This window comes from Acanthochromis polyacanthus, chromosome 15, assembly GCF_021347895.1.
Source record: "Acanthochromis polyacanthus isolate Apoly-LR-REF ecotype Palm Island chromosome 15, KAUST_Apoly_ChrSc, whole genome shotgun sequence".
Classification (NCBI taxonomy): domain Eukaryota; kingdom Metazoa; phylum Chordata; class Actinopteri; family Pomacentridae; genus Acanthochromis; species Acanthochromis polyacanthus.
Genome location: NC_067127.1, coordinates 37,184,824 through 37,299,315, shown reverse-complemented (window position 1 = coordinate 37,299,315; position 114,492 = coordinate 37,184,824). Strand labels below are relative to the sequence as shown.

At 40.9% G+C, this 114,492-nt stretch overlaps 4 protein-coding genes and 2 long non-coding RNA genes across 20 annotated transcripts in view; 4 read left to right on the top strand and 2 right to left on the bottom strand.

Annotated features, from left to right (window-relative positions):
- LOC127537596 (NACHT, LRR and PYD domains-containing protein 14-like) overlaps positions 1 to 37,335 on the bottom strand; it is a 174,209-nt gene extending 136,874 nt beyond the window's left edge. For 2 of the 8 annotated variants that reach the window (XM_051960278.1, XM_051960279.1), the window contains exon 1: positions 37,202 to 37,335. In XM_051960278.1, coding sequence (XP_051816238.1) covers positions 37,202 to 37,320 — 119 coding nt within the window. In that variant the 5' untranslated portion in view covers positions 37,321 to 37,335. Of the gene's footprint in view, positions 1 to 4,544; positions 4,719 to 5,329; positions 5,504 to 6,581; positions 6,756 to 8,754; positions 8,929 to 9,821; positions 9,996 to 11,479; positions 11,948 to 12,180; positions 13,499 to 13,615; positions 13,825 to 14,870; positions 14,878 to 20,461; positions 20,594 to 37,201 lie in introns of those variants that run through there. The other 6 variants (XM_051960285.1, XM_051960287.1, XM_051960288.1 and 3 more) reach the window with 4 other exon arrangements.
- Positions 200 to 1,246, top strand: LOC127537597 (mitoregulin-like). Of its 2 annotated transcripts, none has more exons than XM_051960300.1 (2): positions 200 to 409; positions 1,060 to 1,246. In XM_051960300.1, exon 1 carries the CDS (start codon positions 236 to 238, stop codon positions 404 to 406), a length of 171 nt encoding a protein of 56 aa, XP_051816260.1. In that variant the 5' UTR covers positions 200 to 235; the 3' UTR covers positions 407 to 409; positions 1,060 to 1,246. The 2 variants fall into 2 exon arrangements, with proteins under 2 accessions (XP_051816260.1, XP_051816259.1); XM_051960299.1 differs by having other exon boundaries at positions 205 to 445.
- Positions 37,336 to 48,990: 11,655 nt separating the features above from the next.
- Positions 48,991 to 77,260, top strand: lnpk (lunapark, ER junction formation factor). Of its 5 annotated transcripts, none has more exons than XM_051960295.1 (15): positions 48,991 to 49,133; positions 50,644 to 50,697; positions 52,465 to 52,506; positions 53,891 to 53,941; positions 54,015 to 54,151; positions 54,781 to 54,839; positions 56,421 to 56,461; positions 56,710 to 56,793; positions 57,512 to 57,563; positions 57,712 to 57,822; positions 58,858 to 58,950; positions 61,523 to 61,628; positions 62,664 to 62,734; positions 63,656 to 63,826; positions 72,308 to 77,260. In XM_051960295.1, exons 2-15 carry the CDS (start codon positions 50,671 to 50,673, stop codon positions 72,502 to 72,504), a joined length of 1,242 nt encoding a protein of 413 aa, XP_051816255.1. In that variant the 5' UTR covers positions 48,991 to 49,133; positions 50,644 to 50,670; the 3' UTR covers positions 72,505 to 77,260. The 5 variants fall into 5 exon arrangements, with proteins under 5 accessions (XP_051816255.1, XP_051816254.1, XP_051816256.1 ...); XM_051960294.1 differs by having other exon boundaries at positions 58,840 to 58,950; XM_051960296.1 differs by lacking the exon at positions 72,308 to 77,260 and adding an exon at positions 69,175 to 69,856 and having other exon boundaries at positions 58,840 to 58,950.
- A 2,140-nt stretch (positions 77,261 to 79,400) lies between these two features.
- Positions 79,401 to 113,065, bottom strand: chrna1 (cholinergic receptor, nicotinic, alpha 1 (muscle)). Of its 3 annotated transcripts, XM_051960293.1 has the most exons (11): positions 105,970 to 106,297; positions 105,764 to 105,843; positions 103,096 to 103,238; positions 101,519 to 101,563; positions 101,262 to 101,371; positions 86,990 to 87,185; positions 84,965 to 85,202; positions 84,215 to 84,438; positions 84,019 to 84,133; positions 82,327 to 82,451; positions 80,044 to 81,339 (listed from the first exon to the last, which is right to left on the bottom strand). In XM_051960293.1, the coding sequence occupies exons 5-11, from the start codon at positions 101,363 to 101,365 to the stop codon at positions 81,211 to 81,213; spliced, it is 1,131 nt and encodes a 376-aa protein (XP_051816253.1). In that variant the 5' UTR covers positions 101,366 to 101,371; positions 101,519 to 101,563; positions 103,096 to 103,238; positions 105,764 to 105,843; positions 105,970 to 106,297; the 3' UTR covers positions 80,044 to 81,210. The 3 variants fall into 3 exon arrangements, with proteins under 3 accessions (XP_051816251.1, XP_051816253.1, XP_051816252.1); XM_051960291.1 differs by lacking the exons at positions 105,764 to 105,843; positions 105,970 to 106,297 and adding an exon at positions 112,799 to 113,065 and having other exon boundaries at positions 79,401 to 81,339; XM_051960292.1 differs by lacking the exon at positions 105,764 to 105,843.
- LOC127537598 (uncharacterized) lies at positions 87,637 to 92,601 on the top strand. The gene is made up of 6 exons (XR_007947315.1): positions 87,637 to 90,570; positions 91,100 to 91,144; positions 91,252 to 91,316; positions 91,408 to 91,516; positions 91,868 to 91,930; positions 92,024 to 92,601. It is a non-coding gene; the product is annotated as an uncharacterized LOC127537598 (long non-coding RNA).
- Positions 103,135 to 105,276, top strand: LOC127537601 (uncharacterized). The gene is made up of 2 exons (XR_007947319.1): positions 103,135 to 103,253; positions 104,258 to 105,276. It is a non-coding gene; the product is annotated as an uncharacterized LOC127537601 (long non-coding RNA).
- Positions 113,066 to 114,492: the final 1,427 nt, after the last annotated feature.

Genomic DNA, 114,492 nt, shown 5'->3' with positions numbered 1-114,492 from the left:
CTTGTTCTATTGGCAGATTTTTTCCACTTATTTCAAGGTAAAAGTTCCTTGAAATAAAGTTTTTTTTCTTGTTTTGAGAGGAGCATTTTTTCCAGTGCTGCGATCAAACTGGGCTGAATGTGGAATCTGGACTAAAATGATTTGGACACCTCGGTTTGAAGCCCTTATTTTGAAAAACCGCGAGATTACCGTTCCGTTTTAGTCTCGCGGGAGCTCCGCGCATTCCTTCACTGACATGGCGGAGGTCTCGGAGAGGACGTTACAAGCCGCCGTGCTGATCTCCTTCGCCGCCGGTTTTCTGGCCGGTTGGCAGGCGAACCGAGCCCGGAGGAGGTTCCTGGACTGGAGGAAGAAACGGCTGCAGGACAAACTGACGGAGACCCAGAAGAAGCTGGACCTGTCCTGACCGGTAACCGTGAAAAGCCGCCGTTAAACCGGTTCAGAGGTAGGAAGTTTAGTTCCGGACGGAAGTTATTTAATGAGACACCGACTAGAATTACTGGTGGAAAGCTAAAATATTATTAGAATTATTAATAATCTGACTGTCAGTTTATTCTGTTATTTATAATTTAATTTAACATTTAGGCGCTGATTTTAGAAAGGTCACATTCAGGACCTGAAAGACAAAAATGTTTGTGTAAAAAACTTTCACCGAATTACTTAAGTTTCGATTATAACGACCAAATATTCATTATTTCCATGATTTTTAAGCCATTAAAAATGTTTTACATTTTACATTTAAAGTAAAATTAATACAAAAAAACTAATTTTCATTATTTTATTCTGGAATATGTCCGGAATTAGCATCAGTATTGATTCTGGTGTTTTAATTTTTTATGTTGTCAGATTTTTAGTAAATTTCTCAGGATCTTAAGGACAAAATACCCATGTCAAAGAAACTGAATGAAAGAGGAAAGTGCAAGAAAAATCTTATATATTAATATTATTTGCCACTTTCAGCACATTGGTCTTTTTCAGCCCCAATAATAACTGCTAAATATTAATTATTTTTCAGGATTTTAACCTTTAATCCACCCTCTACCTGTGTTTCTATGTCAGGTTTGTGGTCCCAGCTGGATCCTGGAGGTCACCTGAAGATGATCCTCCACAGCTGTCCTCTGTCCCAGTGAAAGAGAAGCCATACTGATGGACATCTGAAGCTAACCCTAACCCTGGACTGCTTTCCTGCCAACAGACACTTTTTCCTGTTTTGGAGTTTCTCAGTTTGTCATCTTTGTTTCTGCCACAATAATGGATTTAGTTTTCCATGTTTTAAAGCTGCTGTTGTTCTCCACTGATGTTTCGGGAAAACGTCTCTAACACATTTAAAGCAGCAATTATTTTCATTGTTGGTTCATTTTCTGGATGAATTAATCAGATATCTGGTCTCTAAAATGTCAGAAAACGTTCAAAATGTTGGCTCAGAGTTTCCTCAAATGTCTGGTTTAGTCCAAAGATCTTCAGTTTACCGTACACCAGAGGAAAGAAACCAGAAAATATTCACATTTACATCACAGAATTTAGACTGATTTGAATCCAAAAATGACTCAAACTGATGAATTAATCATCAAAATATTTGGTGATTTATTATGTCGACAACAAACTGATAAATGTTGCAGCTCCAGGTGAAAGTAACTAAGTACTGTAGTTAAAAGGACTGGACCCGAATATCCCCCCCCCCACACACCACACACACAGTTCTGTTTTTATTAGAAAATAAGATGGTCATAATGTTCAGAAAAAAGCTGCTGATTGATTAGTTGAACTAATCGATTGGATTGTTGCCACTCTGGTGGAAAATAACTAAGTACTTTTACTTAAGTACTACTTTGAGTTTGGTTAGAAAGTTCGATTTATTTCATAACTATAGTTATAGAATATATATAGAATTTATAAAATAAAATATATTTTTGTATGACACACACAAACACACAAATGTTTGATATTAATAAATATCCCCACGAATGTAATAAAATTAATAAAATGCCTTCAAAAACTTATCATGAATTTTAAAAAGTAAATGTCCCCAAAATAAAAAGTGAAAGAAATTTCTAGAATATTTAGAACAGGTCCAATGAATTTCTGAAAATGTATAAAAAGTCTTTTAAAAAATTAAAGATTATATAAATTAGAAAGTAAATATCACACAAGTATTAAAAGTAAAAGTTTAAATAAAATGTTTAAGATGTTCATAATATATCCAATAAATGTAAGAAAATTAAGAAAATGTCTTATGAAACAAAAATATAACCAAATTCAAAATCCCAGAAATGTTAATAAAATTCATAATATAAACTAAATGTTAAACATAATAATATGCCCCTTAAATGTAAGAAAATGTATAAAATTTCTTTTAAAAAAAGATTACTATGACATTTAAAAGTAAATATCAACAATAAAAATTCATGAAAATATAAATTAAATGTTAAACACATTAATCACATCCCATAAATGTACAATAATAATAAAAATTGTTTCAAAAATGTCTAAAAAAGTTTGAGAAAGCTTTGAAAAAAGAATATTACAGAAATGTTAAAGTAAAAAAACTACTTTGTTTTTTGGAAACCACTATTTTAATTAAAAATGTTAATATATCTCAGAAATACAAGAAACCTGATAAAATGTCTTAAAAAAATGAAACTATGGTAATTTTGAAAACGTAAAATATCCCTAAAATATCAGTGAAAATCATAAAATGTAAATAACATGATAAAGATATTAAATATATCAATTATTTAAATGTCTCAAAATGTCAAATGTTTTATTAAAAAGAAATAAAACGATTCAATAATATTAAAATGTTGAAAATCTGCTTTATTTTTATGGAAGCCACAGATATCAACATGAAAAAAGACAAAAAATAAAACTTTTTGTCATAAAAAAAGAAATTAACCATTTACTGAGCTTTAACATGCACAAAACCAAATGAATGAAAATGGATGGATTCACATGTAAAGTTTGCTCTCTCTGACTCCAAAATGAACAAAAATGTGAACAAAATGACCTTTTATGGAAAAAATACACACACACTGGTTCCCAGTCCACCTCCCAGTAACATGGTCCAGTCAGAGTCTCTACACACCAGCTGCTGCTTCAACCTCTGGATCATCAGGACACACTTCATCCTCTCACCACAAACACCGTCCTGATCAGCATCACGGCCAGCTGCAGAGAGAAGAATAAAGATGAGAGGAGATGAATGAGTTTGATGAGCAGCTCATCAGGACTTCAGACGTGTTCAGAGCAGCAGCTTCATGTTAACGTGTTGGAGTGAACACACTGAGCTCCAAGCTCACACACCTGCACACACTGTCAGCATCAGGTGTGTTTCTCTGCACATTTCACTGCAGTCCACAGTGGAAACAAACTGCTGACAGTCATCAAGCTTCATTACAGCACAAACTCTTCACTCATGGATTTACTGCTGCTCCATTTAAACCAACAGTCTCTGAGTGTCCATCAACATCTCATCTGCTCTACAAAAACTCAGTCTGGCAGCAAAGGGACACGAAATATGTTCAAATGCTTCTGGAAGCTTCAAAACCTGCAAAAATACTGAGAGTCAAACAGGAAAGATGTAAAATAAAGATGTTTTTAGCAGATTGAAGTCCAGATAAACACTCATTTATGGTCAAACACTGGAAAAGAACAAATGAATATTTGTAGAAATGCAGATTTTTCATCTTGATGTTATTTACAGTTTTGGTCTGTTTCATTTTACATTCACATGGAAGTTCATTATTTTCTGTCATTTTACTGATAATTATCTGGAATTGAACAAAATGATCAAATATCAGTGAAATAACAGATCAATGATTTATTATTTTATAATCCTTCATATTCATCATTTCCCCTCAAATAGCAGCAGTATTGATATTTTTACTGATTTAAACAGTAAAATGTGTCATTTTAGAGGAAAACATTGTAAAAGAACACATTGATGTTTGTAAAAGTACATTATTGTAGAAGTGAAAGGATTTACAGTTTGATCCTCTTTTTATGGTTTGTGCTAAATTTAGACTTTTTTCTCCTGATTTGACTCCAGATTGTGTGTAATTGAACAAAATGATGGAACATGTTGAGAGAATGACTGAATGTAAAGATGCTGCTGTGAATAAGAGGCGCTGGTTTGCAGGCTTCAGTCTCACTGATCTCAGAGCTGTGACAAACATCACACTGATCAGCTGATCACTGTTGGAATGAGACAACAAACAGTGAGATCAGATCTGATGGACACTTTGATGAAGGAGGACCACTGTCTCTGCACATCTGGAAGGCTGGCAGCTGGAATCAGCTTGATTTCCTCAACACATCAACACAACAACAACAGTCGGCTTCACATCCATCAAACACACCATGACAACAAGCTTGTGGCTCCTCTGATTGGCTGACTGCTGTCTCTGTGTTTCTGTCTCCATTCTGCTCTCACAGCTTCACTGAGAAGCTGCAGGTTTACAGGAGACACTGGATCTTTGCTTTGATACTGACTGTGTTTAGTAGAAAACTGCTGGAAGCAGCAGAGACTGATGGAACCTTCTACTGACCTCAGAGTCTTCAGGCTGCAGTCTGGACTCTCCACAAGATCTAACAGGTGTTTCACTGATGAATCCTTCAGGTTGTTCCAGCTCAGGTCCAGATGTTCCAGATGTGAGGGGTTGGACTTCAGAGCTGAGACCAGAGAATCACAGCTGATCTCTGACAAACTGCATTCCCTTAATCTGAATAAAGAATCAAAGATGTGTATAAAATCATTGATGATCCATCAGATGTGTTCAGGTTCTGAATGTGCAGATCAACATTACTTTGTCCTCATCAATCAGCTTTTCTCTAAAAGCAGCACAGTGACTTTGTCCTTCTCTTATTGTGGATCATCATCATGTCAGCCTTCTACACACATCATCCACATGTCAGCACAACATTCATCCACCTATTCATGTCCACACATCAGTAACATGCTGCATCATCAACAGGATCAGGATCAGTCAAATAAAACTCAACACAAACCAAACAAATATTTAGACTTCACTCACTAAACTTTGTCTCTTCAAACTGATCTGAGTTCAGAGGATCTTCTGGATCCAGATGTGACTCTTCAGCTCAAACTACAAACATTCATTTACTTTAACAACTAACACTCAACATTTTATACACTTTCTGCTACAAAAACTCCACTTTGGTCACAACAACCTGAATTTAGGACAAAAACAGAAAATGTGAAGCAGAGCAGATTTACAGCTTCATGGATGGAAGTTCTGTTGAACAGAAATGAGCTTCAGTTTTCATTAAACACATCAGATCTACAACAGTAACAGACAGTCAGTGAACTGACCTCAGAGTCTTCAGGATGCAGTCTGGACTCTCCACAAAACCACTCAGATGTTTCACTCCTGAATCCTTCAGGTCGTTGAGGCTCAGGTCCAGATGTTCCAGATGTGAGGGGTTGGACTTCAGAGCTGAGACCAGAGAATCACAGCTGATCTCTGACAAACTGCAGTCCTTCAATCTGAATAAAGAATAAAAGATGTGAGTTGAGGAAACAAAGTTCCTGTTTGAAATCATTCAGAGTTTCATCATGAGTTCAGAGCTGCAGAAATCTGGATTTCTGTGCATCAAATCAACCTTAAATCTCCTTCAAATCTTCTTTTCATACGTGCAGCTTCATCAATGAGATCTGTTCATTTATTCTACCAGAGGAGAAGCTGCTGGACCACAGAGGACAAATACATTTGCTTCCAGGACAGAAAGGTGAAAAGCACTTGAACTGGAGAAATGTATCAAACGCTGGGAAAGACTGATTGTGTATGCACCTTGAATGATGTGACATTATATTGTGATGTATGTGTAAAAGAATCTTTGATGCAATTGTGACGCCCAAGATGATCTCATGTTCTATTTGTATATGTAAATGAATTAAAAAAGTATTAAAAAAAAGAACAGAAAACAATCCGCTAAGTTTAAAAAAAATAGATACAATCGAAAAACAAAAGTTCTTTGAATTGTAATTACAGTCAGAAAAAGATCAAGTGAACTTGTGATAAATGTTTCTGCATCCAAATTATTGTTCATTTATTTTATTTTGAGAATTTCAGGACTCAAATAGATTCTGAAACAGATATTATCTTTATTTTTTAGGGTGTCGAAGCTGTTTTTATTCAATTAAATTGTTTATATTTACAAAAAAAAAAAAAAAAGAAAGGTGAAAAACATCTAAAGTTTGAGCAGCAGATAAAGCCACCGTCTTTACTTCAGTCATCTCACAGCTCCAAATGCTGGAAAGGATGAAGGAGAGAGTTTGTGCCACTGGTGAGCTTCCAGTTAAAGTGTTGCAGTGATGTGACACACAACAGGTGCTGACAGGTGAGGAGAGTTCTTCTACTCACTGACTTCTATCAGCTCAGCACAGAGAACTTTAAGGACACTTTAGCTTTGACTCTGGACTGAGTCTAGACTTTATGACTCCCTGCTACATTTAAAAAGAAAAACTCTGTGGATGATTCACAGCAGTCATTAAAACTGATGAGAAAAAAGAAACATTCACCCAAAGATGAGAACTTTGAATCACTGAAAACATGAAGTCTGACCTCAGAGTCTTCAGGATGCAGTCTGGACTCTCCACAAAACCACTCAGATGTTTCACTGATGAATCCTTCAGGTCGTTCCTGCTCAGGTCCAGATGTTCCAGATGTGAGGGGTTGGACTTCAGAGCTGAGACCAGAGAATCACAGCTGATCTCTGACAAACTGCAGTCCTCCAATCTGAATAAAGAATCAAAGATGTGAGTTGAGGAGACAAAGTTCCTGCTTGAAATCATTCAGAGTTTCATCATGAGTTCAGAGCTGCAGAAATCTAAATTTCTTTTTTGATAATTAGATTTTATTCGTATTTTTTTGGACAAGAAACAACAGACAACAAACCATAACACAAACAAAACAAACATACAGTACAAAGAACATAGTTGCCAAGCACTATGCTGTGCACAAATTTCAGTCCCAGTTTAACTTGGAAAATGTGTACAGGAGCATATTTATAAAATCACTTCAGAATATATGTCTAGTTCTGGATGGCTGATAAAATATGCAGAATGTGGAAGGTGAAAGACTTTTGAAACATCCAGAGAAGTTTTAAACCATAAAGAGGGGGCCATCAGCCACACTCCCTATCCTGACAAGTATTTGATCCATTTTGTCCATCTTGCAGTGTGGACATCTTTTCTCAGTCTCAGAAGGAAGGTCAGTCTTTCCATCTCATCAATCTCCTTAATCATCTACTGTAGGCGGGATGGGTTGGAACCATTTACCAGTGATGGCTTATTTTGCTGCTACAGATCAGATTTTTAGGAGGTATTTATGGTTTCCTGATATTCCTTCTGGTAGATCACCCAGATAAAGTGACATGCATGTCATTGGGATCCGTTGACCAAAGATCTGCTGCAGAATTCTCCAGATGTGTTCCCAAAATATTTGGATTTTAGGGCAGCTCCAGAAAATGTGCTGATGACCCACCCCTTCCTCCCCACAATCTCTCCAACATGTACGTCTGGTTGATATTAAGCGTGTTTTCATTTTAGGAGTGACAAAGAAACAAACAAGATTCTTCCAACCAAACTGGCACCAATACAAAGAACAGGATGTAGAAATAATAGTTTCTCACATATTCTCCCATTGCTGACTGGATATTTGATCGTTTAACTCTTTCTTCCATCTCTGCTTGATGCATGTTGTGGCAGTTCCTCTGCATTTTCTGATGTTCTCATACAGTTTTGATGCTACAGATTTAGGCCCAGTGTATGTCTGTACCACCAACTGTATCGTTCCACTCAGTTCTGTAGCTGCTTCATTTTTCCTAATTTCTTTTAAATAGTACTGGTGTAGCTGTAAGTATCTATAAAAGTCATGATTTTGAAATTGTATTTTCCCTTCAGTAAGTTATGTAAAATGTTTTTCTCCATCATAGTACAAGAAGCAGTAATGCCCTGATTTGTCCAGGATCTAAGTCTAGAATCTGTACCGTTTGGTTTAAATAGAATAGAATAGAATAGAACAGCCTCTTTATTGTCAACCAGAACAGACACGAGTTGGTGCACATCATTCACATCAAATTCTGTATCATATCCAATCCATCTGAGTGTTTTTAACTGGATCCACAAATTTAATTGCTTTATAACCTCGAACCGCGTATGTAAGGTAAATAAGGTCATGGAGTTCAGATGGTTTTGGTAGAAATCTGAATTTCTGTGCATCAACTTTAAATCTCCTTCAAATCTTCTTTTCATACGTGCAGCTTCATCAATGAGATCTGTTCATTTATTCTACCAGAGGAGAAGCTGCTGGACCACAGAGGACAAACACATTTGCTTCCAGGACAGAAAGGTGAAAAACATCTAAAGTTTGAGCAGCAGATAAAGCCACTGTCTTTACTTCAGTCATCTCACAGCTCCAAATGCTGGAAAGGATGAAGGAGAGAGTTTGTGCCACTGGTGAGCTTCCAGTTAAAGTGTTGCAGTGATGTGACACACAACAGGTGCTGACAGGTGAGGAGAGTTCTTCTACTCACTGACTTCTATCAGCTCAGCACAGAGAACTTTAAGGACACTTTAGCTTTGACTCTGGACTGAGTCTAGACTTTATGACTCCCTACTACATTTAAAAAGAAAAACTCTGTGGATGATTCACAGCAGTCATTAAAACTGATGAGAAAAAAGAAACATTCACCCAAAGATGAGAACTTGGAATCACTGAAAACATGAAGTCTGACCTCAGAGTCTTCAGGATGCAGTCTGGACTCTCCACAAAACCACTCAGATGTTTCACTCCTGAATCCTGCAGGTAGTTTCCACTCAGGTCCAGATGTTCCAGATGTGAGGGGTTGGACTTCAGAGCTGAGACCAGAGAGTCACAGCTGATCTCTGACACACTGCAGTCCTCCAATCTGAATAAAGAATCAAAGATGTGTATAAAATCATTGATGATCCATCAGATGTGTTCAGGTTCTGAATGTGCAGATCAACATTACTTTGTCCTCATCAATCAGCTTTTCTCTAAAAGCAGCACAGTGACTTTGTCCTTCTCTTATTGTGGATCATCATCATGTCAGCCTTCTACACACATCATCCACATGTCAGCACAACATTCATCCACCTATTCATGTCCACACATCAGTAACATCTGCTGACCTCAGTCCACTCTCTCATCAAAGGATCAACATCAAATCTCTTCATTCTTTCATTTATTCCATCACCTTCTTCTTCTTCTGTGGAAATCAGCTTGCTAGCTTTGTCTCCTTCACATCTTCCAGTGTGTCTTCAACAACAGTCACATGTCATCTGTACATTACAGAGGGATTCTGATTCCTGCTGTCCACACTGACTGTCCACTGCTCTCTTCCTAACACAACTCCACTGGAAGGAATCACTTCATCAGCTCAGCTCACACTAACATCAAGCTTCAGCTTCTGACTCACACTAATCAACTTCCACACTGTTGACAACTAAACTCCTCTTTGACTTCCTGAGGCTCCACTGCAGCTCAGCACAAACACTGTGGAAACACAAACATACTGACTGGATGTGTGGAAGTCACACTGCTGAAGCCTCACATCACTTTCACATCAGCTTTACATTCAGACACACAGCAGGACTGTGGATTCTGTCCTCCATCTGGGAACTCTGCAGTCAGCTGATCAGGGCATTTATTCACACTTCAACAATCTCAAACATCTTCACACTGTTTTCAGGAAAATACTCGAAATTTACCAACAAAACTTCAAACTTCAGTCAAAGATTTAAACTGAATATATTGATAAACCATCAACAGTGAACTGACCTGAGAGTCTCCAGTTTACAGTTTGGACTCTGCAGTCCATCACAAAGATGCTTCACTGATGAATCCTGCAGGTTGTTCCAGCTCAGGTCCAGTTCTATCAGATGGGAGGGGTTGGACTTCAGAGCTGAGGCCACGACTTCACAGTGAGTCTCTGAGAGATCATAGACATGAAGTCTGTAATGAGACATAAATGATAAACATGTTGTTGTGAAAGAGGACACTTTAGTGAACAGTTCCAGTAGAAAGATGATGATGTCTCTGCTGTGGACCTGCTGCTGTCAGCTTCACCTCCATCACTCAACATTTACAGTCTGCTGTCAAACGCTACACAAACCAAACTGATCACTGGACAACATCACACCTGAACACCATGAATATGAACATCAGGAAATATTCTCCTGTGATGACAGACCACTGAGTCAACTTTAGTCCTCAACGTTAGAGAGATTCTGGAAAACTTGTTGAGCACAAACACAAAGAACAAACCAGTAACGTTGAATTATTTCCACCACAACGTCTCACAAACATGTTATCAGGGTTTGTAGAGTTAAAACCACAACTCTGAGCTTTGTGTTCATCACATCTCTGGAAACAGTCTGACTTGTAGCATTCTGCTCAGATATATTCACACCTCTGAGCATTTCCTGATTCCACTCTTCTCTGCAGCAACAACACACAAAACACCAGAGTTTCTCTGTGAGGAACTGAACATCAGGAAAGATGTCACATCTGGACTCTGGAACCACTTCCCTCTTTAGAAGCAACAGCTGAGTTCACATCAATAAAATGCTCCATGACTCAGTCTTTGTCTGATCAGTGGTTTACGGAGCCTCATGTCCAAGTTAACCAGCTTTAGATACAAACTGTTGGACAAGAGACTCAATCACTGCACTCATCTCAGGATTATTCTCTACCTGAGAAACCAAATCACTGCTACAGCATCACGATCATCTCATCACTGTCACACAAAGTTAGCTTTAAAGATTTACAATCATTATTTATCAATACACAACATTTCAAAAACTACTTCTGAGTCTTTAAAGGCACAAAAACTGAATATTACATGTAACACTGAGAACAAAGAACAACAGGGTTTAATCAGATAAACCAGAAATAATGTGAAATAAAAACTAAGAACTCAAACTAATTCACATTCAGTTCACATCAGTGACAGCAAGAATTCCTTCAATCATTTCTGTCAGACTTCAGAAATGTTTGTTAATGACACAGATCTGATGTTAAACTCTGAAGAGGAGAGAAATAATCTGATCAAATCTGTTTTGATTCAGAAAAGATTCCAGAAGCTCCTCATGTGATCAGAACTTTCCTGCTTCACTGAAAACTGTAAAATGCTTCCACATAAAGAACCTCTACAGTTCTTCATGAGTTTCAGCAGATCTGTATGTTTCCTCCATCAGCCAAAGGACGAACCTCAGAAGAACAAACTGTCTGATGGAACAATTATTAGAATGAAACAGAAAAACTGTCTTCATTCATTTATCAGCTTCAAACACAACAACATGAAAAATCCACATTTTCACAGCGTTTAAAGCAGCTGAAGAACATCTGAGACTAAACACAGCTGACATGATGTTTGAAATAAACAAGTGGAACATGAAGAAGAATGAGATGATCATGTTCATCACATCTGGACTCACCGAGCCTTTCTACAGTTCCTCACAGCTGGAATCAGTCTCTGTTTTCCCTCCCATGATGTTGTGTATTTGTTCAGGTCCAGCTCATCTGGAACCTCCTGTGACATCTGCAGCATGTAGGCCAGAGCTGAGCAGTGGATCTCAGAGAGTTCCTTCTCTGATCTGTTCTCTGACTGCAGGAACTCTTGGATCTCCTGATGTACTGAGAGATCCTTCATCTCCATCAGACAGTGGAAGATGTTGATGCTTCTGTCTGGAGACATTTCATCACTGTTCATCTCCTTTAGGTTGTTGATGACTCTCTGGATCATTTCTGGACGGTTCTTTTTCCGACCCAGCAGACCTCCGAAGAGTCTCTGGTTGGACTCCAGACAGAGGCCATGAAGGAAGCGAACAAACAGGTCCAGGTGACCATTTCTACTTCTGAGAGATTTCTCCATGACTCTGCCCAAGAAAATATCCAGGGATGAGATGCCTGTCTTTTCCTCCTCCTCCTCCTCCTCCTCCTCCTCCTCCTCCTCCTCCTCCCCCTCCTCCTCTTCCTCTTCCCCTTCCCCTTCTTCTTCTTGTTCTCCTTCTTCCTCTTCTTCATCTCCTTCTTCTTCTTCTCCTTCTTCTTCTTCTTATTCTTGCTCCTTTTCTTCATCTTCTTCTTTGTCATCTTCTTCGTCTCCTCCTCCTCCTCATCATCATCATCATAAAGATCATTCAGCTCTTCTCTCAGGAACTTCTCCAGAAACTCATTCTTCCTGTTGGTGTGACAGTGGAGCACGTAGACTGCAGCCAGAAACTCCTGAATGCTCAGATGAACAAAGCAGTAGACTGGTTTCTGGAACATCTCACACTCTCTCCTGAAGATCTGGGTACAAACTCCTGACAACACCGAGGCCTCTGTCACATCCAGACCACACTGCTCCAGGTCTTCTTGGTAGAACATGATGTTTCCTTTCTTCAGATGTTTAAAGGCCAGCCTCCCCAGCTTCAGAAGAACTTCCCTGTCAGCCTCCGTCAGCTCCTGTGGACTCGTCTCAGGTCCCTCATGGTACTTCTTCTTCTTCCTCTGTGTCTGAACCAGCAGGAAGTGTGAGAACATGTCAGTCATGGTCTTGGGCAGCTCTCCTCTCTGCTCTGTGGTCAACATGTGCTCCAGAACTGCAGCAGTGATCCAGCAGAACACTGGGAGTCGACACATGATGTGGAGGTTCCTGGATGTCTTCATGTGGGAGATGATTGTGCTGGAGCGCTCTTCATCACTGATCCTCCTCCTGAAGTACTCCTCCTTCTGGACGTCGGTGAAGCCTCGTACTTCTGTGAACCTGTCCACATGTTTAGGAGGGATCTGATTGGCTGCTGCAGGGCGGGAAGTGATCCAGACCAGAGCCGAGGGAAGCAGAGTCCCCTCCATGAGGTTGACCAGCAGAACGTCCAGCGATGACTTCTGGCTGACGTCAGACACAACCTTCCTGTTGGTGAAATCCAGTGAAAGTCTGCTTTCATCCAGACCGTCAAAGATGAACAAAAGTTTACAGACAGCCAGCTGCTCTGCCGTCACCTTCTGTAATGTTGGATGGAAAACATGGAGCAGCGTGAGAAGACTGTGCTGCTCATCTCTGATCAAGTTCAGCTCCCTGAACGGAAGCACCACCACCACACTGACGTCTTGGTTTTCTCCGCCCTCTGCCCAGTCCAGAGTGAACTTCAGCACTGAGAAGGTTTTTCCCACACCGGCCACGCCGTTGGTCAGGACCACTCTGATGGCTCTCTGCTGCTCAGGTAAGGCTTTAAAGATGTCCTGGCACCTGATGGGAGTGTCATGGAGGCTCTTCTTGGAAGCTGTCTCCAGCTGCTCCACCTCATGTTGGACATCAGCCTCTCCACTGTGTCCCTCTGTGATGTAGAGCTCAGTGTAGATCCTGTTGAGGAGGGTTCCACCTCCTGCTTCATCACTTCCTTCAGTCACATGTTCACATCTCCTCCTCAGACTCATCTTATGTTCCTGCAGAACTTCCTGCAGACCAACACCTGCTCACAGACCAGACAAACAATCAGACTCAACAAGCAAACATCTTTCATGTCTGGACAACACAACAACAAGCTCAGTTTCCACACATCAGTCCACCAGCAGATGTTCAGTCTTACTTTGTCCACAGCTGCTGCTTCTGGATCTTTCTCCACACTGGGGACAGGAGGAGTGTCCTGATGGAGCAGACTGGTCCCAGTATGAGCTGATGCACTGTCTGCAGAACCAGTGTCCACAGCTGCTAGAGACTGGATCCTTCAGGACGTCCTGACACCGAGCACAGCAGGACGGCTGCTCCTCCACACAAACTCCCCTCCTCTTCATCACTCTGTCAACACATTTATTCATCACATCTCACATTATCTGGAGAAAAACATCCACATGTGACTCCACAGAGCAGAAGAGAACAGTAAAAGTGAGGCTACTGTTCTGTCTGAGTTCAGCCGCTAATAAAAAGCTGCTTCCTTTTATTATCAACTCCACTCACTTGTTTTCCCATCAGCTGTCTGATTAAACTCTCACTCATCTGCCTGCAGTTTGCTGTTCATACAAACTCAACACTTTGTGCAGCAGCTTCACAGTAACAGCCTTCCATCACAGACAGCTGCTTCTGTTCTTCACTGCTTTACTCACTTTGGCAGCTCAGCTCGGCTCACTTCACTTTAACTCAGAGAACAAATCATGGAGAAACTGTGACAGAGCAGCAGCCTCAGACACACAGCGTTCAGCTTTCATTCAAACATCTGGATCATCTGGAGAAGGAACCAATGAAGACCAACCACAACATCAGCTACACATCTGGAGAACATTCTTTCACTCTCACAGTCTTTACAGTGGCTTCAACATTGGGCTGGAGATGTTTGAATGTTGGCTGGAAATGGTCAAATCCAGGTTTTCAGCTGTTTTACCACAGAAACACCATCAGAAGTTCTGCTTCTAAAACCCAGACCAGGATCCATCTCAGTCTGAAAGAGTTCTGCATTCTGACCACTGTGACTGTTTCAGCAGAGCATCTTCCTTCATCCTAAAACCTTCATCTTCCATCAGCTCACTTTACAGCAGGAACACTTTCTTACTTTGTGTCTGAGAGTTCAGCTTCTTTACTGAAGTTTAGAGGTTCATCTCTGGACCAGTCACTCTTCATGGACAGACGGCTGGAGGATGGAAACTCTTCTCTCTGTCTGCTGAAACACATGTTTGTTCTCTCATCAATCACTGATTAATTCTGAGAGGAAAACAAGACATAGGATTTCTATTTGTGTCACAAAAACCTTTTCAAAGTTCATTTTAATCTACAGACTAAAACCAACAACATATAACTGACAGACAGAATTATTAAGGGGCCCATGAATAAGTTAGAGGCAGTTTTCTTACTTTGTGTCTGAGGATTCAGCTTCTTTCCTGAAGTATAGAGGTTCATCTCTGGACCGGTCACTCTTCATGGACAGATGGCTGGAGGATGGAAACTCTGATCTCTGTCTGTGGATCTGAACTCTGCAAACACAAACATGTTTCTGATCACATCAATCACTGATAGATTCTCTGATAAATCAATCTGGACTGAATCAAATGCCTGCTGATGTGTCTGTGCTTCTTGTCCAAACTGAGAGTTTCCTCCAGTTCAGGTGGATTTTAACAAGGAGAACTGTCTGTTCCTTCATTATTGTGACCACAGCGAACATCACATCTCACTGCAGGATCCATCAGACCCCCACATGAAGTCCTTCACTCATTCTCTTTACTGCATTTACAAACTTCAGCACTGAATATTCTGTTTCCTGACTCCTTGTGTTCCACCTCTGATAACAATCCAGGTGTTGTTGCTCAAACATCTCCAGTTGAACCTGGGCCTGAGTGTGGAATCGGGAAAAATGAACATTTTGAAGCCAAGAGTCAAGAATGAAAGATTAAAACACAGAACATCTGATTTCATGTTGTGATGGCAGGAGGATTGAAAACAGATGTATGAATGTTTAGGCTAAGGCTAAAGGTAACAGCAGTCCTTTCTGAAGCTAAGGTCCCCCCTTCCAACCTCTCCACCCAAGAAAGGAAGGCAGTGACGACACTGAGCAAGGACCGGCACATCACCATTCTTCCAGCAGATAAAGGAAGATGCACTGTGATCTTGACCGATTACCATACCAAAGTAATGTCTTTGCTTAGTGACAACAGCACTTACGAGACCCTGAACCGTGACCCAACCAGCAGCTACAAAAAGAAGGTTGTGGATTGCCGACAGAAGCTACAGAAGGAAGAAACAATAAACTGCTTGCAATACCATCGCCTGTACCCTGGGGATGCCATTCCATGCATATATGGCCTCCCCAAAATTCATAAAGAAGGAGCACCCCTCAGACCTATTGTCAGCAGCATTAACTCTGTCACCTATAACATCGTCAAACATGTAGCCACCATCTTGGCCCCATTGGTAGGGAAGAATCCTCACCATGTACAGAACTCCATGGACTTTGTGGAAAAGGTGAGAGGACTGAGACTGGATACAGATGAGACCATGGTATCCTACGATGTCACCTCCCTATTCACATATGTTTCCACAATGGAGGCGGTGGAAACAGTGAGGCAACGGCTTCTACAAGACAACGCCCTCAGTGACAGAACAAACCTCCACCCAGACCAGATTTGCCAACTTTTGGACCTCTGCCTGAACACCACCTATTTCCAGTACAGAGGGAGTTTCTATAGGCAGAAGCATGGATGTGCCATGGGCTCACCAGTGTCTCCTATTGTGGTCAGTCTATACATGGAAGAAGTGGAACACAGGGCCCTGACCTCGTTCAACGGAGAAACACTGAGCCACCGGTTCCGATACGTCGATGACATATGGGTCAAGATCAGAATTCATGAGGAGCAAACTTTCACTGAACACATCAACTCTGTGGACAGCAACATCAAGTTCACCAGAGAGGATGTACAGGACAACATTTTGCCCTTTTTGGATTGTGAGGTCCGCATAGAAGAGGACAGAAATCTGAGTGTTGGGGTATACAGGAAACCAACACACACGGACCAGTACCTGCTTTTTGACTCTCACCATCCACTGGAGCACAAGCTGGGAGTCATCAGGACCCTGCAACACAGGGCTGACAAGTTACCCACAAGTACCCAATGCCAGGAAAAAGAACACAAACACCTGAAAGGGACATTGAAAACTTGTGGATACCCTGACTGGACCTTTGTGAAGGCTGACACAAGATCCAGAAAGGAGAACAACCCAGTGAAGACGGAAGAGAAGGAGAGCAGGCGCAACAATATAGTGATCCCATGTGTGTCTGGTGTGTCTGAAAAACTGAGGAGGATTTTCAACAAACACCAGATCCCTGTCTATTTTAAACCAAATAATACCCTCAGGCAAAGACTGGTCCACCCAAAAGACCCCACACCACACAGCCAGAAGAGCAACCTGGTGTATGCAGTTAAATGCAATGAGGAATGCTCAGATCTCTCCATAAGGGAAACCAAACAGCCACGTAACAAGTGCATGGCTCAACACAGGAGAGCCAGTTCCTCAGGACAGGATTCGGCAGTCTTCCTTCACCTTAAGGAAGAAGGACACTCGTTTCAGGACACCAATGTTCAGATTTTGGACAGGGAGGACAGATGGTTTGACAGAGGAGTGAAAGAAGCCATCCATGCCAAAGTAGAGAAGCCATCTCTGAACGGGGGGGTGGTCTGCAACATTATCTTTCGCCAATTTACAATCAGGTCCTTTCAAAATTCTCCAAAAGAACTACTCAGCAGACTCATGCTAATGACCACCATTAGCACACAAAGGCTCAGTGACATCTGTGCATTTCAACGACCCCCACCGATACAACGACCATCTTTGAGTAGTCAGATGAGTTTTGGTATCAGTCGTTGGAATAACAGCCCTGGACACACCTCACAGAGGTTTAAAAGCTGAGGCAACACCAACCACCACCAGAACTGAAGAAGCCTCTTGGATTAGAGGTGAAACGTCTTCAAGGAACTTTCTTAAAGTCCAATGGATTGATTTAAACTACTTTGGATAACCATGACCTGGATGAATGAGAACCTACACAGACGTTTCAATGGGATATCTGCCTTTATTCTTTAACTTCTTCTTCTTTTCCTTTCAGCTTTTCCCTTCAGGGGTCACCACAGAGAATCAATTGCCTCCATCTAACCCTGTCTTCTGCATCCTCTTCTCTCACCCCAACTACCTTCATGTCCTCTTTAACCACATCCATAAACCTCCTCTTTGGTCTTCCTCTAGGCCTCCTGCCTGGCAGTGGGAAACTCAGCATCCTTCTACCAATATATTCACTCTCTCTCCTCTGGACACGCTTCTTCACCTCTTTTCCACACTCTCCATTGCTCTGGACTGTTAACCCTAAGTACTTAAAATCCTCCACCTTCTTGATCTCTTCTCCCTGTAACCTCACTCTTCCACTTGGGTCCCTCTCATTCACACACAGATACTCCGTCTTGCTGCGGCTAACCTTCATTCCTCTCCTTTCCAGGGCAAACCTCCACGCCTCTAGCTTCTCCTCCACCTGTTCCCTGCTCTCACTACAGATCACAATGTCATCTGCAAACATCATAGTCCATGGAGACTCCTGTCTAACCTCGTCTGTCATCCTGTCCATCACCATAGCAAACAAGAAGGGGCTCAGAGCTGATCCCTGATGTAGTCCCACCTCCACCTTGAACTCCTCTGTCACACCTACAGCACACCTCACCACTGTCTTACAGTCCTCATACATGTCCTGCACCACTCTAACATACTTCTCTGCCACTCCAGACTTCCTCACACAAAACCACAGTTCCTCTCTGGGCACCCTGTCATAAGCTTTCTCCAGATCTACAAAGACACAATGCAGCTCCTTCTGACCTTCTCTGTACTTCTCTATCAACATCCTCAAAGCAAATATTGCATCTGTTGTACGCTTTCTTGGCATGAAACCATACTGCTGCTCACAGATGTTCACCTCTGCCCTTAGTCTAGCTTCAACTACTCTTTCCCATAGCTTCATCGTGTGGCTCATCAACTTTATTCCTCTGTAGTTGCCACAACTCTGCACATCTCCCTTGTTCTTAAAGATGGGCACCAGCACACTTCTCCTCCATTCCTCAGGCATCTTGTCACTATCTAAGATCCTGTTGAACAATCCAGTCAGAAACTCTACTGCTACCTCTCAGAGACACTTCCATACCTCCACAGGTATATCATCAGGACCAAGTGCCTTTCCACTCTTCATCCTCTTCATTGCCCTCCTCACTTCATCCTTACTAATCTTTGCTACTTCCTGGTCCACAACAGTCACCTCTTCTACTCTTCGGTCTCTCTCATTTTCCTCATTCATCAACTCTTCAAAGTACTCTTTCCATCTTCCCATCACACTATTGGCACCTGTCAACACACTTCCATCCTTATCCTTTATCACCCTAACCTGCTGCACGTCCTTCCCATCTCTGTCTCTCTGCCTTGCCAACCTGTACAGGTCAGTCTCTCCCTCCTTACTGTCCAACCTAGCATACAAGTCATGGTAAGCCCCTTGTTTGGCCTTTGCCACCTTTACTTTCACCTTACGCTGGATCTCCCTGTACTCCTGTCTACTCTCTTCAGTCCTCTCAGTGTCCCACTTCTTCTTAGCTAACCTCTTTCTCTGGATGCACTCCTGCACCTCCTCATTCCACCACCAAGTCTCCTTATCTCCTTTCCTTCCAGACGACACACCAAGTACTCTCCGACCTGTCTCTCTGATCACATTTGCTGTAGTTGTCCAGTCATCTGGAAGCACCTCCTGACCATCCAAAGCCTATCTCAACTCTTTCCTGAAAGTCAAACAACACTCTTCCTTTTTCAGCTTCCACCATTTGGTCCTCTGCTCTGCCTTTGCCCTCTTCATCTTCTTCACCACCAGGGTCATCCTACACACCACCATCCTATGCTGTCTGGCTACACTCTCACCTACCACTACTTTGCAGTCACTGATCTCCTTCAGATTACACCGTCTACACAAGATGTAGTCTACCTGTGTGCTCCTACCTCCACTCTTAAAGGTCACCCTATGTTCCTGCCTCTTCTGGAAGAAAGTGTTCACTACAGCCATTTCCATCCTTTTTGCAAAGTCAACCACCATCTGTCCTTCTGCGTTCCTCTCCTCGTTGTTAACCCGGGCCTCGACCGATCCGGTATGGAAGTCATACATTTGATTCGCATGTTTGATTTGGCCAAAGTTTTACATTGGATGCCCTTCCTGACACAACCCTCTGTATTTATTCGGGCTTGGGACCGGCACAATAAGACACTGGCTTGTGTCCCCTTGCGGCTACATTCTGTCTTTATTCTTTTACTGCCCCATCCCCAATAATAATCCTGCTAATAAATGACATATCTGAGACTGTTATGATAAAAAAAATATCTTCTCAGCATTTATTATATGGAAATAATAGTTTCTTTTCATAAAAAAAACAACAAAAACTGTCATTTAAAGGGTTGAAGTCCTGAAAATGAATATTTGGTATTTCTGATCAGAATTGATACTGATTAATAATGTAATTTAGTGAAAGTGGACACTAATATGAATATAGAACAGATTTATGGCAGCTGTTGTCCTCCAGGTCCTCTGTGGAACTTCTTAAATGTGATGAACTGAGGGGTATGGAGGTCCGACAGGCTGGTTCTGATCCAGGAGGAAGCTACCTTGGAGTTTGTTCAGGCAATAAAACTCTGCTGTTTCTTTCATCTCTTCATGGCTGTTTGCATCTGATCAACTATCAAACATTCTATCAAACAGTGTTCTTCTTGGTGTAGATCAGGTGTCTGTTTCTGCTCCGTATCACTGCTGTTCTAGTGTTCAGGTCTGATCCACACATACAGATATCAGAACTCTGAAGCTGTCAGAGCTTTGCTGTGGTTACAACAACAGTTCAACTGTTCATCATCTTTAGGTCAGTTTACAGCTGAAACACTTTCTTACTTTGTGTCTGAGGGTTCAGCTTCTTTCCTGAAGTATAGAGGTTCATCTCTGGACCAGTCACTCTTCATGGACAGACGACTGGAGGATGGAAACTCCTCCTCCTCCTCACAGTCACTCATCTTATGGACTTCAGTCAATCTGAGAGGAAAACCAGCAGCTCAGAATTAGAATCAGAATCAGTTTTATTGCCAAGTAGGTTTTTGCACTTACAATGAATTTTGAGTGAAGTGAGTGAAGTTACTGTCTAGAATGTAAATAATAATAAACTTTATTTCTATGTTTCTTTTCTAAACCAGAGTTACAAAGAGCTTTACAGTAAAATATCATAGAAAATACAGCAAAGAAAGAACAGCATCATTCATAGAACATACAATTAAAGTCTGATGTATCTTTAGAATGGGAATGCACAGTGACATAGTGGTTAACACTGTCGCCTTGCAGCAAGAAGATCCCTGGTTCAAATCCCGGGGTGGCCCTGTGATCTTTCTGCATGGAGTTTGCATGTTCTCCCTGTGCATGCGTGGGTTTTCTCCGGGTACTCCGGCTTCCTCCCACAGTCCAAAAACATGCTGAGGTTAATTGGTTACTCTAAATTGTCCGTAGGTGTGAATGTGAGTGTGATTGTGTGTCTGTATATGTAGCCCTGTGACAGGCTGGTGACCTGTCCAGGGTGTTCCCTGCCTTCACCCGAGTCAGCTGGGATCCAGCACCCCCCACAACCCTCGTGAGGATAGAGCGGTGTATAGAGAATGGATGGATGTATCTATAAAATATAATAAACACAGAAACACACACATACTAATTCTACAATGTTCCATGAATACCAGGGTGTACAGATGTGTTTAGAAATAAATATAAAACATCCATCAGCAGTGAAGATGGCTGCAAAGTCAGCAGCTGAACTGATATTTAAAATGTGTAGAGACAGTTTGTTTAGAACCTGGAGTAACAGAAATGCAGTTTAGATCAAATAACTCTGTTTTGTGATGTGAGATCAAATCCCTCAGGCAGAGGGAGTTCCTGTCTAAACCCAGAGTAAAAACTAAACCAGAGAGTGGCCCCGCTCATGTGTAGGAGAACATACATGATGTTTACCATAAAAGGAGTTAAAATCAGATGTAAAATGATGGACATCAGAATAGAATTGGACAGGCTCATTTCTAAGTGTCTGTAAACAGGAGACCTGATCACTAAAACCTGGTTAGTGGATCAGAGAAACATGATGTCAGCAGGTAGAGTTCTCCTGGAGGAAACCTGTTTCTCTGCTGGGTTTATGTGCTACACCTCAAATCTGGTGACCACATTTTGTATAATAAGATTTAATTTTTATGGTATCCCAACCAGAATGACATTTTATTTTAAACAAGGGACAGGAAAACAGCGGCGCCCCAAGGAGGAACTGTTGGCCTCAGCACTGTTGCACCTTGGTGGGAAAACCAGCAACACTGACTGAGAGCTCAGGAAATAATAAAAGTCAAAGGAACACACAAGTTCATGTTTGTCTTCATTCAGGTTCTTTGTCCACAGAAGTGAACTCTGGAAAAAGTCCTCAGAGAGAAAACTGACTCTCACCTGTCCGTAGGTGTGAATGTGAGTGTGATTGTGTGTCTGTATATGTAGCCCTGTGACAGACTGGTGACCTGTCCAGGGTGTCCCCTGCCTTCACCCGAGTCAGCTGGGATAGACTCCAGCACCCCCCATGACCCTAATGAGGATAAAGCGGTGTATAGAGGATGGATGGATGGATGGAGACTTTCACTGCTTCCATTTACTACATTTACTGACTTTACTCATGAATCTTGTGTTTCCTGATTCATTATATTTGGCCTCACTGCTAACAAATCCAAATGTTTACGACGTCTGCAGTCGATCCCTGACACGTTAAACTCTTCATTTGTGTTGGAAAACTGTCACACAAATCACTCATCTTGTCAGGATCTAGGCGGGTGAACCCAAGCAGCAGGCAACAGGCAGACGGGTGAATTAATAATGGTTTAATAAAAACACAACACAAACTCTCCTTAGGGGAGGCAAGGAAGTAACAGAATGGGGAAATAAACTAAACTAACAGAGGGCGAGGGCTCGCGGCCATGTTGGGGGGCAAAACTAACTACACGGGGAGAGTGGTGACTCACGGAGTGTCCGGGGAATCGGGAGATGAAGTGGGGCAGGAGGGGTGCAGAGCAGACGAGGGATTCTGGGGTGAGGAGGGATGACGGAGCAGGCAAGGTAATCCATGAGGAAATAGAGTCCAGATAGCGACGTGCGTGTGGCGGTGTGCGGCATGTAATGACCCATCATCGAGCCGAGGGGAGAGCCAGGCTTCTATCCGCGGCTGATGAGCGATTCGAGCCAGCTGTGCTCCAGGACAGCCGCTCGTAATCAGCTGGCGAGCCGAACAGGAGAGGGAGGGGCCATGACAGTACCCCCCCTCAATGTGCGCCTCCTGGCGCACACCGGGCTGGTCAGGGTACTGGCGGGACGTCTCAGGGACCAGCAGGACCCAGGCTGCCGAAGAGGGGCTATGCCCCCTCAAAGCTGCCGAGGAGGCACTATGTCTCTTGAAGGGTTCAGGGGAGGCGTTATGCCTCTTCAGGGCTCAGGGGAAGGCGCTACACCTATTCAAGACTGCAGAGGAGGGGATATACTCCTCCAAGGCTGTAGAGAAGGCGCTACACATCTTCAAGGGCACAGGGAAGGCGTTATGCCTCTTCAGGGCTCGGGCGCTACGCCTCCTCCAGGCTGCCGAGGAGGAGCTATACCTCCTCAAGGCTGCTGAGAAGGCGCTACGCCGCTTCAAGGGTTCAGGGGAGGCGTTAAGCCTCTTCAAGGGTTCAGAGGGGGCGTGACTCCGTCTCACGGCTGCCGAGGAGGCTCTACGCCTTCTCAAGGCGGCCGAGGAGGCGCCGTGCCCCTTCAGGGGCTCGGGAGAGGCCTTAAGCCTCCTCAAGGACTCGGGGGAGGTATTTCGCCTCATCAAAGCTGCGCAGGAGGCGGGAAGCCTCATCAAAGCTGCAGAGGAGGCGGGAAGCCTTATCAAAACTGCAGAGGAGGTGTTTCGCTTCTTTAAAGCTGCAGAGGAGGCGTTTTGCCTCTTTAAAGCTGCAGAGGAGGTGTTTTGCCCCTTTAAAGCTGCAGAGGAGGTGTTTTGCCTCTTTAAAGCTGCAGAGGAGGCATTCTTATCTAAGCTGCGGAGAAGGCGTTCCGCCTCTTTAATGCTGCAGAGGAGGCGTTTCGCCTCTTTAAAGCTGCAGAGGAGGCGATTCGCCTCTTTAAAGCTGCAGAGGAGGCGTTTCACCTCTTTAAGGACTTGGGGGAGGCGTTAAGCCTCTCTAAGGACTTGGGGGAGGCGTTATGCCTCAACAAGGACTCGGGGGAGGCGTTATGCCTCATCAAAGCTGCGGAGGAGGTGGGATGCCTCTTCAAAGCCGTGGAGGAGGCCGGAAGCCTCTTCAAAGCCTCAGAGGAGGCAGGAAGCCTCTTCAAAGCCTCAGAGGAGGCGGGACGCCTCTTCATAGCTGCGGAGGAGGCGTTTCATCTCTTTGATGCTGCAGGAGAGGCGTTTCAGCTCTTTGATGCTGCAGGAGAGGCGGGATGCCTCTTCAAGGCTGCAGGGGAGGCGGGACGCCTCTTCAAGGCTGCAGGAGAAGCTTTTCGCTTCCTCAAGGCTGCAGGAGAAGCTTTTAGCTTCCTCCAGGCTGCAGGGGAAGCTCTTAGCTTCCTCAAGGCTGCAGGGGAAGCCTTTATCTCCTTCAAAGCTGCAGAGATAGCCTTAAGCTCCTTCAAAGATGCGGGGGAGGCTGGAGGCCTCAATGTTGAAGGGACCACATGGACCGGAGATGGGGCGGTGGCCCTCACAAAGACAGGGGATAGGGCAACGGCCCCCACAAGGACAGGAGATGGGGCGACAGCCCCCACAGGGGCAGAAAGTGGGGCGTCGGCCCCCACAGGAACAGAAGATAGGTTAATGGACCCCACATGAACAGGAGACGGGGCGATGGCCCCCGCAAGGACTGGAGATGGGGCGATGGCCCCCAGATGGACGGAAGACAGGGCGATGGTCCCCAGATGGACGGAAGAGAGGGCGATGGTCCCCACAGGGACGGGAGAGAGTGAGGTGGCACAGGGCCTCTCCAGAGCCGGGAGTGAAGCGGCACGGGGCCTCTCCTCGGCAGGGAGTGAGGCGGCACGGGGCCTGTCCTCAGCAGGGAGTGAGACGGCGTCGACCCGTTCGGACAGTGAGGCAGCACCAGGCCCCTCTAATGCTGCAGGTGAGGTGGCACGGGGCCCCTCCAGCACCGCAGGTGAGGTGGCACAGGGCTCCACAGGGACAAGAGTAGGGGAGCTTTGGCATCTTCCAAAGCCACGCCTTTGGCGACCCGATTTTCTGATGGCCGGCTCTACGGCTAGCGGGGAACCAGGATCGGGTGGACTGTCAGGGGAATCAACGGGCGGGGAAGTGTCAAGCCCCCTGGATCGGGGGTGAGGAGTGTCTCGGTAGGCCAGGCAGGTTGGTCAGGGGAGCTTTCAGGAACTCCAGAAGGCTGCAGGGAATGTGTGGAATCAACCACAGCTTCTTCGCAGCCTCTCTGCGCCCCTCCAACACCGCTGCGTCCCTGGTTGCCTGCCCGGCAGCATTCCTCCACACATCCAACAGAGCGTAGAGGCCCCTGATGTAATTTAACGCCTCTCAGATTTGAGAAAAATGTCCATGGGGCCTACGGGGGACAAGGGGAAGTCTACAAGATCAGTGGTGCCTGCTGGGTTCTTAGGTGGCTGGGTCATTCTGTCAGGATCTTGGTGGGTGAACCCAAGCAGCAGGCAACAGGCAGGCGGGTGAATTAATAATGGTTTAATAAAAACACAACACAAACTCTCCTTAGGGGAGGCAAGGAAGTAACAGAATGGGGAAATAAACTAAACTAACAGAGGGCGACGGCTCGCGGCCGTGTTGGGGTGCAAAACTAACTACACGGGGAGAGAGGTGACTCACGGAGTGTCCGGGGAATCGGGAGACGAGGTGGTGGGCAGAGCTGAGGGAGCCTGTAGCAGGAATGTGGCGAGTACTGAGGAGCAGGCAGACCGGGAGCAGACGGAGGAGGGGCGCAGAGCGGACGGGGGATTCCAGGGTGAGGAGGGAAGACGGAGCAGGCAAGGTAATCCATGAGGAAATGTAGTCCAGATAGCGATGTGCGTGTGGCGTTGTGCGGCATGTAATGACCCAGCGTCGAGCCGAGGGGAGAGTCAGGCTTTTATCCGTGGCTGATGAGTGATTCGAGCCAGCTGTGCTCCAGCACAGCCGCTCGTAATCAGCTGCCGAGTCGAACAGGAGAAGGAGGGGCCATGACACATCTTCATCACTTAGTCTGAGAGTTAAACCAGCAACTCTGAGGGGCCATTTACAAGAGGACGCTTGCAGGTAAAAACGGCAAAATATTTCAACAAAACGCCCTATCGTTTATACGAGGATAGCGTTTTGGGGGCTTGAAAACGCAAAAATTTGAAACCGGCCTCCAGAGTGGAAAAGTAGAAAACGCTCCGCCGTTACGTTTTCGTCTAAACAACAAAACGCAAAACTTTGCCGAGATCTGACCACATCGCGTACGCGATTACGTCACATACGTGTGCCGGTGCTTTGGTTTACTGGCCGGTACCATAGACTGTATATATAGTGGACGTAGCATCTGGCTCCAGAATTGAAGCCCACCCGGAAGTGTCAAAAACTTGCAATATCACGCCGTCCGCTAGGGTTGGCTCCAAAAAGCTTTTTCTCCATAGACCCCAATTCATTTTTGGAAAACATAAAATTTGATAGACTGATGTTCTACAGCTCAGGATTATTTTCCCGTTAGTTTTCATGGTCAAAATGAGAGATCAGGTGGCCGATCTTAAAATAAATCAATTCTGAATTTTAAATAAATCGTTAAAGTTGGCGGAGTCAGGGGGCGTGGCTATGCGTGATAGACAGCAACAGAAGCCTCTGCGGAAAAATGTGGGCGGGATAAGAGAGTCCTCAGCCAATCCTGCCCCCAGTTGCTCTCCGGTCCAGTCTGTTTGATGACGCTTTTTACGTCACTGGCTCCAAAAAATCCAAAACGGCAACCAGGAAGTAGCAAAATCCAGGGTTCATTTTATCGGCGTTGAAACCAACGGGTGACGTCAAGCTTAGTTTATGCCTGGCCGGTACAAGCATAGACATAATAAAGAGTAGACACCGCTCGGGGTGCTGCGCAGCGAGAAATACGGCCGCCATCTTGGACCAAGATGGCAGCCCCACCGCTCGTCAGCCCCAGTAGGCAGTAGCGGTCGATGCGGCGTCTACTCTTTATTATGTCTATGGGTACAAGGAAGTAAACAAAGATGTGTGATTATTTCCATCCTTCGTACCTTCAAGCAACTCTGGCAGCTCTATGTACACTACAGGAGTCATACCAACAAACGTACAGAATCTGTACAGATTCCATTCATGAATATTTACCGCGGCGGAGATCCGAAAAGGGAGATAGTACGCATGCGCGTAGACATGGTGGAGTTTTATCACAGCGCCACCCAGCTGCCTGGCATGCATATCCAATCGAATTCCACACACTATAGAGTCACCGTATATACGCAGATTTCCTTCAAAACAGCTCGTCTAAACATGAAATGACAAGACGCCACTTTTGCATTTTCTGTTAGGATGGTCCTCGTGTAAACGGCCCCTGAGTGACACAACAAGAATCAGAACAAAGTCTGTTCCAGAGTCAGTTCAAAGTTTCACATCAGGAAATAAAACACAGAGTCCAGAGAGGAACAGAACCAGAACAACAGTCCACCTGGTAAATGAAAAGATCCACAGACAGACAGCTGACTGAGAGACTCTGACAGGAGAAGAAGAAGAATATTGGACCAACACTCACCTTGTTGTCCTCCTCTGTCCTCTGTAGAATGGAGTCTGAACTCACAGAATCTTTCACTGTTTCCTCCCTGAACTGTACCTGGATCACCTGAGCAGAGCTGCTCCTCCCTCTAATAAACACAGATAAGAACTGATCTTCACCTGGACTTTATCTTCCTGTTAGTAACTCATTAAACACTCTGAACACCAGAGTTTCACTGACACATGCATCAAAGCGTCCATCACCTGGACTCCCTGTATCTCCAACCACATCCTCAGAGCTCCATCAGGAACATTCACAGAGATCAACACAGCTGCTGCTGGAGACTAAATGTCCTGAAGGTTTCTGCTGCAGGACACTGATCTCTGGAGTTTACAGGAACAGGTCCTCTGCTGACCAACACAGAGTGAAGATCAACTGAGAAAAGCTGCAGATGAGCTGCTGATTATGTGGCAGGAAAGTCTGGATTTACAACTCTACAGCTGAATCAGAAAGTGGATCAATAATCTGTCACATGGATCTGAATCAATATTCACACAGAGACAGACAACTGTTGGCTGATGGAAGATCTTTGGAGGAAACATGAATCCTGCTGGAACCAAACAACATCTGGACAGAAGAATGATGAAGAGAAAACAGCCCAAACTGTCCTGATGAGGAAAATAAGACAGCAGGAGGCGTTCAGAGGGTTTAATTTCAATCTGGATGTAAACAGCTTCTACATCTAACATGTGCTGTTAGGTCAGCAATATTGGTTTTTAATCTTTTTACTGTTTCCACCAAAAGCCTAAAGACTGAGTCCATTTCTCGAGTGGATTGAGCAGCAGATGATGTCACCACCTCGGTTCATCTGCTCTGGTTATTGTTACCATGAAAAACAACCAAATGGAGCCAGATATAATAACGCAGTCCTGCATGTTCACGTTTAATATAAAACACTCGTGTATTTATCTATAGAGGTTTGTCAGATGGTTCTAAATGTTTTTCATCTTTTAGAGGTGTTGATTTATTGACAGCTGTAGTTTGTGATGCAGTTGAACTGAACCATCTTATTCTCAGTTCTATCAGTGGATCCACTAAAACTTTTCAGAAACTGATCACTGAAAAATATTTGACCTTCAGGAGGACACCTCATAATGCAGGACTGTTTTATAGGAGCACGTGTTTTATCTGAATATAGCTCCTAAACAGGATGGATGCTTCACAGTTTGTCAGGCTGGCTGCTGCCAGGCCTAGATAGTGCCTCCCCTCCCTCTTTCTCTTTCTCTTTCAGGGTGGCTCAGCAGTGCAGTGGCAAAGACAGGTGTTTCCCATCAGCAGCGAGCAGCCGAGATTAGGAGCAGCTGGAGAACATTCAATCAAGCACAACCTGCCTCAATATAACCAGACGCCAGATTGTGACACATCGTGTAGGAGCTGTGTAGACAATCTTGCCATTTTATTCATGTCATGCTCAATTCTAATCTCCGTTGTCTTCACCTCCCCTAGATGTGGCTCCATGTGCTCCTAGTAGAGTTCCCTACTCACCATCTGTACCGGACTCCAGTCTTCGTCTCTGCAAGAGAGGACATCTTCTCAGACCGTCGCACAGCTTTGGGCGTCTCTTCCATTCATCCACTGCCTCGTTGCTCTCCTCCACCTGGCCCTGCACTCTGGTCTCCTGCACGGTGAACCATCCTGAGCGTACCTGATACAGTTGTGTTTGATACTGTCGTAGATCGTAGCGTTTGCTCCCGTACCGAGCAGTCTTCGAAGTAGTTGTTAATCGTAGCATTCCCTTGAACGTAGAGGTTATAGTCATTGGTTGTTTCGTAGTGTTAAAGTGTCGCCTACTGAGAGTAGAGTTGTTTGTTATTTTGTAGTAGTTGTAGTTCCAGCCACAAGTAGTCACTGTGTGCATTTTTGTGAACAAGGATTTAGTTTCCTGTTGAAGCAGCCATCTTAGTTGTAGTTTTTGGAAGTCATTGTAAATAAAACAGTCTTACGTTTAACTGAGACTGTCTGTCATTTCCTGAGCAAACTTAAAATCCTAACAGTTTTATTATTACATGACCGTAGCGGACACAGCTTGACTTTCTTTGGAATGCCAAGGAAGAGGTCAAACCAGGTAACAAACTCTTTTTGTTGAGGTTATGGACCTACACTCCACATGAAACTGCCATCTTGGACACTAAACAAAATGGGGAACCCTCTTGTTCTCCAGAAGAAACTCTATTACAGCAGGAGACCATTGATTCACCCCCACCATCTACAGTCCTCTGGAGCAAATGGTGCTGCATTCATTTCTTTACAGCATGAGTGTGAATTTCAGACCTCCTGTGGAGGGATGAAGCTCCATACAGGACATGAACACTTTGGAGGACCACAAGTTAAAAGACAGCTCATGGAGCTATCAATTCTTCTACTTCATTCTCTGTTCACTCAACCCCCTCTCTGCAGGTAGGGCAACTGATCAGACAAACCATAAAACTGTTGCTGCATTCCATGAAAAGGATCTGGAGTAAGACTCACATGTTTACACTGAAAAATGCATGGACTCAGTAACTGTTTTCTGATATCTGTTTTATGTTTTTGTGCACACCAACATCACCATAAGGAGTTCCTTTATCACCTATCCAAAATTCACATCTTTGGGTGATGTGGGGGCAAAGTTAAGGTTTTACTGAAACATTCACATTTCTTGCATGGACCCACAGTGCCACCGAGCCACATCCATAGCCAGGCAATGTCGAGATGAAATAAAATGTGAAGTTGGTAACATTTACAACTGTACACATTAAATGTACCACATATCCTCACAATAACATATATTCTTAATATCTAAAGCACCTTTTAGTTTCTATGTCCAGTGTAGCCTTCTTTATTAGACTGCACAACCTTGATTTTTCATTCCATGTTGATGGGTCATGGTGAGAGATGGACAGATTGTATTTGTGCAGATAATACATGTTTTAATTCGATTTAACTAGTGCACTTTTTCCTCCTTCTGAGAACAAAGAGAGGAGTTGGATTTCACCAAATCTGTGGTAAAATTCTCTCCACGTCCTGGCCTCTATCCAAAGACCCACTCAGGCGATAAAATGCAAAACCCCCTTTGTTTGCACTTTCCTCTTCCTTTATGTCTCTTACTCTTACGTCTTCACTTCTACGTATCGCTCTTTAACTTTTTTGTCTCCTGATTTTATTCTTCGTTTCAGCGCTCTTTTCTTTGTCTCATTTTTGGCACTTTTATAATTTTTCAACATATTTAGACATTGCTCACTTTCGTTACAAGCCTGAGCTTATATGTTTTAATCCACTTTCTGACGAGCCAATAAGAAACAATGGAAATCATTTCTTCCACACAATAGATTTTTCACTCCTATATAGCTCAACTGTACTGTCTTAGTAGAATAGTTAAATGCTTCTCATTCAGACCAATTCGTGATCTTGTGAATTTCTTTCTAATCAGAATTCTAGACTTAGATATCAGACTGATCATCTTAATTTTAATCAAAATCTCCTTCACACTTTGTTTAAATTGATCATTTCCTCACACAAACTGAGGATGGTGTCCCTTTATTAATGAGTGCAACTTAACTATTTTAGAATTCGCACTACATGACTAAAATCCATGAGTCTACATTTTACAACCAGAGCTGCTGTTTGTCCTCCAACATCCAGAGGTTTATAGATCATAAATAAAACTAAAATAAAATTTAAAAATTAAGAGATAAGACTATATATAAAAATACAATAAATAAACAAATACAAATAAGATTAGAACTAAAATAAATTACATTAAAAAACTGAGAAATAATGATTGATTGGTTGATTTTCTGCATTTATGTGCAGACATGAAGTTTTATTCTGTAGAAGTTTATTGTGAATGAAACAGGGATCTGTAGTGACTGCATTGATTCACTGATGACCCAACCCGGTCTCATGGGGATTCGTGAAACTGTCACGTAAGTTTTAGTTTCGGTTTCGTGCGCACCAACACGATTTCGTCATGTTTTTCGTGCCGCTCACCACGAAATGTTTTTCGCTGTGGTAATCACATCTGAAAGAGGTTTATACCGGCAGATTCATGACGATCTAAGCTGTCCATCGGCGTATACTGCTTGTGTGATCGCGTTTGCGGCCGCCGGCCGCCGGACATTCTTTAAATTCCTATGCAAATTGGTAAGTGTACCACCGGCTTATGGTTAGGTTATGGTTATGGTTATGGTTAGGATTATGGTTAGGGTTATGTTTAGGGACGATGTCATGCAAAATATAGCGTTGGATTCGCCACGGTTTTACATTAAAAATATAATATACACATTCTTTTGAAATACGTTCTGAGTGGCACGAAAAGTCTGCCGTTTAAAATACATTGGTGCGCATTTCGTGGTGAGCGGCACGAAAAACATGACGAAATCGTGTTGGTGCGCACGAAACCGAAACAAAAATTTACGTGACAGTTTCACGAATCCTCGTGAGATCGGGCTGGATGACCAGAATAAAACACACTGCAGTGTTTAGATCAGCCTGTAGGGGGCGCTGAGACACGCTTTACCTGTGAGTTACAGTACTAACACATACCATAAAAGTACTGTGATAGTCATGAAATACTCACTTAAGTGTCCTTAAGGTGGCCTGGGGTGGCCACTGCCACCCCTACAAGTCTGCTGGCTACCACTGCAAATCTGCTGGTCACCCCACTGGCCAGTCACAAATATGGACTGCCAGTTAAGCTCACACAGGCAAGGCTCAGACTGTACACATGTAGCCAATCAGAGGCGACAAAGATGGTTCCTTCCCTCTTGATTGGCTCATTGTCTAACAGTGATGTCAGTCACTCATCCATTCCATTGGTTCTGAGAAGGTTACAAACTGACAGCATCGCCATTGATCCGCATCGATCAGCACCGATCTGAACAGAGGACTATGAGTAAGTCATAATTTCTTTTGTAAAAATAAGTGGGAGAAGTAATATTTGTCATGACACGTGCTTTGTAAGTGTCAAAAGGTGCTGCTACAGCAACCTGTTAGAGCAGCACTGCTGTGCTTTGCAACTTATTTGAGTTACAGGCATAGTCAGCTAACGTTAGCTGCTGCTATTATTACTCTGCCAAGGCATGGTGGAGTTATGGGACGATCTGCTTACGATTGTCTGTGACTCTGTTGGTCTGTAAATCTGTCTGTCTGTGTGAAACATTACTCAAAAACAGAGCAACAGATTTGGATGAAATTTTCAGGGAAGGCCAGAAATGGCACAAGGAACAAGTGGTTAAATTTTGGCATTGATGCGGCTTGTAGTGTGGATTCACAGCTTTGTTAAAGAGTTCCCGTTGCCAGATATAGCAGCCTGCACAGTGTTCCTGTAACCATGATGTGAACACTGTCTGCTACCCGCTGAAGATCACATGATTGATCCTACGACAAAATTACTGTGATTTATCAGTTGGAAATCATACAAGGAACAAATGGTTAAACTGTGGGGTGTTTCTGAGTCCCATCAATTCCTGCTGACTGCTACATATTTAGCTCATGTATGTAGCAAACTCCAGCCAAACACATTAAGTTCAGCCGTCAGCCTTATGTGAACACAGATTCACCTTTCTGTCCTTCCCTCATTTCTTCACCGTAACACCTTGTAACCGCTAGGTGTTTATAAGTTTAAACACATCCTTTAAAAGACAGCAACAGCGTGGAACCGTTTTCTGTCATCTTTATGTGAATTTTCGGACTTTTCCACAGTGTCTTCGTCATGTCAAGAAACACTTAGACAACACTTCCTGTGCCGCTGGAACGGTGACAAAATAAAAGCCTGCAACATTAAAAATATGTCTTCAAAATAAAAGCATTGAGGGAACAGTTATTTTAACACGAGCTTGCCAAAAGTGATGAACTGATCAACCCACCTTCATAAGTGTAATTTACACACAGTTTCGTATCCATACATAACATGCACATGCATAACACATGCCTGTGCTCAGCACAAGGTCATTTTTTTTATTAAAGATTTCATCCGCTGTAAATATTACGTCAACTCAGCAGCCTTGGTGGAGCTGTGCTCTCTGAGTGTTTTTCTAGTTTCAATTTGCAGACCATGAAGAGAAGTCAAGATATCTCTTCTTACTTTAAGAAGAAAATTAGCAAAGGAGGCGAGAGAGGCAACGGTCGAGCAGTAGAGGCATAGTGATGAGGAGGAAGGAAGAGAGCAAATGAACTCAAAATGTTAACTGTACTGTTATTAGTCTATGCACATTAGATCGTTAGTAACATTAAATATAACATAATAAAGACAACAAGTTTATCAGTAGGCGCTTCCTCAGGTCTTTCTGATAGTTTTCTGCTAGCCTACATACGACAGTATAATCAAAAGATAATAATAATAGTACTAGTAAAATAAAACTCCAGAAATTATGACTTTTTAGCATTGGTGTGCCACCCCAAGATTTTAAGTGGCCCCACCTGGCCACCCCTATGAAAAAGTTCTGCAGGTGCCACTGCCTTAAAGTGAAGTAAATGTCCCCTGTGAGTGCTAATGCTGTATTTGATCAATACTTGGACTGTGACTGGTGATCGATTTAACCTCAGATCAATACACTGTTAATATTTAGTTAATCAAAACAGGAAATAGTGAATAATCTGCATCACAGTGAACCAGAGCTGACATGATGAACAATGAATTATCTGAAGTATTTAAAGTTAAAATGTAAAAACGAAGCAGAAAATCCACAAACAAACGTATTTCCTGCTGTTCAATTTATGGTCCAATAAATCAGATTTATCAGCTTTCACTGCTTCATTTAGATAATACGTTATATGGATAATTATTGTTATTAAAAGTAAAATAAAAATAGTTATGTATTTACTTTTCAATAAATGTGGAAGTAATACTAAAGTATCACTTTATATAAATGAGTCTCTGAAAGTGTCTTTAACATTTTAAACATTTCCATGAAAAGTAGACTGAATCTGATTAAACACTGATTCAATCTCATTTTTACTGACTTCTCTGTTTTATTACTTCTATTATTATTTGTTTAAGTGGTAATGATGACATAAAATCTAAAACTACTAATAATCTGGACATTGATGTAAAAAGGATCAATAACCTGAATAACAATGTAGAAAAAATCAATAACTGAATTATTAATGCAAAAAGTACCAATAATCGGAATCACTTTTACCTTAATGTTATCTTTTATGTGAGTAAAAACCTTTTCTATTGGTCACGTTTATTTTTAAATGCGAAATTAAATATTTTAATGCTAACATTCTTTGTGCTAGTGTGACTTTTTTTTTAAATTGCTAACTTTTTATGGTCCTTTTTTTTGGCATTTTATATTCACACCTATAGGCAAATTTCGAATAAATATTTAACTTCAGTACAGTTTTGGACTGGGGGAGGAAACCTACACATGCACAGGGAGAACATGCAAACTCCATGCAAAAAGATCCCAGGAAGGCTGGGATGTGAACCAGGGATCTTCTAGCTGCAAGGCAACAGTGCTAACCACCACACCACTCTGCAGCCTGTAAAATATAAAATAAAACAATAAAATACACATCAATAAAATCACTAAAAGCACACTTTGTCACTGCAAATCTGCCAAAGTTCCTTCTGGTCTCTGCGTTCCTGAACCAACTTATCCATCAGATCATCACAGCTCCACATCCTGCACCAGCCTCTCCCTCTCACTACTGCAAAGGCTACGCAAGAATCACTTTCATTCTTCAAAATGGGAAATTACAAATTACAGTTGGTTTTCAGTTTTCAAAGTAATCCTAAATTCATCATGTTTTCTACCAATTGCTTCCTGTGACAATCACAGTTCACTCGTTTATCAGCATTCATTCATTCATTCATTCATTCACTGACTGTTGTTGTCATGTCGTTGTTGTTTGGTTGTAGTATTAGTTCATAAATGTTTGTAAATAATTGTCATTGGTTCAACCGTGTGTTTGTTTTGGGAACTGGAGGTCAATGAAATCAGAGCTTTCGACTTTTCATTAAAGTTCCTTTGAAACTTATGGGGATGGCTAGTGTGACGTCATGGACCACTTCCGTGTCCAAGCCGCGGCGTACCGAATGAAAACACAATGGCAGTAGCGAAAGAACCGGTCACCTTTTTCACTGTGACATCTTATTTTGCGGATTTTCCGAAGTCGGTAAAGCGAGGTCTTAACTCTTACAACTCAAACAGAGTTGTAAGAGTTAGTGTGCTGGCAGGTGGTTTTAAAGGGAAAGTGCAGGCGTCAATGAAAAGGAAAACGTACAGTGTTGAGGTGAGTAGCTAAGTAGCGTAAGCTAACAAACACAGGATGTCAGAAATAAAGCTAGCTTTATCATCTGTGTGAGGTTAAATGTCGTTTACTTGGCTTTGTTAGAGTTGTTATGTTAGATTTGAAAAGTATACTCTAAAGATTCCCAGCAGCACACTCCAGCGCTAACTTCTGCCGGGAGCACATGGCTAATTTGCATATGTAAATAACTACGCATCTCTTTACACTAATCATGAATCCATAACAGTTAAAACAATCTTAGTCAAACATTTTTAGCAAGTCAGTCCAAGTATTGGACTCAATTAAATCCAAGTCACATAGACTCATATCCTAGTCAAGTCGAGTATTTTGGGCAGATTGGTCAAGCAAGTCCAAGTCCCCAAAACTGGGACAAAAGTCTCCCTCGACAGACTTTATTCTTATAAATTAAAAGTATAAACTTATTATCAGAGACTTTAATCTCGACCACTTTTAGTTTCTTTTGTAATGTGGCCCAAACACTCCTCATAACACAAAAAGATAACATGATTCAAGCGGCTAATACTAGCTAGCGCACGTTAGCTCCCGGCGCTAAATGTATTTTCTAAGATTAGAAATCCGACTTACCTTATCAGTGTCAGCCATCTTCTCTTCTCCTTTTCGTCCAGAGGAAAGTGGTTGAAAGATATCGTTTTATTTACATCATTTCTATTGTTGCAACACAGGACACAACACAGCACCATTATATCGTTGGTTTGGTAGGACACGGAAGTGACGTTTTTGGACACGATGACGTAGTTACTAGCCATCCCCATTCTAAATTGACAATTTCCTCAGGCAAGCTGAGGATGGTGCCCCTGAATTAATGAGTGCAATTTTAATCATAAAGTGTAGTTTCTAGTATTAGGTGTGTTGCAGTCGACACTTTCGCTGCACAATTATCTATTTTTGGTTCCGCCATGAGGCTAATGTCTGCAACAATTTTGCAAAATATATTTTTTGGCGCTCCCATGCAAGACAGTTTCTATACATTTTTGCTACAGATCTTTCTGATCACATTGATCACTGTTAGATTCTCTGATATCAGAGTCATTTTAGGAACCCTCAACTGAAAGTGAAATGAAAGAAATTCACTAAAAACATAAAAAAATCTGGACTGAATCAAATGCCTGCTGATGTGTCTGTGCTTCTTGTCCAAACTGAGAGTTTCCTCCAGTTCAGGTGGATTTTAACAAGGAGAACTGTCTGTTCCTTCATTATTGTGACCACAGCGAACATCACATCTCACTGCAGGATCCATCTGACCCCACATGAAGTCCTTCACTCATTCTCTTTGCTGCATTTACAAACTTCAGCACTGAATATTGTGTTTTCTGACTCATTGTGTTCCATCTCTGATAACAAATCCAAACGTCTACAGTTGATCTGTGACACGTCAAACTCTTCATTTATGTTGCAAACTGTCATACAAACTGTTTGAAATACTTTCAGATCCCAGTTTATCAAGGAGAACCCCAACAGTGTTTCCTTCTTCTGGACCTGGTTCTCTGCTGCACCAACAGACCTTTAGTTACTTAGATCTAAGAACTAAAGAAGGTTTAAAGGGTTGTAGATGTTTTCTTACTTTGTGTCTGAGGGTTCTGGTTCTTTCATGAAGTTTAGAGGTTCTTCTCTGGACCAGTCACTCTTCATGGACAGACGGCTGGAGGATGGAAACTCCTCCTCCTCCTCACAATCACTCATCTTGAGGACTTCAGTCAGTCTGAGAGGAAAACCAGCAACACTGACTGAGAGCTCAGGAAATAATAAGAGTCAAAGGAACACACAAGTTCATGTTTGTCTTCATTCAGGTTCTTTGTCCACAGAAGTGTACTCTGAAAAAAGTCCTCAGAGAGAAAACTGAAAAGCTGTGTTTCCTCTTTCCTTCTTTCTTCATCATATTTCACCTCTGATTATAAGTCAGACTCTCAGAAACCCTTTCTTCAAGAAGCTGCATTCCATTAAGATATATTCTACCCTAAACCAAGCAAAAGTAATTTGGGATTTAAAAACCAAAGGGTCTACTTGGTGGACATTTAATGAAGCAAGAGTGATCAAGTTCACCATTTACTATGTGACTCTAACTTGGATTTTTTATTGTCTGACAAAGACTTGGCTAAATTCTTACTCTCCCACTGCAGACTTGCATTTACCAGGATAAAATATTTTTTAGGAAAGACCGAATTGGGAGAAGAACTGGAGGGGTAATGTTCTATATAAGGGAACACCTAAAGTGTACTCAGATTGAATGGGCTCACGCAAACAGTTTAGAATATATTGGTCTTAAAATGTTCCTCTCTCCACAGATGTCCATCATGCTAATAGGAATGTATGGGCCACCATCAACCTCTAATGTATTTTATGAGGAATTACAGGCTCTGTTGATGGATTGTGACACCAAGAATGAGGTCATTCTAATTGGGGATTTGAATATTAACTGGCTTGATAAAACAAACAGGAAACATCTAAATTAATAATGGACAAGTATAACTTCTCAGCTTATTAAAGTACCTACTAGACTAACTAAATCCTCTGAATCATGTATAGGCTTAGTCCTCAGCAACAAGTATCCAAGCTGGAGGACAAAGTAAAACAGGACCCGGGAGATATTCCGACAGTTCTGAACGATTACTTTATAGACTCTATCCAAGACTTAGCACATAACCCTGGGCCCCTGTCACACCATAGTGGATCTGGATGTACAGCCCTTCAGGTTGATGGGGTTCCACATCTGGATATAGCTAACACAGGAACGGCTCACCCAGCGGGACCCTGCAGAGGATTTATAGCCCAGACTCAGAAGCTCTAAGGCCAAAGATGCATTTGGTTTGGACATGAATAAATTCCATTATTGAATTCCATAAGCAATCTTATAGCACCATTAGCAATTATTTGTAACAACTCTATGCGTGAAAGGGTTTTTCCACAGCCATGGAAGAGCTCTGTTATCACACCAAGCTTCAAATCTGGTGACCCAGCAACAATCACAAACTACAGACCTATAAGTGTACACCCTGCAGTTTCTGAGATAATGGAAAAATAGTTGCTGAGCAGATCAGAAAGCACCTAAATAACAGTCCATACAACGTACACCAACTGTAATTTGGTTTTAGAAAACATCACTCCACTGAGACGGCTGTTTGCTATTTTCTGGAAAATTTAGAATCCAGGTTGGACACAGGGGGCATTATTGGGGCAGTTTTTAATGATCTTAGGAAAGCATTTGTACGGAGCCCCTAAGGTGCCACGAAGGAAAAAGAATATAAAACGTGCGCACGCGATGCTAAAACGTGCGCACGTTTGTGAATAATGCCGCTTTAGGGAACACTACAGCTGGAGATAAGGTTAACGTTTAGGAAAGGGAGCCTGATGAAGAGGAAACATCAGCTCTACCTGATGAAGAGGAAACATCAGCTCTACCTGATGGAGAGGAAACATCAGCTCTACCTGATGGAGAGGAAACATCAGCTCTACCTGATGAAGAGGAAACATCAGCTCTACCTGATGGAGAGGAAACATCAGCTCTACCTGATGAAGAGGAAACATCAGCTCTACCTGATGGAGAGGAAACATCAGCTCTACCTGATGAAGAGGAAACATCAGGTCTACCTGATGGAGAGGAAACATCAGCTCTACCTGATGGAGAGGAAACATCAGGTCTACCTGATGAAGAGGAAACATCAGGTCTACCTGATGAAGAGGAAACATCAGGTCTACCTGATGGAGAGGAAACATTAGCTCTACCTGATGGAGAGGAAACATCAGCTCTACCTGATGAAGAGGAAACATCAGCTCTACCTGATGAAGAGGAAACATCAGCTCTACCTGATGAAGAGGAAACATCAGCTCTACCTGATGAAGAGGAAACATCAGCTCTACCTGATGGAGAGGAAACATCAGGTCTACCTGATGGAGAGGAAACATCAGCTCTGCCTGATGAAGAGGAAACATCAGCTCTACCTGATGAAGAGGAAACATCAGCTCTACCTGATGAAGAGGAAACATCAGCTCTACCTGATGAAGAGGAAACATCAGCTCTGCCTGATGAAGAGGAAGCATCAGCTCTGCCTGATGAAGAGGAAACATCAGCTCTACCTGATGGAGAGGAAACATCAGCTCTACCTGATGGAGAGGAAACATCAGCTCTACCTGATGGAGAGGAAACATCAGCTCTACCTGATGGAGAGGAAACATCAGCTCTACCTGATGAAGAGGAAACATCAGCTCTGCCTGATGAAGAGGAAGCATCAGCTCTGCCTGATGAAGAGGAAACATCAGCTCTGCCTGATGAAGAGGAAACATCAGCTCTACCTGATGGAGAGGAAACATCAGCTCTGCCTGATGAAGAGGAAACATCAGCTCTGCCTGATGCAGAGGAAACATCAGCTCTGCCTGATGAAGAGGAAACATCAGCTCTACCTGATGGAGAGGAAACATCAGCTCTACCTGATGGAGAGGAAACATCAGCTCTGCCTGATGAAGAGGAAACATCAGCTCTACCTGATGGAGAGGAAACATCAGCTCTACCTGATGGAGAGGAAACATCAGCTCTACCTGATGAAGAGGAAACATCAGCTCTACCTGATGGAGAGGAAACATCAGCTCTACCTGATGGAGAGGAAACATCAGCTCTACCTGATGGAGAGGAAACATCAGCTCTGCCTGATGGAGAGGAAACATCAGGTCTACCTGATGGAGAGGAAACATCAGGTCTACCTGATGGAGAGGAAACATCAGCTCTACCTGATGGAGAGGAAACATCAGCTCTGCCTGATGGAGAGGAAACATCAGCTCTGCCTGATGGAGAGGAAACATCAGCTCTGCCTGATGGAGAGGAAACATCAGGTCTACCTGATGGAGAGGAAACATCAGCTCTACCTGATGGAGAGGAAACATCAGCTCTACCTGATGGAGAGGAAACATTAGCTCTACCTGATGAAGAGGAAACATCAGCTCTACCTGATGAAGAGGAAACATCAGCTCTACCTGATGAAGAGGAAACATCAGCTCTACCTGATGAAGAGGAAACATCAGCTCTACCTGATGAAGAGGAAACATCAGCTCTGCCTGATGAAGAGGAAGCATCAGCTCTACCTGATGAAGAGGAAACATCAGCTCTACCTGATGAAGAGGAAACATCAGCTCTGCCTGATGAAGAGGAAACATCAGCTCTACCTGATGGCAGGAGGAGTCTGTGTGTTTCTGAACTGACAGACCAATGACAAACACTGGAAAGCTTCACTGGTAAAATAGAAGCGACCTGTCAAATTTACACTGGTAGAGACAGTGTCTGGGTCCGGATTCGGACCGCGGTCCGCCTTTTAGTGAGCCCTGTTCTCAGCCATACAGCTTCACCGCTTCCTAACACAGAGAAGACGAATTTATGAACGGGAAAGTGAACGTTATGTCAAAAAACATACTAATACATGTGTTTGCGCATTTTTAAGTGGTTATATGGAAATTCGGGACCTTTTCTAGTTGGTATAAGGTGTATACCTGCATGTTTACACCCCTGGGTATACGTATCTTTGTGCATTTTTAAGTGGGTATACGGAAATTTTGGACTTTTTCTAGTGGGTATACGGCATATACCTGTGTGTTCACACCCCTGGGTATACGTATTTTTGTGCATTTTTAAGTGGGTATACAGAAATTTGGAAAATTTAGTAGTGGGTATACGGTGTATACCTGCGTATCACGTAGACTACTGCTTTCTCCCTCCCTCGCTCTCTCTCTCTCTCTCTCTCTTTTTCTCGCGTAAAATGATTGCAAATTTCACTCAGTTTGTGATAACTGTGGAGCATAGCCTATATAACAGCTCTCATGCCAGGAGCATATTATTTAGGATTTTTTCCAGTAACTATTTTTAGTTTGGCATCACGTTATTTCCAGACATGCTGTTTTAAGTTAACCCGCAACATGAAGTATACCTATTCTGTTTTAAAACATTATTTTAAGCTCTGTGCTCTGTTTTCTGTTGTGCAAAGTTATTCTTACTTTGATTTGCTTGTCTGACTAAATAAGGGGATTAATCAGTATGGACAGCTCTGGTAAAAAGGTCGGTAATATTCAGGACCATGAACAGCTCCGCACAGACATTTTCCGTGCCACAGTCAGTGGCCACAAGTTTGGGATATTTACCTAATGTCTCTAAAGCTTCGACAAAATAGCCTCCGATCACTTTTGGGTCACTGCTTGTTTTGTAGGCATTCAGCCAAATTACTTTAGGAGAGAAGCCATCGATACACCCATTAATACACACACCAAAAGGTTTCAGTTTGAGTCGATGTGGCAGAGGTCCCTTTGAGAAGTGCTGTCTTCTGTCCAGTCTCCGTCGCTGTCTGAATGCTGACTCCTCTGGATCCAGCTCGGCCAGTATGAGTCGGACTTCTTCCTTCTTGACTTTTAGGCCATTTTCTTGGCACTTAGTGAACATCCACCGATATCCATGCATCTTCCCCGGACCTTGTAATTGTTCCTATATGAAATCAATGACACGGCCCAAATCTGAGTCCTCCTCCCGCCGGCTGACGTTTCATCTTAAAATGTGCACATGTTTTAACATATCGTGCGCACGTTTTAGCTTAAACGTGTGCACGAATAAGTATCTCGAGCGCACGCTTTAGTATTGCGTGCGCACGAATACGTATCTCGTGTGCACAATTTATATTTTTTTTCCTCCGTGGCACCTTTGGGGCTCTGTACATTTGATACTGTGAACCACCAAATATTGTTGACCAAACTATCCCATTTTAATTGTTCAGTGAATGCTTTGAATTGGATTACTTCCTACATTTATTCAAGGACACAGTGTGTTTGAGTACAGAATATAAAATCATTACATCATGATAGTTATCTTGGCGTACCACAAGGGTCAGTGCTGGGGCCGCTGCTCTTTAGTTTATTTATGAACCATCTACCAAGTTGTTGTCCCCCAAATGTGGTCTGTCAGATGTATGCTGATGATGCAGTTTTGTATGTTCACACAAAAGACAAAAAGCAAGCTGCCTAAGCGCTGACGGCTGCTATGAGTAATGCCTTTAAATGGATGGATAGCTATCAATTACATCTTAACATCTTTAAGACTGTGTGCATGTACAGTACAAAAAGGTAAATAGAGAAATTGATCCTTATATCTCTCTCCAAGGTTAAACAATTAAGGTTGTACAAGAATTTAAATACTTTGGAATGATCTTAGATTCACAACTTAATTTCAAACAACGGGTGAGGATGAAATTTAACCTGTCCAATTTTAGATTTATTTGGATAAGCGATAGTGATAATGGGATATGTGCAATAGTGTTAGAAAGGATAAGGTAATTATATGTCATGTAGACAGGGATAGGTGCAATAGTGACAATGGGAAATATGCAGTATTATCATCTGCAATAATGGCAATGGGAAAAGCCCAATAAAATTATATGTAACAGTGTCAGAGGGATATATGTAGTAGAATCTGATGTTATAGTGACAGAGTAATAAGTGTAGTGTTGTCATGACCTCTGCCTCTACTGCTTAGCTGGCAGCCCTCCCTCCTTTTTTCCGTTCCCATGTGCATGTTTGTGTGGGCCTGTGCGTCTCCTCCGCTCTGATCAGGTAATCAGCTGACTGGGGACACCTGCGATGGGGAATGGCTCACCTGTTCTTCATTCTCCTCCTGCCATAAAGAAGGGCTTCTCCCACTACTTGATGCTGGACCGTTGCACTACACAGCATCAGTCACTCTAGCCAGTATTATGTAGTTCTGTAAAGATTGCTTTGTCTAAATCTAACTCTGTTTCCTTGTGTAGTTCGCTTTGCCATTCCCCGTCACTTTTCCAGCTCCTACCTGGTCCTTTGCTCCTCCGCCAGGCTCCCATTCCAGCTTCCCACCTCCGCATTCCACTCACCCTGGACAGCCGATGTTATGGCACGTCGGGCGCAGTTGCCAGCCTTCCAACCTCCAGATTCCTCTCCCCCCCGGTCACCACTGTGTCACACGTCAGCAACCGCCCGGGGATCTCTATTGTTGGTTTGCATCCTGAGTTGTAATCAGTAACTGGTTTTTCCAGTCTCTAGTGTGTACCTTGTGTTCTGGTTTAGAGCCCAGCTGGGGCCCGTGTGTGTTCTATGTGATTCCTGTAAATAAACTAGTTAAACTTGGCCTAGCTGTGCTGTCTCTCTGCCCACGCTTGGATCTTTGCACAAGTATAGTAATATGCAATAATAATAGAGGGATATGTGCAATAGCAACAAGGAGATATTTGCAATAGAATCATGTCTAAATGTTAATTACTTCTGTCTGAATATGAACTGTCCCATTTTAAAAAATAAAACATAAATCCAAATGTTCCTCAAACTGCGTCTGGCTTTGATCTCTGACACGTCAAACTCTTCTATTTTGGAAAACTGTCATACAAAGTGTTGGAAATACTGTCAGATCCCAGTTTATCAAGGAGAACCCCAACAGAGTTTCTTTCTTCTGGACCTGGTTCTCTGCTGCACCAACACACCTTTAGTTACTTAGATCTTTAAATGTCTACTTTTAAAATGCAGAAGAGGAAATAAAGCAGTTTTCAGCAAAGATCATTCACCAGATAAAAGCTTCCTCAGCAGTCAGTACTAAAACACTCCTATGATTTAAAAACACCAAGACCAGAAATCAGGTTTTCTGACAGCAGAATAATAACATTAAACTAACTCTCACCCTGTTGTCCTCCTCTGACGGCTGTAAAGTGGAATCTGAACTGTTCATTTCCTCATTCTGCTCTAGACTCACTCAGAGCTGTGCTGTTTCCTGGAGATCACATGACGACAGGTAACTCCACCTGGCTTCTTCAGTTCTGGTGGTGGTTGGTGTTGCCTCAGCTTTTAAACCTCTGTGAGGTGTGTCCAGGGCTATTATTCCAACGACTGATACCAAAACTCATCTGACCACTCAACGATGGTCGTTGTGAGTATCGGTGGGGGTCGTTGAAATGCACAGATGTCACTGAGCCCTCGTGTGCTTATGGTGGTCATTAGCATGAGTCTGCTGAGTAGTTCTTTTGGGGAGTTTTGAAAGGACCTGATTGTAAATTGGTGAAAGATAATGTTGCAGGACCCCCCCCCGTTCAGAGATGGCTTCTCTACTCTATTGTGGATAAAATCTCCTCCGACAGGCTCTCAGGCTAACTAATGATAGTCCGGACATACAGATTGAAAGAGCTCACAGCTCAGCCAGACCATACACCACCTCGCTGCATAATAGTGAAGTTTCTAAGCTTCAAAACAAAAGAAACAATACTGCACAAAGCATGGCAGGGGAAAGGGATCAACTGGAATGAAAACAAAATAAATCCACACCACGACTACCAACCACTCATCCTCAACAAGCGAAGACAATATGTGGAGGTTCGCAGGTCCTGAAGGAAAACCAAGAACATTTCCAGACTCTCTTCCCGGTCAGACGGTGTGTGAGACATAAAGATGAAACATAAGTCTATGACACAGTAGAGGAGGCAACTGAGGGCCTGTCCAGAAGAGGTTATTCCATGAAGATCATCAAACCTCCAGAGACACTCATGAAGCACATACGACGGCTAACCTGGAGGAAAGTAGAAAGGCGAGCCACAAAGACGGCGTTCAATGCTGGACAAGAATCGAGCTGCAAGAAGAAGCGTTGAGCCTTTAGGAGAACGTCACCGGGACCTTCTGCAGAATAACGGACCACACACCGCTGGTTATACTTTTCTGCTGTGGAATGTAAGGATTGATTTCAATATTGTCTCTGCCGCCTCTCTTTGAGACCCAGCTGAGTCAACATGAAGACAGGCGAGTTTCTAGACACTTAAGAGACTCTAAGATGATTTGTTTTGGGTTCATTTTGCTGCCGTCGCCACAAGGAGCCCCTTTCACTGGACTCAGGAGGAGGACTTTCCCCTTAGAGCCCCTCCAGTGAGGCTCCATGGGGTCAAGTTGAAATTCAGACATGTTTACTTTTCTTCTCACAGATCAGGGAGGCAGAGAGGAGTGGCGCTTTGATATCCAGTGCTGTACACTGTGAGCACATATCTGAATATAAAGATAAGGAAGGCAGATATGTTATAATTACAGGTAAAATAGAGGGTTCTGTGATGAGCTTCCTAAATGTGTACGCCCCTCCTGGTACTGAGTGGTCCTTTAATAAGAACATATTTGAATTAATAACTACAAAAAGTAAAGGACCTTAATATGTGGCGGTGATTTTAATATTCGATTAAACTCGAGAATGGACTCTTCAAATGGAAAATTTGATGCTAAAAACATTAATAATGAATGAAATAGGAACTGTAGATGTGTGGAGGGATTTAAACCATCTTGTCAAGATTATGCACACTATTCATCTGCCCACAATGTCTGTTTTATAGATTATTTTTATGTTTAAAAATGATCTCCATAAAGTACAGGACAGAGAAATTGTACTCTCTCAGACCATGACCCCGCCTACCTCTCATTAAACCTTAACAAGTTCAGGTCCACCCTCTGGAGGTTGAATACAAGCATCCTAAAGTACCCGGCAATTAAAGAAAAACTGAAAATTGAACTGAAATGGTACCTGGAACATAACGCCAACGAAGAGGTAACGCTGCCATACTCTGGGACGCTCTGAAAGCCGTGATTAGAGGTAAAATAATAACATCTCCTCCAACGAAAAGAAAACTCCACAACAAAGACTTAAACTTTTAGAAAGAGAGTTGAAGAAACTTCAAAAAGAACAATCAGGAACTCTAAAGGATGACACAGTTTTAAAAAGAAATAGATGAAATAAATCCACAGGATGTCCTCAAAAAGCTCCTCTTTATAAAACAACAGTACTGTGAGATTGGGGGGAAATCATGAAAGATTTTGTCATTTAAACTACGGAAACAACAAACAGAGAGAACGATGCACAAAATAAGAAACTGTACAACAAATGCAGCAGAAACTAACCTGGAGAAAATTCAACAATATGGTAAAGCATTCAGTTTCCAACCACAACTGAACAATGAACATCAGACTGACACCTCCTTCTCTTCAATTCATCAACCTAAGGTCAGAAATGAACAAAATGAGAAACTGATTTCTAAGATGACAGAATTACCATCAGCAATTGGGAGGCTAAAAGGAGGAAAGTCGCTTTCACCTCAGAATGGTACAAAAAGTGAAAGATGAATTAATTCCAGGACTATTAAAAGCATTCAGTTGGGTGCTGAAAGAGAAATGAATCCCCCCTCATGGAGAGAGGCAATAATTTCTGTTTTTCCCAAAGAGAGGAAAGATAATTGGAGTGTGGGAATGATGGTCCTGTAAGTGTTCTAAATATTCACTACCAACTGTTCACCTCCATACTGTCATAAAGACTGGAATAAAGATCAGACAGGCTTCATAAGACAAAGACAGACCAAAGACAGCATTAGGAAAACACTGCATGTTGTGAGAAAAGCTGCACAGCAGAAACTGGAGACCCTTACAATAAGTTTGGATGCAGGGAAAGCTTTTGATTCTGTGAGATGGTCATTTTTATAGAAAATATTATCAAAATTTGGGATTCACACAACTATAATTGACACATTTGCACCTTTGTAAGATAAACCAACTGCCAAAATAAAAATTAACTGGGACCTAAGTAACTGCTCTACTCTGGAAAGAGGAACCAGACAGGGATGTTTATAGAAGCCCTGAGTCAGTGGATCCGACAGAGACCTGATATAAAGGGGTGACAATGACATCTGGGGAGCAAAAGGATGACTTATTTGCTGATGATCTATTAATAATTTTAATACAACTCACACACACTCCCTACTGCAATGAAAATATGACTCAAGTCCTGAAGAGCTCCTCTGGTCTTTCTTCTTCTTTGTGCAGATGGAAGTTAGACTTATCAGGACCGTGTTTGTTCTGAGAGGATGAAGTGTGTCCTGATGATCCAGATGTTGAAGCAGCAGCTGGTGTGTAGAGACTCTGACTGGACTGGGAACTGCTTTCTGATCATTGTCAGGACTTTATTCCACCTTGTTTTTTCCCAGTCAAATATCCGAGGGATGAACACCAATAACAGTTCATAAACTGCTCTTTTACAGCTCAGTTCATTCTTTTAGTGTTTTTCTTTCTTCACATATTCATCATGTGTCATTTACTGTGGACTTATTTGTTCATCTCTGTCATTCATTCCAAGCAGCTTATTTACAGACGCTGCAGTTTTGTCATGTGTGCAAAATCTGAAATGTAACACCGCTCTCTGGTGGTCATGGTTGGTAACTACACATTTCTATTTTATTTTCCATCTGTTGCAGTAAAATGTCATTTGTACGTTGATGAGTTGTGTTTGTCTGAACATGACTGTTAGTCAGGATCATAATAGACCAGACTCTGAGCAGCTTTCTCTTCTTCTTCTCTTCTCTCTTTTCTGTTTTTTTTCTTGTGTCTTGTTTTGGTTGTTTTCACAGTTTTTACAGTTTTGAATATTACAGGATTGCACTGGTAATATTAACATATTTTTCCTGACATCATTGCTGCCATTTTATACAGGTTGTTGATTTTTTTTTTAATCAATCAGCTTCTAATTTGCAAAGATAATGATTTTTTGATGTGGACATTATTTACAATCTTGGCCTTTTTTAAGGGTTAATATGAAAATCTATATGTCTGACATTTTTTATTGTGATTTTACTAGATATTATCTGTGATTTCACAAGAATAAATAAATAAGAAATTTCATTAATATTTACAGCTAAAACGTTCTTTTTTCCAGTGCAGCTCTGGTTTTTGTAGCTCCAGCATTAACTGAAGCTCCATCTCGGTACTTTGATGAATTACTGTATCTGAGAGCTGCATGAAAGGAAAACCTTTTGCTGTAAAGGGGATTCCACAAGTTACTGCTTCATAAATATTCACTATGTGTCCAATCAGTTCCATCATCAGGAGGACGTCTCAGTGTGTCTGTCCTGATGGAAACATCAGCAGCACTTCCAGTTCATTTCTGATGTTCTCATGATGTACATCTGTTTGACTTTGATTCCATTAAAGCTCTGCTGAACATGAACACTGAGGAAATACTGAGGCTGATGGACTTCTTTCTGATTGGTTATATCCACGGTTCACTGTAAATTGCAATAAGTTTATATCTTGGAACAAAGGTTCTGTTTTGCAACACTAAGCATGTAAGAAGCTGTAAAATGATTGTTTGAAAATAAATAAAGATTTAGTTTTTAAAAGAATAAATTGAAAAACAATTCAGATCAAACTGATTCACTAAATAATCCAAATATGGCCACAAAGAAAGCTAATAAACGTTTGAAAGCAAGTTCAAACTAAACAAAACTGTATAAACTACACCGCAAAGCACTCTGGGAAACGCGTCAACCTTTGCCCCTGGATTACGTCACCACGTCAGTTACATCAGTTACGTTTACACGCAGCGCCAAACTGTCAGTTGAGATGCCAGTTGAGGCTGTTAGCAGTCGAAGTCTGCAGTTTGCTCGTTTCTTCGCAAACCTGAGCGGATGAACGGCGACAGGAGCGGCAGAACAGCGACTCATGTGAGTTTTTATTCAGTTTTTAACCCGACAACACCGAATAAAGCGGTTTAAAGTGACCGCGGTGATGCTAGCTGCTGCTGGTGGTTGTTGTTGTAGCTGTTAGCATCAGTTAACTCTGATTTAGTTTAATTTAAAACCAAAGATTTCCATAAAGATAAAACTCAGCTCACCAACAGCCTCTATTTCATTAATATATGACATTATTACTACAGCAGCAGAAGAGTGAACGTACTCAGTGTTTAGATGGAGCAGCTAACGTTAGCATTAACTCTGAATATGATCACAGTCTGTTCATTTTGTGGGATATGATGATGCTCAGTATGAATTAAACTATAAGTTTTAACTGTCAGGGCTGAATGTGAAGCCAGTAAACGGTGTCTGGTGGGACTTTAACCCCAATTAGTTCACTATCTGCGAAGAAAATAATGGACAAAGAGCACAAACCTAATGCAAATCATTGAGAGACAGTTAAAACATTCAGCATTTAGCCACAAAACAGTGGAGATTATTTCACTGTGAGTGATTTTGTCTTTGTAAACCTCCGATTATCAGCAGACTCAAATAGAAAACCTTTCTGACTTGTTTCACAGTGGTGACAGAACATCAGTGCTCTGTCAGACAAAAAAACATTACAAAATATTACAAAAATGAGACTCAAACGACAAAAGCGAGAAACAAAACAACAAAAAATGAGACAAAAAATTACACAAATGACATAAACAAGACCAAAAATAACCAAAGAAAGAAACAAAATGACAAAAAGTAGACAAACAGCACAGCGATATATAAAAACACAAAATGACAAATGACATGAAACAAAGAAAAAAGAGGGAAAAAATTAGGCAAGGCAAGGCAAAATATTACAAAAATTAGACTCAAAACGACAAAAAATTCCACAAATGAGACCAAAAATGACAAAAGCGAGAAACAAAATGACATCAAATAGACAAATGACAAAAATGAAAAATTAAATGATTAAACTGAGACACAAAATGACAAATGGCACGAAGAGACAAATAATTAGTCAAAAAAGTTACAAAGCAAAAACCATAGACAAAAAAATTACACAACTGACACAAACTAGACAAAAAAGATAAAATCAAGAAACAAAATGACAAAAACATGAGACGAACCACAAAAAGACCAAAAACAAGACAACATATTGCAAAAATGAGGAATAAAACAACAAAAGTATTTTACTTTATGATCTAAACAACTTATCATGGTCTGGGAATTATTTTAAATATATAGTTTTACTAATTTACAATCTGCAGTTAATGTCTGAGAGAGTTTGTGCAGAGAGAACAGATACAAAGAGTGTGTTGTTGTGTTCGTCTCCATACGCTGTTTTCTGACTTCTATAAGGAGCCCCAGGAGCAGATTACTGCAGCAAATCCTCAACAACAACCGCTGTCATTGTGTGGTACTATGTGGGTTTAACGTCGGTCAGAGGGAGGATTGTGTGTTTTCTTTTCTGAAACATGTTAATGGGAAACTTTCTGCTCCACAGTGAACCAAAGACGACGGAAAGACAGCCATGGGAGGCCTGCTATCCAGATGGAGGGTGAGGGAATTCAGTTTAGAATAACATGCCAGGGGGTTTAACCCTTTAAGCTTCAGTGTACCGCCGGCGGTACACCTACTAATTTGCATAGGAATTTCAGGAATGTCCGACGGCTGCAAACACGATTACACAAACACTATACGCCGATGGAAAGCTTAGATTCTCATGAATCCGCCGGTATAAACCACTTTCAGATGTGATTACCACAGCGGGTGAGAAAAACACATTTGTCCGACAAAAACAAATATTCATCCATCCGTTCTCTATACACGGCTTCAACGCACACAGCGCGACTCACATTTCCGGGTTTATTATTACACACAAAAAAAAAGATTCCATAAAAAACGGCCATAATCCAACCTTTTACATCAGATGACACAAGCCAGTAAACTATTTTATCTAAAACATGTCCTGAAGTCGGTATAAAATCCCCGAATCGGTCGTTTTCAAGGAAATGCACCTCCCGATGCCCGTCCAATATTCCCTGTATTTTTCGTAATTTTTTTATTTAAAAATAGAATATTAGCGATTTTTTGTACTGAAAACGGCTGGAAATGACTGAAGCTTAAAGGGTTAAACTGTCTCCTTTTGTCTTGTTCCTGTCATTTTTGTCTAGTTTTTGTTGTTTTGTGTCTCATTTTTGTCGTTTTTTGTCTTGTTTTTGTTGTTTTGTGTCTCGTTTTTGTTGTTTTGTGTCTTGTTTTTGTCTCTTTGTGTCTTGTTTTTGTGGTTTTGTGTCTTGTTTTTGTTGTTTTGTGTCTTGTTTTTGTTGTTTTGTGTCTCGTTTTTGTCGTTTTGTGTCTCGTTTTTGTCGTTTTGTGTTTCATTTTTGTCATTTTCTCTCATTTTTGTCATTTTCTGTTTTGTTTCTGTCTTTTTTGTTTCATTTTTGTCTTTTGTGTCGTGTTTCTGCTGTTTTTATGTCTTCTTTGGAGCCACAATGACTAACCAGTTAACTGTCAACTGTAAAATATTCAGTAATAAGTATTTTGATCATCGGTTTGGCTCATTTTTAAGAGTAAAACAGTCTAAAATGTGAATGTCTTTGAGTTTCTTTCCTCCACTTGGAGTCAAAACAGAACATTTATCACCATTTTCTGACGTGTTCTTGACCAAACAGCAGAAAATGGTCTTTAGTTGCAGCCCTGCTTTAAGCACAGTGTGTCTAAATACAGGAATGAAAAATGTTCAATAGTAATACAGGACTAATGCAGGTTTTTATTAAAGAGATAAGAGTTTTTTTGGTGCTGACTCCACAGATTGTTGCATGTCCTGGGACTGGCTTTTCAGAATAAAAGCTTTAAATAAAACGGGGGCAGCAGACTGTCTACCTGGCGAGCTAAATTTTTAGAAAAAATACTCAAAACCCTCAAACTTCACGTTGAATTCTCGTGTTTTCATGTCTAAACAGAAGGGCAGCAGGAAATTAAACAGACAGTCCTTACCTGAGTATGTTTTAAAGAGCAGAAGTGATTTATTTCTGTGTGTATTTTTAGCTTTAGCCCTGAACAGCGAGCTAAACGTTTTGTCCTGTGAGACGCTCTGGTCATGAACACACTGAACTCAGACTAGATTCAGCTCCTATTTTTAGACGTAGTCAGAGGGAAACGTCAGGTTTGCTTTGTCCACATGAAGCTCAGATGTTCAGTGAGCTAAAAACTGATAAAACACTAATGAACATGGATTTACAGGAACAGTCTCTAAGTGTTTACTGTGCGTCTGTTTGCTGCTCTGACGGTAATTTTCTGATTTTTATCCCCGATCCAGATGAAGCCGACCACAGTGGAGCAGCTGGAGAACCTGGACAAGGTACTGATGATGTGTTTTACAGATTTATGAACTCACACATGGAAAATTAATGAGCTCCAGCCCATAATAAGAATCTGAAATATGAGCTCATAGTCATTTTGGACCCATTTCTAGTAATTTCTTTAACCCTTCTCAGCCATCCTAGACCATTAACTCACGTTGGACAGATTTTGAACAATCGAGGAGCTTTTGTGAAGCAAGTTCTGGACTAATTTGAGTCATTTCTAGCTATTTTGCACGTCTTTTGGGTCATTTTTGACAAATTTTGACAACATTTAGAGAACATACTTATTTTCTGAGAACATATTTGAGTCATTTTGGACATTTTTGTTTTTAGTCCTTTTTAGAACCCTTCTAAGCCATCCTAGACATCCTTTTGGACAGATTCTGGCGGTAAAAGAGGATTTTTGAGCAACCTTTCAACACATTTCTCATGATTTTGGACAAATGACAACAAGTGAACACTCCATGATCACATGATTGTGATCCTACAACAAATCCACCGCTGAGGACCACGAATGTTTATCAGACTGTGACTGTGAATAATTCCTACTTTTTAAAGACAATTTTAATAGTTTGAGGACATTTTATAGTCATTTTGGACCCATTTTTAGTAATTTCTTTAACGCTTCTCATCCATCCTAGACCATTAACTCATCTTGGACAGATTCTGAACAGTTCAGGGGGATTTTCTGAGCAAGTTCTGGACTAATTTTAGTAATTTTGCACACATTTCGGATCATTTTTGCCAAATTTTGACAACATTTAACGAACATTCTTATTTTCTGAGATCAGATTTGAGTCTTTTTGGACGTTTTTCTTGTTTTTAGTCATTTTTGGAACCCTTCTAATCCATCCTAGACGTCTTTGTCTGCGATCTGAAGTCATTTATAGAACCAGAACAGCATGAAGAAGGAGAGAGAATCAGAAATGTCTTCTGTCAGTAGGACTCAGTTAGAATGATGGAAACCAGAGATAAGTTATTTATTTTACAAAAACTGACATATTTCCTCTACATACTACGGATATTTACCAATGTAGATTTTAAATTAGTGTTATACTGTAAACACAGTTCAGCTGAAAACTCTGTTTTTTTGTCATGGGACTGTTGGTCGTAGCTGAGTCAATATTAGCTTCACAGATGCACTGAAAAATGCAGAATTTTTAGTTTTTCACACTATCTGGTTCCAACAAAAGCTTTATTTTTAATGAATCTGTCACTGAGGCGTGTAGAATAAATGGATTTTGGTGAATTCTTACAGTATAGTAACTGTTTTTTCAGTTTGCTGCTTTTTCTTGGCTCCTAAATTGTCTCATTGTGGTGATTTTAACGTGCTGCTGGTTTTTATGGTTCAGCGGCTTAACGTCCGTCTTTCCTCTGCAGGAAATCAAAGAGCTGGAGGAGTTCAGAGCCAAAAACCAGCGGCTGCAGAAGGTAAAAGCGGTAAAACGTGACGACGTACAGCGACACAGCTGGGCTTTCCTCACCGATGTGTTTGTGTGTGCAGCTGTGGGTGGGCCGGCTGCTTCTCTACTCGTCTGTTCTCTACCTGCTGACGTCTCTGGTCGTCTACTGCCTCTACCTGCCTGAGGAGTGGCTGCAGAGGATCGCCATGGCCCTGCCTTTCTTCATCTACCCCGTCCTGTGAGCGATGCCTCCGTACCGATGCGTGTTTAACCCTGGTGTCGTCCTGTGGGTCAGATAGACCCGTTTTAAAGTCTGAAAATGTGGGAAAAGATGTATCTTTATGTCCACATTTTCAACATTTTTGGACAATTTTTCAACATTTTTTGGTGGAGAAAAAAAGAAATGTTAAAAAAAGTTTCTTAAAGAACATTCACATAAAAATCAACCAAAATCCAGCACATTTCTCTGGATTTTGATTTTTATGTGAATGTTCTAAAAGAAAATATTAGAAGTTTTACTGATACATATGGAATCATTTTTATATTTGTAGGATTTTTTTGGGAAGATTTCTATTCATTTTTTGAAAATATTTACAAGAATTTTCTTGCCAAATTTGGGGATTATTTTTGAAATAAAACTTTTAAGGAATTATTGGAACTTTCTTGCTGAAGGTTTTGCAAATTTTCTGAAATTTTTTTGCTGAATTTTTTTGTTTTTTCAGACAAGGAAGCAATATTTTTTGCTGTGGGTAAATGAAGACAAGCGGAGGTTTAATCCATTTTATTCTGGTGCAGTTTTACGAGTAAAAGCAGGTGCTGGTGTTCATTTGACGCTCATAATGGAGGATGTTTGTTTGTCTTCTGCAGCGTTTGGTTCATCAGGAAGTTGTTGATTTTCCTCTTTTCCAAACGCACCGAGAGAAACAGTAAGTTCAGCTCAAACTTTACATTTTGTTGATTATTAGAGTTTTAAAATCACATTTCAAACTTCATTCTTTTGTTAAGTTTCTCTTTTTTGTTTTACCAAAGTTGAAGAAAACCTGAAATGAAGATGTCCGACATTTTCAATAACAGTGATTCCACAGAGTATAGATTTTTATTATTTAGACCAGGGGTGTCCAACATGAGGCCCGTGGTCCAAAAGTGGTCCTCCAGAGGGTCCAATCCGGCCCTCAAAGTGTAAAAATTACAGAGAAGACATTAACTGCAGATTGTAAATTAGTAAAACTATAAATTTAAAACCATTTCTAGACCATGACAAGTTGTTTGGATCAGAAAGTAAAATACTGGATTGTTCCTTTGTTGTTTTGTGTCTAATTTCTGTAATATTTTGTCTTGTTCTGTTGTTTTTTGGTCTTTTTTGTGTGCCTTTGGTCGTTTGTCTCAGGTTTTTATCTTTGTTTCTTGTTTTTGTTGCTTTGTTTCCTTTTTGCCTCGCTTGTGTTTTTTGTCATTTTGTGTTTTCCTTTGTTTGTTGTTTTGTGTTTTTTGGGCCGTTTTGTTTCTCGCTTTTGCCATTTTTTTAATCTTATTTGTGTCTTATGTAACTTTTTGCCTCTTTTTTGCCATTTGTCCATTTTTTTGTCGCTGTCTAACTTTTTGTCTCTTCCTTGTTTTGTTTTGTGTCGTTTGTCTCGTTTTTGTCCTTTTGTTTCTCGTTTTTGTCCATTTTTTTTTTTGCTTTGTCACTTTTGTCTAATTATGTGTCTCTTTGTGTTTTTTCTTGTTTGTCACATTTTTTCCCATCTTGTGTCTCAATTTTATCGCTTTGTTTCTCTCTTTTGTCATGTTTGGTCTGGTTTATGTCATTTTTTGTCTCACGTGTTTGTTATTTTGCTTCTTTTTTGTCGTTTTCTGTTTCCTTTTTGTCTCACTTGTTGCTTTCATCATATTTTTGTCACTTTGTGTTTTGCTTTATTCATTGTTTTGTCTTGTTTTTGTCATTTTTTTTGTCTCGCCAATGTTGTCTTTTTGTCGTTTTGTATCTTTTTTTGTGTAATTTTTGTCCTTTTTTGTTTTGTTTGTGTTGTTTTTTGTCTTTTTATGTCTGACTTTTCTCGTTTGTCTGTTTTTTTTGTCGCTTTGTGCCTTTTTTGTCTCTTGTTCGTTTCATGTCGTTTGTCTCATTTTTGTCATATTTTGTTTTGGTTGTTTTTTGTCTTTTTTTGTGGTTGTGATCCTCCAGTAAATCCTCTGCTTCAGCTCCAGGTGACTAAATGTTGTGTTCCTTTGTAGACACTCTGTGATCTGGAAGCTGTAATGTGGAAATGATAAACTGAGGATGAATGCTGATGAAAATGAACTTATTTTTCTTACGAATTTTCAAGTTGTTCATGATGTTAACGTCAGAAAAAAGTCTAAAATAAATGCAGTACAAAAATAAAATGCAGATTAATTGGCTTACTAATATCTTAAATACACGCCTGTTTGATTTTTTTTAGACTTTTAGAGCAGAAATGGATGAAAATGAAACTGAATGCAGATGATTTTTTTTGTCTTTTTTCTAGATGATAAACTGGAAGACCTGAAGGTTGTCAAAAAGAAGATTGTAAGTTTCTAATCCTTCACACACACAGACTGTTGATATTATGGGTTGTAGGCAGTCTGGCAGACCTTCCTCCTCATGTCGCCGTTTCTAGTCTGTGGTGCTTCATTTAGAAAAGCTAAAACAGTCTTCATCCTGTTTGGAGTTTATCTTTATTTTTCAGGTAGATTTCCTTTGTCGTTGTTGATTCATAGTGAGTGTTTTTATTTATTTAAAATGGGAATGTTCTAACTGAAGTTTTGTGTTTCCAGCTGGAGGAGGTGATGGAAACAGAGACGTACAAAAACGCCAAACTCATCCTGGAACGCTTCGACCCTGAAGCCAAGAAGAAAGCTGTGAGTGCTGCTGCTCATTTATTTCATCTGTTTCTGCAGTGTTGTTACTCCAACAAGGAGCATGGTGGACTTATGTGATGATCGGCGTCTGGCTGTCTGTTCATCTGTTCGTCTGTTCGTCTGTCTGCAACTTTACTCTAAAACAAAGTAACAGTTCTGGATGAAATTTTCAGTGAAGGTCAGAAATGACTCAAGGACCAAGTGATCAGATTCTGTCAGTGATGCAGCTTATAGTCTGGATCCACGGATTAGTTAAAGATTTCTGTATCATTGTGAGATAGCAGCATGGCGTCACTGTAACCATGACAACCAGTGAACACTACATCAGCTGTTTGTGATCCTACTACAAATCCACCTCTGAGGACTTATCAGGACTTATCCATCAGAAATGATCCAAGGAACAGCTGATTAAACTGTGGGGGTGTTTCTGAGTCCCGTCAGTTCCTGCTACATATTTAGGTCACGTGATCCGGTGTCCGTACATAACGTACACGTGCAGAACAGACGCCTGTACTCAGAGAAATGTCACTTTGTTTGTGGGTACATCTGTATTAAATGGTGCCATGATTTCTGCCATGAATTTTTTGGTGATTTCATCCGTCAGAAACGATACAGCGACTGAGCAGCCTAGGAGGAGGACTGAGCTCTCTGAAGATGTTTCTTGTCTTTTACTGCGTCTTTGTTTTGTGTGATACTTACATGGTTTGTTGTGTTGTAGGAGCTGGAGTCGACTCCAGTGCGTTCTCCGATGACTCCCAGACCCGGACAAGGTGAGACGTCGACAGGATGAAGTGATGTTTGATCGTCTACAGACCAGAGTCACAGAAACTCTCCTGTTAAATCATAAAACCACGTCACATTCTGCCTCTGAAGCAGCAACAAAGCAGATTCCAGGAAGAACTTGTTTCCTCTCCGCAGAACTTCGGCAGAGGGGCGTCCCGATGATGCCGATGGGAACGCCGGCCGCGATGGGAATGACGCCGCCACCCGGAGCCCGGCCGATGATGGGCCCAGGAGGGACACCTGTGGGTAAGGAACACCTCACCTGTAGACAGGCAGGTAAACTCAGAACACTGTGAGGAATATCAGACAATCAATACTCCGTCTCAGGTCATCAAATTATGAAACATTCTCTGCTCTGTGAATGTCTCTGATTTGCCTGAAAGCATAAACTCTGGATATTTGTCAAGATTTCTGGGAAGTTCTAGGTTGATATATGGAGTTATTCTGAGATTAAAGTTCTTTTTAAAAATGCCATTTGACCTTTTTCTCTCTGAACAGCAATATCTCAGTCAGTATTAAAGATAAAAAGCTGACATTTTCTCTGTTATTTCTCAGCATGACATCGATCAGGATCTGTTTTATCCAACAAGTTAAATAATAATTCAGTTTTTCTGCTTCAACTTGATGGTTCAACAAGTATTTCTTAATAAAGAGTGTTCTGTGGGTTTTGTTTTATGGTGACATGCAGCTAAATATGGCTCAGAAATATTAAATCACTTCTGCGTTGTAATTTTTTTTGTTAATGAGCTCAAATATATAACTGATGGAACGGCTTCAGAATCAGAGATTATTTGATCTACTCATCCAATATTACAGATTATATTAAGATAATATTCTGAATCAATGTCATGATGAGTAATAAGAGTGAAATGTTTGGTTTTTTCTTTGACAGTTTCTGAGATATTATTGTTCAAACAGACTCAAATTTGAACTTAAGAAATGATCTGCTTAAAGAGGATCTACAGGCAGTTTTTGAGCGCAAGAATTTGATAAAAGAATCTAAAACTTCACAGATATCGTTTTAAATATCCAGAGTTTATGATGTAAAAGTTTCAAATAGCTCAGAGCCAGTGAAGCAGAAGTCTCGGATGATTTTAGACGGAATAGTCCACATCAATCGGTGAAGATTTTCAGTAAACCCAGATTTTCTCGGGCGTAGCTCTGAGTCGAAGGCAGCTGAAATGAAGAACCGGTCCGGCTGTCTTTGACTTGTTTCTGTCAGACGTCAGTTTGCGTCTTTATCTGGTGTTGCTCTTCCAACAGAACCTGTTCCTCTCTCAGCTCCAGGAGGACCGCCGGAGAGATCCGCTCTGTCGGCCTCCGTCCTGCAGGGGGCAGCACCCAGGACGCCCTGTTCCCCCATACCTGGTGTAGGTGGGTAGGAACACCTGGGACTGTTGTCTGGCAAAGGAATGTTTGTAGGAACGTCTAGATCCAGTTAAAGGGGAGCTTCACCCGGCCGAGCACTAAAAATGACCAATGCTGAAAGCTTCATATTGCACACACTTTTTAAGATAAGGTATGCAACCTGTACATGTTTAGAGACCTCTAAACACCAACTTTACTGTGAAACCATATTTTTTCATTTTGAACAACTGGATTTAAATTAAATACTGTTAAATTATGGAACCCGATATTAAATCTTGTATTTGCCCCAAGCAAAATCTCATGCAGTGTTTAACATAAAATGATACCAATGCACCACGTAGAACTTTAAGTATGAACCTGTGCACCTGTTAGGCATTTTGTCATATTTCACTGTGGTTACCATGGTAATGAAACCAAACAATTACTACAAATATTTTCATATATAACTCAACATAGAATGAAGTTATCAAAAAATGGCTAATAGGTGCATTCTACATAGCCTGCACTAGCAGCATGCCAAAAATGGGAAGTTTTGGTCAAAAGCGTAAGAAGGTAAATTAAGGGGCAGTTTATGTGTGTCCGAAAATCAAGTTTTGAGAAATCGGCACTTAAAGTTTATGATTAATGATTCATTATATAAGCAATCAAATAAAAAAGCAATTCATCAGGAGAAAGAATACATGTTTAGGTATATGATAATCATCTTGTTTAAAATTGGACTTTTTTACCCAAATCTATCATATTTGAAAGTAAAGCTCCCCTTAATATCTGCAGATACTGAGTCCTAATCTGATTCCATTTTCCTGGTAATAAACCACCAAAATGTATTAAAGTCTGTCCTGCTTAAGAAGATCATGATAAAACCTGATTTTATACTTTCAGGCTGGTTCTTAAAATACTATAGAACTTTAATAATTCTGAAGGAAATTCCTAAATCTTACTAAGATGATCAGGAGAGCACAGTGAGAGTTTAGTTAGCAACAGACACCATGTCAAAGACTTCTGAGGAGATGAATGACCTCCAAGCAGAGCTCTGGTGTTCAGAGACGTCTACACGCCGTCTGATTTTTGGCCAGCGCAGACCAAAGATGCAATGGTGAGAGAATCATGGCGATATCTTTGGTCGTGGCTCTGAATCAGTGGTGTACGTCATACTGTGAGACAGGTGACATGGTGACCAAGGACAGTGTCATAAATTTGTGGGGATCGTCTCCCAGTGTGATGCTGCTGGACCTACGACAACTAACTAACCGACCAATAGAAATGCAGGATGAGATGACGTACTGATCAGTAAACCCACATAGACGGTCTGAGGTGACAAAACACATCAAAACAAATCTGTGGGGTTTAAACAGAGAAGACAGCCTGGTAGAGTTGTGGCAGCAGAAGCCTTTTAGACGTGTCCTCCAGCTCGAACCACAACTGGACAACAGAACGAAACATGGAAGGATATAGTGACTACCAGGTTAGTACGCTAACATTAGCGGCTAACAAACACACACCGCTGTAAGTAGTGGCCACAGCACTTAGTTTATGTTACTAAATAATGTTTATGCTCCTGTTGTTTATTTTTCATGGATGGACGGAGCACACTGATGACGTTTTGTTCTTGCACATTCACTAGGCTGAGATTCAGCGGCGTTTTCATCATTTAATCTGCACACAGCAAACGTCACGTCGTGCCCAAAGATTATTAGATTCACGTCATACAGCGTAGCGAGCTGTGAACTTTGCTAAAATCACACAGTGTGCAGAGGCCTTCAGACAAACAGGAATCAACCAGGAGTTCCTTTCACATTTGCAAAAGGCAAATGTCCCCTATGGTCAGTTTCTGTTATCATTTAGTCGTTGATTGACAACACTGCAATTATCAAATGAGAAAATGATTAAAAATGAATTGTGCAATAGGTCCTGGACTTACGTCAGAGTTCCGTTCCTACAGATTGATGTAAGTCGGTTTTCGCTGTGAGTTGGAACTCCAGTGAAAATGTAAACAAAGCCGTTACGTACATCACAATATCGATCATAAAGTCATGAATGCCAACGACTTTCATCCATGGATGAGCCATTTTCCAGGAGGAAAACAGAGTTTGTTGATCTGTTTTTACAACCTGACCCATGTTTGTCGGTGTTTCTTCCTGTTCCCATCATTGTATTCTGTCTAATTTCACTTCCATGGAGACGGCTTTCCTTTTCTTCCAGCATCAGAAGAGTCTGACTTATGCTGGGAGCCATAATGAAGGACAAAAAGTTAGTGAATGTAGCACAATCCAAGGTGGAGTACAACCAGAGAATGGAAACAAAGCCGTCTGATAGCGCCATGTGACGAAACGTCGTAGGTCGATGATGTATACCGAGGAACCCCTGTACTCTCCTTTTATGGCCCCTATCTGAGTTTAAAGCTGAGATTTAAACTCTACATGCTCTGGTTCTGGTGGTTTCTGGTTTTATGCACCACTGGTCCCAGTGTGTGGTGAACTGCAGTAAAACCTCAAACCTCTACATGTTTCTGTACATCCCAGAGGAGTAGTGGAGTCTCTACTGTCTGTATTCACTCCTACATGTGGACTTCCTGCAGGTCTACATCCTCCAGGTCCTCCGCTAGCCAGACCCATCCTCCCCAAAGACAGAGGAGCTGTGGACAGAGTCATCGAGTACCTGGTGGGGGACGGACCGCAGAACAGGTGAACAGCCATGGACTACCTGTACTACACCTGTACTTCCTGTACTACAGCAGTACTACACCTGTACTACCTGTACTATTTGGACTACTTATACACTGACAGTCATTAAAAAGTCTGAGACCATATTTTTCAACACAATTTTTATTTTGAAGCCCCAAACTAAATTTTCTTCATATGAATCATTTGTTTAGCATATTGGCATGCAGAAACAAAAATGTAAAGTTTCAAGAATGATTTCAAAATAAAGAATGTCACAAAAGAAAACGGCACCTGCCAAACACAAAGTCACAACAGTCAATACCGAGTATGGCCTCCATGTGCTTGGATGCAGGCAGCAATCCGTCGGCGCATGCTTTGGACCAGGCTTCTGATTGTGGGTTGGGAACAGCCCATACGCCTGGCTACATCACTGTAGCTCAAAGCGGCCTCCACCATACCCAGTGCCCGGAGACGTTGTTCATGTGATAGACGCGGCATGATGCTGTTCACTGGACTAACAATGGTGGCCTTTTTTGGGCCTTTATATAGGCCTTCAGAACCCATTCTCACATTGTGCAGATACTCACTGAGTACTGCTTGGTGTGTGTTTGGTTCACTTTTGCAAAGTGACCAACCCATGTGCAATGAATCATGACAAAATGACAACTCATCATTATCTCAACTACCAGGGCACTTGATCATCAGTAAATCCACAATGAATCATTACAACCCCCCTACAAGTAGAATTCTGCCTACATTTCTACCTCAGAGTTTCTGTTGACTGTCAGTATACTAGCTGTACATCCTGTACTTTTTACCATTACTGCAGTGGAAGAAAGTTTCCAGTTTGTAATATTCTGTGTCGTAATGAAACTGATCATCATCATCAGAATAACTTGTTGTTAGTTTATGGCTCTGAACTTTAACTTCCTTCTGCAGTTTACCAAATTTCGTATACGTTATAAATCATTATATATACATTAAATATTACTACATGTCGTTCTCCAGACGGTGTATTTCCTTCCTCATCCTGCGTTTGGTTCTTGTTTCCTCCAGATACGCTCTGATCTGCCAGCAGTGTTTTTCTCATAACGGCATGGCGCTGAAAGAAGAGTTTGAATATCTCGGTAAGATCACAAAATTAAATTTAGTTCATTTTAATCTTACAAAAATGTTAAAAACCCGAAACCATCAAGTCTTGCCAACACTGGAGCAGATGGAGGCTCTAAAGACATTTAATTATTTGTGTTTTTAATTTGCTGAAAAGTCCCAGATTTGTCGTCACTGTTGCTTCCAGCGGAGTCTCTGTGGTGGTTTTCTCTCCACATGCTGTAGATGTGTTTCTTCTCTGAAAAAAGTTGAAAAAATAACCTAATCCTGATGTCAGGGAAAATGTATTCATATACATCAGTCAGAAAATCAAAATTGTTTCCATTGTTCTTTTGTATCTAATTTTTGTGGTATTTTTTCTTGCTTTTGTTGTTTTTTGTCTTCTTTTGTGTGACTTTTATCGTTCTGATCCTCCAGTAAATCCTCCATGGTTCAGTTCCAGGTGACTAAATGTTGTGTTCCCTTGTCGACACTCTGTGATCTGGAAGTTGTAATGTGGAAATGATAAACTGAGGCTGGAGCTTGATTAAACTGCATTTATAAAAAACACATTCAGGTTGTTGATGATGTTTAGTAAAAAGATAATTCCTTACATCTGAACATTTTTAGCACTAAACCAAAGGAACCATGAGGAGTTGTGGTTATTTATGGGCCATTATGCTGTGGTTTTACTGGTTTTACTGGAGATCAGACTGGGCTGAATGTGGAACCTGGACTAAGATGAGTTTGACTCTCCTGGACTAAAGTGACACATTCAGGTTCTTGACATCATGTAGAGCTGACCAATCCAGAATAATGGTGCTGATGCTCCTTTAAAGCTCTACTGGATCATTCTAATAACTATCCAGAGTGATTTGCATCCAGTACCTGTGTTACGCTTATAAAACGATGCAGCCTCCTCTCTCATGTCGTCCTCTGTTGTCTCTCCTCCCCTCCAGCCTTTCGCTGTGCTTATTGCTACTTCTTGAATCCGGCCAGAAAGACTCGTCCTCAGGCCCCCAGACTGCCAGAGTTCAGCTACGAGAGGAGGCTGAGGGCTGAGTCCCGCTCCCCAGGACCATCACCTCGTTCTGGGACGGACACGGAGGAGAGCGCGCCCCCCTCTGGAGGTACGGAGCCACACACACCTAACACAGAGCAAATCTAAAGAACAAATACATGTTTGAGAGCAAAACAGAAGAATAAAGTTCACCTTTAGAGGCTCAGCATCCATGAACTCACTGTTGGTTTTCTCTGTCACTGACTCAGCCTCCTAACCTCCCTCCTCCTGACGCTGTGTTTGATTCCTGTCAGCTGTAGTGACTTTAATTCTTGTGTAGTTCTTAGAGAAACCAGACGTCACTAAGGTTTAACCCTCTGAACTCCAGGCAGCAGCTTCTGGACATGTTTTAAAACTCCCATCGCATTTTAACTCATTGTCAACCATTTTTCTGTCTAAAGTCCTGAAGGAGAGAGAACTCAGAATGATACAGTTATAGTGACAATGTCTCTGTTAAATTACCACATAGAGATGCAACAAAACAACTAAATGATGTAACAACACAACAAAAAGACACACAATGACCTGAAAGAGACGTGAAGAACAACCAACAACACAACATGTCCGCAATGAGACTAAATCTCAACTACAAGATGCAAAAAACAGCAAAGAGCTAAAGTCCTGCAGCTCTAAAGGAAACACAGCAACATGGAGAAGGAGAGAGAAAGAAGAAATGTCTTCTGAGCAGCCGTTAGAATGGTGGAAACCAGAATAACTAACAGGAAGAGTTGCATTTCTTTGGTAATTTATTTGACAAAAACTAGAACCAACATGTTTCCAAGATTCCACAGATGTTACCAACACTGGAAAAACTGGAGGCTCCACGTGCCGTAGATATTTGACTATTAAAGCTTCTAGAAAGATCTGATCATCATCTGTAGAAGATGCTCCACCGTCAGCTGTAGAAGATGTTCCACCGTCATCTGTAGAAGATGTTCCACCATCATCTGTATAAAGATGTTCCACCGTCAGCTGTAGAAGATGCTCCACTGTCATCTGTAGATGTTCCACCATCATCTGTAGAAAATGTTCCACCATCATCTGTAGAAGATGCTCCACCGTCATCTGTAGAAGATGTTCCACCGTCATCCGTAGAAGATGTTCCACCGTCATCCGTAGAAGATGTTTCACCGTCATCCGTATAAAGATGTTCCACCGTCATCCGTAGAAGATGTTCCACCGTCATCCGTAGAAGATGTTCCACCGTCATCCGTAGAAGATGTTCCACCGTCATCCGTAGAAGATGTTCCACCGTCATCCGTAGAAGATGCTCCACCATCATCCGTAGAAGATGTTCCACCGTCATCTGTAGAAGATGCTCCACCATCATCCGTAGATGTTCCACCGTCATCTGTAGAAGATGCTCCACCATCATCCGTAGAAGATGTTCCACCGTCATCTGTATAAAGATGTTCCACCGTCATCCGTAGAAGATGTTCCACCGTCATCTGTAGAAGATGCTCCACCATCATCTGTATAAAGATGTTCCACCGTCATCCGTAGAAGATGTTCCACCGTCATCTGTAGAAGATGCTCCACCATCATCTGTATAAAGATGTTCCACCGTCATCTGTAGAAGATGTTCCACCATCATCTGTAGAAGATGTTCCACCATCATCTGTAGAAGATGTTCCACCGTCATCCGTAGAAGATGTTCCACCATCATCTGTAGAAGATGTTCCACCGTCATCTGTAGAAGATGTTCCACCGTCATCTGTAGAAGATGTTCCACCATCATCTGTAGAAGATGTTCCACCATCATCTGTAGAAGATGTTCCACCGTCATCCGTAGAAGATGTTCCACCATCATCTGTAGAAGATGTTCCACCATCATCTGTAGAAGATGCTCCACCATCATCTGTAGAAGATGTTCCACCATCATCTGTATAAAGATGTTCCACCGTCATCCGTAGAAGATGTTCCACCGTCATCTGTAGAAGATGCTCCACCGTCATCCGTAGAAGATGTTCCACCATCATCTGTATAAAGATGTTCCACCGTCATCCGTAGAAGATGTTCCACCGTCATCCGTAGAAGATGTTCCACCGTCATCTGTAGAAGATGCTCCACCATCATCCGTAGATGTTCCACCGTCATCTGTAGAAGATGCTCCACCGTCAACCGTAGAAGATGTTCCACCGTCATCCGTAGAAGATGTTCCACCGTCATCTGTAGAAGATGTTCCACCGTCAACCGTAGAAGATGTTCCACCGTCAACCGTAGAAGATGTTCCACCGTCATCCGTAGAAGATGCTCCACCATCATCCGTAGAAGATGTTCCACCATCATCTGTATAAAGATGTTCCACCGTCATCCGTAGAAGATGTTCCACCATCATCTGTAGAAGATGCTCCACCGTCAACCGTAGAAGATGTTCCACCGTCATCCGTAGAAGATGTTCCACCGTCAACTGTATAAAGATGTTCCACCGTCATCTGTAGAAGATGCTCCACCATCATCTGTAGAAGATGTTCCACCATCATCTGTATAAAGATGTTCCACCGTCATCCGTAGAAGATGTTCCACCGTCATCTGTATAAAGATGTTCCACCGTCATCTGTAGAAGATGCTCCACCATCATCTGTATAAAGATGTTCCACCGTCATCCGTAGAAGATGTTCCACCGTCATCCGTAGAAGATGTTCCACCGTCATCCGTAGAAGATGCTCCACCATCATCCGTAGATGTTCCACCGTCATCTGTAGAAGATGCTCCACCGTCATCCGTAGAAGATGTTCCACCGTCATCCGTAGAAGATGTTCCACCGTCATCCGTAGAAGATGTTCCACCGTCATCCGTAGAAGATGCTCCACCATCATCCGTAGAAGATGTTCCACCATCATCTGTATAAAGATGTTCCACCGTCATCCGTAGAAGATGTTCCACCATCATCTGTAGAAGATGTTCCACCATCATCTGTATAAAGATGTTCCACCGTCATCCGTAGAAGATGTTCCACCGTCATCTGTAGAAGATGCTCCACCATCATCTGTATAAAGATGTTCCACCGTCATCCGTAGAAGATGTTCCACCGTCATCCGTAGAAGATGCTCCACCATCATCTGTAGAAGATGCTCCACCATCATCTGTAGAAGATGTTCCACCGTCATCTGTATAAAGATGTTCCACCGTCATCCGGAGAAGATGTTCCACCGTCATCTGTAGAAGATGCTCCACCGTCATCTGTATAAAGATGTTCCACCGTCATCCGTAGAAGATGTTCCACCGTCATCCGTAGAAGATGCTCCACCATCATCTGTAGAAGATGCTCCACCATCATCTGTAGAAGATGTTCCACCATCATCTGTATAAAGATGTTCCACCGTCATCCGTAGAAGATGTTCCACCGTCATCCGTAGAAGATGCTCCACCATCATCTGTAGAAGATGCTCCACCATCATCTGTAGAAGATGTTCCACCATCATCTGTATAAAGATGTTCCACCGTCATCCGTAGAAGATGTTCCACCGTCATCTGTAGAAGATGCTCCACCGTCATCTGTATAAAGATGTTCCACCGTCATCCGTAGAAGATGTTCCACCGTCATCCGTAGAAGATGCTCCACCATCATCTGTAGAAGATGTTCCACCATCATCTGTATAAAGATGTTCCACCGTCATCCGTAGAAGATGTTCCACCGTCATCCGTAGAAGATGTTCCACCGTCATCCGTAGAAGATGTTCCACCGTCATCCGTAGAAGATGTTCCACCGTCATCTGTAGAAGATGCTCCACCATCATCTGTATAAAGATGTTCCACCGTCATCCGTAGAAGATGTTCCACCGTCATCCGTAGAAGATGTTCCACCGTCATCTGTAGAAGATGCTCCACCATCATCTGTAGAAGATGTTCCACCATCATCTGTATAAAGATGTTCCACCGTCATCCGTAGAAGATGTTCCACCGTCATCCGTAGAAGATGTTCCACCGTCATCCGTAGAAGATGTTCCACCGTCATCTGTAGAAGATGCTCCACCATCATCTGTAGAAGATGTTCCACCATCATCTGTATAAAGATGTTCCACCGTCATCCGTAGAAGATGTTCCACCGTCATCTGTATAAAGATGTTCCACCGTCATCCGTAGAAGATGTTCCACCATCATCTGTATAAAGATGTTCCACCGTCATCCGTAGAAGATGTTCCACCATCATCTGTATAAAGATGTTCCACCGTCATCCGTAGAAGATGTTCCACCGTCATCCGTAGAAGATGTTCCACCGTCATCCGTAGAAGATGTTCCACCATCATCTGTAGAAGATGCTCCACCATCATCTGTAGAAGATGTTCCACCATCATCTGTATAAAGATGTTCCACCGTCATCCGTAGAAGATGTTCCACCGTCATCCGTAGAAGATGTTCCACCGTCATCCGTAGAAGATGTTCCACCGTCATCCGTAGAAGATGTTCCACCGTCATCTGTAGAAGATGCTCCACCATCATCTGTATAAAGATGTTCCACCGTCATCCGTAGAAGATGTTCCACCGTCATCCGTAGAAGATGTTCCACCGTCATCTGTAGAAGATGCTCCACCATCATCTGGAGAAGATGTTCCACCATCATCTGTATAAAGATGTTCCACCGTCATCCGTAGAAGATGTTCCACCGTCATCCGTAGAAGATGCTCCACCATCATCTGTAGAAGATGCTCCACCATCATCTGTAGAAGATGTTCCACCATCATCTGTATAAAGATGTTCCACCGTCATCCGTAGAAGATGTTCCACCGTCATCCGTAGAAGATGTTCCACCGTCATCTGTAGAAGATGTTCCACCATTTTGTCTTGTTTTTTCCATTTTGTATCTTGTTTTTGTTGCTTCTGTCGTTTTGTTCTTTGTGGTGGTTTTATCTCCTCCCACTGCAGATGTTTTTCTATCTCCATGTTTCCCCTCTTCTTTGCTCATCATCTGCAGAAAGATGTTCCACCATGCTGAATGGACAACTTGCTCCGGTGTTCTCTGTTTCTGAGCAATGCTGCATTTATTTACTCATGTATTAGTTATTTTTTCCTTCTGTTTTTATAAAAGTATATCCTGCAGTTCAGTTGAAAAATCCCTGAATTTGTATTTGAGAATTTACTGGCAGCTCTTCAGTCATGGTTCCTCAGCTTAAAGATTACAAAATTGTTTGTTTTTCACAGAATCCGGTTTATATTTTGCGAATTTTTGATGAAAAATCCTGATTTCAAGCTCAGTTTGGGTTATTTTCTCCAGTGGAATGTCTGTTATTCCAGCTGATAAATGTGTGATTTCGGTGATATTTGCTCCTTTTTCTCTTTAAATCCGTGCCGTTCAGACCTGCTGCGTGTTTTGGAGTTCAGAGGTTTAACAAACAGGAGCAGCACAGATTCAGTGCGTCGAGTTTCCGCTAAATGCTTGTTTCCACCGGGGGGTTTTAACGGTGTGGTCTTCTCTAGCCAAAGCTCCGGCTCCACGGAATCTGGTCCACAGTTTCTCCAGTTTCAGGATCCAGCAGAATCCAAAGACCCGTCAGAACCGACCTCTGCCGAGTCCAGGTTCCCCCTCTCTCTGCTCTGTCCCCTGATTCCAGCTGATTCTGATCAAACCGATCGCCTCCCGACCATCAATCAGTCGATCAATAACGCTGTAGAACACAGACTGGAAGCTCTAATCATGAAGCTCAACCAGATGTGGGTCAAACGGGCTCACAGACACTTTTAATTCACATTCTGATAATCACTGGGAAAGAGTTTTCACTTATTAACCACTTATTTTCTGATAATTGACCTTCATAGATTTAAACAGAACAAACAAAGAAACAAACAACAATCCGACCAGTTTGACCCAAATCTGTTCTTCACTGAGTGCACCAAACGTTCACTCCATCTGCTCAACGCTTTATTAAGAAATATTTCAGTTATTTTAAAAAGCAGAACATTCTCTAAACCTGCAGTGATTAAAAATAAGTTATAAATGTTATTTTAGTGTTACTGGTGATTAGTTTGATTTTGGAATTACTTAAAAAACAAAAACAGGCTAAGAATTAAAATAATGTCCTCATCAGAAATCTGTAAAAATGCACATATTTACTCATATTTAAATCTAATATTTCCTGCTACGCGTTGTTTATTTTTGTTGTATTTATTTATTTGTTTGTTCTGTTTTTTTCGGCTCTCGCTGCATGTGAATGGTGAATAATTTTTATTTATTTTTAATATATTAATTTTATTTCACAGATTTTCATGTTTGTTTGTTTTTTACAGATCCTGTCTTAATAGCAGGAAAAAAAACTAAAATTAATTTACACATTGACTGTCAAACAGGCAAAAGTGTAAATAATTAAATCTGTTCTGTTTCGATCTGCGACCTTAAAATAACAATAATAATAAAGATAAAATTTATTTGTAATGCACAAAATCTGAAAGTGCTGCATTAAAGATATAAAAGGATAAAAGTAAAATAAAATATAAAAAATTCAGCTACACATTTAATTAGAATTAAACACTTATTATTCAGATATTTGCTGTTATTTACATGTTATTATTTTATTTTCTTTACTGATATATTCTGTATTTTTTCCCGCTCTCTTGCAGCCAGATTTTCATTATTTTTTCACAGATTTGCATTTATTTTTTTACACCTTCATGAAGTCCAAACGAAGGTGAGAAGGTGTCGGATATTTTGTGCACAAAGTGTTTTTCTGTCTTCGTCTAACCCCGTTCAGATGTCTGTCTGATTTAATGATCTCACTGCTGATTACTGACTTTAATTTTAAATCCAATCCCAGTTTTAATTACAGTCCATTTGAATTAAGAGAAAATCACTCAGAACAGTTCCAGGCAGCTCTTCTTAGGCTTTATGTTTATTTCTCTGCTCATTTACAAAAGTCATTTCATCTTTCTGGACAGATCCATTCTCTCCCACCAGAGAAGTTATTTCTTGAAAACCTTTTGGAACAGAAACTAAACATCCCATGGTCAGTCTTTGTAATATCATGCAGCTCTGGATCAGAGCATAGTAAGTAGAATATCAGAGCATTTCCTCTGACGTTTGTGTCGTTTGTGCTCTAGTCCCTAAACCCGGAGAGTCAAACTCATTTTAGTTCCAGATTCAGTCCAGTCTGATCTCCAGTAAAACCAGTAAAATCACAGCATAATGACCTATAAAAAAACACAGCTCCTGATGGTTCCTTTGTTTTAGTGCAGAAATGTTCACATTTAAGGAATTATCTTTTTACTTCATGAACAACCTGAAATTTATGAGGAAAAATAAGTTCAGTTTCATCCACATTCATCCTCAGTTCATCATTTCCTCATTACAACTTCCAGATCAGAGTGTCTACAAAGGAACACAACATTTAGTCACCTGGAACTGAACCACAGAGGATTTACTGGAGGATCACAACCACAAATACAAGACAAAATATGACAAAAATGACACAAAAGGACAAAAAATGAGACAAACGACACGAAACTGAACAAAAATGACACAAAGAAGTTACAGTGCAACAAAAAATGGACAAATGACAAAAACGATGCTCAAAACAATGAATAAAGCAAAACAAAATGAAAAAAAGGACAAAAACAAGACAAAATGTTACAAAAATTCAACGCCAAAAAATGAGACAAATGTTACAGTGACAAAAAATGGACAAATGACAAAATCAAGACCAAATATTACAAAAGCGAGAAACAAAACGACAAATAAACAGACAAAAAACACGAGCGAGACAGAAGGGAAACACAAAACCACAAAAACATGACAAATGACAAGTCAGACAAAAAGCAAGACAAAATATTACAAAAATGAGACACAACATGAAAAAGATGTGACATACTATATGAAACAAAAAATGGACAAAAGCAAGAAAAAAATTACATAAATGACAAAAGTGAGAAACAAAACGAGTCAGAAGTAGACATTACAAATGAGACAAAAAGTCAAAACGACAAAAACAGACAAAATACTCCAAAAGTAAAAAACAAAACGACAAATAAACGGGCAAAAAACACAAGCGAGACAAAATGGAAACACAAACGAATGAAAAACAAGAAAAGGAAAGAACAGACAAAATGTCACAAAAATGAGACGCAAAACGACAAAAGAACAATCCAGGATTTTACTTTCTGATCCAAACAACTTGTCATGGTCTAGAAATGATTTTAAATTTATATTTTACTAATTTACAATCTGCAGTTAATGTCTTCTCTGTAATTTTTACACTTTGAGGACCGATTGGATCCTCTGGAGGACCACTTTTGGACCACGGGTCAGATGTTCTTGGACCTCTGGTATCTTTCTGTGAATCCAACTTAGAGCTGAAATGAATCATATTAATCATCACAGGAGACAGAGCATCATCTTCCTGAAGTGTAGTTTTAGTTTTTCTGTTGATTCTGATGATAAAATGTTTGTTTTTCACTTTGAATGATCCTCTGGAGGTTTAGTTGTCGGCATGTTTGTTCAGCCTGATCTTCTGTGGAATGCTGCTGATTTCCTTCATCTCTGATTTTAACTCCAACATACAATCATCTCTCCTCTCTGCCTTTTCCCGCCGTTATATCTGCTCATCGTTATTCTTCTCCTCAGATGAGAAAGAGATCGGAGATGACGAGGGACCCGTGAAGGAGGCAGAGAGCCAATCAGAGGAGCCGACACAGCAGCAGGAGGAGGAGGAAGAGGAGGTCCAGGAGGAGGAAGAGGAGGAGAAGGAGGAAGTCCAGGAGAAGGAGGAGAAGGAGCAGATCCACAGCGACTCCTGTGAACCTGAATCTCAGCCGTCGTAGCTTCAGAGACGAAGGAAGGACGAGTCGGAGCAGAAGGCGTTGGTCAGAGGAGGAAACACTGATGGATTAGTTTGAGTTAAAGGTGGAGAAACACTGGAGTTTATTTATACAGGAAGTCCAGATCCAGTCAGAGAAAGTTTATTCTGGAGCATCTCATCAAACAGACGCTGTTCAGAGTGGTTTCTAAGTGAAATCAGATCAAACTGTTCAGGCAACGTGAAAAAGATAAACACAGAGCTGACTGATAAAAACAAAACAGAACAACAAAAACGACACACAGAACAACAAGTAAGACGAAACACAAAATGACAGAAGTAAGACAAAAACACGAGCAAGACAGGAAACACAAAATGACAAAAACACGAGACAAACGACGAGTTGGACAACAAAGAAAAAACAAAAACAAGACAAAATATTACAGAGATGAGACACAAAATAACAAAAAATAAGAAACGAGACAGAAATAAGACAAATTTACAAAGCCACAAAAACGTACACAAATGAGACCTAAAGGAAACAAAGCAACAAACACCAAAAATGAAACATAAGGCAAAAACCAACAGAAACATGACAAAATATTACAAAAGAGACACAAACAACAAAAACGATACACAAATCAACAAGTAAAGCAAAACACAAAATGATACAAATAAGACAAAAAACACAAGCGAGACATAAAAGTAATAGAAAACGAGAAAAACAAGACGAACGACGAAGTCAGACAAAAAACGACAAAATATTGCAAAAATGAGAAAAATGACACGAAACAAAAGCGACAGAAATTAGACCAAAGAAGTTACAAAGCAACAAAAAAATTGTCAAAAATTACATGAATGACACAAACAAGACATAAAGGAAACACAAAACGACAAAAAGAGAAACAAAATATTACAAAAACGAGACGCACGAAAGAAAACCGAAGAGAGAAAGTTAGACAAAAGTTGTGACAAAAATGACAAAACACGTAATAAAGTCTAATAATTCAAATACAGTTCAGGCAAGTTGAATAAAATGAACACAGAAGTGATTAAAACAGATCACGTAAGATAAAAGTTAAATACTGAAACCAGAGTCCTTCTTTATAACAGCTGTCACACAGGAGTCATACACGGAGAATCTGAAGCTGCATCACCATTATTGGTCGAGTTTAAACTGAAAATCAGCTTCTTGTAAGATCTGCTGTACCAGTATTATGGGATGCAGCAGTAACAGAACTGCAGCTAATACTACTGGTAGTAAAAACTCAGGAGAGACGGCGACAAGGTCAACATTCATCCAAGTCATTTCATATTTAGTGTCTGCTCATACCCAGTCCCAGTCTGGTGCCGCTTCCCTCATAATACACACTTCAGCTACTTTAAAGTCTCTACATCCAGTTTATCTGCTGACTGCTAAATATCTGCAACGTTTGAAGAAAAAACAACTGAACTTCTGCCTCCAGTCGGTTCCTTAATGTTCTGGAGCTGGAACCCTGTGGGAAAGCTCCAGTAGAACACTGTCTAAATGTAGTATGAGAGGGTAAATGTGGTACTAGAGGGTAAATGTAGTACTAGAGGGTAAACATAGTGTTAGGGGGTAAATGTGGTACTAGAGGGTAAATGTAGTACTAGAGGGTAAACATAGTGTTAGGGGGTAAATGTAGTACTAGAGAGTAAACATAGTGTTAGGGGGTAAATGTAGTATTAGAGGGTGAATGTGGTATTAGAGGGTAAACATAGTGTTAGGGGGTAAATGTAGTACTAGAGGGTAAACATAGTGTTAGGGGGTAAATGTAGTACTAGAGGGTAAACATAGTGTTAGGGGGTAAATGTAGTATTAGAGGGTGAATGTGGTATTAGAGGGTAAATGTGGTACTAAAGGGTAAATGTAGTGTTAGATAGTAGGATGCACTGAGGCTCCATAAAATCTGTTTTCTCTCCGTGACGTCAGTAAATGTAGATCAGCTGTAGTTCCTGGTTGTTCCACCAGGTGGAGCCTCTTCCTGTTTAATCCTGTAAAGACCAGAGGAGGTTAAAGCAGAGAGCATTGTGGGAGTTTAGCAGCAACGGGCACCATGACAACGACTGCTGTTGGTTAATGAGCTCCAAGCAGACCAACTGGGATCGACCAGGACAAAGCTGTGTTTGTTCTCAGATCATGCGGCGATCATTTGTGATGATTATTTATTAGGACGTATTTCATAATCAGCATCCTGCTACAGCTTAGGCTCTGTTAACGACGCCTGTGTGACAGCAGACATAAATAAAAGATCAAATCAGTTAAAAACACCTCAAACATCTTTAAATCCAACATACATACTTCTTGTTTAGTCCTGAACTCGTCTGTCGGTTTTCTCTAAAATGCCTCCAACAGTTTGAAGGTTTCAGAAGTTTGAGTCTGGCTTTACGTTCACGTTGCTCTGATACTTCAGATTTAAAGGAACTTTTAACGCAGCTCTTTGATTTGTTCATAGGTTTTATTTTTTACATTCACACGAGGTTCATCCTGAAATCTGAACCTGATGTTCGACAAAGTACAACAAGAATGGAGATCAGGTTGGACCAACGTCAGCGTTGACCAACCTGATCTCCATTCTTGTTGGAGTTTCTGTTTCCTAAATCATAGCAGAACCAGTGTGAGAAGTTAAAAGACTTTGTACTGACGTTATAAATGGAATAATAGAGTGAAAGTAGGTGATAGCAGATGATCTTCATGGTGTTAAACTGACAACACTCTGCTCAGATCAGCTGGAAATAAGGACGTCTGGTATTAGAGTGAATAGTTCTGAATGTGTAGCACAAACTGATCGCTTTTTTCTGAAAAATGAACTAAACACAGAATCTGACGACATCTTTAGAGTGTTTTTAAGAGTTCTTCAAAGTGAGAAAAAACTTCCAAACAGAAATGCTGCAGATGAAACAGCAAACGGCTCATATTTACATGTAAAAGCTTCTCCATCTTCCTAATCTCTGCAGAGTTTCTGTGTTTCGTTCTCTTTTCTCGCTGTTTCCAGCGTTTTCCTGGAAACAGAATGCAGATTCACGACGTTCAGAAAATGAGTTTTACTGACATGAATGTGGGGAAAGTGATCATTTAGATGGATTAGTTGTTTTTATTAATATGTTAGAGGTAGCATTTGCCAAATGCAGTTTAATATTAGTTATAGGAACTGACAAAACTGAACCTAGAAGAAGCTCAAACTGCCAGTTTGTCCGCCTGGTCGTTGCCAGTCGTCGTTCTCAGCAGATCTTCATTTGCCAAATGCTTTCTGTTTGATCCGTATTTCCTGACTTCATTCATTTGCACTGTTTTTTACTCTTTTTTTTTTTTATTTATTTGGCCTTGTTGTTTTTTTATTTCGTGCTGCTGGTTGGAACATTTAGACGTGAAGTCAGGTCTGAAGGTTTAGTTTTGCTTCTGTAGCCTTTGTTAGCATCGGTTCACAGATTTAACAGTTTTCTGCTCAATTCTTAGATTTATTTTATATGTTTGCAGTCAGTGCCACCAGAGTTTGTGCCTCAGTTTACTGCTGGAATATTTATCATTTTACACGTCTTATTTATAGATTTGTAGTCTGTTTGTCAGCACTTACATGTAGTGCTCATGATTTAAAAAAATGTCTATGCAAATGTAAATATGTGGTCGCCTGAGTTCGAGAGCTCTGAGGACTGAACTACGGAACAGGATTCATAAATCCAGACTTTCTTTGAGTTAGTTGGATCAACAAAACCTAAAAATCAGAAATGAAGAGCAAAACATTCTTTGTTCATCAGGTTTTCTTCTTCAGGAACGGGTTGTTCTAATGGAGATCCATGAAGAATAAGATCAGTTAAAAAGCAGCACTGATGCTGTGAATGATGCCAGAGATTAATGCTGTAAGTTAATAAAGTGACTCTGAGCTGCACGTTAAAGCTCAGAAACCTTAAACTTCTACATTTAAACAACCTGATACTGTCCCAGAGGAAGGAGACGAGGAAATCAGTTTAGTTTCTGAACAAATCCTGGTGAAATCAATGTTTCTGATTGATAAATATCAATAGACTGATCAATTTTCTGATCTGTGTTCAAATCGGACCAGATAGAAAAACATTTGTGTTTAAAATCCCCGATGATGAACAGAACCTCGTCTGGAGCAGGTTAGCTCCACAGCATCAGTTACCATGGAGATCTGGCTCCACAGCATTAGTTACCGTGGCGTTCTAGCTCCACAGCATCAGTTACCATGGCGATCTAGCTGTGCAGTATCAGTTACCGTGGCGTTCTAGCAGGTTTACGACATTGAAACTCTGACTTCAGCCTCATCTAACCTGCTAACTCGGTGTTCCTGCTTCGTAGCTCCGCCCTCTGATTCCAGAAACGGATCCAGGATAAAGTGAGAGAAAAAAATCAGGTGAAGTTTACAGACAACACATTAAATCCTGTTTAGTGTGAATAGATTTAGATTCTTACTCTGATCCTGTAAGAGTTTCTGATTTGTTTTTGACGCTTCAAAGTGACTCAATCGTCTGGCAGAAGTTTGAAGAAGTCAAAGCTGTGCTGAACGTTGTTGGAGTAACGCTGCCTGCTCTGGTTTACTGACTACAATATCGACAAGCTGTTTGTCCCGATAATAAACGCTGGTGATGAAAATCAAACCATAATGTAATATTTAAAGGATCCTCATTGAGAAAACCTGTCCTCTTTCTTTGCTTTGCTTGATTTATCTGCTGCATTCCAGCCAATGCTGTTTGTCATGAAATGTGTGCATGGCACGCCCAATAAAGTTTTTCAAAGTTGATGCTTTCGTGATTCTTTCATGTTGATTTTATCAGTTTCACGCATGAAATCAGCTTTCAGTCCAGTGATAAACCTTTGGAGCACTCAGACTCAGCTGGGGCCTCATTTATAAAACATTGCGTAGGATCCATACTAAAGTTTGCGTACGCCGAAAATCTGAAATGGGCGTATGCCCTTCGCCCCTGATTTATAAAACTGTGCGTAAGCACAGCTGCATGCAATTTCTTGATAAATCACACACCAGCTGGAAGATTGCACAGGTGGATCCACCTCACATTCCGCCCACAACACACCCACATTTTACCATGAATGGTCAATGCAAAGTAACTCATGAATGTATCTGTATATAAATAAGCTGCTGATCCACGGCATTTCACGCAGCGCCCCCTGCAGTCTTTTCCCTGCACTGAGCGTGGTTGTGGTGTGAAGCATGTGTGCCTGTACAGGGCTGATTAATGGTTGGACGCTCATCCCATTCGACCGCATATGGACAAATAATAAAATTCTTTACTTTTTTTGCCTTTTTACTGTGATAGTTGCAGTGAAGAGTGACAGAAAATGGGGAGAAGACATGCATTTAAGGGCCACAGGCAGGAATTGAACCTGGGCCGCTGTGTCAGAGACTAGTCTCTGCAAATGGGTCACCTGCATAACCCGATGAGCCATACGGGCGCCGGGTGATCAATAAACAAAATTATTTAATAAAGATCACCGCACCGGCCCCAGATGTGGACCGGCCCTTCGGTCAAACGACCGAATGAAATAACGTTCAATCCGCTCCTGTTGATATATGAACATATTTCTGCAAATACAGTCGTCGGCCGAATGGCGCACTATGAACATCTACAACAATGAGGGTTTATGATTATCCGGCTCTACAAGTCTAATATGTGATAAAAATAAAGGTTTGAGATCAATCTGGTTTCAATTCACCACTTCGTCCTCCAGCACTGCCGTTCCCTCTGTCTCCAAAATGTGCTTAAGCAAGCATCAAAGTTGGTGCACCGGTGCGCACATTCTCACACCAAGTTTGTTTTTAGAAATCACAACCTTTGCATAGAAAGTGACATACGCCACTTTCTAGCCCTGTTTTGTGCGTACGCAAGTTTTATAAATGAGGCCCCTGATCCTCAGAAAGTGACGTAAGTTCTGTGTGCATTTGTTTACTAATCAGAGCTTAGATCAGATTTCTAACTTCTGTAAAATGGAGAATCTTTTGGAGGATCCCCCAATGAGACACTTATTTAAAAAACATGAAGAGAACAGAGAGGTTTTGGGATATAACCTGTTAGTATACAGTCTGATTTGTGGATAAAAATTTTACTTTAAAAACTCAAAAGACACAAAATCAGTGTGTTGATATGAGTTTTATTTTTCACTCTGTTCCACATCTACACAACTGCAAATAAAAATCAAGAAATGATCACAGCAGAATGAGTTTACTGCATCATTACACTGAATTAGAAGTCTTAATTCAAGGAATCACGGCTGCAAAATAAATCAAGTCGCCCTCAGCTCACTGAAACAGCAACACAGCAGCTGAAGTATTTAGTTTTATTTGCACAATTCCAGCTGAACTTCTTAAATATACTATTATGATGCTGAAGTACTGCGGAGTTACTGCTGGAAAACAGTCAACACACAAAAAGTACACAACAGACGGGAGAAAACCTGTGATTCCAACCAGTCTGACTGATGAACATGGTTCTAAAATGAGCTGAGAACAACAGAACCTTCTCAGTCCTGGACCTATGGACTGGGTCTATCTATGTCTGCATCATGGCTCTACATGGAGAAGAACTGAACAGAGGAAGAGAAAGTCTGACTGAGAGACTCGACAGAGTCATAGTACCACTAATCAGGGTTCTTAAAATGACTCCACGGACAGTGAACTACTTTAACAATCTAGAAATTTTGAGACCAAGATAACTGAGTTGGGGCTGCACAGTGGAGTAGTGGTTAGCATTTTGCCTTGCAGCAAGAAGATCCCCGGTTCAAATCCCGGCCTGGGATCTTTCTGCATGGAGTTTGCATGTTCTCCCTGTGCATGCGTGGGTTTTCTCCGGGCACTCCGGCTTCCTCCCACAGTCCAAAAACATGCTGAGGTTAATTGGTTACTCTAAATTGTCCGTAGGTGTGAATGTGAGAGTGATTGTGTGTCTGTATATGTAGCCCTGTGACAGACTGGTGACCTGTCCAGGGTGTCCCCTGCCTTCGCCCGAGTCAGCTGGGATAGACTCCAGCACCCCCCATGACCCTAGTGAGGATAAAGTGGTGTATAGAGGATGGATGGATGGATGGATGGATGGATGGATAACTGAGTTGGGCTCAGATGGAGTCCAGATGTTTGGTGAGAACCTCACCAGGACTACCACAGTGGATGTATGGTCCTGACAGTGAAGCATGGAGGCTTTTTGTGTGAATGTGTGGCCCTCTTTTGTGCCATGTCATCATTTTGTGCCTCCTTGTGGTCATTTTAGCCTCTCTTAGAAGGAACTACTTCAGTGAACGCATCGTCCTGACAGTGAAGCATGGAGGTGGGAGTTCCTACATAAAAACAAAATCAAAACCAGAAAGTCCAAAATAACTCAAAATCGTCACAAATTCTAAAATTTGGCCAAAATTACTTGAATCTCGTCCAGAATGACTCAACATCTGACCATTACAAACTTAAATTTTGTCCAAAATTATTCCCAATTTATCCAAAATGACCAAAACAAATTGAACTATCCATCCATCCATCCTCTATACACCGCTCCATCCTCATTAGGGTCATGGGGGGTGCTGGAGTCTATCCCAGCTGACTCGGGCGAAGGCAGGGGACACCCTGGACAGGTCGCCAGTCTGTCACAGGGCCAAATTGAACTAGACGAGTCAAAATAAATCCAAAATGAGGTACAGACTATCCAAAAATTACTTACGATTTGTCAAAGATTACCCCCAAAAAATCCTGGTTGCTGCTCATAACTAAACTTCCAGATGAAAGTTTGCTGAAGAACTCGAGAAGAAGCTGGATGGATGCTGGAGAACGTTCTTTGGTCAGATGAAGATCAATGAGTTGGGCTCAGATGGAGTCCAGATGTTTGGTGAGAACCTGACCAGGACTACCACAGTGGATGCATGGTCCTGACAGTGAAGCACGGAGGTGGCAGTATGATGATATGGGGCTGTATATTGAAGACATTTCTGGATGTATCATGAAGGTCTGAGGATGAACTAGAATCCTGGTCGACCAGATGAAGAAAAGGAATATTCCAGCAAGATATCTGAAGATTTCCTGTAAATCTGCAATCATTCAGACTTTCAGTGATCTTCCACCGTGGTGTCCTCGCTGTTAAACTGTAAGAAGCTTCATTGCTTCAACATCCAGCAGTAACTCCACAGACTAGATGTTTTCAGACCACTTCAAACCTTCACAGTGGTTGAAAATCAATCAAATCTAATCCTGCAACTCTCCCATGAATAGTACTCAAAGTAGAAAAGACTTGAAATAAAACGTCAGATGAGCGTCAGACGAAACCAATCAATCAAACTTCCTGACAGGAAAATGTCTCGCCTGCACTCAGAAAACATTCAACACTTAGAGAATATGTGACCCAAACCTCAAATCAAGCTGCCAAAAAACAACAGAACACAATCCTGCGAGTCAGAAGAGAAACTCAGCAGAGCGACGGCAGCTTCACAAACTGTACAGAAACGACAAACAATAGAAAAAGTGTTTGTGACAAGAATAGCTTCAAGTAAGACTCGTACCTCACAGTGTCTCTGAGACGCCTCCACGTTTCTTTTACTGCCATTTCAGCAACAACACAAAACGACAAACTCGGAGACGACACGACTGAAAGCACTCTCCATCTTTAAACATCAGCTCAGCCTTCATCTCTCTGTCTGAGACAACAAACCTGAACCAGTCCACTGAAAAACACTTTTCTCTGATCCGTCCTTCACGGTTTACAGCATGTTGAGCTCGATGAGCCTCCCGGCGAAGACGGCGACGGTCCCAATGATGCAAACAGCCATAAAAACACAGAGAAGGATGTGGTCCAGCACCATGGCAACGAACTTCCACTCTTCCGCCGCCTGGAACGAGACAAGATGAGATGGAAAATATTTAATGACCTACTGCTGACAGCAATAACAGCAGGTATGATATTATCCTTTTATTGCTTTTTCCTCTCTGTAGATGTTTATGGCTGCAAATTCATGCCCTACAACATCAAAACGTCTGTATGTATGTATGTATGTATATATGTAATTGGAACTAAAAACTGGAATCGGAATAAAAACCTGGATATTAACGCACAAAGATGTCAGAAACCTGGATACTGATGTCCCCAAACAACAACAACCTGGTCATTGATGCCCTAAAACATCCCGAACCCAGAAATCCTAGCACCAAAACACCAAAAACTCGGGTACTAACTCTACAAAACATCAGAAACCTGAATACTGATGCCCTACAAAATCAACATCCTGGATACTAACATCCGAAATCATCAAAAACATGGAAAACTTATGTCTATTTCATCAAAAACCTAGAAACTGATGCTACAAAACATCAAAAACCTGGATCCTGGTGCTCAAACATCAACAGCCTGGATGATGATACCCCAAAATGCCAAAACATCTGGATACTGACACCCCAAAACATCCAAAGCCTGGATACTCATACCCCAAAATGTCAAAAAAACTGGATACTGACACCCCAAAACATCCAAGGACTGGATACTCATAACCCAAAATGTCAAAAAATCTGGATACTGATACCCCAAAATGTAAAAAAAAAAAATCTGGATATTGGTGCATTAAAATGTCCAAAACCTGGAAACTTACCCACAAAATATCAAAAGCTGGAAAACGATGCACTAACACGTCAAAAACCTGGATACTGACACCCCACAACTTTTAAAATCTGGACACTGGTGCACCAAAACAAAGTGAGAAAGAAGTTGAGGTGGTGATTTTGTGGGTTTGATGAGATGTTTCGCTGCCGACCGCAGTAACAGCAGGTGTTAAACTTGTTTGTAAACCTGAACTGTTCGTGTCTTGTGTGTTTCATCTCCTTACGTTGTTGGATTCCTCGTCTGACTTCATGGTCTCAGCGATGTACTTGACTCCTTCGATGGCGCTGCGAACGTCCGGGTTCTTGGATATGGGAGACTGATAGGTGACGCTGGTCGGTGTCGGGTTACCTGAGGAGGAACCAGGACCACTGAAAATCAGATTCAGAGGGAACTGGAGGAATTGGTGTTGCAGGTTGAACTGCAGGCAGTGTTTCCAATCAAATAAATGCAGCATGGCTCAGAAACAGTGAACAGAGGAGAAGTTATTGGAGAAACATCTTTCTACTGATGATGAGCAGAGTGGAGAGGAAAAGTCTGGAAACATGGAGAGCGAAAAACGTCTACAGGACGAGGAGACATTAGTTCGGAATTTAACTTCTGAGGAAGCTTGGACTCATTTTAGACAAATTATAAATCATCTTGGACAATTTTTAGCTCCCTGTCACATTTTGAGTCATTTTGGACATTTTTTAGCTCAAATCAGACAAATTACACTAATTTTATAAGACTTTTGGGTCATATATACAAATTCTGAGACATTTTTTGACAAATTTGAACCAATTCTGGACAATTTTGAGTCATTTTGGACAATTTTAATTCATATTAGACACATTTTGAGTCATGGACAACGTCTTCTACGGCTGATGGTGAAACATCTTCTAGAGATGATGGTGGAACATCTACAGATGATGGTGGAACATCTTTATACAGATGATGGTGGAACATCTTCTACAGCTGATGGTGAAACATTTTTTACAGATGACGGTGGAACATCTTCTACAGATGATGGTGGAACATCTTTATACAGATGATGGTGGAACATCTCCAGATGATGGCGGAACATCTTCTACAGATGATGGTGGAACATCTTCTACAGATGACGGTGAAACATCTTCTACAGATGACGGTGGAACATCTTCTACAGATGATGGTGAAACATCTTCTACAGATGACGGTGAAACATCTTCTACAGATGATGGTGGAACATCTACAGCTGATGGTGGAACATCTTTATACAGATGACGGTGGAACATCTTCTACAGATGATGGTGAAACATCTTCTGCAGATGATGGTGGAACATCTACAGCTGATGGTGGAACATCTTCTACAGATGATGGAGGAACATCTTTTCCAGATGACGGTGGAACATCTTCTACAGATGATGGTGGAACATCTTCTACAGATGACGGTGGAACATCTTCTACAGATGATGGTGGAACATCTTCTACAGATGATGGTGGAACATCTTTATACAGATGATGGTGGAACATCTCCAGATGATGGCGGAACATCTTCTCCAGATGATGGTGGAACATCTTCTCCAGATGATGGTGGAACATCTTCTCCAGATGATGGTGGAACATCTTCTACAGATGACGGTGAAACATCTTCTACAGATGACGGTGGAACATCTTCTACAGATGACGGTGGAACATCTTCTACAGATGACGGTGGAACATCTTCTACAGATGATGGTGGAACATCTACAGCTGATGGTGGAACATCTTCTACAGCTGATGGTGGAACATCTTCTACAGATGATGGTGAAACATCTTCTACAGATGATGGTGAAACATCTTCTACAGATGATGGTGGAACATCTTCTACAGATGATGGTGGAACATCTTCTACTGCTGATGGTGGAACATCTTTCTACAGCAGAGTAAATAATCAGACATTCTGTTTGTTTCTTACCTGAGATGTCGGAGATGTCCATGTCGGTGGGGTAAAGCCTCTTCTGGCGGATCTCCTGGCTGGGACGCTTCATGGTGGAGAAGAACATCATGTTGGGGATGGTCTCAATGAAGACCTGGAGGAAGGATGGAGGAGGTTCTGGTTAAGCTCCTGTGAAACGGCAGCAGAAGCGTGCAGGTGAACGAAGAAGATGAACCTTGCGTATCCAGGCCGGCATGGTGTGGGTGCTGGGCGAGCGGTGGTGGGTGTTGATGACGATGACGGTGATGATGATGGAGGCGATGACGAAGACCATGGTGAAGAGCATGTACTTCCCTATGAGGGGCACGGCGCTGGAGGTGGAGGGGATGAGCTCCACGATGACCAGCAGGAAGACGGTGAGGGACAGCAGGACGGAGATGGACAGGGTCATCTTCTCACCTGGACACAGGTAAACCAGTTTATCCTTAATACTAAGTGATATATCTGACACATATAATAAGATTTTTGCTGACTTCATTTCAGTGAAAAGTATCAATTCTTGGTCAGATGCTGTAAAACCAATGAATTACTATTTAGAAAAATGCAGATTTTTCCTGTTGACAGTATTTACAGTTTTGGCCTGTTTATTATTTTTATTTTTAATTTTTGAAATGGTGAACAATCAGTGTGTAAATGAAAAAAATGACATGACTTTACGATATATTATCTGTAATTTAATTTTTTAACAAAATGGGCAAAATCTGATAATAAAAAAGTTTTATTTACATTTTTCAATTTTTCTCTCTAGTAATTATTTAACATTTTAACAATATTATCTATAATTTATAAAACTGGAAAAATAATGATGTTTCCAGCTGATTTAAATACAATAATTATAGTCTGATTTTGTGGTCAAATGTAGTCAAAGAATAACTTTGTACCGCTGTAAATCTAAACTAAGGTGTAAAGAACATCTTGCAGCTACCGGAGTCGGTGGGCAGGTAGAAGACGAGTCCAGTCAGGAAAGAGAACAGCATGCAGGGGATGATGACGTTGACGATGAAGTAGAGCGGCAGCCTCAGCATCAGGAAGTGGTAGGTGATGTCCAGGTAGGGCGTGTCGGGGCAGCAGGTGTAGTAAACCCAATGCTTCCAGCTCCGGTAGTCCTTTAGAACCCACTCACCAGACTCCATGAAGTTACTGAGGTCAGGACGGTCGCTGTCCTGGAACAACACCAACATGAAGATCCACAGAGACTCAATAAACCTCAAAGATGGTAGAAATGTACAACCTGAACTAAAGTACTAACATAAAGATCCACAGATACTCAACAAACCTCAACGATGGTAGAAACGTACAACCTGAACTAAAGTACCGACATAAAGATCCACAGATATTTAGACAAACTGAAGACAGGTATAAACCTCAAGTAAAACACAAACACAGCAGTGAAATGTTTCTTTTTACTGTTTGAGACAAGAAAATCTACCTCTCTGTTGTTCTGGTTCCAGCTTGGCCAAATCTGCACTAAAGGTTTTTGAGTGCAAAGCAACAAATTCCAGTCCAAAACTAGTTACAAACAGCCTAAACCCAGCCCAATACCAGTCCAAAACCAGTCTAAAACAGGTCAAACTCAAGTCTAAACCCAGTCCATTATCAAGTCCAAAACCAGTCTAAAACAGGTCAAACTCAAGTCCAAACCCAGTCTAAAACCAATCCAAAACCTTGTGAAAAACCAAGTCCAATACAAGTCCAACAAACAGTCTGAAAGCAGTCCAATAGAATCCCAAACCAGATTAAAGCAATGTCCAAAAAGTACAAAAAAACACCTTAAATTGACTCCAAAACCAGTCCAGAACCAGTCTACATCTAGTCCAAAATCAGTTCAAAACCAAATTAGAATAATGTCTAAAACCAAGTCCAACATCAAGTGGAAAACCAGGTCCAAAACCACTTAACACACCCCAGTCCAAAACCACTTAGAAACAGGCTAAATCCAGTCTAAAACCAGTCTAAAATGGGTAAAAACTCTAGCCCAAACCCAGTCCAACAACATGTCCAAAAACTGTCTAAATTTAGTCCAAAACAAGTCCAAAATCAAATTATAATGAAGTCCAAAACCAGTCCAAAGCCCAGTGTGGAACCAGGTCCAAACTCTGGCCAGAACCCGGCTTAATATCACCTCAAAACCATTCAAAAGTCAGGCCTAAACCAAGTCCAAAACAAGTCTAAGACAGGTCTAAAGCCAGGCCTAAACCACTCCAGTATCAGCCTAAAACCAGTCCAAAACCAGTCTAAACCATGTTTAAAGACCGGTCTAAACCCAGTCCAGTAACAGCTAAAACCCAGTCCAAAACAAGTCCAAAAACGTATCCAAAATCAGGTGGACAACCAGTTCAAAACCAGTCTGAAATACGTTCAAAGACCGGTCTGAGCATGGTCCAAAACCAGTCCAAAACCAGCATAAAACCAGTCCAAAACCAGTGTAAGTTCTGTTCAAGCCACTTCAAAATCAAACAGTTATAAAGTCCAAAACCCAGTCTAAAAATCAGTCTAAAATGTGTCCAGAAGCTACCTTAAGACAACTCCAGAACCTTTAAAAACCAGCCTAAACCAATTTTTCATTTGGGATTTTTTTTTTTTTTGTCATTTTATACAGTTTTTGAGTCATTTTTGTCATTTAAAAGGATTGGAGTCATTCTGGTCCAATTTCCAGTCAGCTTAAACCCTGATAAACATTTCCAGTAAGTTTAAACCCTCATAGAACACTTCCAGTAAGTTTAAACCCTCATAGAACATTTCCAGTAAGTTTAAACCCTCATGGAACATTTCTTTCTGTCAGTTTAAACCCTCATGGAACATTTCCAGTAAGTTTAAACCCTCATGGAACATTTCTTTCTGTCAGTTTAAACCCAGTTAGAACATTTCTGTTTGTTTAAACCCTGGTAGAACATTTCTTTCTGACAGTAGAAACCCTAATAGAACATTTGTGGTTGAACTTTCCACTGACGGGGTTGATGACCACCAGCAGACCGTCATACGTCCACGTTCCCAGTTTCATGCTGCAGTTCTGCAGGTCAAAGGGGAAGTGGAGGACGATGATCTCGCAGTAGCTCTTGAAGATGGCCGGTGGGTTCCAGGTGATCATCCCGGTGTGTTCCAGCAGAACTTTGGTTTCATGGATGATGGCGAAGTCTCCGTCGGCGCTGGACAGGAGAAGAGAGACACAGAAAGATAAATGGACAGAACCAGGAAAGAGAAGCAAATGTGCTGCGACTAGGGGTGGACGATATGGCCTAAAATTTATATTGCGGTATAACTTGAACCATAGACGGTAGACGGTAGATATTGTGGTATACTGTGTTTTTAAAATTTTGTTTCCTAATGAGACCAAAATGCCTCCAGTGAGATCATCGGGAAGTTGTTTTCTAAACTATTAATATAAAACAGCCAAGAATGTTACTTCAATAACATTTATTGTGAAAAAAGAGCAATTATAAAAGATGTAATAGAAAACAACTGAACTTGTGAATTGAAGCAGTATAAAACAAGGCAATAATAAGACACATATTAAAATGAAATGTCACTGTAGTGCAAAATGCGCCGCTTTTTTTAAACAACAGAAAATGTAAAAATGCTAATATTTAAATGAAACTTGCAACGGGTAACTTTTGCAAACATAAAAACTACAAATTACTTAAAATGGAGAGCAAAATCAACATTCAACTTAGGTAACTCTGAACACAAGCTTGTAAACAAAACTTTAGTGCAAATTAGTGGCACAAAACAATTTTGCCACTTACGCATGTAAAGGATTTTTTTTTCTGTATTTTTTTTCCCTCTGTATACAAAGATTAACTGAAGGCATTCGGAAGTTGTTTGTGAAACTATTAACTGAAAAAGCCAGAAATGTTACTTATAATAACATTTATAGTGCAAAAACTGCAATTATAAAAGACATCAGAAAACGTTCACTGAACCTGAGAGTAACTGAAGCAGTATGAAATAAAGCAATATAAATTAAATAGTAAATTTAGATGTCACAATGGTGCAAAGTACTGCTTTAAATTTTCTTAAATAACACAAAATATAAACACACTGATATTTAAATAAAAACTTCAAGCATAGGTAACTTTTGCAAACATAGAAAACACAAAGTACTTAAAATGAAGCGCAAAATCAACAATAAACTTGAGAATTGGACTGAATACAAGCCGTAAACAAGATTAGTGCAGATTAGTGGCACACTACAATTTTGCCACCTATGATGTTACGGATTTCAAGTTCCATAGCTTTCTTCTCTGTAAACAAAGATTAACAATTGCAACATCTGTGCGTATGTGCGCACTAAATCAAACAGTGAGCAGCATTTAGTTTATGATAGGTTTATGGCCAGGAAAACAAGCCTGTCCACATTCTCTGGCTTCAGTGCCGCCCGGTGGCATGTAACAACATTACCACCAGTACTAAATGCCCTTTCAGACGGGGCACTGGTAGCTGGGATGCAGAAGTACTTGCGAGCCAGGCTTGCCACCCTTGGAAAAATGGCCTGATGCAGCTTCCACCACTCTAGTGGGTCTTCCTCTCCATCCACAGCTATTGCCTGCAGGTAACTTTGTACTTCTAAATCAATGGTCTCTCTGTCAGCCAAAGCAGCTGGGCCAGGAATGGATGGCTTTTTGAAAAAGCTGCCCAGAGTGCGCTTAACTTTCCTAGGTTGTCCAACTTCTTCATCTGCACAGGCAGCATGTGGAGGTGAATCGGTGGAGGATGCTGCTGGATTTTCTCTTTCCAAAAGGGCTTGGATTGCAGCCACTGCCTTAGTCTTTATGTAGTCTTTTCGGTTGTCAGCAATGCATGACATCTTGAATCGTGGATCCACAAAGGACGCAATATCTAACAGGTCCTCCGTGCCACGGTCAGAGTACTTCTCATTTAAGTACTGGAGGATGGTCTTCTTCATATTCTTGGTCAGTTCTGTGTCATTCTCGTCAGCAGACAGAACACTGTTATTCAAAAGATGAAGCACAGGTTTGAGGTAGGACACGCTGATGTATTCTTCACTTGACAGGGCATCAGTGAATTCAACCAGAGGACTCAGGGCCTTATTCACTGACTCCAAGACATCTAGGTCCTGCCAAGTAGGTACCAGGTGCCTGTTTTTTTTCTCTGCTTTTAGAACCTGAGATATTGCCTTCTCCTGCTCCAGCACTCGTTCTATCATCTGTTGCCATGAACCCCATCTTGTCGGTGTCTCTGTGATGAGGCGGTGAGGAGGCAGATGGAGTTCAGCCTGGGCTTTGGCCATTGCTTTCTTTCTTTTACGAGTGTACGAAAATGCACTTACAATTTTCTTGCAGACCCCAACTGCCCGCTCAATCCGGGGCTCTTTGACACTCGACTCTGTTGAAAAAGTAGACAAAAATAAATTATTAGACCAGCAGCCCTAATGACAAAACACTTGTAAATTCTACAGCAGGCCTACATCAAGACATGGATCTAATTAAAAGCATAGTATAACACCAGAGCAAACAAAATATTAAGGAGATGACAGTAACATCATACAGTTGTGCTCATAAGTTTACATACCCTGGTGGAATTTTTAAATTTTTGGCCAGCTTTCAGAGAATATAAATAATAACCCAAGACTTTCTTTTCACTCATGGTTAGTGATTTTGTGAAGCCATTTATTGTCAAACAATTGTGTTTACTCTTTTCAAATCATAATGACAACAGAAACTACCCAAAACCCAATCAGGAATTCTGCCAGGGTATGTAAACTTATGAGCGCAACTGTACCTGTGTTATCAAATCTACAGGAGAGAATTACCCCAGAGGAAAAAAAAGACAGCTTTACCATAGGTAGCAGGCAGTAGCTTGCTATTAATCTATGAAAAATATAAACTTACCGATAGCAAGTTGAAGCCTATGTCTGAAGCACTGAAGTCGTGTCCAATCATTGAGCCCCACTGCTTCGACAACATTGGCACCGTTGTCAGTGGTGATGCAGACTTGTAACTTTTCGTCAAGTCCCCATGCGTCCAGCGCCTCTCTCAGTCCCTTGGCAATCAACTCCCCCGTATGATCGTCCGGGAAATACGAAGTTTGCAGGCATTAGCTGCGCAACTTCCACTCATCGTCAATATAATGAATTGTAAGGCTAAGATAAGGGTCCATTGTGCGACTCGACCATAAGTCTATGGTGGTTGCGTAGTGTTTCATAGCGTGGAGCTCCGTTTCTACTTTTTCACGGACCTCCGCATGTAGTTTTGGTATTTCAACATCACTGAAATATTTGCGGCCTGGTACCACGTATCGTGAATCAAAAGTCTTGGCCATGCCTAAAAAGCCGCTTCCCTCTACGGCCCAGAAAGGCAACATGTCTTTGCACAAAAAAATGAGAGGCATCTGGCTGCAGACCTCCACTGTGAGGTCGCTTCCGGTGCAGACCTCCACTGTCAGGACGGGAAGTAACCATAAGCGTCCGGTAGGTGGCCGTAACGCACCTGAAGTTGGTTTACTAACCGCTAAATAAATCAAAAGAAGAAGCCATTTCACGCGAGTGATCGTCTGTATCGTTTGGCGTTTACGGTGAGTTGTTGATTTTTATTATCCACAGAAAGTGTAAATTACGGTGGCTGACAGGGGAAAATGACGTGCATATACACATACGAGCTGCAAATACATGAATGCGTTGCATAAACTGAAACGCACTGCAAAAAGAAAACGCTGCAAACACAGAAACGCGCTGCAAAAGAAAAATGCACCATATACAGACGTGCTGCATAAATGAAAAGAAATGCAAAAAGAAAACGCTGCATGTCCAGTCACACAGTGGAAGTAGTAGTGACAGTAGCGAGCTTTTCACCTGAGAGGCAGACCATGGTGACAAGTAACGTTAGTTGAGGGAAAAGCTGTATGAAAAGGTTTGTTTTCTCTCATCTCCATGGATAAACATAAATAACAGAGAGAACACAGGGAGATGGTAGTAAAACACCACTTCAGCACCCATATAATCACAGTGACTGAAAAGCTAAGGACTTAAAAACTCCTAAACATTTAGTGAAATTTTGTGTGCAGAAATCGGCATTAAATTAAATTTACTATGTTTTATTCCTAGAATGCCCTTTACACCATATTGGATGCTCCCTATGAGTTTACCATTGTAAGTTGATTCATTCAATCAAAGTAAGCTCAAAATTACATCAACAAAACACTTATTCTGACATATAATTCCAGTTTTTGTTTTTTTTGTTGGTCTTCATTTTTCAGATGGACATGCCACTTTTGCAGCAGTGGTGGTGTATCGTCCTGATGGAAAACTTTGACCTTGGAAGGTGATACTAAAAAGACTTTTATATTTGATAGACTTTAAGTTGTTGCACAGCACTGTCATTCAATTTTTTATTGTTTAATCTTTTTTTTAAGCCATGGAAAGCTGTTCGCTCACTGGACAGATACATCAAAAGCCCTCCTGTGAGGTGAGGTGTCACCAGTGTTTAGGCTGAAGAAAAGAAGGGTGGATGACATTACTACGGTAAGATTTTAATTTTGTTTTAGTCCCATTTGAGTTTTTCTTTTGTTTCAGGTTGGAAACCAGCATTTCTATTTCCCTATTTTTTCAACAGTCTTTTTTCCAAATTGTACTCCAATTGTGGACTGTCTTTAAAGAATATGCCATTCATGAGTTAAGGTCACACCTGCTGTCTCTAAAAATAACAGTGTCTAGATAATGCATGATTGGACTGAAAATTAACATTTGTTGAGCTGACTAATGTCAGGGTGGACTACTTGAACGGGTCCTGATGGGATCTTTTCTTTTTCTTCTTTTTGGAGGTCAGGCTTGAATATTACAACTGATCTTTTTACTTATCTTTTTTATTTTCAGGAAGAAGAGCAGCAAGCTGAGGTTTCAGTCAGACCTGCTGATGTGAGCACACCAGTGGAAGGGGTAGGCTCTTCTCACAGTATCTATTGGTCAGATACTGTTGGTGCAGCAGTTATGGTACAGAAAGACTTTTTTTTATTTCTGTCTTTTCTATAGGACTCGGTTGAAGTGCGTATTCTGCATGATTGCAGACATGCAGCCGAGTGGGTTGAGGCCAATAAGACACTCTTCTCTGCCAGAGTGGACCTGCCTGATGTTCTACACATGGGGGAGGAGGAACAGGCTGAGGCTGCTCTGCAGTATAAAAGACATGGATGAGCAGGAAAGGGAAGAAGTCCTGGAGGTCTTCAAATTCACATTCTACAACATTGAGGACGTGGAAATTTTGTGACATAGTAGTGGACGAAAACAATTATTTGGCATACTGTGAATGTCACAAAGATGAATAATTGAAGGATAACAGAACATTTGATCATGTTGTGACTTTGTGTGTTCATGTTTTGTTTTCTCATTGAGCACTTAATAATTCACTTGAACTACACTGTAGATCTCAAGAGTTTGGGTAGTAGTTGGTGGTATTTAGGTGCTCCAGCAGCACAAGAACATACACACGTGGACAAAATTGTTGGTACCCCTCAGTTAAAGAAGGAAAAACCCACAATTCTCACTGAAATCACTTGAAACTCACAAAAGTAACAATAAATAAAAATTTATTGAAAATTAAATAATCAAAATCAGCCATCACTTTTGAATTGTTGATTAACATAATTATTTAAAAAAACAAACTAATGAAATAGGGCTGGACAAAAATGATGGTACCCATAACTTAATATTTTGTTGCACAACCTTTTGAGGCAATCACTGCAATTAAACGATTTCTGTATTTGTCAATGAGCGTTCTGCAGCTGTCAACAGGTATTTTGGCCCACTCCTCATGAGCAAACAGCTCCAGTTGTCTCAGGATTGATGGGTGTCTTCTCCAAATGGCATGTTTCAGCTCCTTCCACATATGTTCAATGGGATTCAGATCTGGGCTCATAGAAGGCCACTTTAGAATAGTCCAACGCTTTTCTCTCAGCCATTCTTGGGTGTTTTTGGCTGTGTGTTTTGGATGGTTGTCCTGTTGGAAGACCCATGACCTGCGACTGAGACCAAGCTTTCTGACACTAGGCAGCACATTTCTCTCCAGAATGCCTTGATAGTCTTCAGATTTCATCGTACCTTGCACACTTTCAAGACACCCTGTGCCAGATGCAGCAAAGCAGCCCCAAAACATTACTGAGCCTCCTCCATGTTTCACCGTAGGGACAGTGTTCTTTTCTTCGTATGCTTGGTTTTTGAGTCTATGAACATAGAGTTGATGTGCCTTACCAAAAAGCTCCAGTTTGGTCTCATCTGTCCAAAGGACATTCTCCCAGAAGCTTTGTGGCTTGTCAACATGCATTTTTGCAAATTCCAGTCTGGCTTTTTTATGAGTTTTTTTCAGCAGTGGTGTCCTCCTTGGTCGTCTCCCATGAAGTCCACTTTGGCTCAAACGACGACGAATGGTGCGATCTGACACTGATGTACCTTGGCCTTGGAGTTCACCTTTAATTTCTTTGGAGGTTGCTCTGGGCTCTTTGGATACAATTCCAACGATCCGTCTCTTCAATTTGTCATCAAATTTCCTCTTACGGCCACGTCCAGGGAGGTTGGCTACTGTCCCGTGGGTCTTGAACTTCTGAATAATATGAGCCACTGTTGTCACAGGAACTTCAAGCTGTTTAGAGATGGTCTTATAGCCTTTACCTTTAAGATGTTTGTCTCTAATTTTTTTTCGGATGTCCTGGGACAATTCTCTCCTTCGCTTTCTGTTGTCCATGTTCAGTGTGGTACACACCTTTTCACCAAACAGCAGGGTGACTACTTGTCTCCCTTTAAATAGGCAGACTGACTGATTATGAGTTTGGAAACACCTGTGATGTCAATTAAATGACACACCTGAGTTAATCATGTCACTCTGGTCAAATAGTTTTCAATCTTTTATAGAGGTACTATCATTTTTGTCCAGGCCTGTTTCATTAGTTTGTTTTTTTAAATAATTATGTTAATCAACAATTCAAAAGTAATGGCTGTTTTTGATTATTTAATTTTCAATAAATTTTTATTTATTGTTACTTTTGTGAGTTTCAAGTGATTTCAGTGAGAATTGTGGGTTTTTCCTTTTTTAACTGAGGGGTACCAACAATTTTATCCACGTGTGTAATTAGCATAGACAAAAGATCCTCGGCTTTATAGGCTACAAATAGACACTTGAGCCCCAAGTCACCCACGTTTATGTTTTCCGTAATGACCTTAGCTGTAATATTACACAAAACAGTGTATATTGCTCTACTTACATGGCAATCATTAATGAGAAGTGTTTTGAAAAAGACAAATGCTAATGCTTCACTTGTCCAAATAAAAAGAACCAGAAAAGCACTCAGAGAGCGCAGTACTCCTTCAAGGCTGTTCATTCCCCCACATGGCATTGTCAGAAATGTAGCGTTTTTTTATATAAATGCAGCATTTGTTTATTAACTAATAATTTATTTCATTAAATATGCAGCGGGTGGCATGAATTGATGCAGGCAACTGACAATGCGTTTGCTTGTTGTCATAGTTACAGCGACGCCGTGCCGGCCGCTGTCTCGCTATGGGAAATGTTTAACAGATCCGTGGATCCAGACTATAAGCCGCATTACTGGCAAAATCTAATGAGGTGGTCCTTGTGTCATTTCTGACCTTCCCTGAACATTTCATCCATATCCGTTATTGCCTTTTTGAGTAGTGTTGCCAACAGCCGGATTCACAGAAGGACAAACGTACGCCGATCGTCACATAACTCCACCGCGTTCCTCGGCGGAGTAATTATAAATTCTCAGTATACTCTTGATACGGTTACTGGCAGAATATAAATGTGTGCTTCACAGGCACAAAAAGTCACGGTGGGGCTCTTAACAAGCCACCGTGACTCCACTGTCACTGTGAGAGCGACCTCACAGTGGAGGTCTGCAGCCAGGGTAGCTCCTCATCCTGTCTCCAAGGCTGAGCCCAGCCTGCCTGCGGAGGAAACACATTTTGGCCGCTTGTATTCGCTGTACGGTGGGGCTAATGTGTAACATAAAAGGAAAACACAGAACAAAAACGACAAAACAGAAGTTCAATATATAAATAAAAACAATATATAATATAGACAAGGGATTAATAGATTTTATGTTCTATTATTAACTAATTAATGCATTAGCACGAAAATCAATTCCACCGGAAGTCCCTACACGATTTTATTTTGTAATGCATCCCGTGCATTTCCCGTCCTGACAGTGGAGACCATAGATATATACAAACACTAGATGGCTCATGAGCGCTGTCAGCCTATGGGGAGCAACGTCGCCACATGGCGGCCATCTTGGGTGTTGTGAAGCATGGAGATGCAACCCGGTCTCACGGGGATTCGTGAAACTGTCACGTAAGTTTTAGTTTCGGTTTCGTGCGCACCAACACGATTTCGTCATGTTTTTCGTGCCGCTCACCACGAAATGTTTTTCGCTGTGGTAATCACAGCTGAAAGTGGTTTATACTGGCGGATTCATGACGATCTAAGCTGTCCATCGGCGTATAGTGCTTGTGTGATCGCGTTTGCGGCCGCCGGCCGCCGGACATTCTTGAAATTCCTATGCAAATTGGTAAGTGTACCACCGGCTTATGGTTAGGTTATGGTTAGGTTATGGTTAGGGTTATGTTTAGGGACGATGTCATGCAAAATATAGCGTTGGATTCGCCACGGTTTTACATTAAAAATATAATATACACATTCTTTTGAAATACGTTCTGAGTGGCACGAAAAGTCCGCCGTTTAAAATACATTGGTGCGCATTTCGTGGTGAGCGGCACGAAAAACATGACGAAATCGTGTTGGTGCACACGAAACCGAAACTAAAACTTACGTGACAGTTTCACGAATCCTCGTGAGATCGGGCTGACTCACATTGAAGATGGTGTTACTCACGATCTGATTTTCAATTATTAGGTTTTCCTGAGACCAACGTTTTTTGAGAACCGAATCTTTAGGTGAAATTACATTCTTTGTGGTTGTGGTTGTATTTATTTGCTTGTTAAGAGACTCTGATTGAGACCTTAGACTTATTGTTTGTATACATCTATGCCTGGATTAGTTAGCCTGCAGCCGAAATGCATTGTGGGTAATGTAGGCACCAGGTTCATGAAAAGAAAAGACATCTCTGTTTGTTGTGCATTGATTTTGGTTGAGCTTTGTTTTTATCTGTGCATTAGAAAGCTGATAGTAATAAAGAAGTGCAATGCTAAATAATAAAATTACATTTACATCCATTTATGCTGAAAAAAGATGATATCTGTGTTCATTATTATATGAATTCAATGGTTTTAATTATTCTTATGTAAGCAGTAAAACAAGTACATCTCTGACGTTTATAACAAACCAAGCTGTTGTAAAATCGGTTGAAAATTGAGCAATCTACAGTGATTTTAAAATCCATGCTTCATTGACTTTAATGTTATGAGTGATCGAGCAGCCCTGTCCCATGTTGATCCTCAGGGCCAGTGACCCCCTGATTAACTTATTCAGTTGTCAGGGAATCACCGGACCAGCTCTCCATCCTTCGGGTCCGGTCCTACTACCCCCTGAGATCTTATTCAGAGGGATGCTGCAGAACTGTTAAGCTGGTTGACGAGGAAAATTCGCCTAGCTGTCTCACTGCCTTCATCCAGACGCCTATCCCTGCTTCCTCTGATAATTAATTTAACCGAGTAGCCACTTCGGTAAAGTTAAATTTAACCACCAGACACACCTGCTAACGGCAGCTTTTCCTCTCATAGATCTTGCACTTGTTAAGTTGCTAGGATTAATTCAGAGGTTATGGACATATAGACAACCTCTAGGATATGTTTATATAGGGCCAACCTGGCCCCCATGATTAGGTAACCTTTCAGAACCTTTGCTATTGTTATGCACGCAGTAATCTGACTTTTTACATCTAGAGCTAGATGTATAAGTATTCATTCAGGGATAAAAATAGCACTTGCAATTTGTTGTCTTTAATTGCAGGAAAATGCTTTATTAAAATATATTTAGCAGGGCAAAAGCATAGCCAATAAATCATCAGACAAATAATCAAACCTTAGATAATATTCAAATCACTCATCCTAACTCCTAACTGGTATTATGCTTTCCTAAAAGAGAAGTAATATTCACCCAGATTACATAATTTGGAGGGAGAGCAGTCACGGTGTGGCCACACCCGGCTGCTCACCTGAGACCCGCCGGGGCCCAGGGGGAAGTGGACGGGGGTCCGACCAGATTTAGATCTGCATATATCCATTTTTGTTGTTTGGTCCAGTATTCCTCACATGGAAAATAGAGTTCAGTAATGTTCCTTCAGACAGCATTATTTCCAGATCACAGTTCAGTAATCCTCCAACACTGCAGGAAACGCAGTACTTTGGTCCATAATTCCAATAGAACAGTTATTCCTTTGCAGATCATGTTGAATTCCCTGTCCGAGTTACGTGGTAATCATCCCCTGTGCTCAGACTGATGTCTGGATTGCACCCAGGCAGATACCCGCAACAATCTCCCAACTTGCATCTCGATCAGATGTAATTTATAGTTTACTGTATCTTTACCCCCTCCCAACTCGCACACTTGCCCCATACACTGACCGCATGATCACCTCCACTTTTAAGGAACTGAAACTGTCTGTTTTGGACTGTCCAGACAGCCCATCTTGCCCCCCCTGACCTCTCCTGTCTGCAACTCAGCACAGGCTCCTGATCAGGAAATGGAAACGCAGATGTCAGCCTCTAACTGTCGCTGGCATCCCATTGTGCAATCTTTTGGACAATGTGTACAGACTTGTTAAAAAAACCAATCTATTCTGAGTTTAATCTTTACGGTGAACACTTGACTCTAGTTCACTTAACTCATGACTTCTCACCTCATAACAGTAGTCAAAACTCTTTCTAAAACATCTCAGTTTAATAAAGCATAAGTTCCTCTTTTTAGTCAAATCTATCAAAAACATCAGTTTTCACAGTGAGTCACGCTTCTGACCTCTACACTGTTTCAACATTAAAGAATGTAAGAATAGACACTTGGTTAGTTCACACTCATTCATTAGGTTATGGCATAATCTGATCCTAAATCACAGGTTATAACATCACAATGTTCCCTTATTTAGCTGTTGTTCTGTCAGAGTCTCCCCTTTGTGGCTGATTCTGGGATCTCATATCTCCCAGCCCGATCTCACGAGGATTCGTGAAACTGTCACGTAAGTTTTAGTTTCGGTTTCGTGTGCACCAACACGATTTCGTCATGTTTTTCGTGCCGCTCACCACGAAATGCGCACCAATGTATTTTAAACGGCGGACTTTTCGTGCCACTCAGAACGTATTTCAAAAGAATGTGTATATTATATTTTTAATGTAAAACCGTGGCGAATCCAACGCTATATTTTGCATGACATCGTTCCTAAACATAACCCTAACCATAACCTAACCATAACCTAACCATAAGCCGGTGGTACACTTACCAATTTGCATAGGAATTTCAAGAATGTCCGGCGGCCGGCGGCCGCAAACGCGATCACACAAGCAGTATACACCGATGGACAGCTTAGATCGTCATGAATCCGCCAGTATAAACCACTTTCAGATGTGATTACCACAGCGAAAAACATTTCGTGGTGAGCGGCACGAAAAACATGACGAAATCATGTTGGTGCGCACGAAACCGAAACTAAAACTTACGTGACAGTTTCACGAATCCCCGTGAGACCGGGTTGTGTGAGTAGCCAGGCAGAAAAGACACACAACTATGCCGCATTTTTGAAAACGAAAAGCTGCGATTTCGGAATTGAGCCTGAATCATAGCCACGTTAATAAGGCTTGTAATAAACTAAACCGTTCGTAAATCAATCAAGAATTGAGCGAGTTATGAGTGTTAAAGTGAGGAAATCATCCACCTTACCATTGACTACAGTACAGTGCGCCAGAGCAGTCCCCTGTCCTAAGATGGCCGCCAAGTGACGACGCCGCCGACTCCGTCTTGAGACATCTAACGTTTGTATATTGTTTGTATATATCTATGGTGGAGGCGTCCTGACAGTGGAGTCTGCACCGGAAGCGACCTCACAGTGGAGGTCTGCAGCCAGATGCTTTTGAAAAAAATTGCAATAGATTTAGTGGTGTCAGCCCACCGCTGGCTTTTTTTATCGTATGGCATGCCTTTTAAAAAAGCTTGAGTGATGGAGCCTTGCTGGTGTGCTGAGGCAACATTTTTCTTCCCACTCGAAGTCGAAGGTGTTTGAGTCGCAGCACGCATTCTTTGGCTCTCTGCATATTCGACAGCCTGTTTTGTTTTCAGGTGGTAAAGCAGATTGCTCGTGTTACCCTTCTTGGCGATGACTGTTGCCCCACATATCTTGCAGATTATGTTTTCTTGCTCACTGTCAGACACCTTAAATCCGAACCGGGTCCATATTATCGACGTTGCTCCGGTCTTTTTGACGAGTTCCTTCTCGTTCACGCTTTCGCTGCTGCTCGTTGCCATTTTTTTGTGAAGCCGCTAAGCCTGATGCATTTTGATGAGGTCATCACCTACCGCAACAGGACGGTATGACTAAAATCTGTATTGTAGGCAAAATTTATACCGTATACCGTTTATACCGTTTATACCGTTTATACCGTCCACCCCTAGCTGCGACTTTGTATCAAAAATACAAAATGTCAGTTTTCTGATAATTAATGTCAAAAGTTAAAACAGATGTTCCCACAGATGTTCCTGTAGATGTTCCTACAGATGTTCCTGTAGATGTTCCTACAGATGGTCCTGTAGATGTTCCTACAGATGGTCCTGTAGATGTTCCTACAAATATTTTGTGACTTCGTACCAGAAACACAAAACTTACATTTTCTGATAATTTATGTCAAAAATCATGTTCCTACAGATATTCCTACAAATGTTAATACAGATGTTCCTGTAGATGTTTTTATATATTTTCTGACAGATATTCCTGCAGACGTTCCTGCAGATGTTCCTGTAGATGTTCCTACAAATGTTCCTGCAGATGTTAACACAGATGGTCCTACAGATGTTCCCGTATATGTTCCTGTAGATGTTTCTACAGATGTTCCTATGTGTGTTCCTACAGATGTTATCAGAGATGTTCCTGCAGATGTTCCTACAGCTGTTCCTGCATATGTTCCTGTAGATGTTCCTATAAATGTTCCTACAGATGTTCTTACAGATGTTCCTGTGGATGTTCCTGTAGATGTTCCTATAAATGTTCCTACAGATGTTCTTACAGATGTTCCCGTATATGTTCCTGTAGATGTTTCTACAGATGTTCCTATGTGTGTTCCTACAGATGTTATCAGAGATGTTCCTGCAGATGTTCCTACAGCTGTTCCTGCAGATGTTCCTGTAGATGTTCCTATAAATGTTCTTACAGCTGTTCCTGCAGATGTTCCTGTAGATGTTCCTATAAATGTTCTTACAGATGTTCCTGCAGATGTTCCTACAGCTGTTCCTGCAGATGTTCCTGTAGATGTTCCTATAAATGTTCTTACAGCTGTTCCTGCAGATGTTCCTGTAGATGTTCCTATAAATGTTCTTACAGATGTTCCTGCAGATGTTCCTACAGCTGTTCCTGCAGATGTTCCTACAGCTGTTCCTGCAGATGTTTCTGCAGATGTTCCTACAGCTGTTCCTGCAGATGTTTCTGCAGATGTTCCTACAGCTGTTCCTGCAGATGTTCCTGTAGATGTTCCTATAAATGTTCCTACAGATGTTCTTACAGATGTTCCTGCAGATGTTCCTACATTATACTTGATATGCTCATCTACATATTTTTGAGTTTCCTACCAGCTATATATGTAGTAGATTTAATGCCAGAGCTGTACATCAGAACAGTAAACTATGAATCAGTTTCCATGTTAGCTTCTACTTTGTATGTATCAACTGTCTTATCATGCATGTATCAAATTGTGTGTTTTATGGTCCCTGTTCCCCTCTTCCTCTTCCTCCTCTTCCTCCTCCTCCTCCTCCTCTCCTCCTCTCTACCTCTTCTGTCCCTCAAACCCGCCCGGCCAGCAGAAGATGTTCCCCCACATAAAGAGCCGGGTTCTGTTCAAGGTTTCTTCCCTGTTAAAAGGGAGTTTTTCTGCCACTGTCACCTTAGGGCTGCTCTGGGGGTTCATATGGGTTCTGTAAAGCGTCTTGAGACAATTTGACTGCAATTGGCGCTATATAAATAAAATTGAATTGAATGGAATAGATGTTCCTGCAGATGTTCCTGCAGATGTTCCTCAGTGTCTAGACTACAGGAGCCGTTCTTACTTGTTGTAAAGCACCAGATCAGGTTTCCAGATATCCGTCGATGGGACTCTGATCTTCCTGATTCCTCCGTAGTCGTCTGGATTCCACTTCAGGTTCACGTCCATCCATTGCTGAAGAGGAAAACTTTACTTAAAGCTGGTTTTAGAAGTTTTATCTCCATCTGAGCTTTAAATTCACGATGCAGAGCAGAAACCACGGATGAAAACCACGACACAAATATGAGGTCAGATGTCCAGATTGATTTTATTTCTGCTCACCTGTCTGAGACGAACGTTACTCGTCACGATCTGGTTCACTTCATCCTGAGAAACAAGAACCGTTAGAAAGCAGAAGCCAACGTGTTTGTTCTGTTTCACCCCAGAGTGTTTAGTGTTTGGTGGATCAGAACCATGAAAGAAAAACGTCCAAATTTCACATTTATGTTTTACTGCATTTTGTTGTAAAAAGTTGCAAATCTCAACATTTTGTCATCATTTCTCAGATATTTTCTGTTGGAATTACTGATGAAGCTGTTAAATATTTAATATCAAATGCTTCAAATATAGTCAGTAACAAAGAAGAATCTGTAGTTTTCTGGGATTTTTCCTTTTTTTAAACGTAAAATACTTTTGCAAATTCAAGAAAAACATTTTTTGGAATAAAATCAGTAAAAATAAACTTTTTCTTGATTTCATAAATATTTCCTTCTTGTTCAATGGATTGAATTAATAAATTTAAGCTTATTGCTATCAACGTATATTGTATTATTAGAAAAAGAAAAAAATCTGGTTCTATTTTTTCATAATTAAAAATATAATTTATGTTTTATTCAATATAACAGAAAAGAAGTGTACTACAGTTTTTTGAAATAATTTATAATGATAAATGTAATGAATTTGTTTTCTATATAACACAAAAATAAGCGTTCTATTATTGTTTTATCATTTATAATTATAAATATAATTTATCATTTTTTATATAACAGAAAAATAAGTGTTTTATCATTTTTTAATAATTTATAGTCATAAATATCATTTAGAGTTTTTCTTTACATAACAGAAGAAATGTGTTGTTCTATATGTTTTTACATTTCTAACTAGAATAGAATTAATGTTGGGCTGCACAGTGAGCAGTGGTTAGCACTTTCGCCTTGCAGCAAGAAGATCCTCGGTTCAAATCCCGGCCTGGGATCTTTCTGCATGGAGTTTGCATGTTCTCCCTGTGCATGTGTGGGTTTTCTCCGGGTACTCCGGCTTCCTCCCACAGTCCAAAAACATGCTGAGGTTAACTGGTTACTCTAAATTGTCCGTAGGTGTGAATGTGAGTGTGATTGTGTGTCTGTATATGTAGCCCTGTGACAGACTGGTGACCTGTCCAGGGTGTCCCCTGCCTTCACCAGAGTCAGCTGGGATAGACTCCAGCACCCCCCATGACCCTAGTGAGGATAAAGCGGTGGATAGAGAATGGATGGATGGATAATTAATATTTTTTCTATATAACACAAAAAGAAGTTCTATAGTTTTTTTTATAGTTTATAATTTTAAATATATATTTTTTTCTATATAACACAAAAAGGAAGTTTTGTTCTGTAATTTTATACAGATTATTTTTGAAATGAGAAATATCTTTAATCATGACTGCAGTTTTTACAGCCAGATGTTAAATGAATGTTTTCATCAGTGTATAACATGTAAAAGGATTACTAATTACAGTTTTAATGGTTTAATACAGATCATTAATCATTATCCAAATAGAAAGTCATTGTTTTCCCGTTTTAATGTCCTTTAATGAACTTAGAAATGCTTTTGATGCGTTAATAGTGATATTTCTGATGGACAACTGTTGATCTTCTCACCACACTGATGAGCTGGATCAGCTGCAGTCCGACCGTCACCACAACGGCTTCGCTGAAGTGATTCACCGGACGAACCACTTTATTATATCCACTAAAAAGAGTCTTCACCAGCCGAGTCTCATCTTCTGAGCACAACACCGGACCTGAAACAGAACCAGGTTTAGTTAAATCTGGCTTTATTTATCCAGACTTTATTCATCCAGACTTTATTCATCCAGACTTTATTTATATCCAACTTTATCTATCCAGACTTTATTCATCCAACTTATTTTTATCCAGACTTTATCTATCCAGACTTCATTTATCCAGACATTTTTGACATTTCTAAAAAATAAAGACACACAATTTTATCAACATTTATAGATTTTCTCTTTTTATTGTAGAATTTCTTATATTATTTTTTACATTAAAAGATACACATTTTGCAAATTTACCACATCAATGTCTTAATTTTAAAATACTTATTAATTTATTGGTGTAATATATTTTTAAAGTTAGTTACAAAGTAGAAACTTCTAAATCTGCTGAATTTTTCCTCTTTATTTTGATTTTTTTCTCTGTATTTTTGAAATGCACAAACTTCTCAATACAATAAAAACCAGGGCATAAATATACATTTTTAAAAATGTAAAATAAAGAAAAAAACCTAAACAAAAACATTTGATTTTTCAATAGTGATGAATTTTCTGTTTTGAAGTATTTTTTCCACAAAAAAATGCAAATTTAGAAAATGTATCACTGTTAAATGAAAATTTTTGCTGTTTATGTTAGAATTTATTTCCGATATTTTTGAAAAATAAAATGAAAACATTTTACATGTAAAATAGCATTCAAAATCTGCAATCATTTCTTGTGAAGATAATTTGCATAATTTTCCACACAAAAATACGCAAATTTATCAAATTTATCATAATTATCTTTTTTTATTTACAGGAAGAAGCTTTTATTTCTAATATTAGATAAATCTATGATAGAAGAATCTGTCTTTTTTTTTAACAGTTTTTCCTTTCCTATATTTTTGAAATACTGAAGAATATCAATAAAGTCTAAAAACTTTTAAACATCCAGCATCAGACCATGGAGGTTTTAGTTTACAGAATTCAGTTTCGTATTTTATTTAACTAATGTAACTTTGAGCTGTTGCTTTTCCTCCTTTTGTCAGAGCTGAGGAACATTTTCCCACCGAAGCTGAAATCACAGCTGCAGATTCCAGTGATCCACTCGGCCGCCGTTTGAAACCTGAATCCATCGGAGGAGGACGGTGGAGCTGAGATTCCTGGCTGGTGAGAAGCTTCTAACCAGCTGTGCTAAGCTATTTTGAGCTAACGGCTTCAGCAGGTCACAACAGTTAACCTGCATTTAACACCTGCTCCTATAAAAGGTGCTTCCAGCTAACGGGGTGGAAGTGATGTCCCATCTGTGACAGTCCGTTACATTTCTGTCATTTGACTTCTGCTTTAACAGCTGCAGCAAATCACAGATCAGCAATAAAATACTTTCAAAATGGAAGCGGTGAAAAAATAAATATAGTCGTTTTGTGTTTTATGAAACTTCACATCATGATGCTGCCTCCACCGTGCTTCAATTATGATGCTGCCTCCACCGTGCTTCAATTATGATGCTGCCTCCACCGTGCTTCACATCATGATGCTGCCTCCACCGTGCTTCACATCATGATGCTGCCTCCACCGTGCTTCACATCATGATGCTGCCACCACCATGCTTCAATTATGATGCTGCCTCCACCGTGCTTCACATCATGATGCTGCCTCCACCATGCTTCACAGTGAGGATGGTGTGTTTGTGATGATGTTCAGTGTTTGGTGTCCATCAAACATATCATCTAGTCTGATGGACATAAAGCTCCATCCTGGTCTCCTCAGACCAAAGAACCTTCTTCCGGGTGTCTTCAGAGTCTCCACATGTCTTCTGGTGAACTCTAGTCCACATTTAATTGGAGCTTTTTCCATCAGAGTCTTTCTCTTTGTCTCTATAAAGCTTTGACTGGTGAAGAACTGGATGAACAGTCTCTAACATCTCAGCTGCTGAAGCTGGAACTCCTTCAGAGGAGTCATAGAGTCTTGGTGGCCTCCATCACTAGTCTCAGTTTCTCAGACTTCTCTTGTAGATCAATCAAGGAAAATCAGTTTTCTTTCAGCAGCTAATAAAATTTGCATCTTGTCTTTGAGTTAGTTTGCTTTACTTTGGGAAGTTGATGCTGCAACAATAAATCATGAAGCTCTGAATAAATGTTTTCTATATGTAGCCTGGCAAAATGAACACTGCACAGGACACAGAAATAAAATTTGGGTTCTTTATTCTGGACAAAATTAATTGGGGTTATTCAATGGTTAAAGGAATAAAAATAAATAAATGAAACAAACTGCAAGACTGACTTGCTGCACTTCACACAAAACTGTGCAATCCAATAGGAATTTCTGGTGCTACTCTGTGCACTCAAAACAGATCCTCCAAATAAAACTACACTGGTACACAGCCAAAATGAGACTGAATGATGACAAAACAAAAGTAAGTACAAAAACAACTGTAGTGGCTCCCCCCTTTAGAACAGAGCACACAAACACATCATTAGCAACTTTAACCTTCACACATACTGTATGGAACGTTACAGGTACAAACATAGTTATATACAGTTTAAGTTTCCTACCAACACTGAGCTTTCACAACACTGTGTTCAATGGACAGACGCGGGCTCTAGCCTGGCAGCTCCTAGCAGTCTTCTTGTTTCTACCGACAGTGAATCAGTACAGTCTTATTAGTTAACAAAACAGCGGCATATACATCCCTCAAACCTTTATGCATGCATATGGCTGAATATTTCATATAAGAAACACACATTTATGGTTCATTTACCTTGGAAAACCGGAGATAACAATGCCAGTCAAACCGTGTGTGTTGCGTTCAGGAAGGAGAGAGAGAGCTTCCTGATTATCATGGTCTCTTATGGAGCCCCAAAATCTCGCGTTGTCAGGTCACAGGGGTTACCCCAAAAATAACAAGAGTGTCCTCTGGTGGCGTTTTGTGTAAACAGCGCTTCATTTTCCACCCGGTTACATATATTTTTTAAATTAATTTCCCACCTATAGTTTGTGAATCTTTGATAATGGTCTGCTAATTCTGGCTCTTAAAGCTACAGATCTGGATCTTCAGTGAAACCACCTCAGATCGTTCCATGGTGTTTATTCAGTCAGAACACAGTTGACTTTATTTTGGCGGTGAGTCGACACTTTTCCTGCGTCACATGTAGCCGTGGATACGATGACTCAGCACACGACATCCTCTGCAGCTTATTTTAGCTGTCCTCAGCCTGAACTGAGGACGCTCAGTTCCTGTTACATGTCGCAGCAGGAGCAGAGGACACACAGACACACATGTGTGTGTGTCTGTGTGTGTGTGTGTCTGTGTGTGTGTGTGTGTGTGTCTGTGTGTGTGTGTGTGTGTGTGTGTGCCCATGTTTTTGCTATATTGTGGAGACCAAATGTCCCCACAACTGTAGGAAAACCGAAAACTATGTCACTTGTGGGGACCTCATTTCAGTCCCCACAAGTTTAAACAGTGTTTTCTTGGTCATGTTGTTGTTACTGAAAAAAGTAAAAGTGCAAAAATGTTTCTTTAGGATTAGCCATTGTTTTGGTCTGGGTTAGGGTTTGGTTAAGGTTAAGGTTAGGGTAAGGGTTAGGGGTTAGATATGAATGGGAGTCAATGGTATGTCCCCACAATGATAGCAAGACACACACACACACACACACACACACACACAAACACACCACCGTCCTTTCATTGGTTGTGTGGACGTTTCTCAGATGAGGATTGTGTTCTGGTTCTGGTTCTGGTTCTGGTTCTGGTCTAGTTCTGGTTCTGGTCTCGTTCTAGAGTTCTGATATGGCCTCGGATGCAAATAGAAAGGAGGCGGGACCGAGGAACCACTTGGAGCTGTCAATCAAAGCGCCGCTATCCGTTGATATGAACCTGAGCTGCAACTCCTTAGACTCTGAAGACTTTAAAGACTTTAGTCTCTTTAAACTCTTTAGACTCTTTAAACGTTTTAGGCTTTTTAAACTTTAAACTCTCTAAACTCTTTAAACTTTTTAGACTCTTTGAAGACTTTCAATAATTTTGAGTCTTTAAACTCTTAAAAATCTTTAGACTCTAAACTTTAAACTCTTTCAACTCTTTTAACTCTTTCAAGTCTTTAAACTTTTTAAACTGTTTAGATTCTTTAGACTCTTTAAACTCCTGAAAGACTTTAAACTTTAAACTCTTTAATCTCTTTAGACTCTTGAAAGACTTTGATCTTTAAACTCTTTACCCTCTTTAAAGTCGTTAAGGCTGAGAAACAACATTTATAAACGTTTGCATGCAAACGTGTCATGATATGGCAAAAAATGAAATTTTTAAATCAATTTTTTCAATAATTATTTGAACAATTTTCTGCTATTTCACAGGTTTTCCCTGTTTTGCTAAATTACAGACAATATTTAGTGAAAATCCCAGAAAAAGAAATTAACACGTATAAAAACAGGCAAAAACTTTAATGTCCGCTTCAAAAGTCTGTATTTCTACAAAGATGAATGTATTCTTTCAAACATTTGACTGTGAACTTACACTATATTTACTGTATTTAAACAATAAACTAATACAGCACTATTTTACAGATATTTGCCATTATTGAAAATAGTAATGTTTATTAAATATATTTTACTGAATAAATAAATAGCATCAGTCTGTATATTTTTAGACAGAGAACTAAGGATTTAATTGTGCTGTTAAAACATTTGAATCTTTGTATTTTTCTATTTTCAACAGATATTTTCACCAAATTTGGTGAGCATATTGGTTGATTTTGATTTCAAAATATGTGGAATTTAACTCAAACAATCCAAAGTTATTGCTCTAACAGACCACATCTTAGTAGACGTTAATTTTATTTTTCAACCACAGTAAAATTATGTCCATTGAACCTCTAATAATTCAAAATACCTCCTTAATCCAGTATTAATAAGCCTAAAATAACTTGTTAATGTAGCCTTAATTCTTTATAGCCATTATTAGTTCCTTTATGACCTTGAATTATTGGTTCTACTGTGTTTAGAAGGTCCATAACTAAAAATATGACATCCAGTTTTAATGTTTGTGCCACCAACAATGTTTTCTAAATGGACAGCCTATAATTAATGCTAAAAGTGATGCAGTCTGAGGCACTATATTTTGTGGCTCATTTTTGTTGTATTGTGTCTCATTGTTGTCATTTTATTTCTGGTTTTGTCACTTAATTTTGTCATTTTGTGTTGTCTTTGTCCTTTTGTGTCTCATTTTTGTCATTTTCTGTCTTGTTTTTGTTCGTTTTGTCTCATTTTTGTGGTTTTGTGTATTGTAATGCTGTTTTCTTTCTTATTTTTGTCATTTTGTGTCTAATTTCTGTCACGCTGTGTCTTGTTTTAGTCTTTTTGTGTCTTGTTTTTGTCATTTTTGTCTTGTTTTTGTCATTTTTTGTCTTGTTTTTGTCACGTTGTGTCTTATTTTCTTCATTTTGTGTCTTGTTTTAGTCTTTTTGTGTCTTGTTTTTGTCTTTTTTGTCTTGTTTTTGTCATGTTGTGTCTTGTTTTTCTCATTTTGTGCCTTTGTGTAAAATTCAGCAAAGTCTGCTGTGAAAGGACAGTGAAGCTGTCTGACTTTGCATGACAATATTTTTAAAAAATGGAGACTAAATTCAGCTAAAGAAAACACAGACTGAAAACATAACTCTACTTTTTTGTGTTTTGCAGCATTTTCCTGCAGATATTTCACTTTTTAAAACTTGTTTTTGTTTTTCCAGTGTGACCTGACAGAGCATTAGAGCAGACCTTCAAAATAAAAGCCCGAGGCACCCGATCTGTCTGCTGCGAGAGTCTGAATCCTCCAGAGAGAGAACAAATTTGAGTTGTTACTTCCAGTACATCACAACCGAACAGCTGCTTTCTCTGATTACTACATCGTGTGAATGTCTGCGGCTTTATTCATCAGCTTCTACTGGACCAGTTCTAATTCCACATCAGAGCAGAAAGAACAGAGTCTGAAAAGCATTTCACTGGGATTAGTTCTGTTTAAAGTGTGAAGGACAGTTTTTATCAGTGTTTTTGAGTTTAGACGACTTCCAGTAAAATTCAGTTTAACCACAAACTTACAGGAATCCGTCTGTCCTCTACAGTCAAATGCATTTTTAATTCCCACTTTGAAACGGTCTCGTTCAGGTCCGTAGAGGAGACGTGAAATCTGAGTTAATACCTCAACATAACCAACTGGACAACCCACTAACACAAAAATCTGAGTTTAAAACTAAACCACCTTAATCCATCTGTGCTAAAACTGCAACTTACAGTCACATGATACAGACAGCTACAGGAATGGGTAACATATCACTGTGATACCAGAATATGGTCCTAGATAACTACAGATTGGTTTAACACACAAGCTCATTAACCTAAACATTATTCGTAGTCATGGTGCCCGCTGCTGCTAAACTCCCACAATGCTCTCTGCTTTAACTGTAGCCTGAGTGACGCCTCCTCTGGTCTTTACAGGATTAAACAGGAAGAGGCTCCACCTGGTGGAACAAGCAGGAACTACAGCTGGTCTATGACAGCTGAAATGTGTATTATCTAGAGAAATGGTGTCACCTTGTGATTCAGTTTCTGGAGTCTATCCCAGCTGACTCGGGTGAAGGCAGGGGACACCCTGGACAGGTCACCAGTCTGTCACAGGGCTACATATACAGACACACAATCACACTCACATTCACACCTACGGACACTTTAGAGTAACCAATTAACCTCAGCATGTTTTTGGACTGTGGGAGGAAGCCGGAGTACCCGGAGAAAACCCACGCATGCACAGGGAGAACATGCAGACTCCATGCAGAAAGATCAGCGGAAAGCCGGGATACGAACCAGGGATCTTCTCACTGTAAGGCGAGTGTGCTAACCACTACTCCACTGTGCAGCCCGATTCAGTTTCAGTAAATATCTTAAATGACTCAGACTGTCTCAAAAACTGCAGCTGACCAATGACTGATGATGTGACGCTACAGTTCACAAAAAACTAAAATGCACTGATTAGAAATATGCACTGACACATTTTCAGTATTACTGATTGTGCAACTTAAGATGGTTTGGAGACTTTAGAGACTTTTATACTGAACAGAGTTTGACTTTTTTTCTACAACTGTACAAAGAAGAAAAATATTTGTTCTAATAAAGTGAAGTAAAGATAGTCGATGTTCGCTTATTATTTCAGAGCAGATGAAGCAGGTCCTGCTGGAGCTGCTCCAGTTACAAGCGTCCTTGAAGTTCCTCCTGGTAAATATAAATGAGCAGGATGTGGCTGCAGTAACTTCCTTAAATATGAACACAGACAGGAATCTAAACCATGCTGAGCTGCTGTTTTTACCTGAAGGACAAATGCTGACAAGCTGTCATTAACTAGAGAGCTGCATGGAGAACAACAGGAGGAATATCTGAAGATCTCTGAGGATCTGAATGTCTACATATCTAAACATCTGAAGATATAAATATCTGAGAATTTCTGAGGATCAGAATGTCTAAATATCTAAACATCTGAACAGTGTGAAGCTGTTCCTTCAGTTCCTTCTGCAGGACCATGAATCTGATGTGAATCTGTGTTAAAATCCTCCTCCTGTCTTTAAATACTGTTCACACTCTTGTAGAAATGACTTTATGTAGATACTGTGAATCCCTGATCAGGTCTGAACCATGGATGATGAAGCTCTGTGATTGGTCCGTTTGTTTTCTCTATAAGATGAAATCTAATCTTAGTCTTTAGATGAGGGACAAAACATGGTTAAAACCAGATTTTACAGTTTTTTGTTGTTTTTTTAACAACAGCGATTTAGAACGGTTGGTTTTATTGACACCGGTCTGAATTTTACTGAATATTTGACTTTTATGCTGTTTATAATCTTCTTTATGTTGACTCCATGAAATGCACTTCAAAATATTTTATTTTAACTTTATCAATCCTTGCCTGGAAAATCCAGACTGACTTTATTTATGTATTAATATAAATACAAATAAAGGCAGTCTGGCATTGTGATGACAGGAGACGATTTCAAAAAGGAGGGGCTAACGAATGCAGCTTGAACGAGAAAGAACCAATCAGCGTAACACGGATGTGACGCACAAACAAATCAACCTTGAAGTCCATGTAGTCCAAACAACAATGGGATGCAGCCGAGAAAGCGTCGCGGTGAATGATTACTGCTGTTTTTGTCACAAAAATCTGCGAATACATGGGGTACTCTCAAGTACAACACTTATTTTTGAAAAGGCTACGCAACAAAAGACTCCTTCTGAACGATTAGCGGTGTTAGGAATAACTTTGAATCGGAGCCAAACCAAGTCGGTGCGTATGTGTAAAAGTTGCTTAAATTTACTCACACGTTTGGAACGGGATTTTCCTCTGTACAAAGAATGGCAAGAAGCCGAAAGTAACGAGCCATCCACTGCCTCCTCATTGTCGGAAACGTCAAGTGAAAAGAGGCAACAACTAACGCCATCCAAAACACCAAGAGACCACAAAAAGATTTGCTTTGGCCCTCCTCCTCCTCCTCCTCCGGCATCATCTTTATGGGTAATCCAGGCGCTGAAGATGACGCAGCATTAACTCCCGCCTCCCGTGCTATGATTGGTCGTACCAAACTGTACCGGGAGGTAAACGTGATTCAATTCGCACAATGACAAACTGACTCTCCTGTATCTCCTAACATGGAGACAGGAGATTACATGGAGATTCAGTTTGGATTTTCCAAGTTATATCAATCCAGCAATAACTTAAAGCCCTTGAGTATCTAGTAATAGTATTTGTAAAGGAATACTTATAAAAATACTTAAATACATTTTGGTATTGATTCTTTACTGTTGTATTATAATTAATTCCCAAAAATTTTACTTTTTTCTACCTAAATTCTTTAATATTTATCACATACATTCGATCTTTTTAGATAAATTAAATGCAAACACATCGTTAAACATAAACAGAAAGAGGCTTTTTGCACAAACAGTATTTACACAACCAACCAATCACCAAACCAACCAGTCACCAAACCAATCAGTCACCAAACCAATCAGTCACCAAACCAACCAGTCACCAAACCAACCAGTCACTAAACCAACCGGTCATCAAACCAACTAGTCTCCAAACCAGTCAGTCACCAAACTAACCAGTCATCAAACGAACCAGTCACTAAACCAGCCAGTCGTCAAACCAACCAGTCATCAAACCAACCAGTCTCCAAACCAACCAGTCATCAAACCAACCAGTCACCAAACCAACCAGTCACCAAACCAACCAGTCACCAAACCAACCAGTCACCAAACCAACCAGTCATCAAACCAACTAGTCTCCAAACCAGTCAGTCACCAAACCAACCAGTCATCAAACCAACCAGTCACTAAACCAACCAGTCGTCAAACCAACCAGTCTTCAAACCAACCAGTCATCAAACCAACCAGTCATCAAACCAACTAGTCTCCAAACCAGTCAGTCACCAAACCAACCAGTCTTCAAACCAACCAGTCATCAAACCAACTAGTCACTAAACCAACCAGTCATCAAACCAACTAGTCTCCAAACCAACTAGTCACTAAACCAACCAGTCACCAAACCAACCAGTCAGAGGTAAACTCACCAGTACCAGCAGAGAGGATCCACAGCAGCAGGATCTGGACTGTAGGAAGGTTCATATTTCCAGCAGCAGCCCAGAAACCTACAGCATCAGGTCTGGTACCGTACGAGTAACTAGTTAGTTAGCGGGTCAGAACTGGTAGAGTGAAACCAGTTATCAGGTCTGAGCTGGTAGAGTTTAACTAACTATTAACTGGTAGAGGTAAACTAGCTGTCAGGTCTGAGCTGCAGTAAACTGACTGACTGGAAGGAGGATCAGGCTGAATGTGAACTCTGAGCTCCAGTTTCTCCTCCTCCCCCATCAGCAGACAGCTGGGAGTTTGTGTGTGTGTGTGTGTGTGTGTGTGTGTGTTCTTGTTGTTACTTCTTGCGACATGGTGAGTACCATTGTCTGCATTTAACTATCAAAGTGAGGACATTTTTACAAAGTGAGGATATTTTGGCCGGTCCTCACTTTGAAACAGCCATGTTTGAGGGTGAAGACGTGTGTGTGTGTGTGTGTGTGTGTGTGTGTGTGTGTGTGTGTGTGTGTGTGTGTGTGTGTGTGTATGTGTATGTGTGTGAAGTCAACACCGCGGTCTTTTTTCATCCATGTGGATATTTGGTTTCTCTTCAGTCGATATTCGATGGATGGATTTAAAAACCTTCATCAGCCTGAAACTAAAAAAAGAGTAAATAAATCAAATGTTTGTCATCACAGACATCTGCAGTTTAATTCTGACCCTAAATACACTGACATATCTTTTTAATTCCTTCAGTTCATTGTCTCTTTAAGATTCTAAATTAATGGATGATTTTATTGTAATAAGATGTCGGCCAAAGTTTCTGTGAATTTACATCACAAAAGGACAGAAGAAAAGGCAAAGGACACAAAAGCACCACAAAGAGACACAAAACAACCACAAAGAGACACAAACCAATCACAAATAGACACAAACCAACCACAAAGTGACACAAAACCACCACAAAGAGACACAAACCAATCACAAATAGACACAAACCAACCACAAAGTGACACAAAACCACCACAAAGAGACACAAACCAATCACAAATAGACACAAACCAACCACAAAGTGACACAAACCAACCACACTTTGTCTGTTTCAATCTGCTAGGTTTCCATGGTAACTGATGATGTGGAGCTGCCTCTCCATTTCCATTTTCATTCTTCCTTTTGTGCCCTGTGACAGACGGGTGACCTGTCCAGGGTGTCCCCTGCCTTCACCAGAGTCACCTGGGATAGACTCCAGCACCCCCCATGACCCTAGTGAGGATAAAGCGGTGGATAGAGAATGGATGGATGGATGGATTGTTCCTTTTATTTCTCGCTTTGCTTTTGTTGTTTTTTTATCTGACTTTAGTTGTTTGTCTCATGCTTTTGTCATTTTGTGTTTCCTTTTTGCTTTGCTTTTGTTGTTTATTGTTGTTGACTTCTTTGTTGTTTTGTGTCTCGCTTTTATTTTTTGTCTCCTTTCTGTCCATTTTGCTTTGTAACTTTTTTGTCTAGCTTTTGTCCATTTTATATTTTGTTTCTATTCGTTTGTCTCATTTTTTGTCATTTTGTGTCTCAGTTTTGTAATATGTTGTTTTGTTTTTGTTGTTTTGTCTTTTTTTGTCTAACTTTTGTGGTTGTGATCCTCCAGTAAATCCTCTGTGGTTCAGTTCCAGATGACTAAATGTTGTGTTCCTTTGTCGAC

Coding starts and splice junctions, on each gene's coding strand:
- lnpk (XM_051960294.1), top strand. CDS start 50,671: ATGGGAGGCCTGCTATCCAGATGGAGG. Junction 50,698..52,464: donor GCCTGCTATCCAGATGGAGG/GTGAGGGAATTC, acceptor TCCCCGATCCAG/ATGAAGCCGACCACAGTGGA. Junction 63,827..72,307: donor GAGCGCGCCCCCCTCTGGAG/GTACGGAGCCAC, acceptor TCTTCTCCTCAG/ATGAGAAAGAGATCGGAGAT.
- chrna1 (XM_051960291.1), bottom strand. CDS start 112,853: ATGAACCTTCCTACAGTCCAGATCCTGCTGCTGTGGATCCTCTCTGCT. Junction 101,564..103,095: donor TGATCCAGCTCATCAGTGTG/GTGAGAAGATCA, acceptor CTTGTTTCTCAG/GATGAAGTGAACCAGATCGT. Junction 81,340..82,326: donor CAGACGAGGAATCCAACAAC/GTAAGGAGATGA, acceptor GTCTCGTTCCAG/GCGGCGGAAGAGTGGAAGTT.
- LOC127537597 (XM_051960300.1), top strand. CDS start 236: ATGGCGGAGGTCTCGGAGAGGACGTTACAAGCCGCCGTGCTGATCTCC.